At 45.1% G+C, this 135,516-nt stretch overlaps 8 protein-coding genes across 9 annotated transcripts; 5 read left to right on the top strand and 3 right to left on the bottom strand.

Annotated features, from left to right (window-relative positions):
* The first annotated feature begins 22,012 nt into the window (after window positions 1–22,012).
* On the top strand, window positions 22,013–61,303 carry flna (filamin A, alpha (actin binding protein 280)). 2 transcript variants are annotated; one of them, XM_079225981.1, is made up of 48 exons: window positions 22,013–22,461; window positions 31,417–31,668; window positions 32,388–32,485; window positions 35,539–35,686; window positions 35,963–36,081; window positions 36,408–36,485; window positions 36,782–36,944; window positions 37,074–37,274; window positions 39,221–39,358; window positions 39,968–40,094; window positions 40,179–40,315; window positions 40,438–40,634; window positions 41,155–41,268; window positions 41,363–41,506; window positions 41,590–41,713; window positions 42,489–42,649; window positions 42,750–42,840; window positions 42,976–43,145; window positions 43,924–44,041; window positions 44,454–44,566; window positions 44,723–44,872; window positions 44,979–45,297; window positions 45,590–45,763; window positions 45,848–46,010; window positions 46,620–46,780; window positions 47,032–47,199; window positions 47,305–47,428; window positions 47,517–47,673; window positions 47,752–47,941; window positions 49,101–49,124; window positions 49,613–49,860; window positions 50,955–51,029; window positions 51,710–51,809; window positions 51,893–52,033; window positions 52,111–52,239; window positions 52,508–52,681; window positions 54,038–54,199; window positions 54,291–54,494; window positions 54,583–54,735; window positions 54,929–55,051; window positions 55,496–55,762; window positions 55,836–55,973; window positions 56,129–56,244; window positions 57,648–57,780; window positions 57,887–58,063; window positions 58,145–58,363; window positions 58,454–58,651; window positions 59,843–61,303. In XM_079225981.1, the coding sequence occupies exons 1-48, from the start codon at window positions 22,092–22,094 to the stop codon at window positions 60,025–60,027; spliced, it is 7,635 nt and encodes a 2,544-aa protein (XP_079082107.1). In that variant the 5' UTR covers window positions 22,013–22,091; the 3' UTR covers window positions 60,028–61,303. The 2 variants fall into 2 exon arrangements, with proteins under 2 accessions (XP_079082107.1, XP_079082108.1); XM_079225982.1 differs by lacking the exon at window positions 49,101–49,124.
* A 3,672-nt stretch (window positions 61,304–64,975) lies between these two features.
* Window positions 64,976–72,873, top strand: emd (emerin; the record flags this gene model as incomplete). The annotated part of the gene is made up of 6 exons (XM_079226174.1): window positions 64,976–65,054; window positions 66,639–66,734; window positions 68,320–68,354; window positions 68,442–68,461; window positions 69,582–69,635; window positions 72,307–72,873. 6 exons carry the CDS (start codon window positions 64,976–64,978, stop codon window positions 72,482–72,484), a joined length of 462 nt encoding a protein of 153 aa, XP_079082300.1. The 3' UTR covers window positions 72,485–72,873.
* A 1,447-nt stretch (window positions 72,874–74,320) lies between these two features.
* On the bottom strand, window positions 74,321–83,467 carry LOC306744086 (ninjurin-1). Its single transcript, XM_079226663.1, has 4 exons — window positions 83,288–83,467; window positions 78,613–78,847; window positions 75,295–75,430; window positions 74,321–75,211 (listed from the first exon to the last, which is right to left on the bottom strand). The coding sequence occupies exons 1-4, from the start codon at window positions 83,315–83,317 to the stop codon at window positions 75,127–75,129; spliced, it is 486 nt and encodes a 161-aa protein (XP_079082789.1). The 5' UTR covers window positions 83,318–83,467; the 3' UTR covers window positions 74,321–75,126.
* A 3,690-nt stretch (window positions 83,468–87,157) lies between these two features.
* On the top strand, window positions 87,158–92,858 carry haus7 (HAUS augmin-like complex, subunit 7). The gene is made up of 9 exons (XM_079226314.1): window positions 87,158–87,241; window positions 87,769–87,884; window positions 87,960–88,030; window positions 88,136–88,197; window positions 88,699–88,889; window positions 89,377–89,488; window positions 89,792–90,004; window positions 92,266–92,377; window positions 92,466–92,858. The coding sequence occupies exons 1-9, from the start codon at window positions 87,185–87,187 to the stop codon at window positions 92,525–92,527; spliced, it is 996 nt and encodes a 331-aa protein (XP_079082440.1). The 5' UTR covers window positions 87,158–87,184; the 3' UTR covers window positions 92,528–92,858.
* Window positions 92,859–93,267: 409 nt separating this feature from the next.
* mrpl49 (mitochondrial ribosomal protein L49) lies at window positions 93,268–94,038 on the bottom strand (the record flags this gene model as incomplete). Its single annotated transcript, XM_079225903.1, has 1 exon — window positions 93,268–94,038. One exon carries the CDS (start codon window positions 94,036–94,038, stop codon window positions 93,508–93,510), a length of 531 nt encoding a protein of 176 aa, XP_079082029.1. The 3' UTR covers window positions 93,268–93,507.
* A 5,337-nt stretch (window positions 94,039–99,375) lies between these two features.
* Window positions 99,376–106,336, bottom strand: LOC306744268 (tumor necrosis factor receptor superfamily member 14-like). The gene is made up of 8 exons (XM_079226878.1): window positions 106,191–106,336; window positions 105,969–106,058; window positions 104,826–104,951; window positions 103,814–103,972; window positions 102,861–102,945; window positions 101,215–101,351; window positions 101,054–101,080; window positions 99,376–100,872 (listed from the first exon to the last, which is right to left on the bottom strand). Exons 1-8 carry the CDS (start codon window positions 106,213–106,215, stop codon window positions 100,829–100,831), a joined length of 693 nt encoding a protein of 230 aa, XP_079083004.1. The 5' UTR covers window positions 106,216–106,336; the 3' UTR covers window positions 99,376–100,828.
* Window positions 106,337–107,362: 1,026 nt separating this feature from the next.
* Window positions 107,363–109,666, top strand: las1l (LAS1 like ribosome biogenesis factor; the record flags this gene model as incomplete). The annotated part of the gene is made up of 1 exon (XM_079226866.1): window positions 107,363–109,666. The coding sequence occupies one exon, from the start codon at window positions 107,363–107,365 to the stop codon at window positions 109,091–109,093; it is 1,731 nt and encodes a 576-aa protein (XP_079082992.1). The 3' UTR covers window positions 109,094–109,666.
* Window positions 109,667–110,211: 545 nt separating this feature from the next.
* crebzf (CREB/ATF bZIP transcription factor) lies at window positions 110,212–112,916 on the top strand. The gene is given in 6 exon segments (XM_079226708.1): window positions 110,212–110,351; window positions 111,126–111,932; window positions 111,935–111,936; window positions 112,110–112,127; window positions 112,131–112,184; window positions 112,534–112,916. Coding segments are annotated over 5 exon segments (936 nt in total). The 5' UTR covers window positions 110,212–110,351; window positions 111,126–111,169; the 3' UTR covers window positions 112,633–112,916.
* Window positions 112,917–135,516: the final 22,600 nt, after the last annotated feature.

Genomic DNA, 135,516 nt, shown 5'->3' with positions numbered 1-135,516 from the left:
GTCTGAGCTTTGCACACCCTTTGTATCCGTTGTGCGGTGTCTTTCATTTAAGTGCTCATTTCAGTTCTGAGGAGAAAAATTCAAATGGTATTCAAAATGACCCGTGCTCATCTACATTTAAAGCGTGTGTGTGTGTGTGCGTGCGTGTGTGTGTTTGTGTGTGTGAGTCCTTCGCAGATCTCCAGAACCGTCCATCCAATTTACAAGTTCATTTAATTTGAACACGCAAAACAATATTGGTAATGTGATTAAACAAGCGATAGCGTTCTGTGTAGCAGTGGGGGCGGGGCTTCAGGGCTCTATGAACTGAGTCTAGCATGTGGGCTTCAGCAGACCTTTGCAGGCAACAAAAACAAAAACTGTGTCAATCACCCTGTAGCCCCATAAACTCAGGGAATAAATCAAGAGAGACGTCGAGTCATTTTCTCATAGATGGCAATCAACTGAAACTTCTCCCGATTGCCAAGCATGGAGAACGTTGGTGGATCAAAGTGAAAATGAATGTTTCGAATGTCCCTCGCCAGTTGGTTTGTTGGTTCTGAGCTACGGTAGAAACATGGCGGTCGGCTCTGTGAAGAGGACCTGCTCTGTATGTAGACATAAACGGCTCAATCTAAGCTAACAAAACACAATGATTCTGATTTCTATGTCTCAGCTGTGTCACGGTTTGGTGTTTCTGGTTTCCTGTTTTATTGTGAAGTCCTTGTCTTGTGTGTCCTCTGTGTTCCTGCACTTCCTCCCCTATGATTGTCCATGATTGTATGTCTGCCCTGTTCCCTGATTGTGTATTCCCTTCACCTGTGCTGCCCTCATTGTTTTCCACCTGTGCCTCGTTACCTTCCTCTTGTATTTAAACCCTGACTGCTCTCCACTGACTTCCTGTAAGATATTTAAAATCCTTCTCCTTACCTACAAAGCCTTAACTGGTGATGCACCATCATATCTTAAGGACCTTATAGTGCCATATTACCCCACTAGAGCATTACGCTCACTGAATGCAGGGTTACTTGTGGTTCCCAGAGTGTTAAAAAGTAGGTTGGGGGCTAGAGCTTTCAGTTATCGGGCTCCTCTTCTGTGGAATCAGCTTCCACTTTCAGTTCGGGGGGCAGACAGTCACCTCATTTAAGAGTAGACTTAAGACTTTCCTCTTTGATGGCGCTTATAGTTAGGGCTGTTTCAGGCTTATAGTTAGGGCTGGCTCAGGTTTGTCCTGGTCCAGCCCCTAGATATGCTGCTATAGGCCTAGACTGCTGGGGGACATCTTAGGATACACTGAGCTCCTCCTCTCCTTCTCTTCCTCTTTTGCTCCTCCTCTTCACCTCTTCTTTCTCTCCTTCTGGATAAATGATTGTCTCTTCAATGCATATTACTAACTGTACTTGCTTTTTCCATGGATCGTGGCTGACTGTAACGGGTCCTGCCTACTGCCATGGCCCTGCTGATGCCCCTCCTCTCTACCTCCTTCTGCTTAATGGATCGTGGCTATCTGGATCATGGACCATGCCTACTACTCATTATATGAATCATCTGTCATATTCATTGAATGTGCTGTAATTCCGTTACGTTATTCATTCTGGCCACATGACATCTATTGCTTTTGTCCATCCAGGAAGAGGATCCTCCTCTGTTGCGCTCCCTCAGGTTTCTTCCCCTTTTTCCCTGTGAAAAGGTTTTTACTATCTTTATTGGGGGAGTTTTTCCTGATCCGATGTGAGGTCCCGGGACAGGATGTCATGTGTACAGATTGTAAAGCCCTCCGAGGCAAACTTATATTTGTGATATTGGGCTATATAAAATAAACTGAATTGAATTGAAAAGTCTGTCTTCTTCCCCAGTGTCAGATTGTACTGTGTGTTAGTCGGTGTGTTATCTGTTTGTCCCTGTGCCCTGTTTTTGATACTTGATCCTGTGTTTTTGGAAGTCTGTTTTGGGGAAATAAATTTACTTTACATCTTCGTCGGCGTTTGGGTCCTAATTGCAACCACCATGTGACAAACTGAACATAAAAGCCACTCCATGGGTGCGGTTAAATAGTCAAAAAATGACCTAACGTCACAGTGTCAAGGAAAGATGGGAAGGAGAATTCATGAGGAGTTAGGAAAAGACAATCGCGGTGTTTAGAGGATCCGACTTTCACTGACTACGTAGTATGACGGCAGGCGATGTTAGTGACATCAGTGTTTTAATGTAATGTGACAAAGTAGTTGATTCAAAAGATGATAATCAAAAACATGACTCGGACTGGAGGGACTAGCATTGCTGCACTCAATGCTGCATTCCTTGTCCCACTGGAGAGCTCGTTCAGTTCAACCCTTTTATCAAAGCTTCTGTAACTGAAGTCATCGAAGAATGACGGCTGAGGCTGCGGTACAACACCAGAGAGAACATATCAATACGTCAGGTGGATCAGTTGGATCAGTTTACAGCAGTTTTATCAGTTTAATATCAATTCAATTCAGTTTATTTTGTGTAGCCCAAATCACAAATAAAAAATTTGCTTCGGAGGGCTTTATAATCTGTACACATACGACATCCCTGTCACCTCACATCGGATCAGGAAAAACTCCCCTAAAAAACAGAAAAAAACTTTTATGGGGAAAAAATAAAGAACCCTTTAGGAGAGCAACAGATAAGGATCCCTCTCTCCGGATGGACAGCAGCAATAGGAACCACACTCAAAAAAGGATAAGGGCTGGCTGTTACATTTACTATAGTGTAACATGTATTTCGAACGACATTCATTCATGTTTACAATGTGAACATGATTCAGTCATGTAGGATTTGCATTAAGTTAAAAAAATATAAGATACACGTTGGCTTGCGCTAAAGGTAAGCAGGAATCCATTATCATCTAAATGCAAAAAAAGATATGTGCATAAATGTCTTCAGCTGTTAGATAGCTAACTATCTAGCGGCTGTAGCTCAGGGAGATGAGTGGTCGTCCCGTAACCACAATGTAGCTGGTTCGTTCCCTGGTCTCCCCATAGCTCAGATGTTGAAGTGTCCTTGAGCAAGACACTGAACCCCTAGGCGCCCCACAGGGCAACACACTGATCCTTAATTAAGGACGGGTTAAATGCAGAGAAGAATTTCCCCAAGGGGATTAATATAGGATTTGTTATTTTTGAGTAGTGTCAACTTAATTTACTAGGGTTGGTTAAATGCATTTACTAGGGTTGTGTCCAACTTAACTTAATAGGGTTGGCTAAATGATTTTAAATATGATTCTTGATCTTACAGGACGGTAGTGGAGAGCAGCTAATACAGGAGTAATGTGATCTCTCTTCCTCGTCCTCGTTAATACACAAGCTGCAGCATTCTGGATCAACTCGAGAGATTTAAGAGACTGACCAGAGCAGCCTGATAATAAGGAGTTACAGTAATCCAGTCTTGAAGTAACAAATGCGTGAGTACATTTTTCTGCATCACTTTGAGACAAGATATGCCAGATTTGGTAAATGTTATGTAGGTGGAAAAAAAGGCAGTCCCTGAGATTTGTTTTACAAGGGAGTTAAAGGACAAGTCCTGATCAAAGTTTACAGCAGTTTGATCAGTTTACAGCAGTTTGATCAGTTTACAGCAGTTTTCAGCACTCATTCTCGTGAACGGACGAATGGTGCGTCAATTGAAATGTTACCGCCGCAAGGAATTGTGGGGCGGCATTATCTACTTTCCTTTGGTAAAGGAAGTCCAGTGGTTCCTATGCTAAAGGAGCTAAGTTAGGAAGCATTGAAGCTCCTTTCCTTTGCATTTAGAGAATTCAACCAGCACTTATTATGGCGGTGACCTAGATTCTTCCGGTTCATTTCACTCAGTTAGGAACCTTCCTAACCAAAAAGGACTATTCCACCGCAGCCCATATTTTACATGTCTTAATATGGACTACATTCCTTTTAATGAGTACCGTTTTTCCATAACTACTCTACTTTGTCATATGGGAGCCACATTTATGTGCCTTTGGGTTAAGCCAGATGTAGGCCCAGAGGAATGTGAAAGAGGAATGTTTGTTGCATTACCTCAGGTCTGTGTTTGGGCATGTGTACAATTTGTCAGCAACAGCATGTACGTTTATAATCAGCTCAGAGAGTGGGAATGTGAACGGGAGTCATAAAGTGAGTGCAGAGGGAACATTTTAAACTCAGTTAAACAATTTACCACTTTAGTGCTTGTGGTGGCAGGGGCGTGGTTAGCTCAGCTGCAGAGGGGGAGGGGAGAAGCGACTCAGGGAACAGGTGCTGGGATGAGGTGTGATCAGCCTCAGTTGGGTGCAATTGTGTGTGTGTGTGTGTGTGTGGGGGGGGGCCCTGTGTCTCCCATATAAGCAGTGGCTGAGGAGGAGTGGAGAGACAGGTAGCACAGGCGATGCAGCCGGAACCGCTGACAGTCGAGGAAACGACAACCCAGACATACCTGTCGGAAATAAAGTTCATTACGTACCTGCAAACTACCGTATGTTGCCCTCTTTGTGCTGCCTGATACTCACGGGGTAACAGGGATCGTTACAGTGGTGCCAAACGTGGGGCTGCGCTGCCCCGGGTCGATGAGCTCCTGGACCGACTGGGCACTGCGCGTTTCTTCACGACATTGGATTTGACCAAGGGCTACTGGCAAATTCCTCTGTCGCCAGAGTCTAAAGAAAAAACGGCCTTCTCCACTCTGTTTGGTTTATACCAATTTACCACGCTTCCCTTCGGGTTGTTCGGTGCCCCAGCCACCTTTCAACGCCTCATGGACCGGGTGCTACGTCCGCACGCTGCATATGCTGCCGCCTACACCACCTGGGTGGAGCATGTGCAGCGGGTGGGCGCGGTGCTAGAGTCCCTGAGGCAGGCTGGGCTCACCGCCAACCCAGGGAAGTGTGCAGTTGGAGGTACGGTATCTGGGGTACCACTTGGGCATGTGTGCCCTCAGGTGGATAAGACCACCGCTATCGCCCAAGACAAAAAAAGAGGTGAGGCAGTTTCTGGGGCTGGTGGGTTATTACAGGCGCTTTATCCCGAACTTCGCAGATCTGACCAGCCCCTTGACTGACTTGACCCGGAAAGGTGCCTCAGATCCGGTCCAGTGGACAGAGCAGTGCCAGTTGGCGTTTGAGCAGGTAAAACAGGCTCTCTGTGGGGAGCCGCTCCTTCACACCCCTAACTTCTCTCTTTCCTTTACTCTGCAGACTGATGCGTCGAACAGAGGGCTGGGGGCCATTTTGTCTCAGCAGGGAGTTGACCGTCCTGTCCTCTACATCAGCCGGAAGCTATCCAAGATGGAGGCCAGGGACAGCGAAGAGAAGGAGTGCCTGGCCATCCGGTGGGCAGTCGACTCCCTGCGCTACTACCTCCTGGGACGCTCTTTCACCCTCTGGTCGGACCACGCCCCACTCCAGTGGCTACGCCGCATGAAAGATACTAACGCCCGGATTACTCGGTGGTATCTGGCTTTACAGCCTTTTAATTTCAAGGTGATCCATAAGCTGATGGTTGTGAGCGACTTCCTCTCACGGGGGGAGGGGGGAGTAGGTTAGGCCGGATGGGTACCCGGCCTAAGTCGGGCGGTGGAGGTATGTGGTGGCAGGGGCGTGGTTAGCTCAGCTGCAGAGGGGGAGGGGAGAAGCGACTCAGTGAGTGAGTGTGTGTGTGTGTGTGTGAGATAAGCAGTGGCTGAAGAGGAGTGGAGAGACAGGTAGCAGAGGCGATGCAGCCGATACGACAACCCAGACATACCTGCACCTTACCTGTCGGAAATAAAGTTCATTACGTACCTGCAAACTACCGTATGTTGCCCTCTTTGTGCTGCCCGATACTCATGGGGTAACAGGGATCGTTACAGTGCCTTAATAACTGTCTGTCAGAGAGAAGCTTTGTGAAGAGGCTGTCAGCCGGCTCCCTGGCTCTATCATCTCTCACCATTGCCCTTTTACATCCAACTTTGCACATTCTAACAGTCTCGGCCTTTACTTTACCATTCACTTGACATCTCCTCCGACTGATATTTAGTATGCGCGGACCAAATAGCGATGCTTAGCTGAGATCAAATCACAACATACCACGGCCTGAAGTAAGTTTTTGCTTTTCTAAAACAGTCAACAAACATATGAAAGGTATAGAAGTATGTTTTTGTCACAGAACTTGCAGGCTGTTCCTGCGGTGTGTGACATAGTATGCATGGTTAGTTTGTCCTGATGGTCAGGTAGTACCTCACATGGTAGCTCCTCCCATCAGTGTATGAATGTTAGTTAGTCCTGATGGACAGGTGGTACCTTCATGGTAGCTCCTCCCATCAGTGTATGAATGGGTGAATGATGACATGTAGTGTTAGAGAGCTTTGAGTTGTCGGAAGACTAGAAAAGATCTATAAAAGTACAGTGCATTTACCTCAGTAACTGGACCGTGTTTAGTTTTTTTTACCAAAACTACGATCTATTCCTCAACCTACCTAAGTTGTTTTGTTGCCTAACCCGAAATGAGTTTCCTGTGAAGACTGTTTGAAAAGACAGAACAAGCATGCAACAAGTAGAAATTGATTGAGTAACTTTTCAGCATGCAAACAGAAACGTCCAAAAATGATGCTAGAGGGGGACCCTAGAGAGCGTCAATCTATTGCCATTCTCTGCCTGTCCACCAGATACCCTTTGACCTGCTCCAGTCACCTGACCTTCCCTTCCCATCGACTCACCTGTTCCCCCTTCAGTCTCTGTGCTGTGTGGACTTTGGAGGAAAGTTATTTCCTTTCCTTTCCTAAGACCAGATAGGTGTGTGTGTGTGTGTGTGTGTGTGTGTGTGTGTGTGTGTGTGTGTGTGTGTGTGTGTGTGTGTGTGTGTGTGTGTGTGTGTGTGTGTGTGTGTGTCCCAGCAAATACGCCTCTGGTGATGTAACTTCAACAAGCTGCATCCAGATGATGTCACTGACCGACTGGACGAGCTTACTACCACAACGGCAAACATCTGGCTCTTATTAACACATGCTGATTCATGCACATAGATAGAACTTTCTTCATCCCCTCTCTCTATCTCGCTCTCGTCTATTTTTCTCCATCTGCCTTTTGTCTTTGCTCCACACTGCAGCCTCCTCTGACTCAAAAACTATGGATACTTGTACACAACACATTTAAGGGCGGCTGTAGCTCATGGGGCGAGTGGTCGTTCTGTAACCACAAGGTAGCTGGTTCAATCCCTGGTCTCCCTATAGTTTGCATGTTGAAGTGTCCTTGAGCAAGACACTGAGTGCTCAAGGACAGTTGTTCCCTGGTCCCATCACAGCAGCACACTGCTCCTTAATTAAGGATTATTTAAATGCAGAGAATAATTTCCCCAAGGGGATTAATGAAGGATAATTTCTTTCTAGGGAAACTAAAGAGACATTGCAGTATAAAAGCTTATATAGCTCAACACTTTAGGCAGCGTTCTCACTCACTGTCTTGCAGAGCTAGATGAGAAGCTCGATGCACTCTCATGACTGAATGAACGTGAAAACGCAGTGCACAGTAACATTGAACATGATCATGGATGTAACTCCAGTTCTCATGGTACATGGGTCGCCCATGGAAACAAAGACATACATCATTGAAAAGACATTACACACAACTGAATATCAACCTGTGAATAGTAATTATACTATTGAATACATAATGATGAACCTGAATTCACAGCTTTGAAATATCTTAATCCAAAAACCACCCAATGTATCTTAATTAATGTGATTTGAATTCTTATCTTTCAAACTTCTACAATGCCGCTGCAGTTTTTTTCAATTTCAAAAGACACATATTTGTACAAATTCAGACAAATGAAATAAATGTCTTTCCTAATTTGCCACTGTTGTTGTGCAACCTGGTGTAACCTTGTAAATGACCAATTTTCAAGAAAACTTAATTAAAATACTCAAATTGAGTTGGTAATTTTCTCAAACGGAATCACATATTATGCAAAATGTACAAAATGCACATGGTTGTTACTGTATCTTCTCACCAGCAAACTTGTTCTGTTGTTGGATGCAAGAACCAACACAAAAGTCTTCATGTGAGCCCTATCATCTGAGGATGTGAAGGCCCCCCAAAGACACTTTATTCTGATGGAAATATGCCCACAAACACCAGAAAACCTATATAAACCAGTCAAAATGGCAAACCATTTTTCTATTGCCTTCTCATTGAGGGCCAGTATACAGCAGGATTTTCTTCTAATTGGAGCTCAAGGATGGATCGATGCCCACCGTTCAAACCCAAATTCAACTAGCAAGCTAGCTAACTAGCTGACAGCCGGCTAATTAGCATGTGAGTTCCATCCCACTTAAATGCTACACTGCTTATAGAAAATAAGATGAACAAAGTTTTCTCTCATCTGGTGATAGCTATAAGCTTTCCTATGCTGTGACAAGAGTCTGTTGGTGAAGCTTAAGTTGTCAACTTTTACTCATTTACTCTGGTGTTCTACACCTGGTAACCATACTACTCGACTGGGTCCACGGCTCCTTTTCCTCATCTCAGTGAGTCCACTTGCCGTAAATTGGTTTATATGGAAGTTTATACAAAGATTCGCTTTGCTTGACAACGTTGTGTAATGTTAGCAACCAGTCACTAACTTTCTCCTACCTGAAAGTGGCCTGCTCAGTAGAGCGTGTTGTCCACTCATTGCAGGGTTAGCGGTTTGATGCCTAGCTCCTCTTTGGGCAAAACACTGAACCACAAATTGCCTGTGTGTAACTTGTTGAACTAGAAAATGCATTTCCTACTGAAAATGCATTGAAATGCTAAAAGCTGAAGCTTAAAGCTTAAATATGTGAAAAGATAGCTGAATATAGATAAAAAAAAAATAGCAGAATAAAGCTGAATTTAACTGAATTCAGCTGAAAATAGCTGAATATACAAAAAAGGCAAACTACCTACTGAAAAGTGTTGAAGCCAAAAAGCATTTAACTGAACTGCTGTTCAGTTGTTGCCTTGTTGTTTAAATGTATTATTGGAAAGGTTGGAAGCAAAATTGTATCATCTAAATAAATCAAGAGATGAATTATAATCCAAGAAAAGAGAGAGAAAGAGGGGTGGAGAGAGAGAGATAGAGAGAGGGAGAGTAGTTGAAATAACAGTAGTATGAATAGAAGTAGTAGTAGTATTCGTAGTAATAGCAGCAGTAGTAGTAGTAGTCATACTAATAGCTGTAGTAGTAATAGTTATAGCAGTAGTAGTAGTATTATTAGTTGCAGTAGTAGGAGTAGTGGTAGTTGTAGGAGTAGCGGTAGTAGTATTAATCAAAATATTAGCAGCAGTAGTCAAAGTATTAATAAGAACAGTAAGTATTTATTTCAACAATCCTCATTTGAGCTTTATGTTAAGATACAGTTAAATCATGGGGCTTTTATTTTGAAAGGGATGACAGAAAGACAGACAGGTAGACAGGCAGGAGGAGGCCTCACATTGCCTTTTGACTGAATATCTCCAAGTCATAATGTCAGAGCTACCAACTCTCACGGTTTCGCCGTGTGACACACGCTTTTGCATGTTTTCACACGCACTCACGGCACATAACCAATTTCTCACGGCAAAAACAAATTCTGATTTTGGGCCGAGGCGCGTTCGTTCCTTTTCAAACTCCCCGACGATAGATGGCACTAAGGAGCGCATCTGTAAACCTATTCGCTGCATCCTATTTATAGACATCCTATTTACCCCAAAGAGTCCCGAAGATAGCAACAGAAGAAGATTTTCAAACACACACAACCGCGGGAGAAACTCAGGAGGAGCAGAGACTAAGGCAGACTTGGGCAGCTCTCCCAGTCTGGCATTTTTGATTGGCGTGAGGTCAATCAAAAATGAAAAATAAATAAACAAGGTGCACGCCATGAATGCAATACAAACAGCACTGCTTTTACTTTGAAGGCGATTTATTTATGTGTGCGCGCGCCTACGCAGCCTCACTACGGGCAGTGTTGCCAACTTGGAGACTGAAGTGAAAGCGCATTGTTATGCAGTTTCTGTCCTCAGCGAGCAGCGGGTGCTGCCGCGAGACCCCCGCCTCCCAAGGAGCCTCGCGCTGTAGTCTCCGCCTCCAGATTGAGAATGAATCGCGCAAAGCCGCCGCGGATCTGACCTGCGCTCTGATACACTATGGCAGAGCACTTTAAGTCAGTATCACTTCTGGATTTTTATTCTTCTCTCAAAGAGGAGAACTTTTCTCACATGAGGAGGCTCAGAAGATGTTGGTTCTCTTTGGATCTACCTACATGAGAACAAACATTCTAGTGATGAAGTTCAACAGATCAGATCCTCTCTCTCTGATACCTGTCAGCTGTCACATCTCCACCTCATTCAACCAGACTTCATGCTCTTGTTCAAGCAACACAGACTGGACTTTTCTCACTGAGTAAGAACAACTGAACTGGAAAACATCAAAAGCACTTATTGCTTTTGTTTAAAGTTAATAAATTGCTGGTCTTTAACATGCATATTTAAGGTACGGTTTCCTTTTTTTAACTTATTTTCATAGCCTTATTGTAACATGTATTCTTACCAGTAGCAGCTCAAAACCATATAATTTACAGTTTTTTAATAAAGTATTAACATTCATATTGAGTTAATTGAATTAAGTTCAGACTATTGGTTCGGCCCTCCACAGCGGTCCAAATTTCTCATGTGGCCCCTTGGGAAAATGAATTGCCCACCCCTGGACTAAGGTATGTTAATGACATGTGGTTCCCAAGCGCTCTTTGGTGACGTGGTTGATTACGTTACTGCAGGGGTCAGCAACCTTTCCTGTCCAAAGAGCCATTTTGCCCTTTTTTCCACACAAAAAACTATAGTTTGTTGTATTTATGAAATTCTAGAACAAGAATAAAGACAATTTTTGATATTGTATTGCTATTTTTTTTAAAGAAATCAGAAATCTGAAACTATAGAATAATAGCTGAAGGTTTTGTCCACATTTTTTTCCACAAAAGTGTAAATGGTGTCTTTAGCTGAATGTATGCAGAACCTGTAAGCTTTTGAAGCTGAAGAGGATTTTGAAGATTTTTCCCATTCATTGGGATTGAATGGGGAAGCATTAGTTGGAAGCATTCCAACTAATAAAGATTTGAAGAACAATAGTTGGAATACTTCAATGCTGAAGCATTCCTACTAATAAGAGGCAAAAGGTGTAAAGGGCTTTGAGAAAAAACGACTTTTCAACGTTTAAAAGAATGACAATAGATCTTACCTCTTAGAATTACTGATAATACTATCACGCTAACACTTTTATCATGCTACAGCAACACAGGGAGGGATCCTTATGAAAATAAAAATGTTGAAATTCCTGTAATCTTCGAATCAATTCGTAATTAAATACATAGTATGGTGTAAAAAAAAGCAAGATTCAAGAATTACTCATTTGTAATGGGTCACTTCACTGATCATAAAATCGTGTCCGATCATTTTAGTTTCCTCTGTAATCACTTTGAAATTAGTAGTCACGCTGATCACCACTCCTTCTAATAAATACATGCTGCTCTCCCATTGTATGTTCTGGTTAGCAAAATAAAGGTTAAGGTTATGAATTATGTTGACTGAAACAGACAGCTTTATAAACGTATGTGCTTTGCTTTCGTAAATTAGATGAGAAAATTGATAGTACTATTTTGTCCACACACACACACACACACACAGTCTGTGAAGGTGGAGCAGGTGGTGGAGGGCAGGCTGCTGATGATGAGGGTCAAAGTTCCAGCATGTTTATGTTGTGTTTCTGAATGTTAATTCTCCGGTTTCAGGACCTGAGCGAGTGGGTTTTTTAAGGGGTTTAAGCAGCGTTCTATGCCGAGTGACTGTGGAGGACTTTTTATTTTCAGGAGGAGATTTTAACTGCACTGAGAGTGATCTGCTAGACAGGAACCACCTGGAGCCTCACAGTCCATCCCAGCATGCACTGAGAAAGAAATAAGTTATCCTTTATTAATCCCTTTGGGGAAATTCTTCTCTGCATTTGACCCATCCTTGGTTAGGAGGCAGTGGGCTGCCCTGTTAGGCGCCCGGGGAGCAGCTAGGGGTTGGGTGTCTTGCTCAGGGACACTTCAACATGTAAACTATGGGGGGACTATGGGGGGACATGAGCTAGCCGATGTGTGGAGACTGAATGGGTATAATAATAATAATAGTTATTATTCCTATATTAATCCCACAGTGGGGAAATGTATTCTCTGCATTTAAACCCATCCTTAGCAGGAGCAGTGGACTGCTGTGAAGCGCCCGGGGAGCAACTGGGGGTTCAGTGTCTTGCTCAAGGACACTTCAACATGCAAACTATGGGGAGACCAGGATCGAACCGCAACCTTGTGGTTTCAGGACGACTACTCTCCTCATGAGCTACAGCTGCCTAAAAAACAATGTCATGTCTCTGGCTAGATTAGACAGGTTTTATTGTTTTAAACACCATTTTAACACGCTGAGGACGTGCAGCATGGTGCCTGTTGGGTTTACTGATCACGCTCTGGTTATGTGCAATGTTTTTATCACTAACTTAAAGTCTAGAAGTGCATTAGTCCTTTTATGGAGAGCTGCCCAGGGTCCCAGAGAACGTGAATGCCAGGTTGGAGGCTCCCCTGGAGATGCAGGAGCTGTACAGTCTGTATGCCTGGTAGGTCCATTCTGGACAATGTGTCCTTAATTCGGGATATTCATCCTGAGCTGGGATAACATCACTAAATTCTCCTATATGTGTCTTGTTTTTAAAGTTCTTCATGATATGGCTCCTCCTCCACTTGGTGAATTTATCAAACAAAACACGCAGAGTGGTAGACAAACTAGATCTGTGGAGAGAGGTGACTGTATCATCCCCTTTAGGAACAGTTCCTTTAGCCAGTCTGCATCCTCAGTAAGAGCAGGACACCTCTGGAATGCCCTGCCCCTGCAGATCCGCACTAGCAGAACATTTCCCTCTTTAAACACGGCCTGAAGAACTGGATCATTAGCAATCAGGTGTGTGAGCATGAATCGTGACTCCCTCCTCAATGATTGTGTGTACAAAATGTGTGTATGTTTATTGATCTTCATGATGTTTTTATGATTTTACGATGAGGCCTATTTATATATTTGAACGTAACCTGTATGTTTATTGCTTTTTATGATGTTTTGTTAAAACCATTTCTTTCCTTTAGTGATGGCTTGTTATATCTGGCCAAAGGGACTACGGTTGAAATTTAGCCTTAGCTAAGACTGACACATTTACCCCTGGGTTGATTGATGTGTACGGTCCCTGTTCAAATAAATAAAAATGAAATGAAAAAAATCTCTGTTTCTTTGGGCATTAAAACTGGTCTCATTTCTCTAGACCAGGAAGAGGCTTTTCAGCATCTTTACCTCTGGAAGACTCTGGAGAATTTTGGCCTCAGCCAAAGTCTCATAGCCATGATCAAGGTGTTATACAAATGGAGGTCTCAGTGGAGGTCTCAGTGCTCTTCTCAGGGATGCTGTATGCGCTGTCTATTGAGCCCTTGTTGAGTAAAATCAGAGCAAACATTGAAGGGCTGGTGGAGGTCAGTAAACTGGAAACCATCATTAGTGACTTCGGCACCATCTCGGCTGCAAGAGTAAATTGGGCAAAGAGCGAAGCTTTGGCAGTGGGCAGCTCGAGGGGAGGTCTGCCCAGTCTACAGGAGGGTTGGCCTGGAAGAGGAATGGGTTAAAGTATCTTGGGGTGTATGTTGGGGATGAAGAGTTTGTGAAGAAGAACTGAGAGGGCGTGGTGGAATAAATGGAGGGAGTCTTGACAAAATGGAAGTGGCAGAAGCCACATATGTCGTACAGAGGCCGGACTAATAATCTGGTGGTGACTTTTAGGTTTCAGTTTGTACAGAAATATCTGACAGGTCTGACAGATGTGGTGTGGAGGGGCGTGGCCGGCTGCATTTTAAGGAATGCCGCTGGTCTAGGAGTAGACGCTGCACTCTTTTTGATGGATTTTAACCTTTTAAAACGGGGTGGGCTGCCTCCTTTTTATCAGGCAGTTTTTAAAGTGTGGAACTCCTTTAAATAGAGGAGACTGGATCACTGCACTGGCTGCCGGAGGAGCCTCTGGTGAACCGGGCCAGGATGGGACCGTACGACACCAGGGCTCAGCAGCATGCTGGGCTCCTCGGGGACCACCACCCTGAGGAAGGTGGTGGACGGGGCTGGTCCTGGTCTGACAGACGCACCTGCGCTGGCTTCTCTTCTCGGGCTGAAGTCCATTCGGCAGAGCGGGAGCATCCTGAGCAGGTGGGCCGAGAGACCGACGGAGGAGGTCAGGATGCTGCAGGAGCAGAGCAGAGGAGAGGAGGTACAGGATTACACAGATCCCTTTCCAGAGCTGGGCTTCGTTCCGGACCTGGATGTGGTCCCTGGAACACTGCTGAGTGGGGTGGACAGTCAGGACGTTCCAGGGACCCCATTCAGGTCCGGAACGAGTGTGAAGCTGTTAAACAAAGACGAGCTGACCGGGAGAGCAGACACCGTGTGGTGCTGTTGCTTTTATTTCGGTTCTTAACCCCACTGTGTCTAATGTATGTCCATTCTGTGAGGCAGTGGAGATTGTGTTTCACTGTTTCTATGAATGTAACAGACTTTGTAGTCTGTTTTTAGCAGGTTTGGTGAGACCTGGTCTCAGACCACATTTATTTTATGGGTCCGCTACCAGAAAGTGGACGCCTACAAGTGGCAGCTCCTGAACCTGGTGCTGGGAGAGGCCAAGCTGAGATCTACAGAAGCAAGAAGTGCAGAGTGGACGGCAGGACAGGACAGGAAGCACTTCCTGTCTTCAGGTCTTTGGTCAAGGCCAGAGTCTGGGTTGACTTTTTTAAAAGCATGAACAGCATGGATGACTATAATGAGAGTTAGGTGTCGGTAGGTGTCACAAACTGCCAGTGCCAGGAGTTGTCAGAGAAGTGCCCCGACTCGTCAGATAATTGCCACCAGTAGTCAGACAGTAGTCAGGGAGGTGCCACTGACTCGCTGCTGAGTCCCCGCTCTCTGGCACCTGGCTGACGCCTGCCATACTCTTGCCACGGACTCGCCGCTGCCAGTAATCGCACTCGCTGTCTCTCTATAATGATGCAATATGTTGTGTGTCTGGATGATTTAACATGCAACCCTCCTTTGTAAGTAAGTTATGAAGTGACTGTGTTGACGTGTTATTGTTGGAAGAACAGTGCTTGGTCCTGATATGCTGATTGTTCATAAAGGTTTTCGAACCACTGGTAGAGATAGGTGCTCTGCACTTTCAAATCCTGAAGGAGCAGGCATGACATCTCCTATGTTAAAAAAGAGGCAGAGAGAGAGAGAGAGAGAGAGAGAGAGAGAGAGAGAGTCACACCCCCCAGCAGCAGCACACACACCCACCGGCACACACCGAACAGCCTCCGTGACAAGAGGACGGGCTGCTGCTGCGCGCACTGACTGAGCGGACCGGAGAGACACGCGCTACTTGGAGAGCCAGACTCCGGACTCATGTAAGTGTAGTCCCGCTGCGGACTTGTTGCTGTCTGTCATGTATTATGTCATTATACACCACGAACTTTTCTCATCAGGCTCCTTTAAATGAGCCTCCACCATAGTCAACACCCGTTTGAGCGCGCGGTGGTCGGTCACAGCAGAGGATGTAAAGCGCCACGAGCTCATCATCCATCTCACTTCATAACTACACCACGGAGTTTGTTTATGGGCGGTCACGCACGAGTCCGCTGCTCCGCGCGCACCGGACTCAAGCGTCTCTCCGGTGTTACATTAGGGTCTCCACACCAAATAAGGTAATACACTGACCGCACTGGAGCTTTCACCAGGGGGGTTGGAAGGAGCCGTGGCCGCTTACGCCCCCCGCTGGCGGGCCGACGGTCCTCGTTCGTGAGGTTTGAACATGCTTATAAGTTTGTATCGTTAACGAGAAGCACTCGCATTTATAAATGTATTTAGCTTTTTGCACCTTCTGCTATATGACATGACGTTTCTGATCATCAAATGACAGAGCACATGTGGCACAGTGCCATACTATATTTAACACATTTAAAATAAGATAACTTGTTATAATTTCTAAAGAAGCAATGATGTTTAAAGATGTGTGTGTATCTAGCCTACGTATGTACTGTATACGTGTATGTATGTACATATGTGCAAATATATATTATATTAATGCCAATATTTATAAAGCAAGTTGCAAAGTGCTTTACATAAATAAAAAAATAAAATATATATATATATATATATATATACAGTACCAGTCAAAAGTGTGGACACACCTTCTCATTCAATGTGGATGAGAAGGCGTGTCCACACTTTTGACTTGTACTGTATTTCCACATTAATTGATCATCTATCTTTCTTTCATACATTAGCATAACTGTCCTGTCTGGTCTTTACCTTCTTCTTTTTTTTACCTTGTTCACAGCTCTTTTATCTAAGACTTTTTTTTACTGTCATGAGTAAAACTGTCACGAAATAGTGATGATATATCTGCCACCAAATCCATCATTATCTGCCACTCCTCTCTTTTTTGTTTTCCTAAAAGAGACTGAAAGATTGGAACATGCCTCTTTTATTCTCAAAGATAAGTTGTTTCCAACCTTTTCTGGCATTGTTTCATCCTGTTTGGTCACAACATTCCGGAACACCCAAATGTGTTTGAAGATTGTAGGCTTTGAATGTTTGCTGACTCGCCAAAGGTTTGGGAGACATTTCGATGACATATTGCAGCTTCTTGGCGTCAGAACACCTTTATAATAAAGAGGTGTTGAGAGCCATGGCGAGAAAAGGAAGAGCGTGTGAGTTGGTAACATGTAGACCAAACCTGTCCTTATTTGACACTTCTTGTCCTACTTTCACCCAACAAGTGCCACCAAAAGACACACACACACACAGCACATACACACCTAGACACACACATTACATGAAGGCAGAAGCCATGCCTTTGCTGTAATCTGTGCATCTGACTTCTCTCTCTCTCCCTCCCCATCACTCTGTGTGTATGTCTTGTGGTTAGTGGCGCTTTGTGCACCGTTCATCTAACTTCCTCTGCTCAGCTCCGCTTGCGGCTGATCGGGTGTGGTGAGTGATGATGAGAAGCTGTTGGAAATGCAGGCCCTAACCCTAACTAGCCTGCAATGGTATCATTGCAGGTTGGTACTGGATTAATAGTAGCATCATTGCAGGCCAGGACTGTACTTACAGTAGTATTATTGCAGGTTGGTTCTATACTAATAGTAGTACCATTGCAGGTTGGTATTGTACTAATAGTAGTACCATTGCAGGTTGGTATTGTACTAATAGTAGTACCATTGCAGGTTGGTATTGTACTAATAGTAGGATCCCACTGTATTGGCTCTTTAAAATAAGCACTTTATTTTTCAGGGTGCACATGTCCAATCGATCACAGTTGCTAGTACATGTGTGTCACACTGACCCTACAGTTGCAAGTGTAACTTTAAAGGAAGTTTGTATTAAGCTACATTGTGATGCGTTCACGCCCCATTCTGGGAAAAATTGTCTTGGGCAAAGGTAAAATATAATAAAGTTTTTATGATGTGTTCTTGTGAAATTTAGTTTTTGTCGAGATAATTGAATACAGTTGTTATTACACTTGTTTGAAGGAGATAGTTTCACAGTAATACAAAAAGATATTAGAGAGAAAATTATGACCCGTTACATTTGTTTTGTATTAAACAGACTTGTATCAGATCAGTTCTCGGTGTCGGCGAATGCAATGCAAAATAAAATATGGTATCGGAACATCTCTATTAAGTATAGCTAATCAATCAGGCAATTCCATGTATTGTAGTAAAAATTGCAATATTTCCCTTGGAAATGTAGTGTACTATTGTAAAGAAGTGTAACAAAATGTGTATACTCAAATAATGTACGACAACATTTGACCTCTATATACTTGAGGAAATGTACGTAATTAAGCTTATTTCCGTGTATATATATTGACATTACTATTATTATTATTATACATTGAGAAATTACTTTTTTTGTATTGGGGTTAGCAGTACGACAAACATAGGTCTGGAATGGAACTGGGGACAATACACCATGTGCCTTAACCACTGTGAAATAAAATAGCCTTATTGGTCAGTGTAAAGCTCCTCTAAATAGAAGAAAATGTGAACATCTACACATTAGCCATTATTTGATGAACACATATGAAAACATTAGTGATTGTTTGCAAATGAAACAAAAAAGGATTGAATTGTTGTCCAGAATGAGACCATATTCCAATAAAGGGGTGATACAAGTGGATACCTTTAGAAAAGCATTGGTGCCAAGAGGACAGGAGCAATTTCCAAAAGAGTGAGGAAAGAAAAAGAAGCAGCGGAGCCAATTCAAAGACCAGAAGATGTAGTACCATAAATACTCACTAGAGGGAGCCCGATGACAAGCCAGAGAGGTCAGTCAATGATACACTTTAATGTGCCTTGGCTAGCTCTTTATGTGTTTTGCCCCATTTATTTGGCAAATTCCATTGAAACAATTGGCCGCTCCCTAGTGAATCTCTCACCAGTTTTCTCACTCTTACTGACTTCCAGGCAATACTTTGTTGTGCTTTCTGAACTTCAGTTTGAATCGAACCCATGGATGATCCCTCAAAAGATTTCTGTTGGAACCCTTTTACTTCTTCTGTCTTTTGTTCCTCACTTGACCTTTCCAATCAATCCTGCTGCTTACTCTGTTTGTTCTAATTAGGGCCAAAGCCTGTAAACTGTTACACATATTCATCATCATTATACACGTGATGTATACGTGTATACATTACATGAATAATGTATACGTCATGTATACGTGTATACATGACGTGTATAATGTATACGTGTATATATAAATATAAATATAGACGAAACAATCTCTGTTCCACAGCAAAGCTCCCCAGTCACATGATACAATACTCAAATACATCACCTGTAATCATTTTCACTTTCATTTATCTTCACTTTCACTTTTAGTGAAGGCAAAGGCATGGCTTCTGCCTTATTGGGGAGGCGCTGGTGCTCAAATCCCTCTGGTCTCACAAATATGTATTCCTCTGCTCCCTGGGACTCATCTACAATGAGCATTTGATGAGCTCATATACTCACAGGGAGCCGGGCCGTGGGGCCTGGATCTCTGTACGTCTACTAGTCACCTGGTTTCTTCCGGCTCAGAAAACAAGCCAACAGCCACAGCGTTGCTGTCATAAAGATGGGATGAAGGAGGAGGAGGTTTTCCCTGCAGCTTCCTGCAGAAGAAACTTAGTGCCACATAGGAAACATGTATTTGAGTTAGAGTTTAAAGTCAGAATTATTTTGTGTCTCAGCAACACACTGGCACCAGTCCAGTGTTAACGTGAGCCAAACTAGGTCGACATTATGAAGCTCTAGCAAAGTCATTTATAAAATGTAAATAAATCAGACCACGCCCACTTAGGAGACAGGCAGTGCAGCTGTAATTGTAATGAGTCCCCTTTTACTATGGAGCATCTTATAAGTGCAGGCAATGAGTCAGTTTTTAAAGTGGCACTTTTTAAGAAAAGGACTGGAACTGCAAACAATACTTCTCCGCTGTCTACTCCTTGAGACGGAAGTGTCGCAGGACAGAGCGGCTATGGAAAGCCACTGTGCTGGAAGTGCATCGCACATATCTGAAAGATCTCAGTTTCTTTTAATCTTGTAGTGAAGGAAGCTAGAACTGCGTACTTTGCAAACTTAATTTCTTCCTCTAAAAGAAATCCTAAGATTTAGTTTGACACAATTAAGTGTCACCACCTGTCGCTATATTACCATGCTTTTCTACTGATGAGTTCCTTACCTATTTCATTGATAAGGTAATGATTAGGTCTGGTATTGCTTCTGGGATTTGTCCACCCAACTGTAGCTACACTCAATCTCCTACTGTTCTGGCCTCTTTCCAGCCTATCAGACTACAAGAGCTAATGGGCTTAATTAATAAATCAAAACCATCGTCTTGCCCTCTGGATATTATACAATTTTTTCTATTTCAGAAAATCCTGCCAATTATTGGTTCTGCTATAACAATGATTTTTAATTCCTTGTTGTCTGCAGGAAGTGTTCCTTCTTATTTCAAACATGCCATATCCAGCCGTTAATAAAAAAGCTAACTTAGATCCTGCTTTGCCCTTGAACTACAGGCCTATATCAAAACTGCCTTTTCTGTCTAAAATCCTAGAGAAGGTTGTGGCCGGCCAACTTACTGCAGAGGCACAATATGTTTGACAAGTTCCAGTCAGGGTTTCACAAGCAGCACTCGACTGAAACCGCTCTCCTGAGGGTTTAAATGACTTATTAATGTCATCTGATCTGACGCAGGTGATTGTTCTGTTTTAGTGCTCCTCGACCTCAGTTCGGCGTTTGACACCGTAGACCATAACATCCTGATTGAGAGGCTGTGTGATTGGGTGGGCTATCTGGCACAGCGTTGGAGTGGTTTTCATCATGCATCTGTCTCTGTTGGAGAATTTGTATCTCTCCACTGCCTTGTGGGGCACCACAGGGCTCGGCCCTGGGGCCTCTGTTATTTTCTTTATACTTATTACCTCTGGGACGGTTCATTAAAACCTATAATGTTGCTTATCATCTGCAGATGATATCCAACGTATGTCTCCTTTAAACCAAGTGAGGCTTTCAGGTTAACCAGCCTGCTAGATTGTGTCAATGCCATTAAGGACTGGGCAGCAGTAACAACTAAATAATAATAAGACGGAGGTTCTAGTTATTGCACCTGATGATGCCGTCCCTACAATCAAGCAGAGCATTGGTCCACTCTCCTCTGCAGGTAATCCAAAATGTTGCTACCAGATTACTGACGAGGACAAATAGATGGTCTCATATCACCCCCATCCTTAGGTCTCTTCACTGGTTCCCCGTAGAGCATAGGATCCACTTTAAAATCCTCACCCTCACATATAGAGCACTACACCGCCAGACTCCTTCATATGTGGCTGAACTACTCATTCAACAGTCCGCAACCTCAGGTCCAACCAGCTCAACCTTCTGTCCGTCCCACTCACTCGCTTTAAAACACGTGGTGACCGAGCTTTTGAGGCAGTAGCACCAAAGCTATTTGAGTTGAATGCAGGTAGTGATGAGCGTATATTATCTGACATTCTGATTCAGTATCGTCTTTCAGAAACCTACTAAAACATGCCTGTTTCCACACATTCTATGACCTGCTTTTTATCTGTTTTTATTATCATTATTTGCTTTATTGTGGTTTTTACTGCTCCATCTTTAAATGTGTATATTACTATGCTCTTAACTGTTGAAATATTTGGCTCCTGTTATTGTCAATCTGGTTTTAACACATTTATTTATTTTCCAGACTCCTGTACAGCACTTTGTGACCTTTTGTCTGTGAAAAGTGCAATATAAATAAACCTTACTTACTTACTTATAAGACAGACCCAGTGTCCTCAGGCGGTTTAGTTCTGCCCACTGCCAGCGGTGTGAGGCTGTCACTGACATGCTCTGCCCTGTGGGCACACTCCCCTTTCGCCCTGAGGATGGCTAGAGAAGCGCTCCAGAAGTACAGGTCTGATTCAGCTTTGAGATGTTAAAACGTAGGGTGGGAAGCCCGGAGGCGTTCAGGAACATCCTTTCAACACTGTAAATATGAACGTCATTTGTGATCAGTCGGCTAACAGACATGATTTCTATTTTAAACGGCTTTAAAGTCGGATTTATCAGACCATGGCCAATCCAAAACCATCTCCCCGCTCTGCACTCTTCGTGTCGGAGTCAGCTGGTGTACTTTCTTACATCAGCTGCCATCTTTGAGCTGCGGCTCCCCTGGGTCATGTCTCCTGCATCGGGAGCGCCGGACATGAAACGGTGTCGTTTCGCTGGAGCTCCTTGCACCACGTGATATGTATCACGTGCGGCTTCAGGCCGTCCAGAAAGACTCCCTTTTCTGCTTCCCGCTGCCATAACCGCCTACTTTTCTTTGCTAAATATCTATCTGGGGGCTATAAGTCAGTCTCACCCAGTCCACTCCTCTCTTTCCTCTTCCCTTCCCTCTCAGACGCAGACGAGGAGAGAAGGAGAGAAGGAGAGAAGGAGGGAGCAGCAGACTCCACCCAGACAGACCGCCAGCGAACCACCAGTCAGCCGAGTCCATAAAGATGAGTGCGTCACACCCCCGGCTCCACCAGAGCGCCGCGCCCGCTCCTAACGCTCTCTCCACGGACAAGGACGCAGAAATGCCCGCCACGGAGAAGGACCTGGCCGAGGATGCGCCGTGGAAGAAGATCCAGCAGAACACCTTCACGCGCTGGTGCAACGAGCACCTGAAGTGCGTCAACAAGAGGCTCGGCAACCTGCAGACGGACCTCGGCGACGGGCTGCGGCTCATCGGGCTCCTGGAGGTCCTGTCCCAGAAGAAGATGTTCAGAAAGTACAACCAGAGGCCCACCTTCCGCCAGATGCAGCTGGAGAACGTGTCGGTGGCCCTGGAGTTCCTGGACAAGGAGAACATTAAGCTGGTGTCCATAGGTGAGTCCGAGGGTAATGAATGAGAGCCCCCTAACGCACCTCGACCTCCATTCAGGTGCTCCCTCTCCGTTGTGCATACCAGGTCACTTTGCTTGAAGAAATGAACTGAAAGTGGGGCTAAGCAGCTGCTCAAGCTGGAGCACAGTGTCCCGCAGCCGGTGATCACGGAGAGAACTGTTGAAGAAAGTTAAGCATGTTGGTGCCCAGTAAAAAAAAAAGAAGAAAAAAAAGAAAGTCGGCTTGTAAAGAAGGAGTGCTGGGTTCTCTGTGAACCGGTGTTAAATAAGGGTTGGGGTCATTACCCAGTGTGTTTTCAGGCGTTTCCCTGGAGTCCAGGGGCGTTGGGCTTTTGTCTCCGCCGTTCCACAGTGAGGTGGTTGTTCTGGGAGGAGGGGGTCTGACTGAGGGGCCCAGGCTCTCTGAGGTCTGCCAGCTGGGCTCAACTTTGTGGGCCTGGAAGTAACCCAGGCCTAGTAGGACAGTAGAGCTGATCCTACACACACACACACACACAGGGCTATTGTCTGTGCTCATGTCGTGCAGTGGGCTGTGGCTGGGTCTCCACAGCGTCAGAGAGGACGCTGGGTTTCATGGGCTCTTCCTGCATGTCGCCTCGTACCTGCTCGCAGCATGGGGGATTTTGCAACTACTGCATATAAACTCATGTATTTGTTTTGCTGCTGAACTGTAATACAGAACCAGGAGGACGTGGTCTTCTTGTGTTCATCTCCCCATACAGAATAGGTTGCCCCACTGCAGTGAATGAGTGGCGCTCAACAGGGTGCTGGATGGATTTGGTTCCAAATCCAATCTAGCTGTTAATTTCGATTCATAGTTGAGATTGCATGTTTCTTTTATTTTGCGATCAGGCAGGAATCTGTACTGTTGTTCCTGTGTCGTGTAAGTCGGCTGATGAATGATCGGATGACGTGATATCAGAACGGTGAATAGACTCACATACTCGCGGTACCCGATCCAGTAATTTAGACTTGATAGGAGGCCTTTCCGATACTGGAGCAAGTCTACATAAAGTGACTAAGCCGATCAGATGTTTCACCCTGTCCACACCTGGAGTAAAGGCAAGACTGCAGGCTCTCTGAGGCGACACCTTTATCAGCAGAGAGTCTGTGGTTTGTGGCCGAGCCAGTGTGACTCAGACATGAGTGAGTCTCTGTCTGGCTCACTCCACGGTTTCCACCGCTAGCAGCCAACAGGTGAGTCCACAGCACTGTTTTTGCATCATGTCAAATACGATGTCACTTGAAATTTCGTCCTAGCGGACAGGGAGCGGTGGAGCTGCTGAGGACGGGTCTCCTCATGGGTGGAGGTTGGTAAGGTAGTATTCAGGGCATTGCACTGGCCCCAGTGAGCCATCCTACTGACTCACCCTCATCCTAACTGCTCCTGTTGAGTCATTTCATCTGAAGATGAGAAAGCAGCCTGCGCTCCTGTTTTACTTCCTCATTTCATTGCAGAAAGTGGGCACACCCAGCCAGCAACCCTTACCACAAATTACAAAACTCCTCAGCGTTGATTCTCTTTCTTCGGTCTGAAGCTCTCGCTGTCTCTGTTTGGTTTCACCAGTTTGCGTTCAACTTTTCTGCCCGTTGTGGATGTTGATGTCCACATTTCTTTTGTTTCTCCTTTGCTTGATACACAACAGTACTCTGTTTTACACTATCATCATGAGTTACTTTAGACAAGCCAGTCATTTTCTCCATCCAAGAGGCCACAGTGGTGGAGTGTGGAAGTGGACTAGGGGTGAAAACAACAATCTATAAAATGTCTGGAAAGAGAAAAATATCCCCAGAGCTTGAGGCGACTTCAGGCCCAATGTTTACAATTATATGGAACAGATATGACAAGCTACAACCAATACATATTGGGTATTTGTCTTTGATAATAACAGACTAACTGAAAATATGAAGCTGGCTGCAGCAGCTGGTTGACTTAGCATAAATACAAGAAAGGACAAGAAAGATGTTTCCCTGTTTCTTTTCTTTGTGCTAAGCTAAGCTAATGCACAGACTTATTATTCTCCTGATCTAACTCTCAGAAAGAAAGCGAATAGACAAGTTTCCCAAAGTCACAAACTATTGTTATAAATGATGAATTGAATATCAAAATAGTTGGGGATTAGTTTTCTATTGATGGACTTCAATTAACAAACTGCCCTAAACTACTGTAACTGATTTATACAACCAGAGGAGTCGCCCCCTGGTGGTCAGAGACAATGCATCTTTAACACATGAAGCATAGACTTCTATACAACCAGAGGAGATGCCCTCTGGTGGTCAGTAGAGACCATTACAAACACAGTGTAGTGGATGGCCTTCAAAAGAAACAATCGTTTTTAACTTGGCCCTTGTTCTCTTTTCTACAGTGACCTCTAGTGAGTCCGGGGGAAGGCCAATCACTGAGCCAGCCTTTCTGATCATCTTATTGATCCTGTTTTTATCATCCCCAGCAAAGCACAGCATAGAAGAGGACACTAGCTAAGATCCCCTGATAAATAAAAAACATGAAGAATCTTTCTGCTGATATCAAAGGATCTAAGCTTCCAGAAGACGAATGTTAGCTACTGGGCAGCTGGAACGTTAGCCGCTCACGGCTAACGTTCCAGCTGCCCAGTAGCTAACATTCTCTCACACACACACACACACACACACACACCGATCCCCACTGAGCCACAGTTGTCCACATGAAGCATAGACTTCTATACAACCAGATGGACAGGAGACAGCTTTAACACATGAAGCATAGACTGTAGCTTTGACTCTCCACTGAGATGAGGGTTGTTGTTACGTGAAATGGATCCATAGTGGTTGTCATGGTGGATCTTTCAGCAGGCTGAGAAGCTGGAAAAACCTCAACAGTAACCAAACTAATACAAACATAATAACATAACAGGGTAGAGAGGACGTAGAGCAATGTGGGGACCTCGCACTCCCTCTCTCTGCAGTTTTGACAAAGCCCACGTGATTACATTGATGTTATCTGTTTGCCTGAGCACTTTATCTTATGCTTAATTTAATATATATTGCACTGTTCTGGTCGTTGATTGTTGATGGTTGATTGTCTCGTCTAATGTTATGCACCTTCCGCCAAGAAAAAATCCTCGTTTGTGTAACATTTCTGGTAAATAAACGGTTTCTGATTCTGATGATCTGGCACCGGCAGCATACACATGATTGCTGATAAATCCAGGGTAGAACTGACTTGTAGTCGGCCAGGAACGTGGTTAGAGAGTGGCAGGGCTGCCATCTACTGTAGCGGAGATGGGAGAGACACTGATGGTAGCAATGGTCAAAACAGGCTGAGGCTCTCCATCATGTCTTATAATGTCACTATAAACTCTGCATGTGCTTTACATATGTCTGTCAGCGTATGTTCATATTCCACTGTGCTCATCACACCCATGTATTGGCCAATTATTTTACTTGGCATTATTCTGTTTGATGTACGACGGAGCTTTAGCACACACTACCTATGTACTATGTTTTATTAATAACAATAATTTGTTTATTCTTTGTCAGCTTCTTGTCAGCAGCCCAGCCCAGTTTTTAACTCTTAATCTGTACCTGACTGAGCTTGTGAGGAGCTCGTCAGGTAACATGAAGAACGGCAGCGGTAGTGCCAAACTCTTCCCGTCATACGTGCTCACAGGCGGGATGTGGAACAATCGGAGCTGTGGTGTAACCCTGAGCCTGGCGGCAGAGACATGCAGGTTGAGACAGACCGCTGTGTGGCAACCAGCAGGCTGTCTCCTCCTGTTATGTTCCTGAAAGAACGAGATAAACAAGCACACAGAAGAAGTTATCCTTCTGCTCGAACCCTAACCCTCATCTAAGGTAATGTTACTTTATCGAGATGAGATAATATAATCTTTCTCTTACAACTGGGAAAATGAAAAGCAATAACACGCATCCTTGACGTATCCATTTGAATACAGTACTGCGTGGTTTTGAAGCTGTAGTCTCACCTGCTGTGTTGTGGCTGATTGTTGGCCAACTTTTTTGCTGTGTTACTGCCACAGTTGAGTCAGTGGACGTGTCTTAAACTTGCAGTATTTCTGCTGGCCATCAGGGGGCGACTCCTCTGGTTGCAAAAAGAAGTCTGTCCACAACTTTACCATTTTAGCTCTCTCTCATTACTCTTATCAGTCTAAGCTAAAGTTATTTTTCTCAGAAGTTGGTGAACAAGACAGTTAAAAGGAGAGTGACTATTGGACTTCCATTCATCAGGACGCTAGGAACACAACTCCAAATGAGTGCTAATGTTGCTACGCCTCTGCTGAAAGTGTAAATAAGCCACTGTTTGCCATAGAACAAGGACAACATAAGGACAACAATGTGTTTACAGCCGGTTTGTAGGTTTAAACTAGGCCCCTTAGGAGCTAGCATTAGCAGAGTACGTTAGCAAACCACTAACTAGCGTTAGCACGCTAGCTACTTTTGTAAGGGTGAAGAAAGAGCTACCCAGCTTTACAGAAACAGTGTTGTTCATTGTCTCCTGTCTCAATCACCAGGTGACGTGCTTGTTCACTTTCACACTGTGATCTGTAGCTTTGCTCTGTCTTTATCTTTTTTATTCTGTTTTCATTGCTGAATCAGTTTTTACTTTGTGATATAGCCTTCAAACATATTCATTCTGTCATATTGATGTAATGTGCTGTAACTCTGTTATGTTGTTCATTCTGGTCACATGACATCTATTCTTCTGTCCCTCCTGAGAGGGATCCTCCTCTGTTGCTCTATGAAGGTTCTTCCTGTTTTCCCTGTGAAAGGGTTTTTTCTTTTTTGGGGAGTTGTTCCTGATCCGATGTGAGGTCCTGGGACAGGGATGTTGTGTGTACAGATTGTAAAGCCCTCTGAGCATCATTTGTAATTTGTGATTCTGGGCTATACAAAATAAACTGAATTGAATATTGGAGAACTTACTGTCTACATCTCCATGAAATCGCTCTTTCCCAAAAATAGATAGGATTTGTGATGGGAAGGGAGTGATTTAGTGACAGTGTGGGCTCCATGGTGACGTAGCTCTGACAGCTTGACGAAGCAGCAGCAGGGCGGGGCTTAGCCAAGGGTCCATTACAGCAGGAATGCTAAAGCAACCCCCAAGACGTCAGTCGTCATCATGTAATGACTTTAACCCACTGGGGAAATCTAAACAGTCTGCATACTGAGAGCCTGCTTGTGTTAGGGATGTCAAACAACATCAAATGAAATCTTACATTTCAGAAAGGAGATAAAGGGTGGGGCAAAGGGCAGAGAGGATTGTTGGAGTGAGATAACCAAGAGTTTGGCCACTCAGTTGGGTCTAAATGGATTACTTCCTGCCCGCTCATTACCATTAGCATAACTTCCTGTCTGCACAGGCAAAAGAGGACTGGTCAAGTGGATACTGAGGATTAGCACAGTGCGCTTTCCCATTCAGTACAGTGGTATTCAGGCTATTGCATTACATCAGAGTTGGAAACATGCCCCAACACCCCATGCCTCATGTTCAGACTGAACAAGCACACATACAGCAACATATTATTTAACTCACTCACAGATATTGCAATGGTTAGGTTAGATATTTCAATAAATTGGCCACTTGCATATAAACTGCAATGACTCATCATATCCTGTAACTTAAAAACATTCTTATTGTTTTTAAATGAATCGAACCCAAAACAACTGCACTGGATGATGGCAGTTGTTTGTGCTCTGTGTCCTGTCAATTATGTTACAAGGTTTTAGCTCCAAACACTCTCACCCTTGGATCGACTTTTCTAGGCCGAGAACTACCTATTACTCGGAAACCCTAACTCTGCTCTTCTGGTTCATCGCGGTTCTCTGAGGTTTCCAGGAAACAACCGCCTGGTATTTGTTCCCCCCCCTTAGTTTGTTCGTTGTTTTATGTGATGCCTCTGTCCTCCTCTCACCTCCTCAGCCTCTCTCTTAGCCTGTCCCTATACTCACTGCTCCCACTCATGTTTTTCATTTCTCTCTCTCTGCCTATCCCTTCAACAGTTTTCTAATTTTCCGTCCATCCTCAGCGGGTGCTGTTGTCAGTGTGGGCTTTTAAAAATGTGCCACACAGCACTTTTCCTTACCTTTTTTTGTCGGCCCTCCCCTCCCTGTGCTGTCCTCCCTCCGTCTGTAACCAGAGCCCGGGAATGGGAGGGCTGCCAGGATCCAGTTTGCTTCTGCCCTTTTAAGGCTAAAAAACCAGGACGGACTTTTTCCAGCGGAGGGAGTGGAGAGAAGGGAGGGAGGGAGGAGGACTGGAAGGAGTAGAAAGGAAGAGGAGGAAGTGTAGTACCTCCAGTGTGGCTTGTTGCATGGAGTTAGAGGGGGGAAGAAGAGAGCGCCAGGTCAATGATCTTCAGCTTTTGAGGCTACAAGCTGTGTGTGTGTGTGTGTGTGTGTGTGTGTGTGTGTGTGTGTGTGTGTGTGTGTGTGTGTGTGTGTGTGTGTGTGTGTGTGTGTGTGTGTGTGTGTGTGTGTGTGGGGGGAATGTGTGACATTTCCTCAGAGACTGTCGGACCAGGGTTTGGTCACTCCAACCACTCTCTCTTTTCCATACTTGCGTACACATTTGGTCTTCATGTCTGAGGAGTCTGCCCAAAGTAACTTTGTTCCAAAGTACGACGTGATAGTCCCACTCACTCACAATGCTAATGTTTAGTGTATAATCTCTTAGGGAAAATGCTAATGTTGAGAGGAGAGCCTTATGGACAATACTAATGTTTTAATCATGTGTTGGTGGATATATTGTATAAATATGAGGACATCATGAGCGATAGACAGGGAGAGGACAGTCCTCGGGTCCATGTAGACCTGCTGTGCTGTTCGGTCCTTTACAACATCCCAGGACTAATGTGCACCAGATGTGGCAATGCAGCCTGAATACTGTGCAGAACCGTTCCTCTCTGAGCGTTCTCCTCCCTCTCTAAAATGTTCAGGGGTCAGGGGTTGCGATGATGTCATAGCGATGCCACATGAGGGAGAGGGGGGGTCAGCAGCTACGAGCCACATAGATGAGTCATGGGAGTTTTCGGGGGCAGATGGAGCATAAACCCCAGACATGCACACTCTCCATACGGTAGCCTGGGTTGACTCTGCCCCTCTATATCTTATGAGTCAGCAGAGGAGCGCCTGATCCGCGTCTGTGTCCGTATATGGGCTGCATCAGGCTCGGTGCACTGTGGTCTGCCGGGAATGCTGGCAGATTCCTTGCATGTTTAGTGGCTTTGTGTGTGTGTGTGTGTGTGTGTGTGTGTGTGTGTGTGTGTGTGTGTGTGTGTGTGTGTGTGTGTGTGTGTGTGTGTGTGTGTGTGTGTGTGTGTGTGTGTGTGTGTGTGTGTGTGTGTGTGTGTGTGAGAGAGAGGTTGGAATCAGAGAGCAGCACACAGAGACTGTGTGCCGATGTCCTGCCCCGGACGGCTTTGTTACATCCAGAAAAGTGAAGGCGCAAGCTTGACAGTGCTCATCACATTCTGCTGCCACGTTGTAGGATACAATGAAAAAGAAAACATAGTTTCTCTCTATTTCATGAACTGGGGACAATCAACATTTGTAATACTCATTAGTTGAAATGTGTGCTCTTGTTCTGGTTTTGTTGTGGTCGGACTATGAGACGCACTTCTACTTCAGCTGACTAACATTCCTGCTGCGAGTGCCAGCCTGTGGTACACGTGCACAGCCCCTCCCGTCCTTAACGGCCCTCAGGCAACTGTGTGATATCGGGCTACATAAGTAAAGTTGACTCTAGCTTTATCTGTCTCCAGGCAACCCTTATATCTCTTGTTGCCTCCCTCTCTTTCCTTTCCTGTCTCCTGCGTCTCGGCTTGCCTCTTCTTTTCTCCCATCATTCCTGAGTTGCCACTCGGTTACTAGAAGGATCCAGCTCTGCTCAAAGTTCCCATGGTGGTGGGTGTGTTTTATCCACGGGGAGCAGCTGGTGAGCCCATCTCTCTGTTGGAACACAACTTCAGACGAGCAGCACGCTGAGTTTGTAGCTCTGCATGTAAAGCTAAAGAACTCGTCAGTGTTTATTCATGTCTTAACGGCCTTTTCCAGACGGGGCCCCCCTAACCTCCACTCTTTAGACCCCCCCTTCATCCCGATTCTGCAGCTCTGGGACGCAGCTTTCAGACCCTCCTACTGCCGGCTTTAAATATTCAGCCCCCCGTCTGCAGCCGCATCAGCCTCATGCAAACCATCAAAGAAAACAACCTCCTCAGGAGTGGAGCTTTTATTGTTGTTGGAGTTGAGCGGCTGCTACCAACAATTATTCCAGTCTAGACGTCAATAAGCAAACAAATGGCCGGGCTAGCTTCTGGTTGCATCACTGTGTGCTCTCTCTGAACACAGACGAATGCCTCAACTGTTGGAGCAACCAAACGTTGCTAGATGTGCTGGTTGGCTCATTCTGTTGCTACACGTAAGAGTTTACATCTACATATAGGGAATTACCCGCCGCATTAAACACACAACAGTATTAGAGGCTGCACTAGAACAGAATCAGGGTTTAGATGAAACTCTTTTAAAAGCTTCATCGGAGCAGGTTCTGCGCTGTGGGGGGTTTGTAGTTTCCAGACCATGCTCCAGGACTTCTAGGAATGCATCCCTCCTCCCTGGAGACGAAGCCATACGAGGCCATCAGACGTTGAATAACAGACACTCCGATCATTACGTCTGAAACACTGAGGCGCTTCAGCCTCCACTTCAGGAGGAGCAAAGATCAGACTCTACTCATCCGTTTCTCAGTCGGTATATTCCATTTCCAAAACATCTTTGGAAACGTTGAAATCCCCTCCACCCTCAGTTCTTCTTATCGGACTGAAGCTCTTCTAAATAAAATGATCTGTTTGTCTACTATGAGTGTGTAAGATTGTTTTAAGTTGTAAAGAGGCGGTAACATGACTTCACATCTGTCCCCCCTCTCTCTTCCTCTGGACTCCAGACTCTAAAGCCATCGTGGATGGGAACCTGAAGCTGATCCTGGGTCTGATCTGGACCTTGATCCTGCACTACTCTATCTCCATGCCCATGTGGGATGAGGATGAGGAGACGGATGACGGCAAACAGAAGACGCCCAAGCAGAGGCTGCTGGGCTGGATCCAGAACAAACTGCCTGAGCTTCCCATCACCAACTTCCACAGGGACTGGCAGACCGGTCGGGCCCTGGGAGCCCTGGTCGACAGCTGTGCTCCAGGTGAGTGCGCACCTTTGTTTTCCTTGTCCTGGGACGTGTTATGTGTGGGTCAGTGGAGGTGAAGGACTAGAATGTGTGCGTGTGCGGACAGGAAAGGGTCTGATGCCGGGTCAGGGGAGGCATCGGCGCCTGTCATCTGTGGGCCGGGGGCGATGAGGAGGGGCATTCCTCCCACTACAGCCATGTTAGATTAGGAAAGTGAGGCATAAAGGAGGTTTCTGTTTACATGCTCAGGATGTTTGGCATACCTGTGGATCCCTCGCAGCCCTGAGCCGGAGAAATAGTTGGCATTAGGTCCCTGCAGCAGATTTCCAGCAGTGTCCAAAAACAACAAACCCTCGGACTCAGAATCAGTTTTGAACAAGCAGATAAAAACAACCGCTGACACACTTTGCCAGCGTGTGAGTTTGTGATGACGGAAGAGCCTACCACCCAGTGGGTTCAAGGGCAGACCTGTTGAAGAGCCACAGACACACCTAATGATCACTGCTGCCTGTTCACCTTCAGATGAAGATTAGACGTGCTTGTCTACTGTGATTGTACGAGTGTGTTTGCGCTCATGCTCCTTTCTCTCTGCAGGGCAGTAACACAGAATGGTATCTTACTGAACATGTATCCGTGTTCATTGTGTTTGACTGAACAGCTTTAAATACAAAAGGTATCGTCATTGTAATTGCATTATATTGTCATGAGATGGTCAGCTCAGCTCTTTCCTGCAGGTCTGTGTCCTGACTGGGATCAGTGGGATCAGACCAAACCAGTGGACAATGCACGCGAGGCCATGCAGCAAGCTGACGACTGGCTGGGCATCCCACAGGTAAGAGAACACCATGAAGTCTTCTAATGAATGTCTGCCTGTCCAACTGGGTGTAGCAGGACCCCTATGTGGGACCCCCATGAGGCGCGTGTCCTCGGTGGCGGTGCGAACGGCTCTGATCGGTTTAGTGCTACCGGCGCCGTCTCTCAACTGGGATGGACTGTCCTCAGGGGTCTGCGCCGAGGTCGGCAACCACCCAGACCCGTCTTGAAACGAGGACCCCGTCTTGTTTACCATGTTTCATGGTCGTGACTCTCCACCATTCATATTTATTAGGGCTGGGCGTTAAAAACGCGTTAACGTGTTAATAACGCGCTAACGCAGCAAACTATTAACGGCGTTAATCATTTGATCATGCGTTAACTCCTTCTTTTTTATTTTTAGGGGCTTTATGCTGCCACACACAGGTGCTGCACTTTAAATCTCTCCCAGACGGCGTAGTTCAGACCTGGGCATCTTACGGCTCTCAGTCCAGCAAGCCTGAGGTCAATCAAAAAATAAAAATAAATAAATAAGATGCGCGCCATAAATGCATTACAACGGCACTGCTTTTACTTTGAAGGTAATTTACGTGTGCGCGCACGCTTCCACAGCCTCACAGACCGGCTTGTTGCCAAGAGACTGAAGCACGTATTGTTCTGTAGTTTCTGTGCTCAGCGAGCCGCTCCGCCTCACAGGAGCCTCGCTCTCCAGAGAGAACATTAATCGCGCAAAGCCGCTGCTGAGATACCCGTTAGCTGTCCTTCACATCTCCACCTCATCCAACCAGACTTCAGTGCTCTTGTTCAAGACAACACAGACTGGACTTTTCTCACTGAGTAAGAAACACTGAACTGAACAAGATCAAAAGCACTGATTGCTTTTGTATAAAGTTAATCAATTGCTGGTCTTTAACATACATCTTTAAGGTAAGCAACAAACTGAACATGACAAAAGGAGGAGTGGCTTGTCCCTCACAGGGACCCTTACTACTGAACATGACAAAAGAAGGAGGGGCTTGTACCTCACAGGGACCCTTACTACTGAACATGACAAAAGAAGGAGTGGCTTGTACCTCACAGGGACCCTTACTACTGAATATGACAAAAGAAGGAGGGGCTTGTCCCTCACAGGGACCCTTACTACTGAACATGACAAAAGAAGGAGTGGCTTGTCCCTCACAGGGACCCTTACTACTGAACATGACAAAAGAAGGAGTGGCTTGTCCCTCACAGGGACCCTTACTACTGAACATGACAAAAGAAGGAGTGGCTTGTACCTCACAGGGACCCTTACTACTGAATATGACAAAAGAAGGAGGGGCTTGTCCCTCACAGGGACCCTTACTACTGAACATGACAAAAGAAGGAGTGGCTTGTCCCTCACAGGGACCCTTACTACTGAACATGACAAAAGAAGGAGGGGCTTGTCCCTCACAGGGACCCTTACTACTGAACATGACAAAAGAAGGAGTGGCTTGTCCCTCACAGGGACCCTTACTACTGAACATGACAAAAGAAGGAGGGGCTTGTCCCTCACAGGGACCCTCACTACTGAACAGACTGTTTATGTTGTTCCCTGATAAAAGACAAATGTTTCTTCTTCAGCATGATATTAAGCTGTTTTACATTAGAATAAAATAGTCTATAAAATCTGAAAATAAATACAATATTTAATGGAATGACCAGTCATATAGAAGCATAAAAAAAATTAAATACATAATTTTTTTCTTCCCATGCATATATTTTTCATTTATATACTGTTGTTAACTTGCTGTTGCTCCAGAGGACCTGTTATATTGTTCTGATAACATTACTTTAAAATAATAGCGCGCAATACACTAGTTTTTACTTCATTATTGAATTTGGCGCATCATGCGATTAATCAGTCAATTTTTCATGAAATTATTTACAAGTTCTTCAAAGATCTAGCTTCTTAATTTTGCTCTCAAATTGCACCAGATTGACCCATTTAACGTTATGCATTGAGGATATAAGCCTATAAGATATGAGGCTGCTGATATTCTCTATATTTCCTTACAAATCTTGTTTACAAATCTCATGTATCAAACAAACCCAACTTCTCTTCACTGTCTAAATTCCTATTGAAAGGTAAATGTTTAAAGGGGCCACTCATGATGATGAAAAGTCTGTTCCGGGTGCCGCGTCTTGGAGAAGAGCCGATCCTCAGGATGCAGTCGTACCTGACTGGATCCCTTTGGGCTAATAGAAGGCCGTTCTCTACTCTCTGTTCCTGTGGCTAAGCTTCGTTAACAAAGAGCAGAGTCCAAAACATTCAGGTGGCAGGTAATACCTAGTAATGTACATTCTGAGTAACTTAATAACAAGCAAGTTAAACTTTCATCTTAAGCATATCGATCAATATGTTATTTCATAATGTCCGATACATATTTAAACAAGAAAACCTTGATCGGGACATCCTTAGCTTTTGGCAAATATTACTGAAACTGGAGGAAATGTTGTATTTTTAGCTGCAGGTTAATACGCATGTGGTGCTTTGGACTCTAGTGGGACTCATCCTTAAAGAAGACTTGGTACCATACAACCGCAGCGTCCCGGGTTTTACCCCTCTCTCCGTCTCCCCAATTTCTAAACCGTGCTCTGTTAAATAAATACAAAAAATGAATACAAAAAACAAAAGACTTACTGAGAAGGTTTGTTTGACAGGTTTGAAAGACAGAACCTAGTTAATCAGCTGAAGCCATGCAGTCTTGTGGTGAGCTCACCTGCAGGCTCAGGCTGCAGCTGCACAGCCTGGTAGCTGGCACAGCATAGCGTGCTGGTAGTTTGCTCTGTGGTCGCTGCCGTTTCCGCCCTTGCTGGGTTTCTGCTCAGAAGCCGTGTCTGGCCCTTCCCCTGCTGTGTCTGCGGGCTGTGAGCACGTCTGCATGATGCCGCTTGGCGTGCGAGAGTCTCGGGTACTTTCTGAGCCGAGGAAGAGGCTAGTATGTGGTTTTGAACGTGAAATCAAAACACCTCAGATTTTTGTGGGTAGTGCAGTCTTCATGGCAGGAAAACATGCTGACAAGAAGGTGTGTGTTCATGTCCTGGTAGGTGATAACGCCTGAAGAGATCGTGGACCCCAATGTGGACGAACACTCAGTGATGACTTACCTGTCCCAGTTCCCCAAGGCTAAGCTGAAGCCTGGCGCACCTCTACGACCCAAACTCAACCCCAAGAAGGCCCGCGCCTATGGGCCAGGTACACACACACACACACACACACACACACACACACACACACACACACACACACACACACACACACACTTGCATTGAGCTGAGCAGCTGGAAGATTATTAGAGCCAAGGACCCCAAAAAAACTAAGCTAGTCCAAGAGGTTGGACTGGAGCAGTTTCCGATGGTCTGGATACTGCCATAAATGTGACGTGTGTGTGTGTGTGTGTGTGTGAGACGACCCCTACAACTCTGTGGGGTCGGTCCAGGTCCAGGATCATTCTCTAATCTCTCTCTGAAGGTGTGGAGCCCCTCGGTAATGTGGTGATGAAGAAGGCTTTGTTCACCGTGGAGACCATCAGCGCAGGAATGGGAGAGGTGCTGGTTTATGTGGAGGACCCTGCAGGACACCGAGAGGAGGTGAGACACTGGGGTTTAGTGCCATGCTATTTGGGCCATTAGGTCAAAAATGAATGAATCAATCACAGAGCTGGAGGAGAGGGGTAAGGTTTCCCAGAGAAAACCCACAATGTCCAAGATTAAAGTGGTACCGTGTTTAGAAAGAACTTGAATATTCCTTTAGTCGTGAATTTGCAACTTCAATCTTCGAGAAGATCCATATTTAATCTCAAATGTTTTCTTTGAATATTACCCCGCTCCCCTGTAGTTCGGTCCTTCTGAGATGCTTACAGGTTGTTGGTCATCATGGTGTACTGCGTGGTTAACGCTTTGAACTCTTCCTCCAGGCTAAAGTGACGGGCAACAATGATAAGAACCGCACCTACTCTGTCTTCTACATCCCTAAAGTCACAGGCATGCACAAGGTGAGCTGCTTTTCATCACTCCTTGGCATTGTATTTGTCCGATAGTGTAAAAAACCTATTGGATGCTTAAAGATCATTGGACGTTTCAGTGCTGATACAGATACCTGCAGAAAGAGTCTGATTCCAGTGTTTCATGAATAAACTGTCGCCTCACTGTGTGGAAGAAACTGGGATCATTCTTTTGTGTCAAGCAACATCAGACTTGCTTTCGCAAATACTGCTCAGTAAGAATCCATCAGTCATGATTCTGTGGTACAGCATCTGGCACTGAGCTCGCTCTGCATTCTGCTCTGTAGGTCACGGTGCTGTTTGCAGGGCAGCACATCTCTAAGAGCCCCTTCGAAGTGGAGATCGGCAAGTCTCAGGGAGACTCCAGCAAGGCCACGGCACAGGGCCCGGGCCTCGAGCCCTCTGGAAACATCGCCAACAAGACCACTTACTTTGACGTGTACACAGCAGGTAATGGTGGCCGACGGGCTGAGGGCCAGCTGCTCTGCTAGCGTCAGGCAGAAGGATTGAAGAGCACGGTCGGTCCACGCAGACGCTAACCACTTTAGTATTCCCTCCTCCCACTGCTGTCCACCTCAGGCGCTGGTGTTGGCGAGGTGGAGGTGATGATCATTGACCCGGCCGGCAAGAACACCACGGTGACCTGCGCCATCGAGGACAAGGGCAACAGTAGCTACCGCTGCACCTACAAACCCACCCAAGAGGGCCCGCACACCCTCTACGTCACCTTTGCCGGTGGTCAGATCAGCAAGAGTCCCTTCACGGTCACCGTGGGAGAGGGTAGGAGTTCTACATGTAGTCCTACTCCAGCATCACTGGGATAGGAAGAGCTTCACTGTTTTCTGTAAACCACCAACGTTACATTGGAGTCTTAAGATCTGCGTCTCTAATAACCACCAGCTAGTTCACTGTCAGTCTTAAAGGCTAAATGACATGTTTTCTCATGTTCTTTTTTCAGTTGTGTGTAATGCCTTCCTGTCTTCTCCTTCCCCTGTATGGGATGTTGTGTCCTTTCTTCCTTCTCTTTGATAGAGGCCCGGTGGTATCTCTCCTCTCTCTGGAACGGCCTCTTCCTTCTGCTGTCATTTCCTGTTTCCTGGGATCTCTCTTGGGTACCCACTGTGTGTGTGTGTGTGTGTGTGTGTGTGTGTGTGTGCGATAGCATGATGACTGGGTGACGGGCGTGTGCGTGCTATATATATATATATATATATATATATATATATATATATATATATATATATATATATATATATATATATATATATCTATCTAAATGACTCATGCCCAACGGAGAACCTCACACTCATTCTCAGAAGAATCCCACCAGCTAACGGATGCTAAATTTCTTCCAGTTTAGTAGTCTTGAGTGTACACATAGACACAGTAGCATTGTTAAAAATACAGCTTTTAGCATTAAGTTTCTGGATTTCTAGGAATTAAATTAACAGATGTGTGGCAGGGTTGTATACAGCTTGGGATGTCTTTCTGTATTAAAAGCACAGAATGCTTCATTAATGCAATACAAGAAAACGCTGTAATATCGGTGATATCAAAACATTTTGATAACAACAAGGTATTAACATTTGTAACTAATGGCTTCATAAAGCATTTACAAATGTTTAATAGCTCATATGCAGTTTATAAGAACACGTATTGGGTTGCCAGGTTGTTAAAATGTCTTCTTTCTATTTGGTTAAGCAGTTCTAAATGTTGCTAACAAGTAGCTGTTATGGAATAATGGTAAATGCTAAAATGTAGCACAGGTTAAAAAATGTTTATGTTAAAGTCCCAGAACTGAGTCAGTAATGTCAGATACTTAGGAACATCTATATCATTTCAGCTAATGTTAGCCTCCATAAGATGCTGCTAAATGCAGACCAGTGTGCCTCCTTTTCTCATTTCAAATACTGATGATGATTAAGTCATTAAGAGCGTGATCAACAAGTTTCCACATATGTTAATTATTGTTAGTGAATTTTAGTTCACATCGTCTGCAGCACTTCTCTTAACAGAATTAGTAAAGAATCTTCAACGATTTGGTGGGTTGTTTTTATGAATGGATTGTAACCTATAAAGTTTTAGGAAATAATGTATTAACTATTAATACAACTATTATTTATAACATATATAAAAAGTGCCTTCTTTAGGACTTTCACATTTTTGGTATTGCAAAATTCTCGCTTGCGGATATTAAATGTGGAGGGCTTTTATTGTGAAGGGTAAGAACAGAAGGAGTGGATCTGGTCTGCGCTGCCTTCTATTATCATCGGTTTTAATATAATGACATGTAACTGCAGAGTACTAAGCAGTCCACTTCCTGGAACATGTCTGCATCCGCTGCGAGTGGCCTCTCTTCCTGTGGGGTTTCCTTTGCTTCCTGCAGGGCATCAAGCTGTGACTCAGCAGCTCCTATTTTATGCACTTTTAATCTGGATTTATGGAGGAAGCTCATTTCCTTTCCTGTGGTTTGGGAATTGCCTCTGTGGGATAAGATAGATGGGCAGGAGGAAGGTGACTGAAACGCACTGAAAGCTTTCCAGCAACCTTCACTCTTCCTAAACGATGGATTGGAAATAGTTTTGGTTTCATCACTCAGTACCTCTTTCCTCCTCTCCTCGCTGACATCACTGAACTCACACAGACATATTGTTGGAGTCGGAATACTCTCTCTCTCTATCTCCATCTCTCTCTATCTCTGTTTCATGGTGTGTTTCCCTCCACAGCATGCAACCCCAGCCTCTGCAAAGCTAAGGGTCGTGGTCTGCAGCCGAAGGGCCTGAGGGTGAAGGAGACGGCTGACTTCCAGGTTTACACCAAAGGAGCCGGCACCGGGGAGCTCAAAGTCAGCATCAAGGGGCCCAGTAAGTGTTACTGCAGACGGCACTCGCTGGCTGCTTATGGAAACGCATCCCGTGAGAACATAGTGGGCGTTTGGCAGCCGAAGAGCCAGAGGTTCTGTTCCGGAGTTGGTGAAGACCAAAGCGCAGCTGTAAGAAGAGGGAACATGGAGATTACATCCATCAGGGAGCCAAAGAAACGATTCCCAATGAAGGCAAACTATTCCCCATTTTCTGCCATAACCTTTGCCAAGTGTTGTCAGTGTAGCTTGCTCAAAAAGTGCGGTGAGGTCATTCAGAGCATTGAATGTCCATTCAAGTATAAAAGATTGAATTAAAAAAAATGAAGCTCAACAGACTATTACTAGCTTTAGCATTAGCTGGTATCGTTATCAATGATAATAATGTTCTTCAAGCTGGAATAGCTAATGTCTGCCCAAAGAAGCGCCGAGGCGTGTCCCCCCGCTTCCATCTGGAAAAGAAAAAGGACTAAAGGACTTTCAGAATGAATCAAATCTATCTTGACAACTAGATCCCAGCCGCCGTAGTGCCACGTTTGGGGAGGTGGGGGGCTCCTTGGCTTAAAATGGCTTAAAAAGAAGAAAAGGGGCTGATGGTCATCTCTGTTTGCAGAGGGACTCGAGGAGCCGTGTAAAAGGAAAGAGCTCGGAGACGGTGCGTACGGTTTTGAGTATTACCCGACCACACCTGGAACATACAGCATCACCATCACCTGGGGAGGACAGCACATCCCCCGCAGGTACGCACACACTCGCATGGAAACAAGGAGCACAGTTGAAGTACATTGACTTGTCGCTGTGGCTGATCGCTCTGCTCCGTTTAGTCCCATTGAGGTCAAGATTGGTGCCGAGGCCGGGCAGCAGAAGGTGAGGGCCTGGGGCCCGGGGTTGGAGTGCGGCGTTGTAGGCAAATCTGCTGACTTTGTGGTGGAGGCTGTTGGAGACAACGTGGGTACATTGGGTGAGTAGACATGTGCACTGTAACAGCATCCTGACAGCAGGTGTCCTATGTTTCCAAAGTTTGACTTTCACGTCCTCACTGACGGCTCTTTAAGTCGCTGCGTTTGTTGTTTCCCCGTCCAGGCTTCTCTGTGGAAGGTCCATCTCAGGCCAAGATCGAATGTGACGACAAGGGCGATGGATCCTGTGACGTGCGCTACTGGCCCACGGAGCCTGGGGAGTACGCCGTGCACGTGCTGTGCAACAGCGAAGACATCCAGCACTCTCCCTTCATGGCGGAGATCGTCAACCCACCAGCCAAAGACTTCTACCCCGACAAGGTGCACGCACACCCAGGCTAGAGCTGCCTTTCTAATGAATGAATACATGACTCAATGAATGAATGAATAAAGAAAGTGGTTAACAAATAAAAGCCTCAGTTATCGAATTCATGTGCAGGTTAATTAGAAAATTAATAAATATGCGCAGAAATAGATATTTATTTAATGAGTTACATCTTTTTTTTGATTCATTTTTATTTTTTTGATTATTCATATATTGTTCTTAATTAATTAATCTACATTCAACATGTTAATGAGGTCCGCGTACGTGTTTGATTTCAGCTCGTAGTGGAAACGAGGCAAATACGTTAACCAATGGCTGTAAAGTGACCTCATCAACAACCACACCCCTTTAATTGTCATATGAGGGAACAGAAACAATACATGCATTATTGGAAATATTTAAATATGAATGAATTGTTTACAAAATAAGTGCACTTCAGGTTGTGCAGCTGCAAATCAGACGACTACAACATCACGTAGAAGTGTTTTCCTGGAGCTCTTGATGTGTGTGTTCCAGGTGAAGGCGTTCGGTCCAGGCCTTCAAAGCAGTGGGTTGGCTGTTGGAAAGCCCACCGAGTTCACAGTTGACGCCAAGCAAGGAGGAAAAGCTCCTCTGAAGATTGCAGCTCAGGTGTGTGTGTGTGTGTGTGTGTCCCAGCACGTGCACGTGCACGTGCACAGACATGTCTTCATGTTCTGAACACGTGCTCTGAACGTCCCCACAGGACGGTGAAGGTGCTCCTGTGGATGTACAGGTTAAGGATAATGGCAACGGCACCTACGCCTGTACTTACACCCCTCGTAAACCAGTCAAACACACCGCCATGGTCTCCTGGGGAGGAGTCAACATCCCTGACAGCCCATTCAGAGTGAGTCCACAGACGCACACTAAGAATCACAAAGGGTGTTTTATGGGGACGTCTCCTAAGCGGTTGTGTTCTTTTGATCACAGATGAATATCGGAGCAGGCTGCCATCCAAACAAGGTTAAGGTCTCAGGACCAGGGGTCGCCAAGACTGGCCTCAAGGCCTTCGAGCCAACATACTTCACTGTTGACTGTGCAGAGGCTGGGCAAGGTAGAGCCACACAACCCTGTTGCATCCTTTCACACGATGCTTTCTGCTACTGTGTAATGATGTTTTATCAATCACATACGTAGCTTAGACGGGAGATCTGCAGAATGTAATACAGGTTCATCACCTTACATGTCCTCCACTCATTGTTTAGTTTTTAGCCCGGTGTACCTACCTTCCCTGCACCCAGTGACAGATACTGATAACAAAGTTAGCAACTAGCTAGTGGTGGAGAGCAAAACACAGCTAAAAGTTTGTCTTTCATCCATCAGATGGACCGAGACGCGACTCCAGATGGGAGCTAATGTTGCTCTGTGTCTTGTGGATGTGTAAATAGGCATTGGATGCTAATACGTTTGTCTTCCAGGAATAGTTTGGATGTTTTTTGTCTAAGCTCCTTGTCCATCGTGTATTACCAACAGTAGATGGAGTTTAGAGAAACCGATGGATTCTCACTGCTTCAGGTGGAGCGCTGAGAATATTCTTTTCGGCTCTGAAATGGGACCCCAGCAGTTCATTTCTTGGTTCTCGTGCCTTTTCTCCAAACTCATATTCTGCAGTAATACATTGACTGTGGAGAAGAACCTCATACAACCACACTTTAGAAACGTTATCAGATTATGATTTGTCATTGTTGTGTTTTATCTGCTTCCACTGCCCACTAGTGACCAACATATTTGATGGTGTGTTTATTTGAGTGACTCATTAGTTGAAGTAAGACAATAGAGGCTAAATGTCTGCATGTGAAGCATCAGAATGACTTCATCTCCTCCCTCAGGTGACATCAGTATAGGAATCAAGTGTGCCCCCGGAGTGGTGGGACCCGCAGAGGCCGACATAGACTTTGACATAATTCGGAACGACAACGACACATTCACTGTCAAGTACACTCCTCCTGGAGCCGGCAGCTACACCATCATGGTCCTGTTTGCTGACCAGGTGAGTGAGGATCCTGCAGCGTGAGTGGGAGCAGAGCATTGAGTGTATTCGGTTTGGTAAAATGTGTTTGAACACAGTATTGCTTCTGTTTGTTACTTAGGCTATTCCAATGACGCCCATCAGGATCAAAGTGGATCCTTCTCACGATGCCAGCAAAGTCAAGGCAGAGGGACCGGGACTCAGCCGCAGTGGTGAGTCCACCAATCAGCAGTGCCAATTGTGTGCTATTGCGGCGATGCCAACAAACTCTTTGTTTATTGCAATCAAGCCGAGATTGAAGAAGAATTGTGTTTTATTGACTTGCTAACGTCCCCGTTCTCTTTCAGGTGTTGACTTGAACAAGCCCACTCATTTCACTGTGAGCACGAAAGCAGCAGGGAAGGCAAACCTGGACTGCAACTTCAGCGGCCCGACCAAAGGAGAGGCTGTCAAGGACTTTGAAATCATCAACAACCATGACAACACGCACACTGTGAAGTACACACCCGTGCAGCAGGTGAGAGTCACATCAAGTCTCCCCACACACAAGTGTAAAGGGATAGTTTGGATGTTTTCAATGCACGAGGTACGTTTCCATAGTCAGTGTACAAACTAACCAACTCCCTGCCGGAGGCCGCAGTACACCGCCATCTCCGGTTTTCTTTTTTAGGTGTTTAAATACGTTCACAGCAGTGGGTGCTCCTGTCTCGAACTCATCTACTGCAATAAAACGCTGAACCTCATGAAAGCACGCTTCTAACAGTGGGTGAAGGGTGAAGGGGCCTTCTGGAGTTTCCAAATGAAACCACGGCTTTTGGTTTAGGGACAATAAATAATGTCTCAATGTTAATTATTGAGCTAAAGTGATATCGGCATGCGCTTTCTTTGCTTTTTTTTACTACACTAGCTAAGTTTCTCCTCTTGTTTCTAGTCTTTATGCTAAGCTACTAGCTCCATAGTTAATGGGTAGACGAGAGAGCTGTATGGATTTTGTAATCTGACTGGCAGGAAAGTGAGTAAGCTCCCAAAATGTCAAACTATTCCTCAAAATGGATTCAATCATGGACACATTTTTGATGATGTGATGGATAAAGAGGGATATATAGAATAATTGTCATCAAAAAAGTATGAAAGTGTTTTGAGTATAAGTCCTAACTATCACATTTGCTTGGTAAGTCATAAACGGGCGTAACTTCTGTTGGTTCTCTATCACATTATGCTGTTAGTCAAGGCAGTGTGGTTCCTAGGGTGCACCCTTTCCTACATGTTAATGATGTGATCACTTCCTGCCCCAGGGCCCTCTGGGAGTTGCTGTGACCTACGGTGGAGATCCCATTCCCAAGAGCCCCTTCAGCCTTACCGTGGCACCCACACTGGACCTCAGCAAGATCAACGTCACCGGCCTGGGAGACAGTGCGTACTTTCCCTGTCCTCACTCTTCTCCTGCTCCTTTTAGCTCAATCCTCACATGTAGATATAATGCAGTGTACAACCAGAGCTCACTGGCCTTTCTCATGTTGTGCTTTTCATTCTCATTTCTCTTGTTTGCCTAAAATCACTTTTCTGCCAGGAAAATAAACAAATAGATGAAAAATGATGCACGATGGATAATAATAATTATTATCAGTTTGTTAGAAACATTCATGACCTGAGTACAAATTGGAAAAAGTCTTATTGGAAATTATAAATGTATTTATCCAAAGTTTCAGGGTGTGAATTTTCTTTTCATAATTTTTCTTTTCACCCATATAAAAAACTCTCAACCATACCACTTGATATCTGGAGTAGTTTTACAGTGATCTCTTTGCTATGTGTCTCATTGCAGAGATGACTGTAGGCAAAGACCAGGAAGTGACTGTCAAATCAAAGGGTGCTGGTGGTCAGGGGAAGGTCGCCGCCAAGGTGACCTCACCAACAGGGAAGCCAGTGGCCAGCAAGGTGTGACACCACATTTGCTGATTTGCATTCTAGAAGCTTGGTGTCCATGTTTGAAAACACATGTGTGGTCCTCTCAGATTTAAGTTCTAAATGTCTTGATGCTGTTAATGTGTGGTTTTATCCGGAGGATGAACCTGTTCCTATGTGTCGTACCAGGTCGAGCTAGGGCTGAGCCCAGAGACCAGTCAGGTGAAGTTCATCCCCCGAGAGGCGGGGCCATACCAGGTTGAACTGACCTATGATGGAGTGCCCATCCCTGGATCCCCCTTCAACCCGACAGCTTATCCTGTCTCCGATCCTTCCAAGGTCAGCCACAGTCACTGTAGTGTTGCACATCCGTAGAATACAATGTGTTTAACATGTAAAAAGTAATTCATCATTATATCTGTCCGTCCTTGCCCTCCCTTCTCAGGTCCGCTGCTCGGGCCCAGGCCTGGAGCGCGCCAAGGTCGGGGAGAAAGGGGAGTTCATCGTGGACTGCACCAACGCCGGCCCGGCTGAGCTGACCATCGAGATCATCTCGGACAGCGGCACTGAGGCCGAGGTTCACATCCAGGACAACGGAGACGGGACCTACACCATCACTTACATCCCACTCTACCCCGGCTCGTACACGCTCACCATCCGCTACGGCGGTCAGGATGTACCCAACTTCCCCGCTCGGCTCACCGTGGAGCCTGCGGTCGACGCCAGCGGAGTGCGTGTGTTTGGACCAGGAGTGGAGGGCAAAGGTCAGATCTGCTGTAGAAGATCAAAATACAAGATGTGGTTTAGTGTTATGGCCCCTAGATTCATCCCGGTCCCTTTACCCTATGGTCACATGGCACATGTTTCTGCTATCACTTTAATGTCTTCAGAGGAAGCAGGCTGCTGCACCACAGCAACCCCTGACCTGATGTTGGCCTCTGAATGACTCTATGAGTTCCACATGGTGGTTTACAGAAAAAGAAAAAAGAGAGAGCACCGTTATCCGTTGTCGACATCAAGAGTATTTGAATCGGTCCTCTGTCCTGTGTTCTTTAGGTATTTTCCGTGAGGCGACCACAGACTTCACCGTGGATGCTCGTGCTCTCACACAGACCGGAGGTGACTACATCAAAGCCCTCATCAGCAACCCGTCTGGCAGCCGCACGGACGCCCTGATCGCCGACCTGGGAGATGGAACCTACAACGTAGAGTACACTCCGTACGAGGAGGGTGAGTTGGAACAGAAGAATGTGCGCAGCGTGTTTTAGGTTAGTTATTCTCTAACGCTGACCTCGTACTGTGTGAACGCCTCAGGCCCGCATAGTGTGGAGGTCTGCTACGATGGCTCTTCGGTACCCAAGAGTCCGTTCCGTGTCGCCGTCACTGAGGGCTGTGATCCAGCTCGCGTTCGTGTGCACGGTCCTGGCCTGAAAGGCGGCATCACCAACAAGCCCAACAAGTTCACTGTGGAGACCCGGTAAGTGAGACATTCACTCGAGTCCCTTTTCAACCGCAGGAACTTTCCCCAGGGACGAGGAACCAGGATCTAGGTTAAGTTCTGGGAACGTGTTACGCCCTAAAAAAACGTCTGGTAGTTGTTTCTGAAAGTACAGGAGCTTTCAGGGCTGATTAACAAACACACTCTGTGTACCAGCAGAAGTACTCAGACCAGGGGAGAGCTTTTTAGTGTTTGATAACATTAAAAGTAAAGTTAGGCTTTGCTGTCGGCTTCTCAATTCATTTCTTAAAAGACGGGTAAGAAAAAGTATATCAAAGAAAATATATTTTCATCAGTAAACACTATGCAGCAGTAAATGTCGTCGCTGGAGACAAAACCATTTAGTTTTTCCCATTTAGTCATGTTGCTTTTTCATACGTCAGCGGACTAATTTGACTAGTCTTTGCTATGGAAACACTGACAACAACTGAGAACCTTTTAGTTCCTTGAAAAGTAGTCCCGGGACTCAAATTACCGGGAGCTTTTTTGGTGAAAACTTTACTTTGGAACAGCTCAAAGTGGAAAAGGCAAATGTCACTGAAGTGTGTCCTGCTTGTATCTTTACTGCCAATCGTTTTCCCTCTGCAGAGGAGCTGGTACTGGTGGTCTTGGTCTGGCAATGGAGGGTCCATCAGAGGCCAAAATGTCCTGCACTGATAACAAGGACGGCAGCTGCAGTGTAGAGTACATCCCATACGAGACCGGCAAGTACAATCTCAACGTCACCTATGGAGGACAGCCCATCAAAGGTACGGGAAGCGGTGTCAAACAGACATTTCCATTTTACTGTCATGATGTTTAACGGTTTAAAGAATGGATATGAGTGAGTTAGTTTAGCACTGAAAAGACGACCGTTGTGTTCTGTTGTGTCTCTCAAAGTGTCGGTCTAAAGAGTCAGAGAGTCACAGCGCAGTTTTTACATTTGATCCTTTCAGCTTGCTAATCTGCAAGGACAGGTTGAAATAATGATTTTCTAACTCCTCTGAGGTTGTGCCTGCAGGTAGTCCGTTCTCGGTGCCAGTCAGTGACACCGTGGACAGTACCAAGGTGAAGTGCCAGGGTCCAGGCCTGGGGAACAATGTCAGAGCCAACGTCCCCCAGGCATTCACAGTGGACGCCTCCAAAGCTGGAGTCGCCCCACTGCAGGTCCGTGTCCAAGGACCCAAAGGTAAGTGTGTGTCCTCACGATTCTGCGGATCTCTATTCACGATTAAAGCTGGTATTTTATGACGGTCACATCCGCGGAGGTATTGAACTTCTTTTGTGTGTTTAGGTGTGGTGGAGCCAGTGGAAGTGGTGGACAACAGTGACCAGACTCACACAGTCAACTACGTTCCCACCAGAGAGGGACCTTATTCCATTAATGTGTTGTATGCTGACGAGGAGATCCCACGCAGGTAACGCACACAGAAGCACTTGAACGGGCACGTGTTGTCAAGCCGGAATGTTTGTGTTCATGCACCCTCTCATCCGTCCCTCTGTCAGCCCCTACAAGGTGAAGGTGCTCCCCACCCACGATGCCAGTAAGGTGCGTGCCAGCGGACCTGGCCTTAACACCACCGGGGTGCCCGCCTCTCTGCCCGTCGAGTTCACCATTGACGCCAAAGACGCGGGCGAGGGATTGCTGGCGGTTCAGATCACTGTGAGTGCCCGCATGTGATGCAAATTATGAAAAAACAATTACTTTGGTTAACTTTGGTCACTTTGGTCCCCACTGCAGGACCCGGAGGGGAAGCCGAAGAAGGCCAATATCCGTGACAACCATGACGGGACCTATCTGGTGTCCTACGTGCCGGACATGACTGGCAGATACACCATCCTCATTAAGTATGGAGGGGATGAGATCCCATACTCCCCCTACCGGATCAGGGCCCTGCCCACCGGAGACGCCAGCAAGTGTACTGTCACAGGTGTGTACAGGACGGTCAGACCACTGCTCAGAAAAATGAATTTATACATTTAGTTTTGACCTCGGAGAGGTGGCAATCATTTTAGATGTTTTACTTTGTTTTTTCAAGCCCAAAGTGACAATTATTGGATGAGAGCGTGAAGCTAGGTCCGGCCCCGCCAGGTACCGTTTGCATAAATGGTACTGGCGCTAGGCAAGGTGCATTTGTAATTCAGGACTGTGATATAAAACGGGATGCTAATCTTGGCTAGCAAAAAACAGGCTTAAAACAAAATGTACCTACCTTGAATTATTAACTCCATAGAGTGTCTTTTAGAACAACTTGAAACTAGAGATTGAGACATAAACTCATGTTTACAATGTTTACTGAGGGAATACATCAAGAGAAGTAGAGTCATTTATATAGACTTCTATACAACCAGAGGAGTCACCCCCTGGTGGTCAAGAGAGAGAATGCAGCTTAAACACATGAAGCATAGACTTCTATACAACCAGAGGAGTCGATTCATGAGAAGATTTATACCACTCTTATATCTGTCCTTTAAATATGGTGCTGAGGCTGCGACATGGTTAGCTTAGCATAAAGGGAAAACAGCTAGCTTCATTTAGTCCATACGAAACCCACAACCTCTGCTGTTTTTACACCTCAGTTCTTTTACAGATTAAACAACGAGTTAGAACATGTTAATTGTTGAACTTTAAAGGTTCTGGGAGGTGGACTTAGTTGACTGAGCTGAGCTAGCTGCTTGCCTGGTCCCACTTCCAGTCGTTATGCTATGCTAAGCTAAGTGGCTGATACTTAACTCTAGCTTCACATTTAGCGTCAGACGTGAGAGTGATATAAAAAAAGGAAATGCACATCTTAGATTGCAAAATGGTAATAAATCTATTGTGACATTATGTTGTGTTCTTATTCTTATTGTGTTCATTATGTTGTGTCCTCACGCTGTCCTCCTCAGTTACACTTCCTGCTGTACACACACACACACACACACACACACACACACACACACCCTCCCTGCTTCACACTCCACCATCACGTTTGTTTTCAGTGTTGGAGCACAGTTACTGCCCCCACCTCCCCACCCCCACCTGACTGTCTTTTATTTGTCACTTTTGTTTTCTCTCGCTCCCCTGCTTCTCACCGTTCCTTTTATCAGTCTCAATCGGCGGTCACGGTTTAGGTAAGACTATTGAACGACTTTGTAATGCAGAAGACCTGCTCTACCTCTTCTCTCTCTCTCCTGTCAGCATGGAGGATAGTGGCACCAGCTTTCAACATGATATCCCATTCTCTCTCTTTTTCTACCTCTCCTCCTATAGCTCTCTCCCAATGCCTTTTCTTCCACTCATCTCTTTTTCCATTTCCTCTGTCATAACTGTTTGTCTTCTTCTCCGACTCTCATTTTGGATTGGACAGACTAATGGACTAACCGAGGATGGCATGGTGGAATGTCTAATCCAGCTTTCAGTTCTACATGGGGAACTGTAGGATAATAACCAGTCATTGGTAACAAGACTAGATCTCATTCAGCTTTCAGCTTCATCGTGTGTGTGTGTGTGTGTGTGTGTGTGTGTGTGTGTGTGTGTGTGTGTGTGTGTGTGTGTGTGTGTGTGTGTGTGTGTGTGTGTGTGAGAGAGAGAGTCATCTCACCTCTGACCCTTTCTTCAGGAGCTGGCGTCGGCCCAACTATCCAGATCGGCGAGCAGACGGTCATCACTGTGGACGCCAAGGCGGCGGGCAAAGGGAAGGTGACCTGCAGCGTGTGCACGCCCGAGGGGGCGGAGCTCGACGTGGACGTGGTGGAGAACGAGGACGGGACGTTCGACATTTTTTACACGGCGCCGCAGCCTGGCGAGTATGTCATCTGCGTCCGCTTCGGAGGGGAGCACATCCCTAACAGTCCCTTCCAGGTCACGGTGAGTGCTGCGCGTCTGGACTTTTATTTACAGAGAGCACAGACGCTTCACCACCGACTGCCTAGTGGAGCTACATAACAAGAACAAGGCCGGGCTCTGTCAGGGGGAGCCGGGCTCTGTCAGGGGGAGCCGGGCTCTGTCAGGGGCAGCCGGGCTCTGTCAGGGGGAGCCGGGCTCTGTCAGGGGGAGCCGGGCTCTGTCAGGGGGAGCCGGGCTCTGTCAGGGGGTCAGGGGGAGCCGGGCTCTGTCAGGGGCAGCCGGGCTCTGTCAGGGGGAGCCGGGCTCTGTCAGGGGGAGCCGGGCTCTGTCAGGGGCAGCCGGGCTCTGTCAGGGGGAGCCGGGCTCTGTCAGGGGGAGCCGGGCTCTGTCAGGGGGTCAGGGGGAGCCGGGCTCTGTCAGGGGGAGCCGGGCTCTGTTGATGAGCCCGGCTGCCCAGGAAGAAGCTGTTGTTGTGGCGTGAGGTCTTGGTCCTGATGGACCGCAGCCTCCTGCCAGATGGGAGGGACTCTTCTGTTGAAGTGTTTGAATATACAGTAGCTTGTAATGTCTGTCATCATATTTTATGAATTCATTACAATAATGTTTTTATTGTGTTATAAATGTATTTTAAGGTGCTGTTAGATTCAGGCCTTCCTTTGTGTGCAGCAAGCCGGAGTGTAAATAGATATATATCCATTTGGACTTTTGGCCTCGACAACGCTCTGGAGTTGAGTGTTAGGAAGGTAAAGCAGTGGAAATATTTTTTTAGGTATCTAAAATACATCCACAGCAGTAATACAGTGAGTATGGAGAACAGCTCATACATTCCCTTTAAGCCATGGCAGTGGTCTAGAGCAATGCCTTCAGCTGGATATTGACCAGCAGGGTTTTTGACCGGACATGGAGATATACTAGGACTACAAACGGAGCCACCTACACACCGCTCCGTTTGTATGTGGTAGGACAGGGAGTGAGGGATGCTGCATGGACCAACGCTCCTTGATGCTGTTTCTATCCACAGAAGCTTCGTGATTGGGTCCAGACATTTTCTTATTCACTCTGACTGCTGTTTTATTTCCATCTGTTTGACCCTTTCCCTCCCCTACACCCCTCAGGCGCTGGAAGGAGCTCCATCAGACCAGCTCATGCAGCAGAGCCAAATGCCCCAGTACTACGCTCAACAGCCCTGGGTACTAGAACCTGCCTCCAGCCTCTCATCCCTCTCAGCTCAGCTTATTGTCTTCCTTTCTCTCCTCCACGTCATCATACCTCCTTTCCTCCGCCTGCATCAGTGTCTGCTGTCTCTCTTTGCAGGTGTTTCTACCTCTGAGGGGACTTCTTCTTCCTCCAGCTCATAAACAGGATCCCTTCAGCACATGGACAGTGCAACAGAGCTGCACAATAAAATAATAAAAACATCAAATGATATTCTTCTCCTGAGTGTTGCCGCGCCAAACGTGTGCACACCGATTGTTTTTAGCAGCATGGGAACTATTTCTCCTTCCAATTTAGGAATGAAACCTTTAGCATAAACCCTTGTGCAGCCTTGTTCAGCAGTGCTCCATGTCACCTCGCTCACCAGACAAAAGCCATTTTGAGAACGATCAATGTGGACATGTCCGCTGTTCCACATTTTAGAAAATGGCCCACTGTGCTTTGTCATCCTCCCTTGACCTTTCAGTGTTTTTGTCCTCATCTCGTCCTCTCTCGCAGTTTTGTGTCGGTGTCGTCCTCCTGACCATGACCACCGTTGTCATCTTTTCATCTCATGATTGTCTGTGTCGGTGTCTGGCCTCCTGACGTCTACTGTTACTGTGACCACGCCCTCTCCACGGGCTGTATGTCTGACCTCTGCCCTCTTGTCTCCCAGGCGACCGACAGACCGATGGGCATGAACGGCCTGGATGTGGCGGGGCTGAGGCCGTTTGACCTCGTCATCCCGTTCACCATCCAGAAGGGAGAGATCACGGGTAAGTCTGCTCTACGATGAGCACAGTCTTTAGCAAAGCTGTCGGCGCCTCACTGGTCACTGTGTGTCTGTCCTCTGATGAAGGGGAGGTCCGGATGCCATCGGGCAAAGTGGCCAAGCCCGACATCACAGACAACAAGGACGGCACTGTGACCGTCAAGTACGCTCCCACTGAGGCCGGTCTGCACGAGATGGACATCAAATACGACGGCATCCACATCCCTGGTACGACTTTGCAACGGGAACTAATCACATTGAGCGTGCATGAGAATCCTTCTTCTTCTCTCTGGTGTCATTCACAGGAAGTCCCTTACAGTTCTATGTGGACTACATGAACAGTGGCAATGTGAGTGCCTACGGGCCGGGCCTGATCCACGGGACCGTCAACAAGCCCGCAGTCTTCACTGTCAACACTAAAGATGCCGGGGAGGGTATGTACTGACTGTACTATACATGTTTCACCCTTTTACATTGCATTATTTTCTCCATTTCATCGATTTGTCTTTATTTTTTATTTATTTTGATGTGATCCAATGATTTTCAAGATATGCATTGGAAATCAACAGAAACTCCACAATTAAAAACAAATAAAGACTTAAATAGAAATAGAAACACAAGTATATAAGCATACATAGCATGATGAGAAAACAGTAACTCAATCCCACTAAACACGCTCTGCTCACATGGTGTCCTTGACAGGGGGTCTGTCTCTGGCCATCGAGGGTCCTTCCAAGGCAGACATCAGCTGTGTTGACAACCAGGACGGGACCTGCACCGTGTCTTACCTGCCGGTCCTGCCCGGAGACTACAGCATCCTGGTCAAATACAACGACAAGCACATCCCCGGCAGCCCCTTCTCTGCTAGGATTACTGGTAACGCCACCTGTCCCCAGGTCCTCCACTATGAACTGAAATACAAAGTCCATCATTTTGGCAACATTTTCACATTGACCAGATCTCTTTGTAACAACTTGAAAAAAAAAATACCACTTTAAAGGTGCAATGTGTTAGCTCTGGCCATATTCAATTCAATTCAGTTCAGTTTATTTTATATAGCCCAACATCACAAATACAAGTTTGCCTCAGAGGGCTTTACAATCTGTACACATGACATCCCTGTCCCGGGACCTCACATCGGATCAGGAAAAACTCCCCCAAAAAGATAGTAAAAACCCTTTCACAGGGAAAAAAAGGGAAGAAACCTGAGGGAGAGCAACAGAGGAGGATCCCTCTCCCCGGATGGACAGAAGAATAGATGTCATGTGGCCAGAATGAACAACGTAACAGAGTTACAGCACATTACATGAATAAGACAGAAATGATTCATATAATGAGTAGTATGCATATGAATTATTGGGTTATGGCCAAAAATGTGTCACAGTAAGCTTGGGCTGTGCGGTATACCGGTATGAATTTTTCATATACCGTGCACAACTGTTATCGCTCTTCAGCAAGCAGCAAACTATATTGTTCACAGCTCACCGCGGGGGGCGCAGCGGTCGGAGCTACTTAGGTATCATGGTTATAACTTCATAACAACAAATCATAACCCACAACTAACTCTTTAACAGGGTAAAACACCACAACGGTGTAATTTCATTACACCGCCGAACTGCATGCTGGGTACAGCTCGCCCACTATCACACCAAGAAGAAACTCTGTCCCACAAAAAAAACAGTCTGTTCTTCCTGTTTTTTTTCACCTACATTCCCCTGGGTCCTAAGTCCCTCCGTGTTTAGCTTCCTAACAGCCTCTATGTACCAACGTACAAACAGCTGCTCACCACTCGCAACAACGACGCCGACGGTCCTTTTCAAGCGTCAATGAATGAATGTGTTTACTCTGAAAAAAATACCGTGATAAACCGCCAGAATCATATAAAATACTGTGATATGAATTTTTGGCCATACCGCCCTGCCCTGCAGTGAGCATGATCACAGCAAAATCGAATCAGACCAATATGAAGAAATCTGCTCTCAAGGAGATATCACGGGAATGGAACGGACATACGAACCCAAAAACAAGAATTTGTTAATTTCTGGCGAGATCTTACACATTGCACCTTTTTAAACTAATGCCTGCCCAAAAGAAGAACTCCCTATTCCATTGGTTCCAAAGCTGGGGTCATGCTTTAACTCCTTTTGTTAGGCCCACTAGTTTTCCAAATACTGTTACCAGTTGATCAAATCAAGGTCTTCTCTGCTGAGTGGGTCCCTGCTGTGTCCTCAGGCGATGACTCCATGAGGATGTCCCAGCTGAAGGTGGGCTCAGCCGCAGACATCCCGCTGGACATCGGGGAGTTTGACCTCAGCCAGCTGACCGCCTCCCTGACCTCGCCCTCGGGCCGCGAGGAGCCCTGCCTGTTGAAGATGCTGCGTAACGGACTTGTTGGTTAGTGAGGTGTTGGTGGAACATGAGGCTCAGCTTCTTCATCCTTGTTTTAACCCTCTTCTTGCTTTTTGTATGCATCTGTCTGTCACAGGCATCTCGTTTGTTCCTAAGGAGATCGGAGAGCACTTTGTGAACATCAAGAAGAACGGTCGCCATATTCCCAGCAGCCCCATCTCTGTCATGATCAACCAATCGGAGATCGGCGACGCCAGCCGCGTGCGTGTGAGTGGACCAGGCCTGAACGAGGCCCGGACCTTTGAACCCGCTGAGTTCATCATCGACACTCGTGAAGCAGGTACGCCCTGGATAAAATAAAAATCGCTAAATTTCTGTCAGCCATCCAGATTTCATATTAATTGTGTTTCTTCCACACACACACACAGGCTATGGCGGCCTGAGCCTGTCCATTGAGGGGCCCAGCAAAGTGGACATCAACACTGAGGACCAGGAGGACGGCACCTGTAAGGTCACCTACTGCCCCACTGAACCAGGACATTACATCATCAACATCAAGTTTGCTGACCAACACGTTCCAGGTGCTTAAAGACAGACGGGGTCTGTCTATATGCTGCAATACGTTGTGTCCCAGTGCATCTGCTCAGTAACGCATCTGATGTTAGTATGGCAAGTCCAAACATTGTGTGTGTGTGTGTGTGTGTGTGTGTGTGTGTGTGTGTGTGTGTGTGTGTGTGTGTGTGTGTGTGTGTGTGTGTGTGTGTGTGTGTGTAGGGAGTGCTTTCACAGTGAAGGTAACGGGCGAGGGCAGGATGAAGGAGAGCATCACCAGGAAGAGGAGAGCAGCATCGGTCGCCAACGTCGGCAGCCAGTGTGATCTCAGCCTCAAGATTCCAGGTAATTGTGAGCTCATAATGCCTCTCTGTGGACATGGTGGCAGTCAAGCCTATTGGTCCAAATGAGTCATGGACACGACATCATATCTACACATCTCTACCAAATGTGGTTCGATTCGCACAAAGGCTCGCAGAATTCAAGCAAACATTGAGGGCAAAACTGTATGGAGCAAAAATCCCCAAAAGCTATTTTTTCCGACTTGGTCCAGCGATGTTGTGTAACAAATGTCATAACGATTGCTCAAAATGTGGAGGAGTAACAAAAAAACACAGAATTCTGCTACCGTGTTTCTTGGCCTCCATTAGCCTCCTAGCTTATGGAGGCTAATTTTAGCTTTACTTTGATTTCTGACAGCTGTGTTCTTCTACAACGTTCCGTTGTCAATCAAAGTTCAAAGGTACATGGCCCCACTTCATGTGTTTTCAATGACCCAAACCTCTCCAGAGATCAGCATAGCGGACATGACGGCCCAGGTGACGAGCCCGTCTGGCCAGGTCCACAAGGCGGACATCATGGAGGGAGAGAACAACACCTACTGCATTCGCTTCATCCCCACGGAGACCGGCGTGCACACCGTGTGTGTGAAGTACAACGGCGTGCACGTGCCCGGCAGCCCGTTCCAGTTCACCGTCGGCCCCCTGGGAGAGGGCGGGGCTCACAAGGTCCGGGCCGGAGGGCCGGGCCTGGAGAGGGCAGAAGCAGGAGTGCCAGGTTGGTGTGGGGGCTGGGTTGTTGGTCTGTGTGTGTCCTTCTACACGCGTACCTGATTGTGTGTTGTGCGTAGCTGAGTTCAGCATCTGGACGAGGGAGGCCGGCGCCGGAGGTCTCAGTATTGCTGTGGAGGGGCCGAGCAAGGCCGAAATTGCCTTTGAGGACCGCAAGGACGGGTCCAGTGGCGTGTCCTACATCGTGCAGGAGCCCGGTGAGAGATGAGAGTGACTTTTCTCTTCAGCGCGGGTTTTCACATTCTCTTTGACCTTGTTGCCCTAAATGTTTAATGTGTGCCGAGGAGGCGTGCCACTGGTTTGGTGTTGGTGTGACTGTTTTAGTTTCTGACTGACGACCGTTTTCCTGTAGGAGACTACGAGGTGTCGATCCGTTTCAACGACGAGCACATCCCCGACAGCCCCTTCATCGTCCCCGTGGCTTCGCCGTCCGATGACGCTCGGCGCCTCACTGTTGCCAGTCTTCAGGTGAGGCTCTGAGACATGCACACATCCGTGTGCACACACGCAGGCCACAGCACAGCCTACCATGCAGCAGCAACAGCAATAGATATATCTTCTGCGTTCGTATGTGGACTTGGTAACAATTTTACAGGTTGTAACGGTTTCAAGTTAAGTATAAAACAGATTGCCTAACCGCTGCTGCTGCATTGTTAGGCAGTGCAAGGGCTTCTGGGATACTAGAGGACTGTGTGTGTTTCTCGTGCCTCATTCTAAAGGCTGCCAACAGCCTCCCACCTCTAAAAGGGACACAGGGCGCTAAAGGGTTAAAGAGGTCTGACATGGGCTCTTGTTCCTCTCTGTCTCTCTCCTTTCAAAATGTGACTTTCTCGTCATGTTCATTTACCACAATAATTTCATTTTTTTTATCTTGCATGAATTTTCATCCATTTCTTTCTTCCCCTGTTGGAACTGGGCCTCCGTACAACGCTGACTTTTATACATCAGCAGCATCTTCACCTACATACAGACTGTTCTTATGCTGCGTTCACACCAAACGCGGCAGTTTACTCGCTCGACAATAAAAGGGTGTTTACGCCGAAGGCGCCAAAGGGGGGCGTGGCTTATCTCCGTTGCTTCTCTCCATGAAAAGAGCTTTCATTTCCGCTATCGACCATGGAATAAATAGCCACTAGTTCTGCTTTATACTTGTTGTGGAAGTCCCAAAAACGTCGAAACATCCAACTCGTGTTTGGGTTCATGACATCATCCGTAGCCGCACACAGCTCGGTGAATTTCACCGACTCCTCCAGGAAATAACCACTAGTTCTGTCTTATACTTGTTGTGTAAATTCCACATACGTGGGAACATCAAACTCCATGGTGTCTGGGTCAGAATATTATCCGTAGTCCCTCAACGCTGATTGGCTGACACAACTTTGGAGTTGGGATATTTCAACTTGCGCGAATTCGCGCCGCGTCCTTAGCTCTGTTCGCGCCGCCTCAAACGCGTCTATCGCACCGCGAAAAAAAAGCTATTTCACAACCTATCAACCTGTGCATTGACTTTGCATGTAATCTGGTCGCGCGTCAAATTCGCGCCGCGTTTGGTGTGAACGCAGCATTACACTTCCAAACACACTCACAGATAAACTGGCCCAACTGGCTCCTTCTCACAAAAGTAAAGTCACCTTTTCTATCTCTGTTCTTTCTCTTTGACAAATCCCTGCTCTCTTCTGCACAGCCCTCCTCTTTAGCCTTGTTAGCAACCTCCAGGTAAGCTGAACCGTAGCACATGTTGTCTGAATACACACTGTGGGGATCACGATGCCTTCAAGCGGACAGAATTGAGTAAGCCGGTTCTGGTGTTCGGCAGGCTGTTAAATAAAGATGATGCAGTGTTGAGTGTGTCAGTTTGTGTTGTTGAGCAGGAGTCGGGTTTGAAGGTGAACCAGCCGGCGTCGTTTGCCGTCAGCCTGAACGGAGCGAAGGGGGCGATCGACGCAAAGGTCCACAGCCCATCTGGAGCTCTGGAGGAGTGCTGCGTCACTGAGGTAGACCAAGGTAACCACAGGGATGGGTTCCAGAGTCCTCTGGAGCACACTGAGGTGACCTTTGATGCATGGCTGGGCATGAGAACCGGTTTTCATGTGCCTTCCTGTGTGTCTAGATAAGTACGCAGTCCGGTTCATCCCCAGAGAGAACGGCCTCTATCTGATTGATGTGAAGTTCAATGGAAGTCACATCCCTGGTAGTCCATTTAAGATCCGAGTAGGAGAAACGGGCCAGGCCGGAGACCCTGGGATGGTGTCTGCCTACGGGACCGGACTGGAGGGAGGCACCACAGGTAACGTACGGCCCTCTCAGTCCTACTAAACCTTGCATTGGTCTCCATCCACGCCTCAAACCTCCTCTCGTTGGCCTCCAGGAGCTGCGTGTGAATTTGTGGTGAACACAAGCAAGGCGGGCCCTGGCGCTTTAGCCGTGACCATCGACGGGCCCTCCAAGGTGAAGATGGACTGTGTGGAGTGCCCCGAGGGCTACAGGGTCACATACACCCCAATGGCTCCTGGCAACTATCTGATTTCCATCAAATACGGCGGCCCGTACCACATTGTCGGAAGCCCCTTCAAGGCCAAGATCACTGGTGAGCAACGTGTTTATTTCTCTACAGTGAGCTCCAAACTGAATGTAAATGCTCCTGAGATCAACTTCTACTTTCGCCTCCATCTCCCAGGTTCCAAACTAGTGTCCAGCCACAGTATGCACGAGACCTCTTCTGTCATGGTCGACCCTGTGACCCGGGCCATCAGCTGTTCTCAGCAGGGAGCTCCCACCAAGTCAGATGCCAGCAAGGTCATGGCCAAGGGCCCGGGCCTGACCAAGGCCTTCATCGGTCAGAAGAACAGCTTCAGTGTCGACTGCAGCAAAGCAGGTGTGTGTCATTGTGACGTCAGAAGTGCGATTCTTCTTTTTCACCTCAACAAGAAATACATCTGGCCAATGGAGGGAGTTCTAGGCTGACCATAGAAACATGTATCATCACTTTTTCATTTTCTACAGAAAATGCCAACTCCAATGTGAGTTGGCAGGCAGAAGTTAAAGAAAAACTTAATCTGACTTAAGTCAGTTAACTTTTTTACCCTTCTGATTTGTTCCTCTGATTGACCTCTCCTTCATCTCGTGGTCCATGCTACTACTCATATAATGAAATGAATTATATGATATGAATGATATATCATATTGATGTAATGTGCTGTAGCTCTGTTACGTTGTTCATTCTGGTCACATGACATCTATTCTTCTGTCCATCCGGGGAGAGGGATCCTCCTCTGTTGCTCTATGAAGGTTCTTCCTGTTTTCCCTGTGAAAGGGTGTTTTCTATTATTTGGGGAGTTTTTTCTGATCCGATGTGAGGTCCTGGGACAGGGATGTCGTAGGTGTACAGATTACAATCTGTACACCCTCCGAGGATAATTTGTGATGTGGGGCTATACAAACTGAATTGAATTGATTCTCCGTGGCAACGCCGGCTGAGGCTCATGGGTATTGTGATATTAAACATGAGAGAGTTGAATCTCCCTCAATTGTCTCTCCCGACTCCCTTACAGTCAAGATGGGGGGAAAATATAACAAAAACAGGAGTTGTTCATCTCGTATGGTGGATCATAATAATACCCATATTGGGTATAGAATTAATCTGCAGATGCTCCGGTTCAACATGAGACCAAAACTGTCAATATGTCAGTTTTTGAGCCACAACAAAGGCAACAAACTAGGTAAGGCTTTTTTTCTTTTTTGCCTAGCCAATTACCCGGTTGAAGCGGTTGTTGACCACCTGAGACCACAGTTAAGAGGAGGAATTAGTCAGCAGTCAATGACGGTATAAACAGTGCATGGAATAGTGCCTCAACCATGAGAGCATGCAGTCATAAATGAGCACAAAAAAGATGAGGCTGATGGGTCCAGTAGTATAAGAGAATAGCTGTGGACAGACAGACACACCCACACACACACACACACACACACCCACACAAGGCCATGCGCATGATCTCCCCACAGGCCTAGGCCTGGTGGGTACAACAGTTGAAGCTGCCGTCGTACTCACTGCTCTCCCTGTCCACAGGTCGGAACATGCTCCTGGTGGGTGTGGATGGGCCCAAGGTCCCCTGTGAGGAGATCCTCGTGAAACATTTGGGCAACCGCTTGTACAACGTGAGCTACCAGCTCAAAGAGAAGGGCGAGTACATCCTGGTGGTCAAGTGGGGAGACGAGCACATCCCCGGTAGCCCCTACCACATTACTGTCTAACAGCCAGCTCCACGGCCACAGACCCAAACCACTGTTTAACGCAACTGAAGTCTATCTAGTCTAACGATCATTGTTTACAACTCAAGTCCCTCTCGTGTTACAAATTAAGATTTCTGGCTTTTTTTTGTGTCTTATAACTATTTAACCAACTAGAAAACAAAGTCTTGCTTCAGTGTTTACCCTCAGCCAGATTTCTATGTTTTACCACCATATTTTAGTCCTGAATCTCCCAAAGATGAATGCATGGACACATATTGCTCTTTCTGATCAATTTCCTCGATCCTTGTTTTATTCTTCTGCCGAATCGCATCATTCAGTACATTTAGGGAGGAAAAAGATGCTTTTTTTGTATTACATAGTCAGTCAAAGGCGTGAGTTAGCATTAGCATATGTGTCTGAACAAGTGTACAATGATAGGATAGCTTAGCGTAGCAGCCCGCTGATCCCATTGGAAGGATGGTTACGGTTTACACTGGAGGAGCTCCGCTTGCATTCAGAAACAGTGGATTTTGTTTTAAATGAACAGTCGCAGGACTTGAACCGAAGTAATGGGCCTTCTTGACCCGCGTGAGAACACACATGTGACGCGAGGTCTTGAATTGTCCGTATAAAAGTCTGATGAACTGTTGCTTACAACTGCGAGTGCTCAGCATGGTTCAGCCCACTGCAGCACATGGTTTCATGACGCTCTTTAACGAATCCGGCGGTTTGACCTGCTGCTTCAGGCACTGCTGTTCTTAAAGCTGTAGTATGGATTAGAATAGGGAAGTAATAAAGGAGTGACGATGTGAGCAGGAGAAAGACACATTGCACAGTAGCTTACTGGTGGTTTGTCACACGTACTCTCAGCACCACTGCTGTTTTACTGGGACACAACATGTGATCTTCATGTTCATTAGGTTGTAAAACTCTTTTGCCACAGAAAGCGTCCGATTCAGCAGCAAACAGTGGCTTGTGGTGGTTCACCTTGAGTATGGGACTTTCTCATATACAACAAAAGGTTCTTAAAAAGGGAAGTTTCTAACGTTGTGCTGGACCGAAGGCTGAAGATGATGTTGTGGGTTTGTCACGTCCTGATCAACCAAAAAACAAGAGTGTTTGTATCTCGCCCCATTCAGCCGCCCCTCACCCCACCCCCACTCCCACCCCTTTGTCCTTCCAGCTCGCTTTGTGCATAGTCCATCTTTCAGAACAAAAAAATCTTGTCCTAAATAAAAAAGGCTTTAAAGCGTTTGTAAGACAGTATTTTGATACACAATAAAGTTGTCCAACTATTTTTTCTGTTGTTTTTGTGTTTTTAAACTTTGTTCACATTGAATGAAGATTCGAAACCATGACAAATGTAAAACCGCTGAATTCAATCAAATGTGTTTTAATCTAAATGTGCAGTTATTCCTCAGCACCCAGCGCTCGTGCTGTTAAGCTACGACCACAGAGTCTCAGGGAGTCTTGGGCCAACGCCCTTCCTGGAGAACTCCAACTCCTTATTAGGCCTGACTCCTGTTCTTCCTGCAGAGGGCGCTGCAGCACAGGGAACAGGCCAACCGTTTATGAAGCCTTTTGTTTTCATGACGTCAATTAGACCAACCGTATTAATGCCTCAGTTTTGAGGTAGGAGTAGTAGGTTTGTACACATTGTAATAAAGAAAAGTGCATAAATAAATAAGTCAAAAACCGCCCTTCAAGGCATTGTATATGATCATCGTCCTGGTGACTTTGTCTTGTTCTGACTCTTCTCATTCTTGAACTGGGATTTTTCATAAAAGTAATATTAATAAATGTCTGTAAATTAATGTTGAATGTTTCACATTGATCCCAAAATATTAAACATTAAAATGTTGTCTTTTGTGCCGGTAGAAAAAAATACACAGGATTCAGAAATATAATTTCTTTGGAAGTTGCTTTGTTGGATTAATTCAATGAATAATTTAAAAATGTAAATTTCTACTGTAGTTGGTGACACATTGTGTTATTAAAGAACCGTATTTCTTTCCAATAAGTATTTTCAAATTGAGTATTGCGGTTGAGCCCACCATGAGGATTGGTGGGGTTATGAAAAGTAATTAAGAGAGACCGTGTTAAAAGCCCACCTGCTGGCACGATGCCATTTATCAGGAAACCGATGATAACAAGTTTTAAAAAGGTGGTGTAGTTGCGCTGGGCGCGAGAGGCCCCTGTGAGGCCATATCCCACACCAGCCCCATGCCTCCCATGAGGCCCCACTGCCAGGGAATGGCTGTTTGCCAAGTGCTGTTGGCAGAACAATTTAAAGGTTTGCCTTTTTTTAAAGATTATGTTTGGTTGCTTTCTGCCTCTATTTTTTTAGAGTTGTAGCTGTAGAGACCGGGAAGGGGTCGAGATCTCTTTCCAAAAGAGAAGGAGTGTAAGACGTTAGCGTCTGCAGACATTTGTCAATAATGGCTAAATTTGGCTGTTGATTTATTAATTGATGTAGATTCCTCTTCATATGTGTCTCTGTATTTGACAACCCTCTGAGGAGAGAAGCAGATAGATGATGGAGATGTGAACACTGCACATATTCGACTGCATGAAACATAAATACAGTTCACTGTTTTTCTCTCTAATCAGTACATGTTTTATGATGGCAGGTGTGACGTGTTCTGTTTCTACTCGATACTAATCATGATTACTATCAATTAGCCTAATACTTCTAATCATAATGAATCTGGAGAGGAAGCTGCAGTGTTTGAGGTAATATGCATTTACATGTTTCAATGACTAATGCTGCGTTCACCAGCATAAGAGAGCAGTGTGGATCTATTCATGGGGCACTCTGTATAACTGTGCGCGTGCCCGTCGTCCGGCTGCTGCGCGGCTCCGCCTCGTCCTGCTCTCACGCGCATTCAACTCACCGCTCGCGTCCTTTTCAAAGGTGAGTGGCCGGATCTCCTTTCTGATCTATCAGTTCCTCTTGTTGGAACTGCTTATGTGTGTCGCTCGCGCCATGTTCTGTATACAAATAACAACAAACCGCCAAGATCTCTGTTCTTTTAAGTCGGCAGCATGTATAGCGAACAAAGTCTTGTAAGAGAAATGGGTTTGGCATCGAAGGGTTTTCTTTGACTTTGAAAAAGTGACATTCTAAATTAAAGCTGTGTGTTAATTGGTCGATATCTCCTCAACGCAATGAGATATCAAATACGTTTAAATTCAGCGTTGCTGTAGAGCAGGTGGAGATGGACATGTGTGAATTTTTTCAAGTCAAAAAAACATTCTGGGCGAGGGGCGTCGCTGGTCCAACTTCCAGGGGGCGCTAGTGTCATTGTTTTGACTCTAGCCTAGACTAGACTTTTTTTTTACGGCTATATCATACGTCTATTTTCACCAGGCCCGACAAGCGTTCCAAATTTGGTGAGTTTTCGAATATGACAAGTCCCCCAAAAAGCTTTCCAATGTGGAAAAATAAGAATCCTGGGAAAAAAAAAAAATAATACGGCAACTTCAATAGGGTCCAGTCGCTCGGACACTAACTATGTAAAGTAGTTTGCGCTCAGAAAGTTTTTCTTTGACGTTTTCTAGCCGGATTCCAGGCTGGCGGGAGCTTTACGAGGCTCCGCCCCTTTCTCCCTCTCCGATCTGTCTGTCTGTTAGCTGTCTGTCTGTCAGCTGTCTGTCTGTTAGCTGTCTGTCTGTCAGCTGTCTGTCTGTTTGCTGTCTGTCTGTATGTATGTATGTATGTATGTTAGCTGTCTGTCTATGTATGTATGTATGTTAGCTGTCTGTCTATGTATGTATGTATGTTAGCTGTCTGTATGTATGTATGTATGTATGTTAGCTGTCTGTCTATGTATGTATGTATGTTAGCTGTCTGTATGTATGTATGTATGTATGTTAGCTGTCTGTCTGTATGTATGTTAGCTGTCTGTCTGTATGTATGTTAGCTGTCTGTATGTATGTATGTATGTATGTTAGCTGTCTGTCTGTATGTATGTATGTCTGTATGTATGTTAGCTGTCTGTCTGTATGTATATATGTATGTATGTTAGCTGTCTGTCTGTATGTATGTTAGCTGTCTGTCTATGTATGTATGTATGTTAGCTGTCTGTCTATGTATGTATGTATGTTAGCTGTCTGTCTATGTATGTATGTATGTATGTATGTATGTTAGCTGTCTGTCTGTCTGTATGTATGTATGTTAGCTGTCTGTCTGTCTGTTAGCTGTCTGTATGTATGTATGTTAGCTGTCTGTCTGTCTGTCAGCTGTCTGTATGTATGTATGTATGTATGTTAGCTGTCTGTCTGTATGTATGTTAGCTGTCTGTATGTATGTATGTATGTATGTTAGCTGTCTGTCTGTATGTATATATGTATGTATGTTAGCTGTCTGTCTGTATGTATGTTAGCTGTCTGTCTATGTATGTATGTATGTATGTTAGCTGTCTGTCTATGTATGTATGTATGTTAGCTGTCTGTCTATGTATGTATGTATGTTAGCTGTCTGTCTATGTATGTATGTATGTATGTATGTATGTATGTTAGCTGTCTGTCTATGTATGTATGTATGTTAGCTGTCTGTCTATGTATGTATGTATGTTAGCTGTCTGTCTATGTATGTATGTATGTATGTATGTATGTTAGCTGTCTGTCTGTCTGTATGTATGTATGTTAGCTGTCTGTCTGTCTGTTAGCTGTCTGTCTGTATGTTAGCTGTATGTATGATAGCTGTCTGTCTGTATGTTAGCTGTCTGTCTGTTAGCTGTCTGTCTGTCTGTATGTTAGCTGTCTGTATGTTAGCTGTCTGTATGTTAGCTGTCTGTATGTTAGCTGTCTGTCTGTCTGTATGTATGTTAGCTGTCTGTATGTTAGCTGTCTGTCTGTCTGTCTGTATGTTAGCTGTCTGTCTGTATATTGGCTGTCTGTCTGTATATTCGCTGTCTGTCCTTATGTTTTTGTGACTGTCTGATCTGTCTCTTTTCATGTCCCCCAGATGTCTTTGAGTGAGAGAAGTGATGAGGAGATCAGCCAGCTGCTTGCTGAGTACGGCATCAGACATGGACCCATCGTGGGTAAGACAGGTCTCTACTTCATGAGTACGGCATCAGACATGGACCCATCGTGGGTAAGACAGGTCTCTACTTCATGAGTACGGCATCAGACATGGACCCATCGTGGGTAAGACAGGTCTCTACTTCATGAGTACGGCATCAGACATGGACCCATCGTGGGTAAGACAGGTCTCTACTTTATGAGTACGGCATCAGACATGGACCCATCGTGGGTAAGACAGGTCTCTACTTCATGAGTACGGCATCAGACATGGACCCATCGTGGGTAAGACAGGTCTCTACTTTATGAGTACGGCATCAGACATGGACCCATCGTGGGTAAGACAGGTCTCTACTTTATGAGTACGGCATCAGACATGGACCCATCGTGGGTAAGACAGGTCTCTACTTCATGAGTACGGCATCAGACATGGACCCATCGTGGGTAAGACAGGTCTCTACTTCATGAGTACGGCATCAGACATGGACCCATCGTGGGTAAGACAGGTCTCTACTTCATGAGTACGGCATCAGACATGGACCCATCGTGGGTAAGACAGGTCTCTACTTCATGAGTACGGCATCAGACATGGACCCATCGTGGGTAAGACAGGTCTCTACTTTATGAGTACGGCATCAGACATGGACCCATCGTGGGTAAGACAGGTCTCTACTTCATGAGTACGGCATCAGACATGGACCCATCGTGGGTAAGACAGGTCTCTACTTCATGAGTACGGCATCAGACATGGACCCATCGTGGGTAAGACAGGTCTCTACTTCATGAGTACGGCATCAGACATGGACCCATCGTGGGTAAGACAGGTCTCTACTTCATGAGTACGGCATCAGACATGGACCCATCGTGGGTAAGACAGGTCTCTACTTTATGAGTACGGCATCAGACATGGACCCATCGTGGGTAAGACAGGTCTCTACTTCATGAGTACGGCATCAGACATGGACCCATCGTGGGTAAGACAGGTCTCTACTTCATGAGTACGGCATCAGACATGGACCCATCGTGGGTAAGACAGGTCTCTACTTCATGAGTACGGCATCAGACATGGACCCATCGATTCACAAATGCAGAGGGGCTACAACTGAGATTAGGCTCAGGGGGGTTCAGGGCAATACTTAATTAAAATGATAGGCACCTTATTTATTTCATCTTTGTGTTTGCATCATTTGGGATTTGAATTATAGAAATACAGCACAGTAGCCTAAAAACATTAACAACATGTGGGTTGTACAATAATGTATTTATACAATAATACTATGTTTTAACACTCTAATTATGCCAGGTGTTGTTACATTGAACATATAGGTTCCACTGTCTGTATAAACTAAATAGAATATATATATATATATATATATATATATATATATATATATATATATATATATATATATTAGCATAATGCTAACCCTATCCTGGGCAAAGTGGACAGTACGTTCTCCTCCTCTCATCTCCATCACCTTCCCTCTCTCTTTTTCTCTCATTTTTTCCAGCACCTAGACGATGCACACAAGTCATATTTTGTATATTTTTGTCGACTGCGTTCAGGATATTGAAGCACTGTTAATGTGTTTGTGTGAACATAGACTCCACTCGGAAGCTGTATGAGAAGAAGCTGGAAGTGGCCTTTGCGAGCGCTCCAGTAGGCCCCTCGTCTGATAGGACCTACTACAGGGAGGAAGGTAGGCACTGCTCAGCCTGCTGTGTGTCACCTGCTTCATGTGTGGCTCTATACATGTCCGTGTAGAACCATCACGCAGCGACTTCTGAATTGTGTGTGTGTGTTTTATGGGTTTTGTTGTCAACAGACAACCAAACCCCAAAAATACATTCATGTCGACCCACTAGGAAAGTGCCAGTCCAGCCCGAGGGTGAGGGTTAAGTCGGGTGCCCACTCTAATGGGGCACCCTGGCTCCTGCTGTTCACTCTGAGACCTGTTCCACTGAAAACAACCGACCAGTCAATGTGTTGTTCGCAGCTGGTCTCCATGACGTCTGTGTACTGTGTCGGAGTCCCGCTCTCTGACTGAATATGAACAGGGCCTGTCTGTCTCACAATCAATCCTAGAATCCACTGTGACTCCCCATCACAGTGCTGCGCAGGTAAACGGCGTCGTCTTCATCAAAGAACCGGTCTGCAGCAGTGCGGTCAGGGTGTTCTTCTTGCTGATACTGTTTCTTACGTATCGTCTCCTTGGTACAAGGCTTTAGGAAATCCAACCTTGTCCGGATATGTCTGTGAAGAAACGGGTCAGCCGGGTCCAGTAGTGCAGTTAGGCGGAGTCCGATATTGCAACAGGAACAATGACATCTTGTCCTCAATGTTCAGTGAGCAGGCTCTTTCATACCTGCCTTGAACGTCTGAACATATCTCTCTGCCAGACCATTTGTTGCTGGATGTCCTGGTGCACTTGTGGTGTGCAGAATTCCATTCTGCTTGGCAAAAGTCTGGAACTCCTTTGATGTGAATGTGGTCGCATCGTCTGTCACAATTTGTTCAGGCGACCCGTAAGAGGCAAACAGTCTCCTGAGCCTGCTTGTTGCTTGAGAGGTGATCTGTGACACCACAAGTCTATGTGTAGTATCTTGCAGGACTCACAAATCTGTTCCACTTCCAAGTCAAGGTTCGTCCACCATACATATTCATACATATTCATACATATTCATACATATTCATACATATTCGCCAGAGTGAATCTGTTTTAACACAGCTCATCTTGGAGGGTACAATGACTCTGGTCCCCCATAGGACACAACCATGCTCTGTGGAAAACTCATTATTATTATTATTATTATTATTATTATTATTATTATTATTACTCATTATTAAAACTAATACAAACTCATTCAATTGAATGAATCACTTTAATTGAATTGCAAATGTTGTGAGATTTATTTTATTTAGGGAGGTGATGTCACAAACTATGACCAGAGACATTGGAAGCTTCATTTGAAAGCATGTAAAAAATAAATGAAATTAATTAGTGGTATTTAAGGGTGGACTGCTAAATTAAAAGTCATATTGATTCCCAACCTGAATACACTCCTCTTCCTTATTATGTCGCCCATGTTTTTGAACGTCTCCCCTGCCTGTTCTGAAGCTTCAGACTATTCTAAATCTGTTAGAATTACAAGCCAGTTTGTAAATATGAACCACAAACCACATCAGCGGGAGGTCTCACCTGCCATCTAGTGTTCACGCTTCATTTCTAAATGTTTATGTCAAAAAGGTACAAAATGTGCTCATGTGTCTTTTTTTCATTACAGCAGAGGAAATGACCTACATCACGTACCGCAGTCCGGTGAGTCCTGATGCGGTTTCCTGTGTTCCTCCAAGGTCCTCTGCTCCGTAAATGATCTCTCAAACTGTCCTGCTTTCATTCCCACAGGTTGGACAAGAGGCCGACATGTGAGCACACACACACACACACACACACACACACACACTCACACTCACACTCACTCACTCTCTATTACTTTCCAAACACATCAGATCTTGTTCAGGAACGCTTGACGCGAATGTGAACTGTTATCTGTGGTTGTGCTTGTTAGATCTGTACTCTGAGTAAATAAGACATCAAAGTAAAGAATGTGATTATGCTCAATTATTCGCAGTGTGAGTAAATATCCAACAAGGGTACAGGGACCAGACGTCCTGGTGTGTCCAGGATAGAGGGACCAGACGTCCTGGTGTGTCCAGGATAGAGGGACCAGACGTCCTGGTGTGTCCAGGATAGAGGGACCAGACGTCCTGATGTGTCCAGGATAGAGGGACCAGACGTCCTGGTGTGTCCAGGATAGAGGGACCAGACGTCGATGTAATTGAAGTCGTCGCATAATACTAATAATAATTCAATAGTTTCAAAGCAGCAAAACACGGTAACTCGGTAACCGCTGGGGCTCTGGCTGGTTGTGATGCTCTCAGCTGTTGGATCACTAGCGGCCCTACAGACGCCTTAACACACCTCCGAACCGGGTGTCTCTGTGTGTCAATCAATCAATGTGTAGTTGTCTCGACAGTACGGTAACTGTTAGCTTTCCTTTCCAGAGAGTTCTGAAAGAACCCAGCCATGTATTCTGCACACACTTTTCCATCACGCACAGTAACAATTATGAATTTAAGACACTTGTGCACACTCACAATTACCCAGAGTTTAGTATCAACCGGTATTTGACAATCATCGTTTACCAGTGTTGTTATTATCCCCTTTTCAAATGGCTAGCAAAGCGTGTGTGCTCTGTGCTGAAATGATTTCCCTCCATCCTGGTGGAAACACTGATGGTGAGTGCATGAACGTACGGAACACTGATGGGTTCTGGTTTGGGGGTTTGAAAATCACTACATTCTAACATGTCAACATCGGGATGCCAACTCTATGGTAATGGTAACATGATGGGAACATAAATGGCAGTACCAAGAAGTATAAAATGAAGTACCTAAATTTGCTTTGCTACGTGCCAACATTGGGGATTACTTTATTTTAGTGTTTTCAAAATGAAATTGAAGTGTAAAGTTTTCCTCCATTCAGGCTGAAACGAAGAGGCAACATGGAGCCAGATGAGGAAGCGGACCAAGAGCCGCAGTGAGTGTGTTGCATTAGCTAATCGTGTGTTTGAGCAAAATAGTTCATCACCAGGAGTAAACTCAACAGCAACACGGCCATCATCATCCTCCTCATCATCGGCCCAAAATCTCTAAACAAATCGCTCCACAACTTCTCCATCTGCATCGATGACCTCTGTTCCTGCCTCCACACACACATCTGTGACCTTGGGGCCACGTCAAGCACATCACAAGAACCACCTCCTTTCATCTTAAAAACATCGCTCGTCACGCCCCTCCCTCTCCTCCTCTGCCACAGAAAGACTCATCCTCGTCTTCATCACCTCTCGACTGGACTACTGCAACCGCATCTGTACGGCACATCCACCAAAACCATACATACTACAATACATCCAGAACTCAGCTGGCCGCCTGCTCCCCCACTCTTACCAGAGACCACATCACCCAGTCCTCCAGAGACCACATCACCCAGTCCTCCAGAGACCACATCACCCAGTCCTCCAGAGACCACATCACCCAGTCCACCAGAGAGACCACATCACCCCAGTCCACCAGAGACCACATCACCCCAGTCCACCAGAGACCACATCACCCAGTCCACCAGAGAGACCACATCACCCAGTCCACCAGAGAGACCACATCACCCCAGTCCACCAGAGAGACCACATCACCCAGTCCACCAGAGAGACCACATCACCCAGTCCTCCAGAGACCACATCACCCCAGTCCACCAGAGACCACATCACCCAGTCCCCCAGAGACCACATCACCCAGTCCTCCAGAGACCACATCACCCCAGTCCTCCAGAGAGACCACATCACCCAGTCCTCCAGAGACCACATCACCCAGTCCTCCAGAGACCACATCACCCAGTCCTCCAGAGACCACATCACCCAGTCCACCAGAGACCACATCACCCAGTCCTCCAGAGACCACATCACCCAGTCCTCCAGAGACCACATCACCCAGTCCTCCAGAGACCACATCACCCAGTCCTCCAGAGACCACATCACCCAGTCCTCCAGAGACCACATCACCCAGTCCTCCAGAGACCACATCACCCCAGTCCACCAGAGACCACATCACCCAGTCCACCAGAGAGACCACATCACCCAGTCCACCAGAGAGACCACATCACCCAGTCCACCAGAGAGACCACATCACCCAGTCCTCCAGAGACCACATCACCCAGTCCTCCAGAGAGACCACATCACCCAGTCCTCCAGAGACCACATCACCCAGTCCTCCAGAGAGACCACATCACCCCAGTCCACCAGAGAGACCACATCACCCCAGTCCACCAGAGAGACCACATCACCCCAGTCCACCAGAGACCACATCACCCAGTCCCCCAGAGACCACATCACCCCAGTCCTCCAGAGACCACATCACCCAGTCCTCCAGAGAGACCACATCACCCAGTCCTCCAGAGACCACATCACCCAGTCCTCCAGAGACCACATCACCCAGTCCTCCAGAGACCACATCACCCAGTCCACCAGAGACCACATCACCCAGTCCTCCAGAGACCACATCACCCAGTCCTCCAGAGACCACATCACCCAGTCCTCCAGAGACCACATCACCCAGTCCTCCAGAGACCACATCACCCAGTCCTCCAGAGACCACATCACCCAGTCCTCCAGAGACCACATCACCCCAGTCCACCAGAGACCACATCACCCAGTCCTCCAGAGACCACATCACCCAGTCCACCAGAGAGACCACATCACCCAGTCCACCAGAGAGACCACATCACCCAGTCCACCAGAGAGACCACATCACCCAGTCCACCAGAGAGACCACATCACCCAGTCCTCCAGAGACCACATCACCCAGTCCTCCAGAGAGACCACATCACCCAGTCCTCCAGAGACCACATCACCCAGTCCACCAGAGACCACATCACCCAGTCCTCCAGAGACCACATCACCCAGTCCTCCAGAGACCACATCACCCAGTCCTCCAGAGACCACATCACCCAGTCCTCCAGAGACCACATCACCCAGTCCTCCAGAGACCACATCACCCCAGTCCACCAGAGAGACCACATCACCCCAGTCCACCAGAGACCACATCACCCCAGTCCACCAGAGAGACCACATCACCCAGTCCTCCAGAGACCACATCACCCCAGTCCACCAGAGAGACCACATCACCCCAGTCCTCCAGAGACCACATCACCCAGTCCCCCAGAGACCACATCACCCCAGTCCTCCAGAGACCACATCACCCAGTCCTCCAGAGAGACCACATCACCCAGTCCTCCAGAGACCACATCACCCAGTCCTCCAGAGACCACATCACCCAGTCCTCCAGAGACCACATCACCCAGTCCTCCAGAGACCACATCACCCAGTCCTCCAGAGACCACATCACCCAGTCCTCCAGAGACCACATCACCCAGTCCTCCAGAGACCACATCACCCAGTCCTCCAGAGACCACATCACCCAGTCCACCAGAGACCACATCACCCAGTCCACCAGAGACCACATCACCCAGTCCTCCAGAGACTATGTTTTTGTTTCTTACTGTTTACTTGTTTTATATTGTTGTTGCTTCTATTGTTTGTCTTTATCATGTAAAGTGCCTTGAGTACTTTTTAAAGTGCTATACAAATAACATTTATTATTATTATTATTATTATTATTATTATTAATAATAATAAATATTCTCTCCCGTGCTTCAGGCCCCCTGTCCAGATGGCCAACAGAACAGCCAATCACAGCGCAGGTCGATCCCGGGAGCTGGACCGCCGGTCCGGAGGCTGCGTGTGGACAGTGATCCGGCTGCTGCTGCTAGCTGTGTTAGCAGCAGCCCTCTACTACTTCTACTGCCATGTGATGAAGAGTGAAGAGAGTCTCTAACATGCAGTGATCTGATTGGTTGTGAGGATGTCCATCAGCAGGGAGAACACACAGTTTGACCACATTCCATCAACTTTTAAACGCTCTCTGTTTCTTAGTGTCACCATGTCAGTGAAATGAACACAACCAGACAAATTAGCCAAAACCTGATCATCAGCGTTGCCCCAATTATATTATATTATATTTAGCAAGAGCTCCCTTGTTGTCCAAAAACTGTTAAATTCAAGTCAGTGAGTGAACATGAAAACACACCATGTAGTTTATTTTGAATGTGTCTTACTGCACTGCTGAAAATAGCCCCCAATAAATGCCCTATTTCCTCCTGTTTTAGTAAAGACATTTTTGAGCCAGTAAAGAGTTCCTTCTCCAGTAGGAACAAGTGGGCCTGATGAGTTTTGTTTTGTTTCATGGGGTTTATTGACAATAAGAGAAATAAGGAATACTGCTCGCCTCTCGTTTCATTGTTGTCCTTTATGTGGACTTTTTACATTTGATTTGATGATGTCATGAAGCACAACAGGCTGAGAACATCTGTCCTCGTCACGTCCAGACTAAAACCAAAGGCTGTTGTCTGAAATGAACTAAAGTTCATGAAATGTTAATGAGGTGGAAGTAGGAGTATGAACAGAATAGTACAAGTATCCAGACATACAACACAGTCAAATATTCAATTCAGTTCAGTTTATTTTGTATAGCCCAACATCACCTCGCATCAGATCAGGAAAAACTCCCCAATAAAGATAGTAAAATTGCTTTCACAGGGGAAAAAAGGAAGAAGCCTCCAGGAGAGCAACAGAGGAGGATCCAATCAGGATGGACCGAAGCAATAGATGTCATGTGACCAGAATGAATAACGTAACAGAGTTACAGCACGTTACATGAATATGACTTTAAAATTATTCATATAATGAGTAGTAGGCATGGTCCAAACAATAATAGTCTGAAGGTAAGTAATCACTGGGGAACTGGTAACCTCCTTGATGTGGAATGATGCCAGTAAACAGCCTCATGATACAAATGACCAGTGTTGTCACAATAGTAAATCTGGATGTTCAGGAAGGCGTGGACATTCATTTAGCCACTTGTTAGCAACCACCTTTTTATCGACATGTAAAAGGTTCAAAATGAACAAGTGAAGTATGTATTTTATGCCATTAAAAAAAAACATGAATTAAAACCTCTTATCATTCCTGCTCATTCCTGCAGCGCTCTACCATTCCACCAAGCTAACAGTTGAACAGAAACAATAGTGCACTAATAATAACACTGTTTTATTTACAAGATCGGAGAGTGGAACTGTTTGGAGGAGAAAGCCCACTGCGGCAGAGTCTGTTGGCTTGTGGACTTGAGAAAAGGGAGGCTGAGGTTTCTGCTTGTGTAATTGGTTGACTTGAATTTCACAGATGTGATCCTGAATGGAGGTTGTGGTCCATGGTCACTGAGATTTTGCTTGACGAGGAATGGACCTATATAGGTCCTTTTTTAAAATTTTAATTAAACTGTGTAAAACATTACAATAATCATGAACAAATATATTGATGCTACACATCAAATTAAACAAGAGAACATGGGCTACAATAATTAGTCAGCCATTTCAACACGACTCAAACACCAACTAAAATAATTATTAAAATAAAATAGTTATAATTTTGTCACGAGTCAGCCCACTCTGCATGTTTCCTGAACTAGCAGCCTGTAGCTTGGTGCTATCAGAAAAATACAAATAGCAAAAAGCAAGACAATTCCACACAGATTCCAAATCTATTCACCAATTCCCTCTGCTGCAAAGCATCACCGAGATACGAACCAAAGAACACAGCAACATAAATCGCTGAGTCAGCACATTTTGAAACTTTATTTATTTTTTGTTGAAAAAATGCATTTCCCCCAGTAAATCCACACTGATACAAGTTTATTTAACACCATATGAAAGTGAAATAAAAGGTTTGCTACATGAAAAAATTCAAATGTCACAGATAATGCAAATTTTTTGGAAACCTCGCCTGAATTCTCTCTGTACTTTACCCAATCTGACTTTGTTCTGCTTCACTTTTTCAAGTGAAAACAGTGCAGAGAGACTGTTCCTATATTGTGCTATGATGTGGGAGAGCCTCAGGGCTTCTTCTTCTTCTTCTTCTTCTTCTTCTTCTTCTTCTTCTTCTTCTTCTTCTTAGTGAAGCATCATTTCAAGGAGATCATCATCCTGAAAGTGCTTTTTTCTATAGGCGGACCTGGAACTTCTATTTGTTCTGTGTTTCAATCTTTATTTACTCTTAGCCAGCAACATATATACTAATATTTACACATCTGACCAAAAGCTCACAAGGGTTGCCTTTATTATAACACCAGAATTATTCAAATAGCCCTTGTGGTTGCAGAGATACACCCTTTTTAGTTTGGGTTTGTTATTTCGAGCAGAATCCTAAAAAATGCCTTGGGGCTTAAAAGGTTTAGTCCCAACCTGGATCCATAACAGCTTCTCACCACTAATGTGTTGAGGATCCATTAAATCCAATCAGGAATTGAAAGCTTGTTCCAGCTGGAGAATCTTTGCCCAAAGTCGTAATCTGAACAGGGAGCCGATTCAAAGTTACAAACGGAGCTTCAGGTGGAAAGGCTTTGAGACCCCAGGTGGACCCGGTCTAAATGCCACCTGTCACGTTGAAGTCGTTGGGCAGAATGGAAAGCCGAGGCTCTGCAGCTGACCCCGCAGCTGACCCCAGTGACCTGTGAAGAAAACAACAAAGCCCCAAGAGTGAGCAGCAGTGGAGAGTCTTCTTTGTGTACGTGTGTTCTGGGACGGCCTGTACCTGGCAGCATAGTCCTCAAATCCAAGTGCTGTGATGAAGATGTTGATGAGGACGGTGAAGAAGACAAACAGGGTTGCTAAGTTGTTCATCCAGTTTAGCTTGGCGTGCTTCCTCACGTCGTTGAGATCGTACTTCACTGCCGACACAGAACAGCAAAAAATAAGTGAGCTAAAGAAGAAGAAAAAGAAATGGAGGACAAACTAGAGGAGCCAGATACCTTTTATATTTAAGGAAGACTTAATAAAGGAGAGTTTAGTTATGGTTTACATAACATGATGATAGAAAAAGACCAAACCTCAAATAAAAAAATCGTAGCTACCAAATGCTTGTAGCTGAATTAAAATTTCGAATAATATGGAGAATATTTAAATCCCCAAAGAGTGGAGTTTAGTGATTGATGCGAGTGCATGAAGCTGTAGCGTAAGTTCAGTTGGAAGACGATACTCTTGCAGGCCGAAGCCTGAAATGTATCTCTCAAACATCACTTCTCACGCCTGCTCACTCATTATTTACTTGCGCCCATTGTTCAGGGCTGTCAATCATGACATCAGCTGTTCAGATCAGCTGGTCTCCTCTATCCAATAAGCACAACAAAACCATGACATGGTTAGCCTCTCATCATGCTGCTGCCTCTTTTAACACTTTAAAAGCCCACCTATTTGTAGGCCCTTTCCTCGATAATTGCAAACCCAAACTAAAAAGGGTGTATCTCTGCAACCACTAGGTCTATTTGAATAATTTTGGTTTACTATTATAAAAAGGTACACATGGGAGATGTTGTTCAGATGTGTAAATATCAGTCTATGTGCTGTAAGGTCCAACTCTAACCCAAATCATAGCTCAATATGTGAACATTCTCTAACCCAAATCATAACACAATATGTGAACATTCTCTAACCCAAATCATAGCTCAATATGTGAACATTCTCTAACCCAAATCATAACTCAATATGTGAACATTCTCTAACCCAAATCATAAACAATATGTGAACATTCTCTAACCCAAATCATAACACAATATGTGAACATTCTCTAACCCAAATCATAAACAATATGTGAACATTCTCTAACCCAAATCATAACACAATATGTGAACATTCTCTAACCCAAATCATAACTCAATATGTGAACATTCTCTAACCCAAATCATAGATCAATATGTGAACATTTTCTCTGCAAATGTTGACTTTGATAAAGTGAAGCAGAACAAAGTTAGAGAGGGTTTAGAACAGAGAACATTCAGGCGAGGTCTCCAAAATTTGCATTGGGGCATATCTGTGACATTTGAATTTGTTCCTGTTCCAAACCATATATTTCACTTGTATACTACTTATGGTGTTCAATATATCCAAATACAGCAGTTTTGGGCATTTTTTTTCATAAAACAAGCTATGATTTACAATTTTATATAACAACCGCTCAGTCTGCCCCCCTAGGGGGGGGATGTTTTTTTTAAATATGAGTGTCATTCATGTTGCTGTTACGCACCCCTCCACCTCCCCATCTCCGCCCAGTCTTCATCAGATCCATCAGCTTCATCAACTCATCATCCTATGAGCCTCATCAGCACCACCACCACCAGGTCTGGACTCCACTGGGGTTTATCTGGCTGCTGATCGGGGCAGACGGCCCTTCATTACAAATCTCCCTGTAGAGTCCAAACGCCAAAGACTTTATCATCACATATCATCTGTTAACTTTTCTTTATCTGGTCTCTCCTGATTGAACTGTATTGAAGTCTGGCAATTTAGTTTATTAAAGAAGGGGTCTTAAAATGGAAGCTCAAAGAAAATGTAACACTCTACAAACACTAAAAGAGTTAAAGGACCAGTTTGAGATTTTGGGAAATTGTCCAGTGAGATCAGAAGATTAAAACATGAAACTCCAGCCAACAGCCTGTTTACTTAAGTTTGAGTTATAAAGACGAGAAACATGAAGCACTCCTAAAGCTCGCTGAGTCGTACATGCTACTGGAAGTTACTGCAGGAACCAGAATCCCCTGTAAACCGTGAACTTATGGCTTTGCTCTTCAGTGCAAATGAGAAAAACAAAAGAACAACACAACAATGTGAAATACTGGCCTGTGAATATTTCACATCTAAAATTTCAAAAACTATTCATTCACTTGCAACACTTGATCAGGAAGATCAACACTTGATCAGGAAGATCAACACTTGATCAGGAAGATCAACACTTGATCAGGCCGATCTACTATAGGAGTCTGTCCAAGGTAAACTGTATAGACCAATTTACTGTGAGCTATGTCATATGTTTACTTTCCCAAATCGAAGTTATCTCTGGTTAACAGTCACACAGTGTAAATGTCTCAGGCTTTTATTGTGAAAAGGTAGAAACAGAAGGAGTGGATCTGGTCCACGCTGCCTTCGTCAAGCCAGAAAGGATTAACAAAGTTTGGCGTCTTGGTTCAGACTCAAAAGTGAAGCCAATGCTCAGGTGCCTAAAACCGGTTCAACCTAAATGCTAAACTCCACAAACCAATCCAGTCTATTTTCAGAGTACGGAAGCTCCCTGCTGTTGTACACTAGTGTACGTATAGAGAGGTGCTTGAATGATGTGTTGTTGTGGGCCAACCAGGAGGTTAACATCACACTGGTTCCCTCAACAAAAAGCCAATGGGATTTTTTTATTATTGCATGGCAAACATGTGTTTATAATACGTACATGTTTTGTTCAGCAAGATCAACTTCACAAATGAACACCTCTTTATGATTTCTGAAGTGTAAATTCAATCTGCAGGAGTCAAAAAGCTAACTGCACCACGGGCACATGAGCGCACCTTTACACCACAAGGGTGAACTAGTCTGTGTGATGACGTTTGCTAGTCTCTTTAGACAATTTTTAAAAGCTACAAAATTCAACAGAGGAATTCAGTAACATAGATGTAGAACAAGACGTAATATGTGTTAATCACAGACTTAGTTTCATGCATCTAACCAAAAACTCTTCAAAAACACATTGATTTTGAGACGAGTGAACCTACAACAACTCAGCCTGCAGGACTCTTTTAAGTATGTCTGTTCTGCACAGTGTGATGGGTTGATGCCTTTATTTGTGGTACCAAATCTAAGAAAATTCAACCTTGTTCACACTGCTCTTTCCCCCCGTGTAGTAATCATGTTCTGTGTGAAAGTACTCAATACAAAAACATAAAAGCGTGCTAGTAGTCTGGCTTCATCTCTTTTCACACCTGGTATGTGTCTTATAGTGGACCGCTCAAAATACAGGTGTGAATTACCACATTAATGCCTTTGTTACCTTCAGGCATTAACAAAGGTGCAACAAAGGGGAATGACTTGCCGATGAAGACGAGCAGCAGCCCCACAAGGACCTGCAGCGTGATGGACACAGACAGCAGGACGAGCAGGGGGATGTAGAAACGGTAGTGAGGCCCCACATAGAGAACGGTCTTCAGCTGGGACGAGTTGGCCATCAGCAGGGCGATGTCCAGCATGCTCTGAGCCGCACTCTTCTTGGTGGCGTAGTGGTTTATGTTGATGCGCTGAAGCACCTTTCCAGAGGGGCCCGTCAGCACCTGAGGGTTGAGAGGACATAGGGAGGTTGTGATCAACACGTTGTTCTTTCCTTCTCTCTCAGAGCACTGATCGCCTCGTGCATGTGTCACTGGGGGTTGTCCAAACACAGGGCCCGGAAGTACCTAAGTGTCCGCCATGATAAGTGCCGGTCAAATTGTCCAAACGCAAAGGAAAGGAGCTTCAATGCTTCCTAACTTAGCTCCTTTAGCATAGGAACCACTGGACCTGCCTTTGCGAAAGGAAAGGAGATAATGCCGACCCACAATTCCTTGCGGCAGCAACATTTAAAGTGACGTATCAATCGGCCGTTCACGAGAACAAACGATCATGACCGACAAACGCAGATCATGTAAATAACCGTTGCTATAACTTGGAAATACTTTTAATAATCTGTTAAACCGGCTGGCCAATGAGGCGAATGAGCCCAAAATGCTGGGATGTTAAAACCAGATTGTAGATTCCTGTTTGAGGTCTTTGAGCTGAAGCAAGATAGGGACGGTCTGTGGAGACCCTCAGCTGAGTATATGTACACTGTATCACCATTTGAGCTTGAATTAAACCGTTTATTATAACTCATTGATTTTATATTTCTCTTCGCCAAGGTTCTAAGAATACTTTTCAGGATGAACGGGGGGACACCGGACACGGTGGCCCGGGTGGAGGGCACTGCCAGCGGGGAAACCTGCACGCCGTTCAGCGAGACGCCGCTGAACCCAAACCTCTCCATAACTTTCCATTGTGTACCATGGACCTGCCGGGCACACAGTAGGTCTGGTCTGGTCTGGAAGATGAGCTCATAGTTCTCCTCTACATGGTACCAGGTTCCCCTCTGTACTGAAAAACAACTTCTCCAGGGAGGGAACTTGTGTCAGCTACACAGAGGGGTGGAGAGATGACGTCAAGAACCAGGAAGCAAAGCGTGCTGAGGTACCACCTCTGAACCAACCCGAATGCTGCCTCCACCTCGGCTAAACTTATAACCAATTGCACGCTGTAATATTAACCCAATGAGCGACGACAACGCCCATTATATTGATCTATAATATAAAATGTTTTACAGATCGGTGTGCATCATTTTTAAGCTAGACTGCCGCTAGATATTCGGTGGCCTGTGGACGCTGTGTTTTTGTGCTTCCTCGTGTACACTGCACCATCAACTTTTGATTAAATCCATTTTATTATTACTTACTGAATCCAGAACATTTTCTTCGAGTCTACCACCCAAAGATTATTGAACATAACAAGGCAAAGACTTTGGACAGAAGCTTGTAATCCACACACAGTAGACACAGGGCGCCAGTTTCCGATGTCCTGCAGGTTCCCCTTTTTTGGCAGCAGTGTAATCACAGCTCTCCGGCAGGACATCGGCATGGAACCAGAGGCCAGACTCTCATTAAAAACATCAAGTATGTCACTTGAGAAAATGTCCCAGAAAGGCCATCGATGGCAGGAGCACGCCGTCCCTGCATCCCCTGCAAGGTGGGCTTCAGCTCCTGCAGGCTTATGGGCTCATCGAGCTCCTTGTTGGTCCCCTCAGAGATCTGAGGTAGCTCCCCACAGAACTCCTCCATCAATGCTTCCTCCTCCCTGTACTCACTCGTATACAGGGAGGAGTAAAAGCCCACAGCTCTCTTTCTGATCTGGCTTGGTTCCACAACTGGCTGCCCTGAGTCTGCTAACAGTGAGTGGATCACCCGTCCCTGCCCACTCTTCTTCTCCAGGCCGAAAAAGAAGCTAGAGGGAGTGTCCATCTCCGCGATGGTCTGGAATCGGGACCTGACCAGTGCACCCTAGACTTTTACATCTAACAGGTCGGCCAGAGCCATTTTTTTTTAGGATGGACCAGCTGCCTCAGAACCTGCTGGGAAGCTGGATGTGGCTCTGTGTGATTACGGTCCTTTAATTCATTCTCCATACAGTTAAAATCCCCATCCAAGAATAACAAATCCTCCAAGGCACAGCCATTTAAAACGTCATTCATTTTTTGTAAAAACAGCTTCCTCTCTGCACCGGTTGCCGGAGCATACAGATTGATAAAACCCACTGTAAAAGGTTGAACCGTGCTTTAATTAAAAACAACCTCCCCTCGATGATGTGTTTGACCTCCAGTGAAACCGGGGTAAAAGACCTGGAGAAGAGGAAGCCCACTCCTGCACTGAGGTTTGTGTTGTGACTCAGGAGGACTTCCCCTTCCCACTCCCTCCCCCAGTCGGCCTCGTTGGTGCTGTCGCTGTGTGTTCATTCTATACGTTTCATTCTGCTAAATTCATAGATAGATGTTCTCTTCTTTACATCTCTGGCTCCATTTACATTCAAACTCCCCACTCTAAAAGTATTCATTGCGAGTAAGAGATTTGAAACAAAAGTAAAAACCAATCAATGAATTAAAACACACATTGGAGCTTTCGCCATTCTCCTTGCTCATTGCTCTTTTAACTTTAGGCACAAGTTTCTTTCATCTGAACCCGTCCTTCTCAGTGAGGCCGGACTCCTCCCTCCGGCTCATGTGGTGTCTGGCTGAGGCGTAGAATCAACCTAAATCAGGGAAGGAATCTACAACCTTCACTCCCTTCTGGCCTTTTGTTCTTTGCAGGAACTTTTGTATCCTTTCAGCAGTGTACATTTTTTGCTGCTGGCTGCTGCTTAAAACGACAGCCGGAGCTTCACTGCAGTCCGACACCTCTTTATCGCTGCCACTGTCCTCAGACGGCCTCTGCTCTCCTCGCCAACCCTGCTCGTCTTAGCCTCACTGCCTGCGCTTTTGGCGTTTTTCTTCCTCTTATGGGCAGCTTTTAGCTCCCCTGCTTCCTCCTCCTCCATCTCTGCTTCTTCCACCTGCTCAGCCCACCACAACCCACTTGCGCTTTCTTCTCCTGACTCCACCACTCCATCAACCTGCTCTGCTTCCTCTACGGGCTTTTCACTAGCACCGTCTACACCCCTTTCCTTCCCTTCCCGTCCATCCCCACCATTTCCCACTTCAACCAAAGCCTCCCCCTTGTTGCCCTGGACACCATCACCATCACCACTAACATTTCATTGCCAACGATGTGGCAAAAATCACGTATTCATAATCATCTACCTTAACGTGGAAGCGGAGGTTGAGCTCCTCATGCCGGTTGTTAAAGATCATAAACACGTGCCTACGTGCTTCAGCAACTGAGACCTACACCCAGACAAGATCTCCTTCATCGGGGACACCACCTTCCCTCTGGAGAGCTCTCTGCTGAGGAACTCGTCGGTGATGAACGGAGGGACATTAGACAGGATGATCTTAGTTGCTGGTTTCGTTAACGGCAACACCTGTACAAACAAATAGTTCACCATAAGGCCTGCCTCCACGACTCGGTTCACCTTCTCCACCTGGTCCAGGAAGATGACCACGGCGCCAGGGCCGGCGATTGCTATAGGCGAACTAGGCAACTGCCTAGGGCGACAAATGGGTTGGGGGCGCCCTCACAGCGCACATTTCAGCATTGTGAGCAACCGAGGGGGCGCTGGCTTCTGCGAGCAGGGACGATTCAGCTGTGAGTTACAGAGAGACACGCATGTTGAGAAACAGGCGCTGCAAACTTGGCCAATCAGCTTTAAGATTAACGCTGCACGGCGCCGTTCATGCGAGCAGCCGACTTCATGCTGCTGTGCCCCTGAGCCCGATGTCCTCCACGCTGCAGTGGTCCACGGCGATCTTAATGCCGTGTTTCCTCGTGAGGTGGGACAAAGTGTCTCCATTCACCATGGCGTCTAGAGACATTGACCTGCGAGACACCGGCAGGAGAATAGAAACACCCAAAGAAAAAAACAAACTAGTCTATACTTGTTCTCAGGATGTGCCCTGTCGTGCCGGTGAGGGTCACATGGTGCAACTCTCTCTGAGTCACACAGTCTGCTTTCATCATACGCAGCTGGCACACTGATTTCACAACTGAGATTCCTGTAAGTAGATGACAGACTAGCATTTAACAGTGGTTCCTTCAGTTCACTTTCCCTGACACTTATATGTACATATATATATAATATTATTGTGTCTGACTGAGGGCCATTCACAATTAAATCCTTCGTGATTGTAAACAAAATACATGTATTAACGGACACACCTGTACAGTGTACAGCTATTAAAGATACTTGTTTGCATCTGAATACAATATAATGCAACTTCTTTGCCACTGATCTGTTCCATCAACGACGGATTAGGTTTTATGGGGTTTGTTGGTAGCCTTGTGTAGAGAGAAGATAGGACTGAAACAGATTGAAAAGAAACAATGCAATACAAAAGAAACTGAATAAAACACAAGTCAGAAAAACCCAGAATAGAATAGAACTAGAAAGGAGACTGAGTAGAATAACATAGAACTAGAAAGGAGACTGAGTAGAATAACATAGAACTTGAAAGGAGACTGAGTAGAATAGCTCACGGCGTGTCCGTCTGTGTTGCTCACCTCTATGTCACCGGCTCTATTCAGATTCATGTCCTCTGGGTTCAGGCTGTACTTGGGTTCAATCCTCCCTCTCTGTGTCTCTGAGTCTCTGAGCTGTAGGTGAGCTGTAGGTGAGCTGTAGATGAGCTGTAGGTGAGCTCTAGGTGAGCTGTAGGTGAGCTCTAGGTGAGCTGTAGATGAGCTGTAGGTGAGCTCTAGGTGTGCTCTAGGTGAGCTGTAGGTGAGCTGTAGGTGACGAACCAGCAGACAAACCGGTGAGACAACACTAGGAGATCCCTCCCACTGTGTCTCTCTTCTGTTGATACACTTCAACTTCTCACCTCACTACTAAATATAACAAGTAATGATAGGTTATAAATAATAAGAGGTTTATGTTTTTAGGGTTTCAGTTGATCCCCAGAATACAAAGGCTTCTAATTCAGTCTCCTAAAGTGGGACAAAAGAAGAAGAAGAAGAAGAAGAAGAAGAAGAAGAAGAAGAAGAAGAAGAAGAAGAAGAAGAAGAAGAAGAACTCAACGGCGGATTTCCGGTCCGGTGTGACACGCGGTGGACAGCGGCTGTACAGTTCAATTCAGTTTATTTTGTATAGCCCAACATCACAAATACAAGTTTGCCTCGGAGGGCTTTACAATCTGTACACATGACATCCCTGTCCCGGGACCTTACATCGGATCAGGAAAAACTCCCCCAAAAAGATAGTAAAAACCCTTTCACAGGGAAAAAAAGAAGAAGAAACCTGAGGGAGAGCAACAGAGGAGGATCCCTCTCCCCAGATGGACAGAAGCAATAGATGTCATGTGGCCAGAATGAATAACGTAACGGAGTTACAGCACATTCAATGAATGTGACAGAAATTATTCATATAATGAGTAGTAGGCATGGTCCATGATCCAGATAGCCACGACCCATTAAGCAGAAGGAGGTTCAATTCAATTCAATTCAGTTTATTTTGTATAGCCCAACATCACAAATACAAGTTTGCCTCGGAGGGCTTTACAATCTGTACACATGACATCCCTGTGCCAGGACCTCACATCGGATCAGGAAAAACTCCCCCAATAAAGATAGTAAAAACCCTTTCACAGGGAAGAAACCTGAGGGAGAGCAACAGAGGAGGATCCCTCTCCCCGGATGGACAGAAGCAATAGATGTCATGTGGCCAGAATGAATAACAGTTGTGGGCAGTTTCGTGAGACACTAAGCGATTTGTTGGAGTAAGCGGTTTGTGACTGGGTTAGGGTGGCAAATCAGGAAATGGATGGGGATGATGATGGGGATACTGATGGCTGGACTCCAGTCTCTAGTGGGAACGGAGGACAAAAGAAGGGAGAGAACAGGCAAAGGGAGGGAAGTATGAAGGGCAGTCAACATCTGAAGAGAGGTTTGGAGGGTAACAATTCAACCCTGTCTCCTAAAAATGACGTTCCCCCAGAACTAATACGCATTCCCAATTACGTTTGATCAGAAACGTATCTCCTCCCTGATTATGTTTGTGTTTGACGTATTACACATACGTTGATTAAACACGTATGTTGATTATACACGTATTTTTGTTTTATTGTTTTTATGTTTGTGTTTGACGTACTACAAATACGTTTATAATCGTGTGTTTGTGTTTTTAATTGTTTTCTTGCTTTATTTAAGCATATTTTAATTTTTAAACTCTGCGGAGAAAAAAGAAAAGAGGGGCGGGGTGAGGCCAGTGACGGCCGGCCGGTGAGAGGCAGATCATCAGCAGACACTTGGATCTCTGAGGTCACATCAAGTGACCAAAACTTTTGTCAACATCCATAGTTCAGGCAATATCGGTGAAGAGGGCAAAAGGGGGAGGGAAACTACAATAGTGGAGAATGAATATTTTTTACAGCAAGAGGAAGAGACTATTAATCTGCTAAACAAGCCTTTCACAAAGACGGAATTTAGGAGATCTTGGGAAAACAAAAATGTCGGCACCAGGCAAGGATCAAATCAGTTACATCATGCTAAGACATTTAGGGGAACCATCTCAGGATCTACTGCTTGAGCTGTATAATAAAGTCTGGGAGGGTGGGAAATTGCCTCAAAGCTGGAAGGAGGCCATTATAGTCCCAATACGCAAACCAGGTGAAGATCACACAAACCCAGGGAATTATAGACCAATAGCTTTAACTTCAAATATCTGCAAAACAATGGAGAAAATGATAAATGAAAGATTAACATATCATGTAGAAAGTAAAGGATATTTATCCAAGTATCAGAGTGGTTTCAGGAAAGGAAGAAATACAACCGATCCGGCTGTGAGTTTGGAACATGTAATTAGAAAAGCACAGGTAAAAAAAAGAAAGTGTGGTCTTCTTTGACATAGAAAAGGCATATTATATGATGTGGAGAGAAGGGGTATTAATTAGACTGTGCAAGTTGGGTGTTAAGGGTCGAATGTATAGATGGATAAGAGACTTTTTATTAAACAGATTTATAGAAGTCAGAGTTGGAGAGAGCTATTCGGGTGTGGTAAAGTGTGGTATCGAAAACGTAACTCCTCAAGGGAGTATAGTCAGTCTGTTCATATTTTCCATAATGATAAACGAGGTGTTCAGTGAAGTAGAAAATGACATGGGATTATCACTATTTGCGGATGATGGATCAATTTGGAAGAGGGGAAGAAATGTGGAATTCATAGTAAAGAAACTACAGAGAGCCATCTGTAAAGTACAAGAGTGGTCATATAAATGGGGTTTTAAATTTTCAGCAGATAAAACAAAAACAATGTTTTTTACATAGAGACCAATTGGCAGTGATGTAAAACTAAAACTGTATAATCACCAATTGGAAAGAGTAAAACACTTACAATTTTTGGGTTTGTGGTTTGACGAAAGGATCACATGGGCTGTACATATTAAAAAAGTAGAGGATAAATGTAAGAAAGTGTTAAATGTAATGAGGTGTTGGAAGGGAATGGGGGGCAGATAGAACTGCTTTGAAAGCCATATACATTGGATTAATTCAATCTATATTGGATTATGGGTGTATGGGTCAGCAGCAACATCATCGCTAAAACAGTTAGATAAAATGCAATATCAGGCAATGAGAATATGCACCGGTGCTTTTAAAACACCTCCAACGGCTGCACTACAGGTGGAAATGGGCGAAATGCCTCTAGAGTTACGGAGAAGGCAGTTGGCATTAACCTATTGGGCTAATCTTCAGGGCCACAGTGAAGAGCATCCAACTCAGGAAACCTTCAGACCCTGCTGGGAGAAGGAGAAGAGGGAGACAAGAAGCTTTGGATGGACAGCAGCACAGAAAGCAAAAGAAATGAACATTGACGAATTAAACTTCAGTCCAACAGTTCCATTGCCAGCAGCAGCACCGTGGATACTTCCTGAGGAACAGTAGACAGTAGGAAACTCCAGTGGCTGCTATAAAGCACTATTGCTTGCAGTATTTTAGGATAACAAGGATTATTGAAAGAACATAAGCCCTAGGTTTATTTATTTTTGTTGGTTTGTTTTGGTTGGTTAGTTTTGATTTGGTTTGTTGAAGATATATATATATATATATATATATATATATATATATATATATATATATATATATATATATACATATATATATACATATATATATATACATATATATATACATATATATATATATATATATACATATATATATACACATATATATATATGTATATGTATATATACATATGTGTTTTTTTTGTTTTGTTGTTGGTTGTTTTTGTCATTTGTTATTTTATTTAGTAGTGTTATTTGTTGATAAGGCAAGTGCTAGACATCCTGATCCACACTCCATACCAGTTGGTGGCGGTAATGCACCAAACAGTTGTTTGGTGCATTACCGCCAATAAACCTCGAAGAAGAAGAAGAAGAAGAAGAAGAAGAAGCCGCTGGGGTAATGGCGGGCCCTTTGAAAGAAGAACAACTCGTTCGACATGTTTATGGAGCATTACAGGTAAGAAGAACATAAAGTAAAAAGGTATTTCAGATGAATGACAGAATGCAGTTTGGTTAATGTTGTGCTCCTCGCGTCGGGCGGCTCGTGCCCATCGGTTACTGACGGGACGTGATGCGTTCAACGTTTCCTACAAAACCGGGAAATCCCAACGATTTTCATATTCTCTATCTGTCCCGGAGCAGCGGGTCAAGCTTCAGTGAGTCCGCGGGGGATCCGACCAGACTTTATTTTCCAAAATCAGAAAAGACATTGATGCTTATTGCTCACGTTGAGGACGTGGTGGATATGTGTTGTTACGTTAACACGATTTAGCAGTAATACTATATATATATATATATATATATAATCTATTTGACTCTTATGAGGGGGGTAAAATTGTTTATTTGTCAAGAACCAAATCATTCAGCAGTGCCCATTAATACACTGAATGAGGTCATCTTTCCACATGAAGCCCTGCAGTGTGTCACGGTGCCTTGCTATGGATATTAGTGAAGGATTAATGGAGCATATTGAACTGTGTGTAGGCTGCGTGTTGTCCCCTGGTGGAAGGCCTGTACCTGCAGGGAGCCGACAGCATGCTGCAGCTGCTCTGTGCTCCCTCTCAGCACCGCACCGACATACTGGCCTGGATCTGCAGCAGGTAGGAGAACACACACAGAAGCCTGGATCTGTTCTCGCTATGACAAAGTCCAGCCCTCTATCTGTCACTTTACAGCATCAACCCAAACTTTGCCAACTCCAAGACGACGGCGGTGAGGTCCAGCGGCCCAGATGTTTTGACTAAAGGTAACATTGTGTTACTTTTCTACACCGTACATGTTGCACCTCTTGCATGTCTATTGATGGACACCTGGACCCTTACACCGCTCTGGTCTGTTCTGGCACAAACAGAAATAGCTGGGCTTGGGCAGGAGCTGATGCTGTGCAAAGCAGATGACCTGGATCTGATCCGGGTGAGCGGACGCATCAAGCTAGCGTATATGTAACTGTGATGCATATATGGGCATGGACGAAGTGGTGGAAATTCAAAATGTCATTTTCCAGGCCTGGATTTAGTCAAAATCATGGAAATTTGTGGAAAAGTCATGTAATTTTCTCATGTTTAATGAAACGGTAATCCCCTGTGGATAACCTTCCACGTAATGTAACATAGAGGCAAATTAATCTTCTGTAGCAGTTGATGTAATCTGTATGTTTACCGTCACGTACGTTTATTCATTTTCTCCCTGTGTTGCATCTCTCTCAAAATACGTAAAGGATACACTGATTCCATTTTCTAGCATGCATGAACTGCAGACTAAGAAGTGCTAGTAAAACTTTTTTGATTGTTTTTTTTCCCCTAATGGACTGTGCCATGTATATAGATATTTGTCACAATGAACATAAAACTTCCTACTGTATTGGTTAGAAGTACTCTCATACCTTCTGTATAATAAATCCAACCACTCCTCCAGGGTGAAGCGAGTCCCCACCGGCAGCTCCGGTTCCTGGAGCAGCTTTTAACTTTAGCACCTGGCTGCAAGAAGTCTGCAGGACAGCGGCTGGATCAAGAGATGCTGCTGACCGAGCTCTGCGCTGCTGAGAATCTGCCTCACTTCACGCAGATGCTCAACCCCACACTGGACCCCTGGCCGGCACACATCAAGTATGTATGCTGCTCTGTCTCTCTGTTGGTATCTGCTGCATGTTCATTCTGTCTTTAAAGTTCAGATGAAATGGAAAAAAAGCCTTTTGACCTCTTTTCCATCACATCCCAGTCATATTGTGCCCCTATTTAACAATAAATGCAAAATCATCTCCAATCATCTTTGCTTTCTTTAAATCAAAATATGAGGTGTACCAATGAATTAATATCATGACATCAATCAGTCAATCAGTGTGGGTTGAGCCACAATCCTCTGTAGCTCTGTATTGTGCTGCACTGAGCCCGCCCACTTTGTTGTGGTCCAATCAAATGCAAAGACTGGCTTCAAACAGCTCAAATATTCTGTTTCACTGAAATATTCCCAATAGAAAAGCTGAAGTACTTTGAGAGTACTTCTAACCAATCCAGTGTAATGCATTGTTTCCTGTTGTCCTGCAGAATTCAAGTGAGTCTAACTAGCCTCTTGTTTCTCTTCCTCACCTCACAGGGCTTTAAGGAAGTGCCCCAAGTCCTCGCTGAAGCCCAGCAGAGAGGACGCTGCTGACCTGGCCGCCCTCCTGCAGCGCACCCAGTCCACGCTGCAGCAGCTACAGGCACAGGTACGGGCCTTCTCCTCTTCTGCATTTGTGTCCAGATTGTGACCCGGAAATCAATCATGGCGCTCCATCCGGAAGGAAAGGGGTCGAGGATGTACACAACTGTGGAATGATCTTAGTTGTCGTGCTGCCTGCAGTGTTACGGAGCCCTCAGTTGAAACGCTCCATTAGCCACCGTGTGAATTCAACATATCTGAGCTATTTTGTTCTGTCGGAGCAGAAATCATTTAATAAATGCTAATGTGCATAGATGTGCCTGAATGTCATGGTGGCAGCAATGTGTCTGCTTCACACTGTTCTCCTCAGTGTGAGTTCCTGAGCCGCGAGGCGCAGAGCCCTGGCGTCTTCGCTCCCGACGCGCTGCGCGTGGCAGCGTGCGACCTCCAGCTGCTGATGGCCGCTTTCAGCCGAGTCTTTGAAAACGACCTGAGAGCGGACTGCAGCAGAGAGACCCCCAGCTTCAGCGCAGAGGCCGACGTCTTCCAGAGAACACACCGGCTACTGCTGGCCTTCACCACGGTACTCCTACATAGGATGCATAAGATAAAATAAGATAATCCTGTATTAGTCCCTCAGTGGGGAAATTGTGGGATTACAGCAGCCTTGCATACAATAGAGACACATAGTAAAAAAGTTATATATTAGTACTTGAGCGTATTCATATTGCACCAGCTGTGTACAAATGAAGTGATAGTGGTTTACTGAGAGCTCAGTGTGTTGTGCAGACTGACGGCAGCGGGGAGAAAGGACTTTCGGTTCCTCTCCCTCAGACACCGGGGATGAATCAGCTGGTGACTGAAGGAGCTGTGCAGCGCTGCAGAGTGTCCTGCATGGAGTGGGAGGCGTGGTTTAACATGGACGAGATCTTAGTCATCATCCTCCTGTCCCCCACCACCTCCACGGTATCCAGAGGACGTCCAGCACGCTGCTGGCCTTCCTCACCAGCTTGTCCAGTCTCCTCCTGTCAGCTGCAGTGATGCTGCTGCACCAGAAGACCACTCTGTAAAAGATGGCTGATGCCACCACAGAGTCAAAGAAGGTCTTCAGGAGTGCTCCCTGCACCCCGAAAGCCCTCATTCTCCTCAGCAGAAAGAGTCTGCTCTGACCCTTTTTTATAAAGTGCGTGTGCGTGGTCGGACCAGTCCAGTTTGTTGTTCAAGTGAACACCCAGGTACTTGTAAGACTTCACAATCTCAATGTCCAGTCCCTGGATGCTCACCGGTACTGGAGGAGGGTGTTTACCCCGGCGGAAGTCCACCACCAGCTCCTTGGTCTTACTGGAGTTTATCTGGAGGCGGTTTCGCTGGCACCATCCTAAAAAGTGCTGGTTCAGTTCTCTGTATTCCCTGTCGTCATTGGCAGAAATGAGGCCGACGATTGCAGAGTCGTCAGAGAACTTTTGCAGGTGGCAGATAGCAGAGTTGTGTTTGAAGTCCAAGGTGTATATGGAGAAGAGGAATGGAGCCAGAACGGTTCCTTGTGGGGCTCCGTGCTGCAGGACACCCGATCTGACTCACACTCCCGTATCCTCACATACTGTGGACGGTTGGTGAGGTGGTCCAGGATCCATGCAGTCAGGTGGTGGTCCACCCCGGTCTGCTCCAGCTTGTCCCTCAGAAGTAAAGGCTGGAAGGTGTTGAAGGCGCTGGAGAAGTTGTGAACATGACTCACAGGGCTTCCAGCCTTCTCCAGGTGAGAGAGGCATCCCTGCAGCAGGAAGATGACGGCGTCATCCACCCCGATGCCAGACTGGTAGGCGAAGTGGGTCCAGGGATGAGCTCACCAGAGGGCGGAGACGGGCAAGGATCAGCCTCTCCAGGGTCTTCATCAGGTGGGCTGTCAGCGCCACTGGCCAGTAGCTGTTGAGGCCTTTGGGCCGCGGGGTCTTTGGTACCGGTACCACGCAGGACGTCTTCCACAGCTCTGGTACTTTCCCCAGCCTCATCTGGATGCAAGTGGTTCTGCGCCGCCATCTTGACGGCCGTCCCAAAGCTCTTATTCTGCTCTGAGGAGCGAGGAGGGAAATCAGAGGAGCCATGATCGAGGAGCCCCGAGAGCAGGCTTCCAGGAAGTGTTCTAACACGGGACAACCCCTCACTCTTCGTCTGTTATGTGATTGAACGCTGAAGCTCCCTGCTTGGTTTCCTTGGTCTCTCCATGCATCCCTGGTGGGAGGGACTGAGACGCAAGGAAAGGACGCAAGTGAGGGAAACGGGGATGCAGTTTAGAGACTTGAGATGTACCCAGAGAGAATGACAACAAGCAGCTTTTTATTCCAAGAGCAGCTCACACAGCGGGAGACGATCAGAGCGCTTTCCCACAAAGACACAAGAGAATAAATAAATACGGATTTAAACATGCAAATGCTGCATGATAAAAGCAGTACGTTTTAAATCTTAGCGCTAAAGCTTGTCCTAGTTTAAGGCCTGGCAGCTGAATCTGAAGGAATTGCAGTTTGTCAACGGATTGTTTTGGAAGCTGCTGAAAAGAGCATTACAGTAATCTAGTCTGCTTGGAATGTAGGCATGCCCAGGCTCTTGACATGCCAGCTTTCTTTTTGTTTGCGAACCAACTCAAATGTCAGTTTTCTCGCCATTTCACAGAAGAAAATTGGTCTGCATCCACTTGTTTATTGCAGCCGAGCGAGTTGTTAAATGAAAGTTTGGTCCATTGAAATATACATTTCTGTAGAAACACACCTGCAGATATCTGTCTCTACCCAGCTTGACCTGTGGAAAAAAAAACACACTGACCCTCTTTCTCTTGCTCTCGTTTCTCAGGAGCTGGAATTGCTAAAGGAAGTATCGGAAGCTTCTGTGTCCACGACTGAGGACGTGAACCGGCTCCAAACGCAGCCGTGCTACTGGAGCCGAGGGCAGAAGCGCGAGTTCCGTAAGTGAAGGTTCTCTCTCGCACTCGCATATACAAACTGTTGCACGTGGTTAAATCTTAGTTTCCTTTTGCGGCTTCTTCTCCTCAGCGGACCAATTGGAGGAACTCAGCAGGCGAATCCAAGACTTTCTCCCCCTGCTCCCTTCCTGATGCTCTCCCTAGACCTTGGTTCCAAATCCCATCCGAGTGAATGTCTAGTGAGCGACGCGCTGACCACAGTGGGTATGAGTCCCATCTGTTGAAAAGTTCCTTTCACTTTGTGTATCCCTTTGTTAGTGCGAGGCAATGAGCTCTTCTTCTAACTTTCTGGCCAATTCTCTTGTCTTACCCGTATTTATAATATGCAATTAAATGTCACTGCCAGTCCAGGTATTTGATGTGTTCTGTCACCTGATTTGCAAATATGTGCTCTTATGAGGGATTCTATAATTATGAGACTGCAGCGTCATTAAAAGTGGCATTTAGTGTTGAATGATGAGTTGAAACCACTTGTAACAGTTGTTAAACTATTTAAATGTTGCCAATAAACCTAATTTGCAATAGGGGTTGAATAGTTGTGTGAAACAGTATATTAATTACTTAATTTGTCACCTTGAATTGTTGAAGAAACCAAGAAGTCTACCAAGTGAAAGCCAAGACCTTTTTTGAAGTGACCAGCACACCTGCATGAAAACGTGGGTTTCAAACTGGCAGCTGGTGCGCTTTAACCTCCTCCCTCACGAGGACACCTGGCCGGGCCTCCTGCGTCACACACTGCTCTTCTGTGAGAGTCAACGTGTTTATCATCTGCAGAGACGCACCAGGGTTCCCCGTGAAAGGAAACCACGTTTTCTTCAAGAGTTCAAGGCAACAGGCCGAGTGGTAGATGCACAAATGGTCTGTTTGTGGGTAAAGTCTTTATTTAACTACACACATTGGAGGACCAAGACATATTTCCAGAGTATTAATAGCCAAGACAACAAAAGGACAAGGGAGAAAGTTACATTCATTACATACAAGTAGAACTGATCCATAAGGTCAACATGTCTCTGGAGTGGCCGTGTCGCAGGCCTTCATCTGGTTGACGTGCTGGAGGACTGAGCGTCCTCTCCGGCTCCACCTGGACCGCTCTCTGGCCCTCATCCTTGCGGTCAGAAGCCCTTGCTGGCCAACCACTCCTTCAGCTCACTGTCGACATGACCTTTGACCTTCAAGGTCATCGTGACCTCGTTGACTTGTGTGGGCAGCTCCTTCCCCGTCAGCTCCTTCAGATGAAGCTTCACGTCCTTCTCCAGAGCCCAGATGTCCCCCTCCACTTTCCGCACGATCGTTGTCCTGCGGCTGCCGTTGGTTAGATCGGTGTAAACCGGGATGTTGTGCATGCGGGAGCGGCGGATCATGTAGGGCAGAGGCGGCGGTCTGTCTGCCGGAGGGGTCCAGCCAGACGGGGAGGGACCGGCGTGTTTGGGCGGACCGGGGACCCGTGACGGCGGGATGAGCCGCTCGACGAACCTGTATTCCTCCGTAGATTCTAACGCCACCCTTGTTGTTTCTTCTGGAGCAGCGTTACACACAAACCTGCAGACCGCCGCGGCAGGAGGTCGCTGTGGCCGGGCGCAGAGGCTGGAGGCTCGCAGCGCCCTGCGGAGCGCTGCGGATTGAGTGGCGTAGCGGGTCGCCATCTTGTGTAGCAGGCTGCTGGCGCTGCGCTTCTTCTTCTTCTTCTTCTTCTTCTTTCGAGTTTACGGCAGACTGGGTGTCTTGCTGCGCATTGCTGCCCCCTACATGCAGTTGGGAGTGATTCTATTTCATATTTCTAATTTGTTATTCTATGAATTCAATGACTGCTTTCACAGTTACTGGTTTCTCTGGGATTAAACGGGTCGGGTTTCATGACATACATGTGCAAACCGTGCCAGGTCGTTCACCTTGCGCCTGGAGGTCAGAGGTGATCTGTGGCCGGCCAGTAGTCAGAGAGGGGCCACCAGTATGGGGCCAGCAGCCAGAGAGGGGCCACCACCATAGGGCCAGCAGCCAGAGAGGGGCCACCACTGTGGGGCCAGTAGTCAGAGAGGGGCCACCACCATAGGGCCAGCAGCCAGAGAGGGGCCACCACTGTGGGGCCAGCAGCCAGAGAGGGGCCACCAGTATGGGGCCAGTAGCCAGAGAGGGGCCACCACTGTGGGGCCAGCAGTCAGAGAGGGGCCACCACTGTGGGGCCAGCAGTCAGAGAGGGGCCACCACTGTGGGGCCAGCAGTCAGAGAGGGGCCACCACTGTGGGGCCAGCAGTCAGAGAGGGGCCACCACCATAGGGCCAGCAGTCAGAGAGGGGCCACCACTGTGGGGCCAGTAGTCAGAGAGGGGCCACCACTGTGGGGCCAGTAGTCAGAGAGGGGCCACCAGTAGGGGACCAGCAGCCAGAGAGGGGCCACCACTGTGGGGCCAGTAGCCAGAGAGGGGCCACCACCATAGGGCCAGCAGCCAGAGAGGGGCCACCACTGTGGGGCCAGTAGCCAGAGAGGGGCCACCACCATAGGGCCAGCAGCCAGAGAGGGGCCACCACTGTGGGGCCAGCAGTCAGAGAGGGGCCACCACCATAGGGCCAGCAGTCAGAGAGGGGCCACCACTGTGGGGCCAGTAGTCAGAGAGGGGCCACCAGTAGGGGACCAGCAGCCAGAGAGGGGCCACCACTGTGGGGCCAGTAGTCAGAGAGGGGCCACCAGTATGGGGCCAGCAGCCAGAGAGGGGCCACCAGTATGGGGCCAGTAGTCAGAGAGGGGCCACCAGTATGGGGCCAGTAGTCAGAGAGGGGCCACCAGTATGGGGCCAGCAGCCAGAGAGGGGCCACCAGTATGGGGCCAGCAGTCAGAGAGGGGCCACCACTGTGGGGCCAGTAGTCAGAGAGGGGCCACCACTGTGGGGCCAGTAGTCAGAGAGGGGCCACCACTGTGGGGCCAGTAGTCAGAGAGGGGCCACCACCATAGGGCCAGCAGTCAGAGAGGGGCCACCAGTATGGGGTCAGCAGCCAGAGAGGGGCCACCAGTATGGGGCCAGCAGTCAGAGAGGGGCCACCACTGTGGGGCCAGTAGTCAGAGAGGGGCCACCACTGTGGGGCCAGTAGTCAGAGAGGGGCCACCAGTAGGGGACCAGCAGCCAGAGAGGGGCCACAGTCCTGACACCTGCCACACGCTTGCCAGTGCCACAAGGAGGAGCTCGGCCTTGCTATAGCACAAACACACTTAGAGAAAAGATAGGACTTCCACTGTGACTTCAGACAACAGAGTCCCAAGGGACACTGGTCCACAGGGCAGAAGACACAGTCCCTTCAAGTTTCCAGTCTTTAACGCGGCCTGGTTCTGAGGACCTGAGGAGCAGAGATAGAGGACTATTCTCGGCCATAGATCTTGGATTGGATCCTTCATTTAATTGAGAGCCAGTCAGAGACTTCATTCCCTTACAATTGTTTCTATTTTTTAGCAGTTGTAACTTATGCAATGCACTCTATCAGAGTTACCAGGTTGTTGATAAGCACATCCATTCATTTAATAAAGTTGTTATCTAGAAATAAATAGGGTTCTTCGGCTTATCATCATCCTTTTCGGTTCTTGGTTGACGGTTCGAACTAAAACCCAACATAATTGGTTATACATAGAGCCCTCTGTGAAATGTTCTACCCAGAAGTCCCTCGGATAGGTTCGACAGAGAACCCTTCTATGATGTAATGTCTCCACCCAGAACGCTCTCTAGGGGTTCTATCCAGAATTGTTTTCACATTCTGAGGGTGATGGCAAGAATTCACCTCGGAGGTTCTTCAGAGAACCTTTCAGTTTCCTTTTTATATTTCAAACTTTGTCCATCTTCACTATAGTTTCATTTAATTAATGAAGGTAGGCTCAAAACTCTCTAACCTTTTGAAGGGCTGGTGTGGTGCGGCGCAACCAAGAACAATAATTTCATTTCACAATCACATTTTTGGGGGGTCTGGCTAGGAGGATGTTTTGACACCTACACTTTCAACACTCATCTAAGAACTCCTCCCACAAAGGGTTCTTTGGATGAAGGGTTCATTAGTGATGTTACGAGGTCAATTAGCCTACTGACGCAAAATACAGTAGCCTGTATCCCAGATTGCATGGCTGAGATCATCCAACAGGTGATTTCGAAATGAACCCTTTGCAAAGCAATTTGCTGCTTCAATCCCTCATCTCGCCATCACTAGTGTTCTCAATATAACCCTTAGTCCAACTGCTAGCAGATTTGGTTTTGTATAGCAATACCCAGTGTTAACCCTAATATACTAAAGGAGGAATAAAGACAACGTGGGGCATCACTTTAGTTTTAGTGGAACAAAAAGTGCAACTTTATTATCACATGTCAACTTGACAACTTGAGCACCTAATAGGCTGTTCAACTTGTCCATCAAAACAGTTGCTGGATTAACCCCATAAAGCCTGCATATGGCAATACACATAATAACATAGTTGAGAACACACTTTGTGTATGTTAACTGTTAAATGATGCATTAGTCTAGTTGCATTATTCTAAATGTGTAGCATCAATTATGACCTGTAATGTATTTTGAATGATAAACAGGGAAATCAGTTATTATTCCTGGTTGATTGATAACCTACATGTAAGGACATTTGTCTTTCTCATTGCTTGGAAAGGAAACACAGGTTGCGGTTAAATAGTACAAAAATGACCTCCTAATGTCCTTTCCTAACCACCTGTCCTTGACCTCTGTGGAAAACCTCACAGGGTCAAGGACAGATGGGGAGGAGAATTCATGAGGAGTTAGGAGAAGACAACCTCAGGGTTTACAGGATCAGCGACGTAGTTATGACGCGATGGCAGCTGATGTTAGTGACGTCAGTCTGCAGCGGTGAAACTACAATGTTATGAAGATGGACTACAAAACAGATCATTAGATACTTCGTCTGTGCTCTTACAACCTGGTTCATAGTATTACTTTATTATCATAAACAACCTGTTCATAGTATTACTTTATTAACCACATAAACAACCTGTTCATAGTATTACTTTATTAACCACATAAACAACCTGGTTCATAGTATTACTTTATCATAAACAACCTGTTCATAGTATTACTTTATTAACCACATAAACAACCTGTTCATAGTATTACTTTATTAACCACATAAACAACCTGTTCATAGTATTACTTTATTATCATAAACAACCTGTTCATAGTATTACTTTATTAACCACATAAACAACCTGTTCATAGTATTACTTTATTATCATAAACAACCTGGTTCATAGTATTACTTTATTAACCACATAAACAACCTGTTCATAGTATTACTTTATTATCATAAACAACCTGGTTCATAGTATTACTTTATTATCATAAACAACCTGGTTCATAGTATTACTTTATTATCATAAACAACCTGTTCATAGTATTACTTTATTAACCACATAAACAACCTGTTCATAGTATTACTTTATTATCATAAACAACCTGTTCATAGTATTACTTTATTATCATAAACAACCTGTTCATAGTATTACTTTATTATCATAAACAACCTGTTCATAGTATTACTTTATTAACCACATAAACAACCTGTTCATAGTATTACTTTATTAACCACATAAACAACCTGTTCATAGTATTACTTTATTAACCACATAAACAACCTGGTTCATAGTATTACTTTATTAACCACATAAACAACCTGTTCATAGTATTACTTTATTATCATAAACAACCTGTTCATAGTATTACTTTATTAACCACATAAACAACCTGGTTCATAGTATTACTTTATTAACCACATAAACAACCTGTTCATAGTATTACTTTATTAACCACATAAACAACCTGTTCATAGTATTACTTTATTATCATAAACAACCTGGTTCATAGTATTACTTTATTAACCACATAAACAACCTGGTTCATAGTATTACTTTATTAACCACATAAACAACCTGTTCATAGTATTACTTTATTAACCACATAAACAACCTGTTCATAGTATTACTTTATTAACCACATAAACAACCTGTTCATAGTATTACTTTATTAACCACATAAACAACCTGTTCATAGTATTACTTTATTATCATAAACAACCTGTTCATAGTATTACTTTATTAACCACATAAACAACCTGTTCATAGTATTACTTTATTATCATAAACAACCTGTTCATAGTATTACTTTATTATCATAAACAACCTGTTCATAGTATTACTTTATTATCATAAACAACCTGTTCATAGTATTACTTTATTAACCACATAAACAACCTGTTCATAGTATTACTTTATTAACCACATAAACAACCTGGTTCATAGTATTACTTTATTATCATAAACAACCTGTTCATAGTATTACTTTATTATCATAAACAACCTGTTCATAGTATTACTTTATTATCATAAACAACCTGTTCATAGTATTACTTTATTAACCACATAAACAACCTGTTTATAGTATTACTTTATTAACCACATAAACAACCTGTTCATAGTATTACTTTATTAACCACATAAACAACCTGGTTCATAGTATTACTTTATTATCATAAACAACCTGTTCATAGTATTACTTTATTATCATAAACAACCTGTTCATAGTATTACTTTATTAACCACATAAACAACCTGTTCATAGTATTACTTTATTATCATAAACAACCTGTTCATAGTATTACTTTATTATCATAAACAACCTGTTCATAGTATTACTTTATTATCATAAACAACCTGTTCATAGTATTACTTTATTAACCACATAAACAACCTGTTCATAGTATTACTTTATTAACCACATAAACAACCTGGTTCATAGTATTACTTTATTATCATAAACAACCTGTTCATAGTATTACTTTATTATCATAAACAACCTGTTCATAGTATTACTTTATTATCATAAACAACCTGTTCATAGTATTACTTTATTAACCACATAAACAACCTGTTCATAGTATTACTTTATTAACCACATAAACAACCTGTTCATAGTATTACTTTATTAACCACATAAACAACCTGGTTCATAGTATTACTTTATTATCATAAACAACCTGTTCATAGTATTACTTTATTAACCACATAAACAACCTGTTCATAGTATTACTTTATTAACCACATAAACAACCTGTTCATAGTATTACTTTATTAACCACATAAACAACCTGTTCATAGTATTACTTTATTAACCACATAAACAACCTGTTCATAGTATTACTTTATTAACCACATAAACAAACCCCCCTCCCTCCAATTTTCAGATATGCTGCTATAGGACTAGACTGCTGGGGCACGTTTTAGGATACACTGAGCTTTTCTCCTCTTCTCTCTCCTTCTGGATGAATTCATGTCTCTTCAATGCACATTACTAACTCTACTTCTTCCCAGAGCCTCTGTGCTTCCTCACCTCAAGTTTCCATGGATCATGGCTGTCTCCTGCCTCCTACCTCCTTCCTCCTGCCATGGCCCTGCTGATGCCCCTCCTCTCTCTCTCCTTCTGCTTCATGGATCGTGGCTATCTGGACCATGCCTACTACTCATATGAATAATTTGTCATATTGATGTAATGTGTTGTAACTCTGTTATGTTGTTCATTCTGGTCACATGACATCTATTCTTCTGTCCATCCGGGGAGAGGGATCCTCCTCTGTTGCTCTCCCTCAGGTTTCTTCCCTTTTTTCCCTGTGAAATGGTTTTTACTATCTTTATTTGGGGGAGTTGTTCCTGATCCGATGTGAGGTCCCGGGACAGGGATGGCATGTGTACAGATTGTAAAGCTCTAAGGATGATTTATTATTTGTGATTTGGGGCTATACAAAATAAACTGAATTGAATGACAACATAAACAACGTGGTTCAAAGTATTACTCTATTAACGAGGTTGGAAAAGAAGTGAAACTCAGTGCTAGCTAGAAGTGTTGACTTGATAATGTTTTTAAATTGAAAGCTCATTTGAACTACTACGTACACTTGACATTGTGAAATTGTTAAAGGGCATAAAGGTCCCATAAAGTGACAAGGCTGTGCTAATATGTGTGTGAATGGTGAAGCATGACATGTAGTGTAAAGCAGTGGGGGGCCGTGCCTTTTCGAGCTAGGCCTTCAGTGCCATATAGTTCACATCAGGGGCGGACTGGGGAAAACAGTGTCCCGGGAGTCACCGTCAGAGACCGAGCCACTCAATACACGGCGCGTTCATAAGGTCCACCATGTGTGGACAGCAGACACCCACTCGCCACACGGCACCAGCACGAGCATGGAGGGAGTCACATGGGGCGTGGGGACCGACCCACAGAGCTCATCCACTTTGAGAGAGGAAAAAAGAGACAGCCGACTTTACCTCACACGGGGAGAAAAACTCTATAAAAAAAACTTCCGGGGTCAGAGACGGGAGCCTTCCCACAGGATAGGAGTTCAATAGATGTGGAACAGCTGGTTGGACCCTGGAGAGCCAGACGGAGCCCTTCAGTCAGCTGGGTTCAGGCTGAGGCCTGAAGGAACAGGGGGTTCTGGCGGGAAAAAGGAGCTATGCTTTATTGTGAGTCATGTACAGATTGAAGGAGCCGACTAGATTTCATTTCTTGTTGTACGATTTCAAGTGACAAAATGTATTGATTGAAACATAGGTCAAGAAAAAGAAGACACATTAAATGAGACGTTGATTGAGACAAACATTTGCATACGACGTACCTCTTGGTTTTTTCGATGATAGTTGAACTGAAATACAAAAGCAAAAAACGTATCAGCTAAAAGCCTTAACGAGCCTAATGAAGGCAAACAGAAGAAACACTTTGGAGAAAAGGATGTAATATATGCGCCAGTCAGATTAGGGATGTGAAAGGTGCACTAACCTTTGATCACAAGCCCAACAACTGTTAACAATGCTAAAATAACAGCTACATATGGGTACCGCTGTCTTGAAGCCGCTCCACAGACAACATCACTGATAGTACTTCCTGCTTTCTCCTTTACTTGAGTTTCTGAGCAACTGTCAGCAAAGACAAATTAAAGACAGCTTTAGTGCTTTGTGTGTTTCAAACAAAACCCTTGAAAACATTAAATGGAACACTTTGAAAAAGATCTACTGAAAGCTACTTGTGTTTTGTGACCAAATCAAATCAGACTGGGGGCAATGTTTAGACTAGGGGTGGGCAAACTTTTTGGCTCAGGGGCCACATTGAATTTAAAAAAATTGACAGACGGGCCGGGCCAGTATCAGATGGATGGAGAGTGTTTATGTGAACCTGTCACGGGAGGACAATGTTTAGGACCCAAATGCAGACCACATGAGAGTATGAGTATCTGGTGAAACAGATCACTGGAGCCAAAGGGAAGGTGGGGAGCCTGTGGTCCGCCACAGGGGGTGCTGGGCGGTGGGAGACCCGTGGCTCTACACTGGAGGACGGCGAGGCCGGCAGGGGGCGGTGTGAGAATATAACGTACATGACTCAGCTTTTTTGTTAAACTCGCTGGTTAAATCTTCATCAATTTGTTCTACACGCCGAGTCACTGTTCTGCGTGATAAACTCAATTTTTCAAATTTGTTTTTGCTCTCTGGACATAAGAGACCTGCTGTTTCTACCATACAATCTTTCAAAAACTCTCCTTCAGAGAAAGGCTTGCTGGCTTTTGCTAATTTGAATGCTAGCAAAAAACTTGCCTTGGTGCTTGATTCTTGTATAGCAGTTTGGCGGAGAATTTTTTTTTGCTGACTCTTTAAATTGGCTGCCAACCTCTTAGCAGTAGCCGCCCGTTCTGTCGTTGACTGTTGGCTAGCATAGTTAGCATGCTTGGCGGAAAAGTGGCGGCTAATATTGGGATCAGTGGGGGAGGGGTGGAATGGACCAGCGCAGCACAGCAAGTGTTGTGTGTCGCTCTAGTCCAGCAGAACTCGGCAGGCAGCGGTCCGCACGGCGCTACAGACTGCTGTAACGCCTCTCTGTTCCCGACTTGATTTTCCCAAAGCACGATGACCACAACAGACCAGCGTTGATGTTTCTTCATGCTTATTTATTGCACAGCGCTTTTTTAGGCTTTTGGTGTGTGTGTTCTTCTGCAGCAGAGCCGTGTGCGCAGCAGAAGGCATTACAGCGGTCTTTCTGCTGCAGAAGAACACACACACAAAAAGCCTGAAAGAGGCTGTGCAATAAATAATCATGAAGAAACATCAACGCTGGTCTGTTGTGGTCATCGTGCTTCGGGAAACTGAACTTGGGAACGGAGAAGCGCTACAGCGGTCTTTACTATAACTTTTTTTTTAAATGTTTTATGTTATAATAATTATAATACTCGGCGGGCCAGATTAAAATGCCGTAGTTTGCCCACCTCTGGTTTAGAGCCTCCAGTGCAGTATTTGGTCCTTCACAGATGGAATGATTGAAGCCATTCAACTCAACATCAAAAATAGATATGCATGCATACATATAGTGGTCCTTTTGTGCAACAGGGCAGGAATCCCCAACTCTATAGAGACATTCCTTCACAAACAAAGTCTTACGTAGTCCAGACCGTGCAATTCACACCATCCAGTGAAAAATAGCCTGCCGGACAACTTTCACACACTGTGTCAGTTCTGCTGGTTCCTACGAGAAACAGACACAACTGAGATGAATTACACAGGAACCCAACATCCAGGGAACATCCATCCTTCAGCAGACTGTGTCATCTCGAGCACACTATAATCCCAGTTATGATCGACCATGCGATAGATGTTCTGGAGGGTTATTGAGATGCTTGATGAATCCTGTCTGGGTCATAAAATCCTGCTTTCAGTAACGTGAATATGCTAGCGGAGAGAGTAGAAACTGTTTACTGTAGCTGCACCTCCATACATATGAGGATACTTGATGTAATGGGCTGCATGCTGAAATAAAAGTCTGACACAGATAATAAATAGAATTGTCTTCCCTTTCTGATGATGGTATTGAAAGGCTAAAGAGGGCCGTGTGGTCAATGCGGCAGAGGACACCAGACCCACAGAAACGACAGAGCTGCTGGGAGCACCATGTGCACATGGAGCTGGATCACCAGCTCCACCATGTGCACATGGAGCTGGATCACCAGCTACACCATGTGCACATGGTGGAGCTGGATCACCAGCTACACCATGTGCACATGGAGCTGGATCACCAGCTACACCATGTGCACATGGAGCTGGATCACCAGCTACACCATGTGCACATGGTGGAGCTGGATCACCAGCTCCACCATGTGCACATGGTGGAGCTGGATCACCAGCTCCACCATGTGCACATGGAGCTGGATCACCAGCTCCACCATGTGCACATGGAGCTGGATCACCAGCTACACCATGTGCACATGGAGCTGGATCACCAGCTACACCATGTGCACATGGTGGAGCTGGATCACCAGCTACACCATGTGCCATGTTGACGTCAGGATAGTGCTGTGCATGGAAAAGACTCACTGTGTGACTGGAGTTCTTCTTACCAGGTTCTTGCGTCCTGTGACCGGGTCCACAGTGCATATGTTTTTGTGCCCTACTGCATCCTGTATCATCCATCAGGGTCTTGCAGAAATATCCACTGACAACGTCACACACTGTGTCTGCTGTTGCTGTGCAGCCCTGTTGGGCCAACAGACCATGACCTAAAAGCCACCAGAAACACAGCCATCATATTACATGTTTACATGACACGAGAGCCAGTTTGGCTTGTCTGATTGGACTACTGGAGAAACATGGCGGCGCAACATCAGCTGCGAAAACACAACGATTCTTATTTCAATGGGATGATTCCCTAAGGAAATATTATTTTATATAGTACATTCCATTTCTGTAAATATATCCCCCTGAATGCTACACACTGGGCCTTTGAGTAATATTTAAAATAATGTGATTATGAGGACTTCAACAGACCCATAGATGAGCTGCACACAGGAGCCGGCCAATCAGAGCTCCTGTAAAAGGCTTTTTAAATCAAACTTTTTATAAAAACAGATTTTTAACGCTGGGCATTCTAATAGTGAGATGAAATATGAAAGACATGTAAGTAAATGTAATAAACAAAAGGTTACATTTAAACATGTGTCATTTTGCAATTACATTATGAGGTTTATGAAGAATTATTCAACATAAAGAGAAGGTTTATAGACATGTAATGATACATTGGTACATTTACTGTTGTATTTACTTTAGAACGCACTTACATTCTGTTTTAATTACTACATTAAAATGGCTTTTTGTGGTCAATAAGTTATATTATTTCAAATCTATAATATCTCTGTGGTACATTCAGGGCTCAGTATGACGCACATACCGGCTACAACTCAATTATTAGGGATCGACCTAGCAGCACAGTATCACATTTATTTTTAATCAAATTGTATTCATTACCAGGGCTGCAATTCATTGCATTTTTTTTTCTCCATCTATCTAATACAAATTGTGTACATTTTGTCCAGTGCACTGATCGGGTCAATAGTCATAATCACAGGGACACACCTTCATCACAGTAGGTGCAGGGGAAACAGTTGGTCAGGCCGTTGGGTTTGTTCATAAAAGTCCCGTCGACGCAGGAGATGCACCGTGTGCCTGACTGAGGGGTGCAGTCTCTTCGGACAACGGTACCTGTTCAAGCCCAAAACACACGGTCAACACCCATTGATCACCAAGGCAAGACGGGAAATAACAATCACAACATAAGATACCATACCAAACCCGACTGCTCACTTATAGTCAGTGCTTCTGTGTGACTGGTATGACTCGTCAGCTAATGAAACCTGAGGAATGCTCCTTTTGCAGAGTTCAACAGGTTCAAGGTGCGCTTGCTCAAACGCACGGATATGAATCAATCTATTTATATGGAGATATTTTAGTAGTACAAAGAGGTAGAGTCAAATGTACACATGAAGGATATGTATATGATTCAAAAGCAATGGCTTCTGGGATTTAAAACCTGCTGAACCGCCAGCAATGCTATGACTAATGACAGTTCTGTGAAGTTGGAATGATATTCACGGATCAATAACTCATAGCGAAACGGTGTTAAAACACAAAGACAGCTCTCTGTAAGGTATGAGGTGGACAACCAGCTACATTGGTCTCCCTGTGAGACGTAGAAGAATATTCAATAACTTTACTGTTAGAAAGTGCAGAATGACCAAAATCATTTGAAATCTGCCTTTGATTAATTATGATTATTTATGGTGAATTTTTATTGGAAGAACTATTCAATAATTAAATCAAATTCAGTGTAGCGCAATCAAACTCTGTTTAACCACCAGGGATCACCTTTGGGTTGTACTAAAGCAGTAATTATTGAGAATTCTGCTTTTATATACTGAATCATATTTGTTATTGGAAGAAATATCAAATAACTTCCCTATTATAAAGTGTCGTATGACCCAAATCCTTTCCTATATCAATAAGCTCCTCCTTGTTGTCTGATTGAACGGGCTTCATAAGGGACCAACGCAGGATTCATTCCTGGTGGTTGGACAGCATGTGATGGCGCTACACTGCATCAGAATTATTCAAGCATTATGTATTCGTGTAGGTCACATGAGAGCCATCCCGGTTGGAGCTAGTGGTCGCTTGATGCCGAATCTGTGGATCTCTTTCCGGCTTCTCCTAGCTGGACGTTACCTTCGTGACACATCGGGCAGCACTGGGCATCCCCCGCTTCATACTCCTTTGGCAGGCAGCACAGAGCTGGGCTCACGAAGACGGCGACACCTATTCACGGAACAGGGCGTTAGTTTCCGTGTTCCGGAAGCAAGGCTTAGCTTAGCTTAGCTTAGCTTAGCTTAGCTTAGTTTAGTTTCGGTGACGTTGAGAACTCGTTTACATTCAGATAGCGTTACTTACTGAAGACAGCCAATGTCGAAAGCATGATAACACATCCTATCACATACTTTCATTACGTCTTGGCATAATTCATGCTTTTACCTGGAGACAAACAATGCATACAAGTATGTTATTTAGCTTAACAGTTACTAGTACTGCAAAACAACTTCCTCCTCCTTCTTCTTCTTCTTCTTCTTCTTCTTCTTCTTGGTGTTTTACGGCGGTTGGCATCCATTTATTTGGTGCATTACCGCCACCTTCTGCTCCGGAGTATGGACCAGACAGTAGGCTCCCTTTACCCCAGAAACAAAACCACCCCCCAAAATAAATTTTATATTTATATATATATATATATATATATATACACAATTAACCCCACTGCAAAACAACCCCTAAAATATCTTCTTTTAACTTTTAAGGCGGATGGCATTGTTATTAAGGTGCATTACCGCCCCCTATTGCATTGGAGGGTGGATCAGAGTTACCTATCCCTTTACAAAAATAATTAAATAAATGCATAAAAATAAATATTTGTATAAATTCGGTGCCCTAAATCCTTCCACTCAATCCTGTTTCTTTCACATATTGTAGTACCTTTCCTACCCCCACGGTTACTAGGTCTATTTACGCAGTTTTCTATTGAAGAGCACAGTTATGTATTGTCCAACATTACATCTAACAAGCACAACTGTTATGTGTAGCCGCGTGTCTGAGGGCAGATGCCCTGCTCACATCCTCTCCTCCTCCTCCTCCTCCTCCTCCTCCTCTCCACGACCATAGAACCAGTTAGTATTGGTTTGTTTTTATCCGGCTTTGTGTTGCATTCATATTTTGCTATTTTAATAAATGATAATCAATGTATCTTTTAGTAAGGCACTTTGTAACCTAGGTTTTGAAAGGTGCTTTATTAAAAAAAGCATTACCTTTCTTACTTACAGGAACATGTGACCTTGTGGGCGTTAACGCCCTCCACAAGGTGTCAGCAGTGAGACAAAGCTGCCCTTAAACCCCCAACACGAAGAAGCGGATGCCACATGTCATTTCCGGGATGCGATAGCATCGTTTTCCCTGAACACGGACGCCGACATAAAGCTCGGCGCTTCCGTATTTCTTGAGACGTTTCTCGGGTTAAAAGCGCGCTACGTGCACGCGGTGATCACACACGCCGAGCGCGCGCCTCCTGCACCATTACAATGAAGAAAAAGAGCTCCGAGAAAAGACGCCATGTGGTGGCCTGGGCCAACAAAGCAGAGTGGGACCAGGTCCTGGAGTACCTCTACTCGAAGGACTCCGCCTTACAGAGGTTCGCCCTGCAGAGGGTGTCCGCGTGGAGAGCCAGGTACGCCAACAGCTCCCCCGTGGCGGTGGACTGCACAGCGGACCTGGTGAGGTGCCAGGTGCTGGACCGGTCAGGGCAGCTGGACGGAGAGGACCTGGTCTTGCTTTATGGAGCAGGCCTGGTGAGGTTTGTCAACTTGATCACGGAGCGACAGCAGGGGAGAACCGCCCGTCCTCTGAGGCGGCTGGCTGGGAACCTGAACATCCCAGAGTGGGTCGTAAACCTGAGGCATGACATCACGCACAGGAAGCTTCCGACCGTAAAATGGTGTCGAAAGGGATGTACGGTGGTTCTGGAGTGGCTCCAGCAGGAATACTGGTCCAGGCAGTTGGGAGGAGGGCCTAATGAGGACTGGGACTCTGAGTCGGATGGAGAGAATGAAGAGGTGGACCTGAAGCGCCACGGGGACGAGCTCGTCGCAAGGCAGGAAGAGATGGAGGCCTACAAGGTTGCACGGGAGCTTCTGATCTCGTTTGAAAAGGAGCAGTACCAGGCTGTTGATCGACTCCCTGAGGACAAAGAGAAGGACCTGTGGCCCGCCCCCTTTGCAGACATGAGCTGGTTACTCGGTGAGATCAAGCAGTTTGCTTTGCAGTCGAGTAATCTGCTGATTGATGTGTTGCTGGAAGACGGATTTCTAGTTCCGACTGCGGAGCAACTGGACACGTTGGGCTGCGACGCGGCCTCCGACCGCGGCGGTGCCGCTGAGCCCAGACTCGCTCAAGCCTTCCTGCGCTTCTGGCTGCCGCTGCTGAAGACGCTCAACTCGCCGTCCTTCATTCACCTCCTCCTGGAGAAGCTGTTTGTCGAACTGAAGCTGTTTGCCAAAGAGCAGAATACTCAGCGGGTTTTCTACATCGCTGCGTGGATTTCAGAAATCCTTGTCTGTAACAGCAACAAATTTGAATACCACTTTGAAACAAAGGGGCAGAAGAAGGCCAGAATGAAGGACCGGGTCTTTGTAAACCGCATCCAGCTGAGGTGGCAGCAGCTGCTCTCGGCATGCCTGGATTCTCCCTGTGTCAGCACGCCTCACTTGCTCCAGTTGGTCCTGGACGACATGGAGCATCCCCTCCCTCTGGAAACCCGCCAGAAGCTGCTCCAGCTCTGCTCCATCTACACACAGGACGCACGCCCGGCGTCCGACACATCCCCACAGCGGAAACGGCAGCATATATACACACTGGAGAGCTTGCACGAGCAGCTGCAGCATTCGCGGCGCCTCAGCCATCCTTGGCGTTCGGCAGCCGAGGCGGAGAGGAGCGAGTCCTCCCAGGAGTACAAATGGGCGGATGGTCAGGCCGAAAAGGCCAAGCTGCTCAGAGGCTCTCCGTGGCAGGTGTGCAACGATAAGGTGTTGTGGAAGAACTACCCTCTCGGTAAGGTCCCTGGGCAGTCTGATGACCCTTCGCGCCTCATGGTGGAAAACTACTCCACAATGACTGTGTTTGACCAGCCGGTGGAGTTGGAGAGCAGCATGACGCACACCGCCCCCGGAGGCGTGGCGCCAGTGAGAACAGCTGACGGCCTCCTGTGGAACCACAGTGATGTCAATAAGCTGAAATCTGGACTGCAACTTTTTTGAGTCGTTATATAGCTGTGAAATAAATTCCTTTAGCTTCTGGCCCAATAATGAACTTATGTTCCAGGTTGTTTTGAAGCATTCATCGATTCCTCGATCGACATAAGTCATTTATCTGAGTTATTCACCAGGAAAGAACTTCCAACAGCCATAAGTTCCAGCTTGTTAAAAGTAATGAATTGTTTTTAAAATGTCTTTTATTATTATCACAAATGACGTTGTCAATTAATGAAATGTCAGAAACTAGTGAAAAGTCCATAATAATTTCCCAGAGCTCAAGTCTTCAACTAAGTTCCAGTCCGACAAAAACGATTCATATATATTCATTTAAAGAAGACTCAGCAGAATAGTTAATAACAAGTTAGTTGTTACCTTCGTGTTGAATACAATGTTTTTAAGGTGGAATTAGTGCAGACATTTAACACTTTAATGCCCCAGAAGGTGAGATGGAATGTGGATCTGGTTCATTCATAATGGTGGTGCACTGTTGATGCCGGGGTCGGTGCCTTTCTGTTGAACCCCGGCAGAGGGGACATCGTTATAAGCACAAGGTGGTTTTATGTCATACATTTTCTTCTGCGCACTTATGGTCAATAAAACATTTTTCTATCAAAGGAATTTGACTATGTTGTTTTTGAGTGTCTGATTCATGGAGTGTTTGGAAAGTATGTCTTATGTGGAGCACGTCTTTCAAACTGAAAGCAGCATGTTTGCTCTGCGTTGTAATTTCAGCAGGAATGTGTGATACAGTTAACATTGTAAAACATAAGTTAACATAAATGATAACCCATCTACTTATCTCTTTTAAAGGAAGCCACAGCCAACTTAGCAGCACTAGGACAAAGGTGTAAAAAGTACAAGAGCAATGAACCTTTCAAACTACAATCTTAACGCACATGGTATGTTCTACACAATGTGACGCAACACGACAGTCATGTAACAATAACGACCTTTATGAAGCTTTGATTTATTGATTTTAGAGGTGTTGGTAGAACTGTCATGACTGCGCCACATTGACACCTGCTTGTCTTCCGATCACTGACTCTCGTTCAGTGGGACTTTTATTGTTGATCACGTGGCCGGAAGTGTGGTGCGCGCGCATCCGCTTCTCATCCGGAGCCGCGGGCCGCGCAATTGTCCTCTGTTTGCCAAGCTGTGCGCGGTTAAGCAGGCGTTCATTACCAGCGCTGTTTCTCCGGCTGACTTACTGACTTCCAGTCGTTACCGATTGGAATTGTGTCGCAGGATATTTAAGGGGCCGGTAAGTCGTTGGTTGAATCTGTCCCGTTAAACAGGCTGCGTCATTCGGTGCTCTAGCTACCGCCTGGTTCCCGCCTCGTGGCTTTAGTTAGCTCCAGTTAGTTTTAGTTAGCTCCAGTTTACGAGTGTAGCTTATCTTAGCTAGCGCTAACTAACGAGCTAAGCTACATGTGTAAACGTTAACCGTTAAATAAGTTCAGAAGTGACACCGTGAGTGAGTGAGACGTCCAGTCGGTGATGACGTCCACTCAAACTGCGAGGACGACTGCGGCCTAGTGAGGAAGCGGCCGCTCATGTTAGGGCGCCTTGTTTATTGACATCATAAGCCTAAATCAGTATTTTAAGTGAGTTACGTTGTGTGTACCAGTGCATTTTAGAGCATTGTTGTAAAACGACGTATATGTTACGTAACAATGCTATCGGGCTAGCATCTTACGTTGCGCAGACGTTTACCAAAACACGCACCCTCCTTATGGAGAATATCCAGAGCAACTAAATGTGTCTGGCCCTGTGGTCTATGAGACAATGACCACAGTTAAACAGAGCCAACGTAATGGTAGAAATGTTCATGACGTAATCAGTACGTCCATTTAGTGTCACGTGTGTACTTATTTCTTTCTTAATTATTAGCCTGTTTAAAAATGGAAAAAGGTACTCAGTTACCACATTTACTGTGCTACGGTGACTCAAATTGTTATCAAAATAATATCTGATCAATTAATTGGTTACTTGCTGAAATATTACACACTTAAAATATATTTTGTTGTCTTCACAGGTGAACAATCTCAGGATTCCTTGCAGTCCGACTGTCGAACCACAATGATCACCAGAAGAAGACGCACTATGAATAACGCAGCGGTGCCGTCTCTGGAGGCTGAAGTAGTGGAAACAGTCGCAGATTTCTCTAGTCCGTCTGAGGGTTTCCCATCTGGTGATATGGACACCGCTGGAATAGAGCTAGATGACCTGTTTGGAATTGAAGACTTAAAATGGACACTTGAAAAAGATACTGCCTCTTCGCTCTTTGATATTGAGTTGGCTGATCTGGGTTTGAGCGCCAAAGACCAAGATTCAGAGATCGAGGCTTCAACAGCATCATCTCCAGATAGAATGTCCTCTGACTCGAGGATGAAGAAGAGGCAAAGCCAGTCAAACCACATGATCAACAAAAATGCCGTCGCTGCCAGATTGAATCGTCTCAGGAAAAAAGAATACGTCAACAGCTTGGAGAAGAAAGTTGGCATCCTGTCAACAGAAAACAATGTGCTCCGACAGGAAAATTCTCAACTGACGAAGAGGGTGGAAGAGTTGGAAGATGAGACCAGGTACTTGAGGGCTGTGCTGGCCAATGAGAGCATGTTAGCCCAGCTCTTGTCCAGGCTGAGCGGTGTGAATGGGATGAAATTATCTTCCTCGCTTTTCCAGGGGCCCGACTCGAACGACCACGACTACGCCTTGCCCAGAAAGCGCGTGAAAGTGGAGGAGAAAGAGACAGCAGGGGGCGTCTGTCTGCACGTGGACAAGAACCACGTCTCAGTGGAGTTCTGCACCAAGTGTGCAGAGAGTGCAAGCGCGTCGCTCAAAATGTAGGGTCAAGTACTTATCTCTGTTTTCAGATATTGAGACTGAACTCTGTACTGAACTTCTTGAGGGTTGATGAACACTGTTGAATTAGTTTAGAATACCCAAGTACTGCTGAATGTGCATGTTTTGTGTGATGATGGATTGAGTACACGTTACTGCTAAACCTTGTTGACAGTTTCTTCTAGGTAATGGTTGATCCACCATGCGGGATGAGTGGCTTTCTGAACACCTTTACCTTCTTGACTCCATGGTAAGGACCAGACAAGATTCACAGGCCTGAGGCGTTCAGCAGCAACCGTAGTACTTCTGTTGTGATACTTTTTGTCTTTTATCATTTATTTTATTTACAGTTTCTTGTATGAAATTATTTGATTTTAATTAACATCTAAGTTAAATTGAATTATCCTGAATGCTAAGATGTTAAGATAAAGGTGAAGCTCCACAAAGAGAGATTTTGTATTGGCTGTCAAATTGGAAATGCTAAAAAAGAAAAGACTGTAAATACTTTCTTTTGGAAAGAATTGATCTCTTTGTGAACCGGCACCATTGTACAAAAGAATGCTTTCATTTAGCGCCACCTATTTTTCTTTATGCTAAAGTGGATTCTGCTGCTGGAAGGCGAAGAGGCTGGACAAGCTGCTGCCAACGTGGCCTGGTATTTTTTTAAAGGTAGTATCGGTAACAAATGGTATGCGTGATCATATTTTATTTGCATTTTTGGGTGCTTGACTACAGCTGCTCAATTCCTCATGATGTGATGTTATCAGAGACTTAATAGTCTCAGAATGATGTCCTGTATATATTGACTTACTGGAATGTATTGAGTAAATACATCCAAAACTATCTGATTTAAGTGCTGAAATTGCCAGCTTTGTGTAACTAAATGTAAATGTGTATATACTTTGAATACATATTGTTTGAGGCAAATGACCTTGATGTTGGAAAAATAAATCATATTTTCATTATGTTTGCGTTGCTATTATCTACTGTGTCTTGTTCTGTACTTTTGATATTAATGCTTCTCTTTTTCTCTTTCTAAACAGCAAGCTCTGGTCTTACTTTTCCTGAACATTTGGGTCAAGTCTGGTAAAGGTTGTCAAAACAAATGACCAAGAACTCATTTGATGGAAGTACAAAGCATGCGGTATGCGGGGAACCACAGGGAGTAATCATGCTGCCCATGTTTTAGCCCATTTACTTCAAACCATAGATGCATATATCAGTTATTTTTCAACAATTTGTTACAATAGATGTTTTCATGGCAGTCATTAAAACATGTCAGAGTGGAAAAGCACAGGTGACATTGATAAAGGTGGCTCAGTTCCAGTAAGCTCTTCCAATGATACCAGGACCCCAAGTTACCATCATTAAATGGATATTCTGATTAATTTGATGTACTTCATAGTCCATGTACCTCCAGTAGATGGTGGTCGGTGGCCCCAGTTTGAAGAAATAGGCAGTAGTACCAGTACAGAAGCAAAGTTTAGACCGTGTTCACTGCTTTACGTTGCTGTCAGACCGTAAATAGAACCTGTTACTCCATCTTTGTTCTCTTCAAAGCCACAAGACGTATTGACAAAAACAGTCTTTCTTTCTCTCACAGAACACAGGAGTTGCTGGTGTACTGATGCCTCGATCCGTTGGTTTAAAAGAGTTCAATCGGATTCATCGAAGTCGCACAAAGAAACTAACTGATGGAGGCAGCGGTAGACCAGCAACTCCTGTGTTCTGAGAGCATTCCTGTTTTTGTCAAAGGATTCCTGAGTTAAGAGAGCACAGATGAACATAATGGCTCAATTCCCAACCCGAACAGCTGTCTGACAGTAAGGTACGGCTGTCAAATATTTATTTAAGTGTCCAAAATACGTCCAGAGCTGTACATGGCTTTGCTGTTTGTAGTAATGCGCTGACTAGGGAGAAGTAGCTCATACAACTATCCCTTTTATTCAATTATTAAATACGCCTGTACTTTTCCAACCATGACGAGTCTATACTGCTAATGTAATGACTATTGGATGGGGACCTTCATGGGCCTGGATCTGTCTGCTTAAGCTGCCTCGATGGTGTGTATCCCTCACTGAGGGTCTAATGGCAATGAGCTGCAGAATGTAAAGGTCCATCGCGGACCACATGCTCAAGACCTGAAGCGTTGTTTATTCAAAGTTTAATGTCGAACGTGTCGTATTTGGCAACTTACTCCTGTGGGTTCCCAGCAAAACAGCCATCCAGTGTGAGGTAGATCAATGGGCAGTTCTGAGTTATGCTAAGGACACAGATTACAGCATGTGCTCTTCTGAAGTCTCCCACGATGGAGCTTTTTGGTCCAGATATGAGTCCTGCATTTTGGGGAAAAGGCTTATTTATTTTCTCGCTAACAGATTGTCCAATCTCTCCCGTCTCTGTTAAAAAGGGAGCTACAGTTAGCTTAGCATGGAGACTGAGGCCTTTTTATAGCTCACTGTCACATGTATCTAGTTAGTTGAATTCATAGCGATTCAAATGTCTACTGACCATCAGGTTGGCAGGCAACCAGTAGAGACTGAAAAGTTACTGCGTCCAGACAATAGTAGTTGTGCACATAGCTCCTCACACCACCAAGACATTTTTACACTCACGTTTTTGTACAAATGAAGCAAATGGGATGTAAAATGAATACTTTGGCTGCTGGTTTGTTAGTCTGTTGGCTAAACTTTGTTCAGTGGAGATAGATCTATCTATCTATCTATCTATCGCCAACTCTCAGCAATAAATTCTAATGACCATTGACAGCTGAACAGGAACCGTAGCTTTGCTCGTGTCAAATGGAAACAATTTTACTGACATGTCGTAGACTTGAGATAAATGCATATTTTTGGAGCTTGTCAAAAAGTTGTATATTTTAAGCAAACTAATAACGCTGATGCTTTTAGTCCCCCTGTCAAGCATTTATTAGCAGCATACAAACATTCAATAAATGAGTGGTAACACATTAGAATGTAGTAAGCGGAGGACATTTGAAGTGTAATAATGTACAGCATTTGTCAGGAATTATGACTTCTATGCAGGCAATTGACTATATTGTCATTCATTATCCGTATAGAGCAGCCTTATGTTATTGGTGCCGTCAGGAGGAGCTTTAGTTGACAAATGTATTTATGTACACATCTGCCAGCATGCATCAGCGTATGATGCAACATTCATGTTATTTTTCCAGATTGTAAATGTTAATAATGTCTTAACGTGCAGGCCAGTGAACTACTTCAGATGGAATCAGTGCCTCTGGTGTGAGATATTAGACGTCTCAGTTGCACAAGCACAAGGTTCCTTTCCGGGTTCATCTTGTCCGGCCCCGATGGACGTGTTGCAGAGCCAACTCATTGCTCTGCTCTCCTTGAACACAACAACCAGCAACTTTTCAAAGCAATCTGCTGGTTTCACTGCATGCCGCCTGCGACAGAGAACTTTAACCCATAAGAACCCGGATCCATTTCTCCTTCAAGGAAAATTATGGCGGACATAATACAGACTAAATAGACCACATAGAACACATTTCTGACCTTGGTTTCAAAATAGTGTCAAATATTTGAAATGTTACAAATGTCTCATTGGGCGTTAATGGAAAAACTAATTGCATTAATAATTATAAAATGATTTTTTTTTTGGTTTACATTTGTTTTAATATGCTTTAGATTGAACAATATAAAATATGTGAGCTAAATATTGAATCAGCCAAATTAACTGATCCGATCATAATTATTTTTTTGTACTGTGCTTATATGTCACACCGTTTTTATTTTGAGGTTAAATTCCCGATGTGATGTATGTGTCAACGATTTTGATCTGATTTGTTTTATACCCGTTTCTTCAATAAATGTGCTCACAGCAGCACATACATTAAAAGACAGGTTCATTAAGCATTATAATTCTTAAATGGGTCAATCTTACCTTAAACAACGGAAAACAAGCGTTTTTAATTCAGCATTTTCTTCAGATCTGTCACAACCTGGAGCAGACATGTTGGAATGGTTGTTATGGGAATACAAAATCACATGACCAACCAAGATGTTCAGTAGGTGTCACTTAGGGACTTCATGAGTTATAATCAAGGATAAACCTGTATGTGGAACTTTCCAGAACATTTAAAGGACATGGGTCCTTATGGGTTAAAGTCAGTTTGAGTCCTAAAGCCACAAAACAAAACATGTTTTGGACTAATGTCATGTTACTTATTGTAAGTGATATTTTCCCATCACTCTATTGATGGGGTTTATTTGATCACCTAAACATATCTAACGTTATTAGTTCCAGCTGTGCTCCACAGTCAAGAGATCTGCTTTCAAAAACGTTTTTGACCGTCAAGCCTCTGGTCATCATCCTCTTCTCAAGGCAAGGCTACACTGTATCTCGTCATCTGCAACACATCCCACCAATTTCCAGACACAAGCGATACTTAGGATTTGTTTCCAAATGTCACGATCATGGAGTTCCTTTTATGGAAAAGACTTTGGTCAGAGAGGTGCAGCCTCACCTGCAACATTATATATATATATATATATATATATATATATATATATATATATATATATATATATATATATATATATATATATATATTGATGGTGTAAATATGAATGGGACAGCACTTTGTTGCAATGTCACGTGATTACATAAACAAATATTGTGTATTTATTTTCTACTTAATACAATAATCCTCATTTGAGCTTTATGTTATACATATATATATATATATATATATATATATATATATATATATATATATATATATATATATATATATATAGCTTTATGTATATAAGATACAGTTCATTCATGGGGCTTTCATTTTGAAAGGGAAGACAGAAAGACAGACAGGTAGACAGACAGGAGGCGTTACAATGCCTTTGACTGAATATCTCCAAGTCACGTGTGTGCAGATTTTCTACCAAACCATCTGTTAAACCCCAGATTTCAAGGCAAAAACATGCTCAAATCTCCAATATAGTACATTCACCAGAGAGGAAACAAGCAACCGAACGCACTGATATCCTTGAATATTTTTATGGACTTAATAATGTGAACATCAGTGGCGCTGTTAGTCCTGATTCAAAGTGACATACACAGGCGCGCACACGCGAACGTGCACGCGCGCGACCGTTAACGCGCACGCACTCACGCGCACGTAGACACACACAGTCAGTTAGCTTTGTCTAACACAAAGCTAACTTCATGCTAGCAATCAAATTCATGTGTGCAGGGCTCTCAAGTGTCACGCATTGAGCGTGACTGTCACGCATTTCGGTCTTAAGCCACGCCCTCCCGCCACACATCGTATTTCTCACGCTGAAAAAAAACTCTAGGCTATTTAATGTGCCGCAGCGCGCAAACATGACCTGGTCGCGCTGCCCTCACCTGTATGTCACCTGTTGTCGTGGTGACAGCCATGAATGGCTAAATTGAAGCAGCTGGGTCAATATCACTATACTGTGCCTTTGGGACTTCCCATTCCCCCCCCCCAAAAAAATCTAAGATTTCCCATTGAACTTCGTATGCATTGTATTATGTAGATGTTATGCTGTTAGAAATGCATCTTGGTCAAGCGCCCACACTTTTTTATAAATTAACTGCATGATGACAATGTACAAACAGCCACATATGTCTACCCTGTCATGGACACATTTAAAGTAAATACATTGTAGTTACATAGTGATTATAAAGTGTACATTTTCAGAAAGATATTAAGTCCCTTTCTCAACAACATATTTTATTTGATGGGATAGCACTAGAACACTAGAGAACTAGAACACTAGAACACCAGAACACAAGACTCTAGTGACTAGAGCACCAGAACACTAGAACACTGGAACACCAGAACACAAGACTCTAGTGACTAGAGCACCAGAACACTAGAACACCAGAACACAAGACTCTAGTGACTAGAGCACCAGAACACTAGAACACTAGAGCACTAGAAAACTAGAGCACCAGAACACTAGAGAACTAGAGCACTAGAACACCAGAGCACCAGAACACTAGAACACCAGAACACAAGACTCTAGTGACTAGAGCACCAGAACACTAGAACACTGGAACACCAGAACACAAGACTCTAGTGACTAGAGCACCAGAACACTAGAACACCAGAACACAAGACTCTAGTGACTAGAGCACCAGAACACTAGAACACTAGAGCACTAGAAAACTAGAGCACCAGAACACTAGAGAACTAGAGCACTAGAACACCAGAGCACCAGAACACTAGAACACCAGAACACAAGACTCTAGTGACTAGAGCACCAGAACACTAGAACACCAGAACACAAGACTCTAGTGACTAGAGCACCAGAACACTAGAACACTAGAGCACTAGAAAACTAGAGCACCAGAACACTAGAGAACTAGAGCACCAGAACACCAGAACACTAGAGGACCAGAACACTAGATCACTAGAACACTAGAGCACTAGAACACTAGAAAACTAGAGCACCAGAACACTAGAGAACTAGAACACTAGAGCACCAGAACACTAGAACACTAGAGCACCAGAACACTAGAGCACCAGAACACTAGAACACTAGAACACTAGAGAACGAGAGCACTAGAACACCAGAGCACTAGAACACTAGAGCACCAGAACACTAGAGAACTAGAACACTAGAGCACCAGAACACTAGAACACTAGAGCACTAGAGAACTAGAGCACTAGAACACTAGAACACTAGAACACTAGAGCACTAGAACACTAGAGCACTAGAGAACTAGAGCACTAGAACACTAGAAAACTAGAGCACCAGAACACTAGAGCACTAGAACACTAGAGAACTAGAGCACTAGAACACTAGAAAACTAGAGCACCAGAACACTAGAGCACTAGAAAACTAGAGCACTAGAAAACTAGAGCACCAGACCACTAGAGCGCTAGAACACTAGAGAACTAGAGCACTAGAGCACTAGAGCACTAGAACACTAGAACACTAGAACACTAGAGCACTAGAACACTAGAGAACTAGAGCACTAGAGCACTAGAGAACTAGAGAACTAAAGCACTAGCGCACTAGAGCACCAGAACACTAGAACACTAGAGCACTAGAACACTAGAGCACTAGAACACTAGAGCACCAGAACACTAGAGCACTAGAGCACTAGAACACTAGAGCACTAGAGCACTAGAGCACTAGAACACTAGAAAACTAGAGCACCAGAACACTAGAGCACTAGAACACTAGAGAACTAAAGCACTAGCGCACTACAGCACCAGAACACTAGAACACTAGAGCACTAGAACACTAGAGCACTAGAACACTAGAGCACTTGAGCACTAGAACACTAGAGCACCAGAGCACTAGAACACTAGAAAACTAGAGCACCAGAACACTAGAGCACCAGAACACGAGAGCACTAGAACACTAGAACACTAGAGCACTAGAACACTAGAGCACTAGAGCACTAGTACACTAGAGTACTAGAACACTAGAGCACTAGAACACTAGAGCACTAGAGCACTAGAACACTAGAGCACTAGAGCACCATAACACTAGAGCACTAGAACACTAGAGCACTAGAACACTAGAGCACTAGAACACTAGAGCACTAGAGCACTAGAAAACTAGAGCACCAGAACACTAGAGCACTAGAACACCAGAGCACTAGAACACTAGAACACTAGAACACTAGAGCACTAGAACACTAGAGCACTAGAGAACTAGAGCACTAGAACACTAGAAAACTAGAGCACCAGAACACTAGAGCACTAGAACACTAGAGAACTAGAGCACTAGAACACTAGAAAACTAGAGCACCAGAACACTAGAGCACTAGAAAACTAGAGCACTAGAAAACTAGAGCACCAGACCACTAGAGCGCTAGAACACTAGAGAACTAGAGCACTAGAGCACTAGAGCACTAGAACACTAGAACACTAGAACACTAGAGCACTAGAACACTAGAGAACTAGAGCACTAGAGCACTAGAGAACTAGAGAACTAAAGCACTAGCGCACTAGAGCACCAGAACACTAGAACACTAGAGCACTAGAACACTAGAGCACTAGAACACTAGAGCACCAGAACACTAGAGCACTAGAGCACTAGAACACTAGAGCACTAGAGCACTAGAGCACTAGAACACTAGAAAACTAGAGCACCAGAACACTAGAGCACTAGAACACTAGAGAACTAAAGCACTAGCGCACTACAGCACCAGAACACTAGAACACTAGAGCACTAGAACACTAGAGCACTAGAACACTAGAGCACTTGAGCACTAGAACACTAGAGCACCAGAGCACTAGAACACTAGAAAACTAGAGCACCAGAACACTAGAGCACCAGAACACGAGAGCACTAGAACACTAGAACACTAGAGCACTAGAACACTAGAGCACTAGAGCACTAGTACACTAGAGTACTAGAACACTAGAGCACTAGAACACTAGAGCACTAGAGCACTAGAACACTAGAGCACTAGAGCACCATAACACTAGAGCACTAGAACACTAGAGCACTAGAACACTAGAGCACTAGAACACTAGAGCACTAGAGCACTAGAAAACTAGAGCACCAGAACACTAGAGCACTAGAACACTAGAGCACTAGAACACTAGAGCACCAGAGCACTAGAGCACTAGAGCACTAGAACACTAGAAAACTAGAGCACCAGAACACTAGAGCACCAGAACACTATAGAACTAGAGCACTAGAGCACTAGAACACTAGAGTACTAGAACACTAGAGCACTAGAGCACTAGAACACTAGAACACTAGAGCACCAGAGCACTAGAGCACTAGAGCACTAGAACACTAGAGAACTAGAGCACTAGAGCACTAGAACACTAGAGTACTAGAACACGAGCACTAGAACACTAGAACACTAGAGCACCAGAGCACTAGAGCACTAGAAAACTAGAGCACCAGAACACTAGAGCACCAGAACACTAGAGAACTAGAGCACTAGAGCACTAGAGAACTAGAGCACTAGAGCACTAGAACACTAGAAAACTAGAGCACCAGAACACTAGAGCACTAGAACACTAGAGAACTAAAGCACTAGCGCACTAGAACACTAGAAAACTAGAGCACCAGAACACTAGAGCACTAGAGCACCAGAACACTAGAACACTAGAGCACTAGAGCACCAGAACACTAGAGCACTAGAGCACCAGAACACTAAAGCACTAGAACACTAGAGCACCAGAACACTAGAGAACTAGAGCACTAGAGCACTAGAACACTAGAGCACTAGAACACTAGAGCACTAGAACACTAGAGCACTAGAGCACTAGAACACTAGAGCACTAGAACACTAGAGCACTAGAACACTAGAGCACTAGAGCACTAGAAAACTAGAGCACCAGAACACTAGAGCACTAGAACACTAGAGCACTTGAGCACTAGAACATTAGAGCACCAGAGCACTAGAGCACTAGAACACTAGAAAACTAGAGCACCAGAACACTAGAGCACCAGAACACTAGAGCACTAGAACACTAGAGAACTAGAGCACTAGAACACTAGAGCACTAGAACACTAGAGCACTAGAGCACTAGAACACTAGAGCACTAGAGCACTAGAACACTAGAGCACTAGAACACTAGAGCACTAGAACACTAGAGCACTAGAGCACTAGAACATTAGAGCACTAGAGCACCATAACACTAGAGCACTAGAACACCAGAGCACTAGAACACTAGAGCACCAGAACACTAGAGAACTAGAACACTAGAGCACCAGAACACTAGAACACTAGAGCACTAGAACACCAGAGCACTAGAACACTAGAACACTAGAACACTAGAGCACTAGAACACTAGAGCACTAGAGAACTAGAGCACTAGAACACTAGAAAACTAGAGCACCAGAACACTAGAGCACTAGAACACTAGAGAACTAGAGCACTAGAGCACTAGAACACTAGAAAACTAGAGCACCAGAACACTAGAGCACTAGAGAACTAGAGCACTAGAAAACTAGAGCACCAGACCACTAGAGCGCTAGAACACTAGAGAACTAGAGCACTAGAGCACTAGAACACTAGAGTACTAGAACACTAGAGCACTAGAGCACTAGAACACTAGAGAACGAGAGCACTAGAGCACTAGAGCACTAGAACACTAGAACACTAGAACACTAGAGCACTAGAACACTAGAGAACTAGAGCACTAGAGCACTAGAACACTAGAGCACTAGAGCACTAGAACACTAGAGCACTAGAACACTAGAGCACTAGAGCACCAGAACACTAGAGCACTAGAACACTAGAGCACTAGAACACTAGAGCACTTGAGCACTAGAACACTAGAGCACTAGAGCACTAGAGCACCAGAACACTAGAACACTAGAACACTAGAGCACTAGAGCACCAGAACACTAGAGCACTAGAACACTAGACAACTAAAGCACTAGCGCACTAGAGCACCAGAACACTAGAACACTAGAGCACTAGAGCACCAGAACACTAGAGCACTAGAACACTAGAGAACTAAAGCACTAGCGCACTAGAGCACCAGAACACTAGAACACTAGAGCACTAGAACACTAGAGCACTAGAACACTAGAGCACCAGAACACTAGAGCACTAGAGCACTAGAACACTAGAGCACTAGAGCACTAGAGCACTAGAAAACTAGAGCACCAGAACACTAGAGCACTAGAACACTAGAGAACTAAAGCACTAGCGCACTACAGCACCAGAACACTAGAACACTAGAGCACTAGAACACTAGAGCACTAGAACACTAGAGCACTTGAGCACTAGAACACTAGAGCACCAGAGCACTAGAGCACTAGAACACTAGAAAACTAGAGCACCAGAACACTAGAGCACCAGAACACGAGAGCACTAGAACACTAGAACACTAGAGCACTAGAACACTAGAGCACTAGAGCACTAGTACACTAGAGCACTAGAACACTAGAGCACTAGAACACTAGAGCACTAGAGCACTAGAACACTAGAGCACTAGAGCACCATAACACTAGAGCACTAGAACACTAGAGCACTAGAACACTAGAGCACTAGAGCACTAGAAAACTAGAGCACCAGAACACTAGAGCACTAGAACACTAGAGCACTAGAACACTAGAGCACTTGAGCACTAGAACACTAGAGCACCAGAGCACTAGAGCACTAGAGCACTAGAACACTAGAAAACTAGAGCACCAGAACACTAGAGCACCAGAACACTATAGAACTAGAGCACTAGAGCACTAGAACACTAGAGTACTAGAACACTAGAGCACTAGAGCACTAGAACACTAGAACACTAGAGCACCAGAGCACTAGAGCACTAGAGCACTAGAACACTAGAGAACTACAGCACTAGAGCACTAGAACACTAGAGTACTAGAACACGAGCACTAGAACACTAGAACACTAGAGCACCAGAGCACTAGAAAACTAGAGCACCAGAACACTAGAGCACCAGAACACTAGAGAACTAGAGCACTAGAGCACTAGAACACTAGAGAACTAGAGCACTAGAGCAGTAGAACACTAGAAAACTAGAGCACCAGAACACTAGAGCACTAGAACACTAGAGAACTAAAGCACTAGCGCACTAGAACACTAGAAAACTAGAGCACCAGAACACTAGAGCACTAGAGCACCAGAACACTAGAACACTAGAGCACTAGAGCACCAGAACACTAGAGCACTAGAGCACCAGAACACTAGAGCACTAGAACACTAGAGCACTAGAGCACTAGAAAACTAGAGCACCAGAACACTAGAGCACTAGAACACTAGAGCACTAGAACACTAGAGCACTTGAGCACTAGAACATTAGAGCACCAGAGCACTAGAGCACTAGAACACTAGAAAACTAGAGCACCAGAACACTAGAGCACTAGAGCACCATAACACTAGAGCACTAGAACACTAGAGCACTAGAGCACCATAACACTAGAGCACTAGAACACTAGAGCACTAGAACACTAGAACACTAGAGCACTAGAACACTAGAGCACTAGAGCACTAGAACACTAGAGAACTAAAGCACTAGCGCACTAGAGCACCAGAACACTAGAACACTAGAGCACTAGAACACTAGAGCACTTGAGCACTAGAACACTAGAGCACCAGAACACTAGAGCACTAGAGCACCAGAACACTAGAACTCTAGAGCACTAGAGCACCAGAACACTAGAGCACTAGAGCACCAGAACATTAGAGCACTAGAACACTAGAGCACTAGAAAACTAGAGCACCAGAACACTAGAACACTAGAGCACTAGAACACTAGAGCACTAGAACACTAGAGCACTTTAGCACTAGAACACTAGAGCACCAGAGCACTAGAGCACTAGAGCACTAGAACACTAGAAAACTAGAGCACCAGAACACTAGAGCACCAGAACACTAGAGCACTAGAACACTAGAGAACTAGAGCACTAGAGCACTAGTACACTAGAGCACTAGAACACTAGAGCACTAGAACACTAGAGCACTAGAGCACTAGAACACTAGAGCACTAGAGCACCAGAACACTAGAACACTAGAACACTAGAGCACTAGAACACTAGAGCACTAGAAAACTAGAGCACCAGAACACTAGAGCACTAGAACACTAGAGCACTAGAACACTAGAGCACTTGAGCACCAGAACACTAGAGCACCAGAACACTATAGAACTAGAGCACTAGAGCACTAGAACACTAGAGTACTAGAACACTAGAGCACTAGAGCACTAGAACACTAGCGCACTAGAACACTAGAGCACTAGAGCACCAGAACACTAGAGCACTAGAGCACAAGAGCACCAGAACACTAGAACACTAGAAAACTAGAGCACCAGAACACTAGAGCACTAGAGCACCAGAACACTAGAGCACCTGAGCACTAGAGCACCAGAACACTAGAACACTAGAGCACTAGAGCACCAGAACACTAGAACACTAGAGCACTAGAACACTAGAACACTAGAGCACCAGAACACTAGAGCACTAGAACACTAGAGCACTAGAACACTAGAAAACTAGAGCACTAGAGCACTAGAGCACCAGAACACTAGAACACTAGAGCACTAGAGCACCAGAACACTAGAGCACTAGAGCACCAGAACACTAGAGCACTAGAACACTAGAGCACCAGAACACTAGAGCACTAGAACACTAGAGAACTAGATCACTAGAGCACTAGAACACTAGAGCACTAGAACACTAGAGCACTAGAGCACTAGAACACTAGAACACTAGAGCACTAGAGCACAAGAGCACCAGAACACTAGAACACTAGAAAACTAGAGCACCAGAACACTAGAGCACCAGAACACTAGAACACTAGAGCACTAGAGCACCAGAACACTAGAGCACTAGAGCACCAGAACACTAAAGCACTAGAACACTAGAGCACTAGAGCACCAGAACACTAGAGAACTAGAGCACTAGAAGACTAGAGCACTAGAACACTAGAGCACTAGAGCACTAGAACACTAGAGAACTAAAGCACTAGCGCACTAGAGCACCAGAACACTAGAACACTAGAGCACTAGAACACTAGAGCACTAGAACACTAGAGCACTTGAGCACTAGAACACTAGAGCACCAGAGCACTAGAGCACCAGAACACTAGAGAACTAGAGCACTAGAACACTAGAGAACTAGAGCACTAGAGCACTAGAGCACTGGAACACTAGAAAACTAGAGCACCAGAACACTAGAGCACTAGAACACTAGAGAACTAAAGCACTAGCGCACTAGAGCACCAGAACACTAGAACACTAGAGCACTAGAACACTAGAGCACTTGAGCACTAGAACACTAGAGCAACAGAGCACTAGAGCACTAGAGCACTAAAACACTAGAAAACTAGAGCACCAGAAGACTAGAGCACCAGAACACGAGAGCACTAGAACACTAGAGAACTAGAGCACTAGAGCACTAGAACACTAGAGCACTAGAACACTAGAGCACTAGAGCACTAGTACACTAGAGCACTAGAACACTAGAGCACTAGAGCACTAGAACACTAGAGCACTAGAGCACCATAACACTAGAGCACTAGAACACTAGAACACTAGAGCACTAGAACACTAGAGCACTAGAGCACTAGAAAACTAGAGCACCAGAACACTAGAACACTAGAGCACTAGAACACTAGAGCACTAGAACACTAGAGCACTTGAGCACTAGAACACTAGAGCACCAGAGCACTAGAGCACTAGAGCACTAGAACACTAGAGCACCAGAACACTAGAGCACCAGAACACTATAGAACTAGAGCACTAGAGCACTAGAACACTACAGTACTAGAACACTAGAGCACTAGAGCACTAGAACACTAGAGCACTAGAACACTAGAGCACTTGAGCACTAGAACACTAGAGCACCAGAGCACTAGAGCACTAGAGCACTAGAACACTAGAAAACTAGAGCACCAGAACACTAGAGCACCAGAACACGAGAGCACCAGAACACGAGAGCACTAGAACACTAGAGAACTAGAGCACTAGAGCACTAGAACACTAGAGCACTAGAACACTAGAGCACTAGAGCACTAGTACACTAGAGCACTAGAACACTAGAGCACTAGAGCACTAGAACACTAGAGCACTAGAGCACCATAACACTAGAGCACTAGAACACTAGAGCACTAGAACACTAGAGCACTAGAGCACTAGAAAACTAGAGCACCAGAACACTAGAACACTAGAGCACTAGAACACTAGAGCACTAGAACACTAGAGCACTTGAGCACTAGAACACTAGAGCACCAGAGCACTAGAGCACTAGAGCACTAGAACACTAGAGCACCAGAACACTAGAGCACCAGAACACTATAGAACTAGAGCACTAGAGCACTAGAACACTACAGTACTAGAACACTAGAGCACTAGAGCACTAGAACACTAGAACACTAGAGCACCAGAGCACTAGAGCACTAGAGCACTAGAACACTAGAGAACTAGAGCACTAGAGCACTAGAACACTAGAACACTAGAGTACTAGAACACTAGAGCACTAGAACACTAGAACACTAGAGCACCAGAGCACTAGAGCACTAGAAAACTAGAGCACCAGAACACTAGAGCACCAGAACACTAGAGAACTAGAGCACTAGAGCACTAGAACACTAGAGAACTAGAGCACTAGAGCACTAGAACACTAGAAAACTAGAGCACCAGAACACTAGAGCACTAAAACACTAGAGAACTACAGCACTAGCGCACTAGAAGACTAGAGCACTAGAGCACCAGAACACTAGAACACTAGAGCACCAGAACACTAGAGCACTAGAGCACCAGAACACTAGAGCACTAGAACACTAGAGCACTAGAGCACTAGAAAACTAGAGCACCAGAACACTAGAACACTAGAGCACTAGAACACTAGAGCACTAGAACACTAGAGCACTTGAGCACTAGAACACTAGAGCACCAGAGCACTAGAGCACTAGAACACTAGAAAATTAGAGCACCAGAACACTAGAGCACCAGAACACTATAGAACTAGAGCACTAGAGCACTAGAACACTAGAGTACTAGAACACTAGAGCACTAGAGCACTAGAACACTAGAACACTAGAGCACCAGAGCACTAGAGCACTAGAGCACTACAACACTAGAAAACTAGAGCACCAGAACACTAGAGCACCAGAACACTAGAGAACTAGAGCACTAGAACACTAGAGAACTAGAGCACTAGAGCACTAGAGCACTAGAACACTAGAAAACTAGAGCACCAGAACACTAGAGCACTAGAACACTAGAGAACTAGAGCACTAGCGCACTAGAACACTAGAGCACTAGAGCACCAGAACACTAGAACACTAGAGCACTAGAGCACAAGAGCACCAGAACACTAGAACACTAGAAAACTAGAGCACCAGAACACTAGAGCACTAGAGCACCAGAACACTAGAGCACCTGATCACTAGAGCACCAGAACACTAGAACACTAGAGCACTAGAGCACCAGAACACTAGAACACTAGAGCACTAGAACACTAGAACACTAGAGCACCAGAACACTAGAGCACTAGAACACTAGAGCACTAGAACACTAGAAAACTAGAGCACTAGAGCACTAGAGCACCAGAACACTAGAACACTAGAGCACTAGAGCACCAGAACACTAGAGCACTAGAGCACCAGAACACTAGAGCACTAGAACACTAGAGCACTAGAACACTAGAGAACTAGATCACTAGAGCACTAGAACACTAGAGCACTAGAACACTAGAGCACTAGAGCACTAGAACACTAGAACACTAGAGCACTACAGCACAAGAGCACCAGAACACTAGAACACTAGAAAACTAGAGCACCAGAACACTAGAGCACTAGAGCACCAGAACACTAGAACACTAGAGCACCAGAACACTAGAGCACTAGAGCACCAGAACACTAAAGCACTAGAACACTAGAGCACTAGAGCACCAGAACACTAGAGAACTAGATCACTAGAGCACTAGAACACTAGAGCACTAGAACACTAGAGCACTAGAGCACTAGAACACTAGAGCACTAGAGCACAAGAGCACCAGAACACTAGAACACTAGAAAACTAGAGCACCAGAACACTAGAGCACTAGAGCACCAGAACACTAGAGCACCTGAGCACTAGAGCACCAGAACACTAGAACACTAGAGCACCAGAACACTAGAACACTAGAACACTAGAGCACTAGAACACTAGAACACTAGAGCACCAGAACACTAGAGCACTAGAACACTAGAGCACTAGAACACTAGAAAACTAGAGCACCAGAACACTAGAGCACTAGAGCACCAGAACACTAGAGCACTAGAGCACCAGAACACTAGAGCACCAGAACACTAGAGCACCAGAACACTAGAGCACTAGAGCACCAGAACACTAGAGCACTAGAACACTAGAGCACCAGAACACTAGAGCACTAGAACACTAGAGAACTAGATCACTAGAGCACTAGAACACTAGAGCACTAGAACACTAGAGCACTAGAGCACTAGAACACTAGAACACTAGAGCACCAGAACACTAGAGCACTAGAACACTAGAGCACTAGAGCACTAGAACACTAGAAAACTAGAGCACCAGAACACTAGAGCACTAGAACACTAGAACACTAGAGCACTAGAACACTAGAGCACTAGAACACTAGAGCACTAGAGCACTAGAACACTAGAGCACTAGAACACTAGAGAACTAGATCACTAGAGCACTAGAACACTAGAGCACTAGAACACTAGAGCACTAGAGCACTAGAACACTAGAACACTAGAGCACAAGAGCACCAGAACACTAGAACACTAGAAAACTAGAGCACAAGAGCACCAGAACACTAGAACACTAGAAAACTAGAGCACCAGAACACTAGAGCACTAGAGCACCAGAACACTAGAACACTAGAGCACTAGAGCACCAGAACACTAGAGCACTAGAGCACCAGAACACTAAAGCACTAGAACACTAGAGCACCAGAACACTAGAGAACTAGAGCACTAGAGCACTAGAACACTAGAGCACTAGAACACTAGAGCACTAGAACACTAGAGCACTAGAGCACTAGAACACTAGAGCACTAGAACACTAGAGCACTAGAGCACCAGAACACTAGAGCACTAGAGCACCAGAACACTAGAGCACTAGAACACTAGAGCACTAGAACACTAGAGCACTAGAACACTAGAACACTAGAGCACTAGAACACTAGAGCACTAGAACACTAGAACACTAGAGCACTAGAACACTAGAGCACTAGAACACTAGAACACTAGAGCACCAGAACACTAGAGCACTAGAACACTAGAGAACTAGATCACTAGAGCACTAGAACACTAGAGCACTAGAGAACTAGATCACTAGAGCACTAGAACACTAGAGCACTAGAACACTAGAGCACTAGAGCACTAGAACACTAGAACACTAGAGCACTAGAGCACAAGAGCACCAGAACACTAGAACACTAGAAAACTAGAGCACCAGAACACTAGAGCACTAGAGCACCAGAACACTAGAACACTAGAGCACTAGAGCACCAGAACACTAGAGCACTAGAGCACCAGAACACTAAAGCACTAGAACACTAGAGCACTAGAGCACTAGAGAACTAGATCACTAGAGCACTAGAACACTAGAGCACTAGAACACTAGAGCACTAGAGCACTAGAACACTAGAACACTAGAGCACTAGAGCACTAGAACACTAGAAAACTAGAGCACCAGAACACTAGAGCACTAGAGCACCAGAACACTAGAGCACCAGAACACTAGAGCACCAGAACACTAGAGCACTAGAGCACCAGAACACTAGAACACTAGAACACTAGAGCACTAGAACACTAGAACACTAGAGCACCAGAACACTAGAGCACTAGAACACTAGAGCACTAGAACACTAGAAAACTAGAGCACCAGAACACTAGAGCACTAGAGCACCAGAACACTAGAGCACCAGAACACTAGAGCACCAGAACACTAGAGCACTAGAGCACCAGAGCACTAGAACACTAGAAAACTAGAGCACCAGAACACTAGAGCACCAGAACACGAGAGCACTAGAACACTAGAACACTAGAGCACTAGAACACTAGAGCACTAGAGCACTAGTACACTAGAGTACTAGAACACTAGAGCACTAGAACACTAGAGCACTAGAGCACTAGAACACTAGAGCACTAGAGCACCATAACACTAGAGCACTAGAACACTAGAGCACTAGAACACTAGAGCACTAGAACACTAGAGCACTAGAGCACTAGAAAACTAGAGCACCAGAACACTAGAGCACTAGAACACTAGAGCACTAGAACACTAGAGCACCAGAGCACTAGAGCACTAGAGCACTAGAACACTAGAAAACTAGAGCACCAGAACACTAGAGCACCAGAACACTATAGAACTAGAGCACTAGAGCACTAGAACACTAGAGTACTAGAACACTAGAGCACTAGAGCACTAGAACACTAGAACACTAGAGCACCAGAGCACTAGAGCACTAGAGCACTAGAACACTAGAGAACTAGAGCACTAGAGCACTAGAACACTAGAGTACTAGAACACGAGCACTAGAACACTAGAACACTAGAGCACCAGAGCACTAGAGCACTAGAAAACTAGAGCACCAGAACACTAGAGCACCAGAACACTAGAGAACTAGAGCACTAGAGCACTAGAGAACTAGAGCACTAGAGCACTAGAACACTAGAAAACTAGAGCACCAGAACACTAGAGCACTAGAACACTAGAGAACTAAAGCACTAGCGCACTAGAACACTAGAAAACTAGAGCACCAGAACACTAGAGCACTAGAGCACCAGAACACTAGAACACTAGAGCACTAGAGCACCAGAACACTAGAGCACTAGAGCACCAGAACACTAAAGCACTAGAACACTAGAGCACCAGAACACTAGAGAACTAGAGCACTAGAGCACTAGAACACTAGAGCACTAGAACACTAGAGCACTAGAACACTAGAGCACTAGAGCACTAGAACACTAGAGCACTAGAACACTAGAGCACTAGAACACTAGAGCACTAGAGCACTAGAAAACTAGAGCACCAGAACACTAGAGCACTAGAACACTAGAGCACTTGAGCACTAGAACATTAGAGCACCAGAGCACTAGAGCACTAGAACACTAGAAAACTAGAGCACCAGAACACTAGAGCACCAGAACACTAGAGCACTAGAACACTAGAGAACTAGAGCACTAGAACACTAGAGCACTAGAACACTAGAGCACTAGAGCACTAGAACACTAGAGCACTAGAGCACTAGTACACTAGAGCACTAGAACACTAGAGCACTAGAACACTAGAGCACTAGAGCACTAGAACATTAGAGCACTAGAGCACCATAACACTAGAGCACTAGAACACCAGAGCACTAGAACACTAGAGCACCAGAACACTAGAGAACTAGAACACTAGAGCACCAGAACACTAGAACACTAGAGCACTAGAACACCAGAGCACTAGAACACTAGAACACTAGAACACTAGAGCACTAGAACACTAGAGCACTAGAGAACTAGAGCACTAGAACACTAGAAAACTAGAGCACCAGAACACTAGAGCACTAGAACACTAGAGAACTAGAGCACTAGAGCACTAGAACACTAGAAAACTAGAGCACCAGAACACTAGAGCACTAGAGAACTAGAGCACTAGAAAACTAGAGCACCAGACCACTAGAGCGCTAGAACACTAGAGAACTAGAGCACTAGAGCACTAGAACACTAGAGTACTAGAACACTAGAGCACTAGAGCACTAGAACACTAGAGAACGAGAGCACTAGAGCACTAGAGCACTAGAACACTAGAACACTAGAACACTAGAGCACTAGAACACTAGAGAACTAGAGCACTAGAGCACTAGAACACTAGAGCACTAGAGCACTAGAACACTAGAGCACTAGAACACTAGAGCACTAGAGCACCAGAACACTAGAGCACTAGAACACTAGAGCACTAGAACACTAGAGCACTTGAGCACTAGAACACTAGAGCACTAGAGCACTAGAGCACCAGAACACTAGAACACTAGAACACTAGAGCACTAGAGCACCAGAACACTAGAGCACTAGAACACTAGACAACTAAAGCACTAGCGCACTAGAGCACCAGAACACTAGAACACTAGAGCACTAGAGCACCAGAACACTAGAGCACTAGAACACTAGAGAACTAAAGCACTAGCGCACTAGAGCACCAGAACACTAGAACACTAGAGCACTAGAACACTAGAGCACTAGAACACTAGAGCACCAGAACACTAGAGCACTAGAGCACTAGAACACTAGAGCACTAGAGCACTAGAGCACTAGAAAACTAGAGCACCAGAACACTAGAGCACTAGAACACTAGAGAACTAAAGCACTAGCGCACTACAGCACCAGAACACTAGAACACTAGAGCACTAGAACACTAGAGCACTAGAACACTAGAGCACTTGAGCACTAGAACACTAGAGCACCAGAGCACTAGAGCACTAGAACACTAGAAAACTAGAGCACCAGAACACTAGAGCACCAGAACACGAGAGCACTAGAACACTAGAACACTAGAGCACTAGAACACTAGAGCACTAGAGCACTAGTACACTAGAGCACTAGAACACTAGAGCACTAGAACACTAGAGCACTAGAGCACTAGAACACTAGAGCACTAGAGCACCATAACACTAGAGCACTAGAACACTAGAGCACTAGAACACTAGAGCACTAGAACACTAGAGCACTAGAGCACTAGAAAACTAGAGCACCAGAACACTAGAGCACTAGAACACTAGAGCACTAGAACACTAGAGCACTTGAGCACTAGAACACTAGAGCACCAGAGCACTAGAGCACTAGAGCACTAGAACACTAGAAAACTAGAGCACCAGAACACTAGAGCACCAGAACACTATAGAACTAGAGCACTAGAGCACTAGAACACTAGAGTACTAGAACACTAGAGCACTAGAGCACTAGAACACTAGAACACTAGAGCACCAGAGCACTAGAGCACTAGAGCACTAGAACACTAGAGAACTACAGCACTAGAGCACTAGAACACTAGAGTACTAGAACACGAGCACTAGAACACTAGAACACTAGAGCACCAGAGCACTAGAAAACTAGAGCACCAGAACACTAGAGCACCAGAACACTAGAGAACTAGAGCACTAGAGCACTAGAACACTAGAGAACTAGAGCACTAGAGCAGTAGAACACTAGAAAACTAGAGCACCAGAACACTAGAGCACTAGAACACTAGAGAACTAAAGCACTAGCGCACTAGAACACTAGAAAACTAGAGCACCAGAACACTAGAGCACTAGAGCACCAGAACACTAGAACACTAGAGCACTAGAGCACCAGAACACTAGAGCACTAGAGCACCAGAACACTAGAGCACTAGAACACTAGAGCACTAGAGCACTAGAAAACTAGAGCACCAGAACACTAGAGCACTAGAACACTAGAGCACTAGAACACTAGAGCACTTGAGCACTAGAACATTAGAGCACCAGAGCACTAGAGCACTAGAACACTAGAAAACTAGAGCACCAGAACACTAGAGCACTAGAGCACCATAACACTAGAGCACTAGAACACTAGAGCACTAGAGCACCATAACACTAGAGCACTAGAACACTAGAGCACTAGAACACTAGAACACTAGAGCACTAGAACACTAGAGCACTAGAGCACTAGAACACTAGAGAACTAAAGCACTAGCGCACTAGAGCACCAGAACACTAGAACACTAGAGCACTAGAACACTAGAGCACTTGAGCACTAGAACACTAGAGCACCAGAACACTAGAGCACTAGAGCACCAGAACACTAGAACTCTAGAGCACTAGAGCACCAGAACACTAGAGCACTAGAGCACCAGAACATTAGAGCACTAGAACACTAGAGCACTAGAAAACTAGAGCACCAGAACACTAGAACACTAGAGCACTAGAACACTAGAGCACTAGAACACTAGAGCACTTTAGCACTAGAACACTAGAGCACCAGAGCACTAGAGCACTAGAGCACTAGAACACTAGAAAACTAGAGCACCAGAACACTAGAGCACCAGAACACTAGAGCACTAGAACACTAGAGAACTAGAGCACTAGAGCACTAGTACACTAGAGCACTAGAACACTAGAGCACTAGAACACTAGAGCACTAGAGCACTAGAACACTAGAGCACTAGAGCACCAGAACACTAGAACACTAGAACACTAGAGCACTAGAACACTAGAGCACTAGAAAACTAGAGCACCAGAACACTAGAGCACTAGAACACTAGAGCACTAGAACACTAGAGCACTTGAGCACCAGAACACTAGAGCACCAGAACACTATAGAACTAGAGCACTAGAGCACTAGAACACTAGAGTACTAGAACACTAGAGCACTAGAGCACTAGAACACTAGCGCACTAGAACACTAGAGCACTAGAGCACCAGAACACTAGAGCACTAGAGCACAAGAGCACCAGAACACTAGAACACTAGAAAACTAGAGCACCAGAACACTAGAGCACTAGAGCACCAGAACACTAGAGCACCTGAGCACTAGAGCACCAGAACACTAGAACACTAGAGCACTAGAGCACCAGAACACTAGAACACTAGAGCACTAGAACACTAGAACACTAGAGCACCAGAACACTAGAGCACTAGAACACTAGAGCACTAGAACACTAGAAAACTAGAGCACTAGAGCACTAGAGCACCAGAACACTAGAACACTAGAGCACTAGAGCACCAGAACACTAGAGCACTAGAGCACCAGAACACTAGAGCACTAGAACACTAGAGCACCAGAACACTAGAGCACTAGAACACTAGAGAACTAGATCACTAGAGCACTAGAACACTAGAGCACTAGAACACTAGAGCACTAGAGCACTAGAACACTAGAACACTAGAGCACTAGAGCACAAGAGCACCAGAACACTAGAACACTAGAAAACTAGAGCACCAGAACACTAGAGCACCAGAACACTAGAACACTAGAGCACTAGAGCACCAGAACACTAGAGCACTAGAGCACCAGAACACTAAAGCACTAGAACACTAGAGCACTAGAGCACCAGAACACTAGAGAACTAGAGCACTAGAAGACTAGAGCACTAGAACACTAGAGCACTAGAGCACTAGAACACTAGAGAACTAAAGCACTAGCGCACTAGAGCA

The sequence above is a fragment of the Taurulus bubalis genome (genome assembly GCF_910589615.1).
Source record: "Taurulus bubalis genome assembly, chromosome: 11".
NCBI lineage: Eukaryota > Metazoa > Chordata > Actinopteri > Perciformes > Cottidae > Taurulus > Taurulus bubalis.
This window is presented reverse-complemented; position numbering and strand designations above follow the sequence as displayed.

Excerpts from the sequence above, each read along its gene's own strand:
- flna (XM_079225981.1), top strand. The coding sequence starts at position 22,092 with ATGAGTGCGTCACACCCCCGGCTCCACCAGAGCGCCGCGCCCGCTCCT. Across the intron at positions 46,011-46,619 it reads AAGTTCACTGTGGAGACCCG|AGGAGCTGGTACTGGTGGTC; the intron begins GTAAGTGAGACA and ends TTCCCTCTGCAG. Across the intron at positions 55,974-56,128 it reads CTACATCGTGCAGGAGCCCG|GAGACTACGAGGTGTCGATC; the intron begins GTGAGAGATGAG and ends GTTTTCCTGTAG.
- haus7 (XM_079226314.1), top strand. The coding sequence starts at position 87,185 with ATGGCGGGCCCTTTGAAAGAAGAACAACTCGTTCGACATGTTTATGGA. Across the intron at positions 87,242-87,768 it reads ATGTTTATGGAGCATTACAG|GCTGCGTGTTGTCCCCTGGT; the intron begins GTAAGAAGAACA and ends AACTGTGTGTAG. Across the intron at positions 89,489-89,791 it reads TGCAGCAGCTACAGGCACAG|TGTGAGTTCCTGAGCCGCGA; the intron begins GTACGGGCCTTC and ends TGTTCTCCTCAG.
- LOC306744268 (XM_079226878.1), bottom strand. The coding sequence starts at position 106,215 with ATGCTTTCGACATTGGCTGTCTTCA. Across the intron at positions 106,059-106,190 it reads TTCGACATTGGCTGTCTTCA|GTGTCGCCGTCTTCGTGAGC; the intron begins GTAAGTAACGCT and ends TTCCGTGAATAG. Across the intron at positions 101,352-102,860 it reads AATTGCACGGTCTGGACTAC|TTGCTCAGAAACTCAAGTAA; the intron begins GTAAGACTTTGT and ends CTTTGCTGACAG.
- LOC306744086 (XM_079226663.1), bottom strand. The coding sequence starts at position 83,317 with ATGAATCTGAATAGAGCCGGTGACATAGAG. Across the intron at positions 78,848-83,287 it reads ATAGAGCCGGTGACATAGAG|GTGCTGACGGGCCCCTCTGG; the intron begins GTGAGCAACACA and ends CTCAACCCTCAG. Across the intron at positions 75,212-75,294 it reads TTTGAGGACTATGCTGCCAG|GTCACTGGGGTCAGCTGCGG; the intron begins GTACAGGCCGTC and ends TTTTCTTCACAG.